The following is a 135,175-nucleotide window of genomic DNA, read 5'->3' as shown; positions in this document are numbered from 1 at the left end:
GGGGTTGGGAGGGTGGAGGGTGGGGGCACAGAGGGGAAGGAGATTGGGTTTGCAAACAATAACCCCCCTCTTATAATGCATGACATATGAAATATAGATTCAATATTATATACCCGATAAACTCCCCGGTTTCTGATGTGTTTTGAGTGTGGGTCCACTTGTGGGTCCTACCTGTTCTGTTGGAGAGGGAGAAGCGCACGCTCTTGTCGGAGAGGCCGCAGACACTGCGCACCGAGGCCACGCAGCTGTAGTTGGCGTAGTCCTGAGGACGGAGGTTCTTCAGCTTCAGGATCTTGGTTTCCCCCTGTGAGACCACAGCACGGCAGTCAGGTCAAAAGGTCAAGGGTGTGCCATTCAGCACCATTTTTTTTGTGTGAAAGCATTGAGTAATACAAGATGACACCCAGACTGAGGTGTGGCGGTCTCACCTGTGTGAAGAGCAATTCCTAGACAAGGCGGAAGTCATGTCAAGTCTCACCTGTGTGAAGAATGGTTCATAGATCTCCACTCCCTTGTCCGAGCCCTGGGAGAGGAACTCTCGTCCGCGGCGCCAGCTGTAGCGGACAGGAGGGTTGGAGTTGGCCACGCAGCGCAGGAACACGGTCCTCTCGTAGTAGAACTGCTCCTTGGCCTCGCCTATACTCTGGTGTACCGTAACCTCCGGATCATCCAGGACTGCAGGGAGGCAGGGAGGGAGGGAGGGAGGGTTTGGTTACCCAGTCTCTTCTGGTTTGCAGTGAGGGTATTTTAATGACATCAAGCTAACTAGGAACAGTTTTTGTCACTTGTTGTAGGGTTAGACGGAGTGGTCAGCCGACACTTTCTTCTCCCCTCTCTCCTCCCCTCTCTTCTCCCCTCTCTCCTCCCCTCTCTTCTCCCCTCTCTTCTCCCCTCTCTCCTCCCCTCTCTTCTCCCCTCTCTCCTCCCCTCTCTTCCTCCCCTCTCTTCCTCCCCTCTCTTCTCCCCTCTCTTCTCCCCTCTCTTCTCCCCTCTCTTCCTCCCCTCTCTTCCTCCACTCTCTTCTCCCCTCTCTTCTCCCCTCTCTTCTCCCCTCTCTTCCTCCCCTCTCTTCCTCCCCTCTCTTCCTCCCCTCTCTTCCTCCCCTCTCTTCCTCCCCTCTCTTCCTCCCCTCTCTTCCTCCCCTCTCTTCTCCCCTCTCTTCTCCCCTCTCTTCCTCCCCTCTCTTCCTCCCCTCTCTTCTCCCCTCTCTTCTCCCCTCTCTTCTCCCCTCTCTTCTCCCCTCTCTTCTCCCCTCTCTTCCTCCCCTCTCTTCCTCCCCTCTCTTCCTCCCCTCTCTTCCTCCCCTCTCTTCCTCCCCTCTCTTCTCCCCTCTCTTCTCCCCTCTCTTCCTCCCCTCTCTTCCTCCCCTCTCTTCCTCCCCTCTCTTCCTCCCCTCTCTTCCTCCCCTCTCTTCCTCCCCTCTCTTCCTCCCCTCTCTTCCTCCCCTCTCTTCTCCCCTCTCTTCCTCCCTCTCTTCTCCCCTCTCTTCTCCCCTCTCTTCTCCCCTCTCTTCTCCCCTCTCTTCTCCCCTCTCTTCCTCCCCTTCCTTCTCCTCTCCTCTTTTCCACTCCTCTCCACTCCACTCCTCTCCTCACACAATCTGCCCTCTTACAGGGAAACAGGGTTTGTATGGTACGTACACTTAAGCATATAACCTCTTAACAACAGGCAAGATTTGCATGATTTATTTATTCTGTGTGTCTTCTGTTGCGGCGTGGCCTGTTCTAAGCATACCGCATGAGGCACTGGATTCCCATTTAAATATAATTTACAGAAATGTTTCTTTTTTGTCTGCTGCACTTTGGCATCAGCACAGAGAATCGCCAATTTGTGGGAACCGTCTGGTAGAACATCAAAAGACAGACTCTTCAAACCATCCTGAAGAAGAAAGGGAGGTAAGAAAGAAGTTCAGGAATCCACAACTTCAGTCCGTAATTGTCAATTGTCAAGTGCAGACAGACACTCAAGCGAGGCGCTTTAAGAAGTTTTGACAGACAGAGAGACTAATGCAGTGAAAAGAACCACTTAGAAACTCCACCAGATAGAGGGGCTTTTAAAACTGTGGTTTTGGCGAGAGCTTGATAATTACTAGAAAAGTGCTTGACAGGGGAGCCAAGGGGCTCTTATGGTCTACTTCAGGATGCAGAGAAGTACCTTGATAAAAACAGAAACACTCCACAGACAGAGTGCCGTGGGCTGACCAGGCTCACTTCCTGTGAAGCCCCATTACGACGTCTCTGCATGTTTAATTATGTAGAGTGGTCTTGCATGGAGGCCATTCATGCCCTCGCTGCGCTCCACGCCAGCCAGTATCTGGGTCAGCTCTGGACTCCAGACCTATCCAAGGGTTTTCGGCTTGGCGCGTTCTTCTCTCTGTGTTCCTTTTGTCACTGTGAGGAACATTCCTAAACTCTTCACTTCTTCCAAGTCTTTACTTTTCGTTTTCCCTGTCCCACGGCAGCGTTTGGAGATCTGTGGGACAGCCTCTTCTCTTCATCGTGAGGGAGGACAGGATCAAACATATGTTCAGTCTGACATTTATCTTGGAAATGGGTGCCGTTTCGGAAGAGCTGCAGCAACCGTGCAGCATATTGAGAAAGAGCTATGCAAATAGTAGTTGGGGGAGGCACTGAAATGTGCTGAATCGTATCATAACAGCAAAATGTCACGAGAATCAATTCACAATTATCCTCTGCGATCAAGACTGTCATATCAGAGTGATTAATTAGTTTCAGATGTATACTGTAGCTAAAACAATCACTCCCTATACATAAACATACATTTAACTATGCACACACACGGAAAGGTCAAACTGACAATAATCAGGAGCTATAGTGTGTGTTAGCTGGGGTGGTGTACGTCAGCGTGTTTGTGCGCGTGGGTGCGTGTGTGTGTGTGTGTGTGTATGCTCGCAGCCCACTCACAATACACGTCAACGCGTATGGACTTGATGGCAGGCGAGCCTAGGCCGTTGTCAGCCTTGCAGTAGTAGCGTCCTCCCTGGTGCCGTTGGATCTTGGCTATGCGCAGCGTCTCGTTGAACACGCTGGAGTCCTGGAAGCGATCAGACGCGCTGCCTGCTGTCTTGGTCCAACGGACCTGAGGGGGGAGAGGGAAGGAGGGGGTGGTTGGGGGGGGGGGGGGGGGCGGTATAGGGTTCAGGGATGAAGGTCAGGTCCAGAGGGGGCGGGGGGGTTGGGGTGAGGGGTGAGCCCCAGGGGGGAGGAGGGGGGGGAGGGGGGAGGAGGGGAAAGGTAGATAAAGATAGAATGGACATCTGGTAAGAGAGGATTAAATGTGGACGGCAGGCTGGAGGACCAGAGGTAATCAGGTCAGCCAGTAACACACACATCCATGCAAAAAAGGGCTGTTTTGTTACTGCACGTCTTCATATTTCATACAGTGCAGTATTGTAAGTCCCAGAAAGTCTAAACTGGTGTCACAACAGCTTTTGTGGATAGTTGTTTAGGAAGGAGTGCTGTCTGGATGGATGGGTCTGTGTGTTTGCCCATGCGTGTCAGTGTTCAGCCCCATGGACTGATGAGAGGTCATCAAACATTGATCAGGCAGTCTTGTGAGATTCCTCCAGAGGTAGCTACATGTGTCTAACAGGCATTAGCCATTATGGAGGGTCATATGAAACTGCTCCATGCCATGCGGGCTATCCCCCCTTCTGAAAGGCATGCTCAAGACCTGGGACTAAAGGAGATATGCACAGTAGGGCTCTGACACAATAGCATATAAATGTCAATATTCTTTAAAGCAGCCTTTTGGAGCGTAAAAAGTTACGAGTTTTTTTTGCTGTTACTTTAGAATTATTATTGAATTTATAGGCTCAAGAATGTCATGAACGACTCGAGGGTGTTTTATCTGAACCACGCACAGGGGCCGTGGTGTAAGGCAGGCTCACTGCTGCTGTCAGCAGTCTGACAGGCACAGAGTGCAATATAACCAACTTAAACCACCTCTGACCTCCAGCTTCCACCCTCCTCCTCCTCCTTCCCTTCCTCCAGTTCATACTGCCGAAGTCAGTCTCAACCTCAGAGAGTCGCTCTGTCAGTCTGACGCATGCACTCAGCTCTGCTCTGAGGTCAGCTGATCATGCCATCCTGGGATAGGCTGACTGTGTCGCTAACTGCAGCCAGTCAAGCATGTTGATCGGACAGATAAAATACATTAACCATCTGACGGATGGACGGATGGATGGAGATGGAAAGAGGGATGGATGATGGAGGGATAAGATGAGTGCTCCCTTAAGTACTTCCTCACACATTCTCTCTCACACACACACACACACACACACACACACGCACACACACACAGAGATTGACTGATGTCACTTTTCAATCCATTCATACAGAATCAGTCAGGCATGATTCAGTTTCCTGACCCTTCCCAGTAGTAAAGGGCTGATCTCTAAATTGTAAATGCATTGTGTGTCTGTATTTAAGTCTGTGTGCATGCATGTGTGTATACGTGTTTGTGTGTGTGCGTCTTTGTGTGCATGTGTTTCTATATGTATTTATGTGTGTGTTTGTGTGTGTGGCCCCCTGTGTACACTCACTCCACCAGTCAGCCAGACAAGTGGAGCAAATTGGCCATTCAGCCCAGACCATGGCCTTGCTGGTCCTGTGTGTGTATGTGTGTGTGTGTGTGTGTGTGTGTGTGTGTATGTGTTTGTGTGCATGTGTGCGTGTGTGTGTGTATTTCTTCCTGTGTGGCTGACCTACATTGCAACAAACCCCTCCTTTATCATTAGTTAGCTACTGCTCCTAAAATATGCGGCATGGAGCTTTACTGAGCTACCCAGTTAAGCCTGTGTGTGTGTGTGTGTTGAGGCTGTTCAGAGGTGTAATCAAGGTCCTCTAACCTCCCTCACCCTACAAATGATCCCCATCTCACTGACTAATTGGAAATGTCTCAGCTTTCATTTCCATTCAAGATTGAGTTTGTCAGCTAGTGTTTTCCCTCCCTCCCTCCCCCCCCCCTCTCTCTCTCTCTCTTTCTCTCTCTCCCTCTTGTTTAGAATAATAACCAGCAGAGATACGGCCAGCCTGGTCTCCATGACCCCGCCCATGGCGAGGGGATCCAATCCATTACATGCTCTGCTGAAGATGGGAGGTAGCATGGATTTGTTTACACGCATATTGGTGTTGGTTAGGAATAACATCGTATTGGAATTCAGGGAGCTTAGCCACGCTAGCTTTCTCAAATATGGTGTGTGTGAGTGTGTTTGTGTGTGTCTAGATTGGTGTGTGTGTGTGGTAATGGCATGCCCTATCCCAAGTGACTTTAGTGTATATTTCTGTGTTCAGAAGAAGGTGATAATTTTAACATTTCACTAAGCAAACAACAAAGAGACAGACTGTGACAGAATATAAATCTATTCATATGATGGATGGTAGTGTGGTCAACACAAACTGAAAATCCTGTATATCTGTCTACCTGCCTGTCTGCCTGCCTCCTTACTTGCCTGTCTGCCTGCCTCCTTGTATATCTGGTCACCTGTCTGTCTGGTCACCTGCCTGTCTGCCTGCTTACCTGCTTTTCTGTCTGCCTGGTTTCCTGCCATGCCATTATGATGTAATGATGATAACACCTGTGAGACAGACAGAAGTGGATGTATGGGAGAGGAAGCTGTTTGATAGAGTATAGAAAGCGTGGATTATAGAGTGAGAATGTGTGTGAGAGAGATGCAGGGAGAGCGTGTGGGTCAAAGAGAGAGAGAGAAATCTAAAGTATGTGTGTGTGACTCACTGAGAGAAAGTGTGTGAGAGAGAGATAAACGTGTGTGTATGTGTGAGAGCGAGCGAGTGAGAGAGAGAGAGAGAGATCCAGCCTCAGCACCAGGGCTCTGCAGTGACGTAGGGCCCAGTGTGGGAAAGACAAGCGAGCCAGCCCATTGGCTATTCTATTTATAGCTTCCTTCCTCCACAGGCTGTCATCAGCAGCAGCCTGCAGGATCTACCACAGGCCTGGTTGTGTGTGTATGCGTGTGTGTGTACGTGCGTGCGTGTGTGTGGGGGAGGACAGACAGTGACTGGAAGAGAGGAGGAGTGGAGAGGAGAGGAGGAGGATAGGAGGTGTGTCAGAGTTAGATGAATGTACTGTACAAAGGAAGGGTGATATAACAAGCCCTACACACAGTTCACTCACGCGCTCCATTTCAAAAACAGGTGGAAAGGCCAGGAGAATAGAAAAGAAAAGGAAAGAAGAGGAGAGAAGAGAAGAGGGGAGGGGAGAGGAGGAGGGGAATGGGAGAGGAGATGAGAGAAGGTAGAGGGGAGAAGAGGGGTTGAGGAGAGAGGAGAGGAGACAGGAGTGGAGAGGACAGGAGGAGGAGAACAGAGGGACAGGAGAGGAGTAGATAGGGGAGGAGGAGGAGGAGGAGGAAGAGGAGAAGAGAAGGAGAGCAGAGCAGAGCAGAGGAGGTTGTCACTTCTGGCTCCACTGGGCTGACAGTGTGACAGAGGAGAAAGGAGATGCCAAGGCAACAGCCAACAGCCGGCAGGCCTGGACCTGACCCAAGACAGCTCCATCTGAGACAACAAACACACACACTCTGGAAACACACACTATGACAAGGAAGAGTTGAGGAACATCGAAGGGGGAGGAGAGGATGAGGAGGAGGTGGATGCGAATACGGAGGAACAGGGCGAGGTGTAAGTAGAGTACCGTTGTCAACATCTGTGCGCGTGTGTATGTGTGTGTCAGATGTGTGTGTGTACGCGTGTGTCAGATGTGTGTGTTTCACTTGGAGGAGCGTGAGCCCGGCCCGCCGCAGAAGGCAGCTCTCTCATTCCCAGCTCCCCCTGAGAACCCATCTTCTCTTCCCTCTTCTTTCATTCGGCTTCGCACTCAGCCAGAAATTGCTCTTCAGAGCGTTTTTTGTGCATAGGAGCCCCTGAGTACTTTTGGGGCGTAAATGGCAGACTCCCTGGTGACGAGCTGCAGTTCTGCTCCAGCTGACTCTCCTCTCCCATGGCGTCTATCTCCTCCCCCCACGGGAGGTCCAAACACGTCTGCCTGATCGCTCTCATTTACACACACACTCCGAGCTCAGGAGGTAGAACATAGCTAGGTCACAGTGTGTGTGTGTGTGGGGGGGGGGGGGGGGGGGGAGAGCGAGTTTAAACAGAACCCTGTGGACCCTTTATGTGCATGTGTGTTCAGTAACGTAGGCGCGTGTGTATCTACAGTGTCACTATGACAGTAACCGAGGGGGGATTGGAACATAACTCTATGTTCCCTGTGTGTGCATGTGTGTACAGTAACGTAGGTGTGTGTGTGTGCACACAGTACGTGTGTGTGTGTGTGTGTGTGTGCGTTACCTGGGGTCGGGGGTGTCCCGTGACCAGACACTGCAGTTCCAGAGTCTCTCCCTCTCTGATGGTGTACACTCTCTCTGTGTAGCGCTCCTCCTCAATGTTGCAGGCGTGGCCAGAGTGCACGATGCGCACTGTGGGGGGCGCTGAGGAGACAGGAGGGCAGGTCAGAGGGCAACACGTGGACCAGAGGCCTCAGAGGACATGCTCACGGGCTTAGAAGAAACACTGGAAAACAGGTGATACATTCAGATGGGAGGAAGTAGCTTCTATCAGGCCTAAAGAGTTTCCATTACTTCTAGGAGTAACTCCAGTCTAAAGTGTTATACATGTAATATGTGAACTCTCCATGACACGAACACTGCGAGATGCTACGTGAATCTGTTGTGATTCATCACACCTCTCGCACTTAGCAACGCTGTACTCGCATGCTTGGTGATTTGCTCATGTTTACTCATTTACTCTTACATAAATACAGTCAGGATATTTGTCGTCAGGTAAACATAACTCACTGGTTTCATGTGACTTATGTGGTTGCGAATTATACCCAGGAGATGGAAAATGGAGATTGTTCCATTATGAATTTCTACTGCTGAGCAGCAGAACAAACGGTCAGACAGACAGGCTGGAGACAGAGAGACTGACAGGCTGGAGACTGGCAGACAGACAGACAGACAGACAGACAGACAGACAGACAGACAAACAGACAGACAGGCTGGATACAGACAGACAGAAAGAGGCAGGACACAGACAGACAGGCTGGAGTAAGACAGACAGACAGACAGGCTGGATACAGACAGACAGGCTGCAGACAGACAGACAGGCTGCAGACAGACAGACAGACAGACAGGAGGCGGGCAGCAGCAGCTCCAATCATCCCCCTTTATAAAGCCTCTCTCCTGGGGCTGCTGTAATATCCTGCTGCTCTACCTGCCGCCCTGGCAGCTCTTCCAGGGGACCGAGCCAGACTGCAGGAGTGTGCTCGAGATGAGCCAAATATCATGAGAGGATTGATGGTGTGAAAGTAGGCCTCTACTGAGACGCTCCCCCTATCTCAGGATATCAGCACACGGGAATAGCAGGAGAGAGAGAGGGGGGGGGGGGGGATGTTTAGCCAGGCAGTGTCAATCCACTGTAAGGGAAGTGCCAAATGAACCATACACACAACGCAATCAGTTATGCTAATTGCAAGCAAGAAATTCCCAAAATAACTTAACAAGCTAAAGGTTAGCACAGCTCTGCTGGATGTGAATACAAAGCAGAGAAGTATTCTTCCTCCTCTTCCTCCTCTCCTTGTGCCAGCTGCCTGCCTCCTTCCCTGTCCTACTTTCCTCTGTTCTCTATTTATAGAGAATGAGTCTCTGCTCCCCCAGATGACTCCACTAATATGCCATCCTGTGATGCCAGGCTTTCTGATGCCCGTGCCTCGCGCCACTCTGCGCCAAACAGGCCCCGGCGGACACCATGACAACCAGTTCCCAGCGTGCACCTCCTCAATTTGGGCCATTTCCATTGGTTTAGGGAGTGAGAGTGGCATATGGTTGAGGCCGAGCATATGGATCAGTAGAGGTGGAGTGGGATTTGAATAGGTGAACAGAGACAGGGAGGAGAGGAGGAGGAGAAAGGAGAGGTGAAGGGAAGGGAGAGAGGAGAGGAACAACTGCATCGTGCTGTAAGCCGTCTATAGTGCCGTCTATGACTGAAAATAGGTCCTGGATGAAGCAGCTTTTCTGAGGCTAAGTGAGAATCAGAGCAGTGCTCCAACACTATTTCTCTCTGGTCCCTTTCTGTCCAGCTGTGGATGTGAAGCTAGTGTTATACACCAGTCTTTGTCCTGCTGTTGTACGGACCCAGCAGCACAGCGATTCAAAGACACCAGGCTGCACGCTGGTCCAAGTATTGGACTTACCCCATCCAGCCTGCCTTACCACACCTGCAGCACCTACCAGCTTGGCTCCAACAGGCTGTACACCAGGACTTACACCTACACCAGGGAAAGCTTAAAGCATTAGAGCTCTCCTTGGCTCCACTGTCCAGACATTCCCACTAAACCAGGCTTTACAGTGCTCCTTTGAGAGGGTACGGAAACATCTCCCCTGAACCGGGCATGAGACCAAGCCCAGGACCTCCCAGGCATAGTGTTAGTCTACTGCAGTTCAGGAATTAGACCTCCCCCAGGAAGATTACGTCATGGATCCATATTGTGTTCACTGTCCTTTAATTCTATAATCCTTCCATTTCCTAATTCATGGAAAAAAGCTCTGCGCTGTTTACATGATTTTTGCTCAGAGACAATACCAGCGATTAGACTTGTCCCAAGCCACATTGCTTGACTAGCCAGGGGCAATTAGGAGACGTGTTAGTGTGTGTATGCATGAGTCTGTGTGTGTACACTGTACAGTGTGTGTGAGTAAGTATCTGTGCTTGTTGTGACTGATTAAATTGCTTTCCACTCCTATGGAATTAAGCTGCAAAACGCCTCATAACTTTTCATGACCACTGCACTGATTCCCGAGAGAAATCAAAACAAGGAAAGCTTGTTTCTCAACGGCACCATTGCCCGTCCACGTCGACTGACTTCCTGACGATCTCCCAGTTTCACCATGAAATGGCACCGTTCTATAACATGAATATCTTTCTAGAACATGAACGCCATTGGGAGAGATGTCAATGCCCTGCTGTAGGAGCACAGCCATACCAGGGGACAGGTGTGAGACAGGTGCGCCGCAGTCAGACACACGCTGCAGACCTATCACCTGCGGCGGGGACAGCTGCAACTCAGCGGGAGTCTCGTTCTAGAGCAGGTAGCGTGGCTGCACCCCGCCCGCACCCCGCCCGCACCCCGCCCGCACCCCGCCCGCACCCCTCCAGTCCTCAGCTTAGTCTGCTGCTGGGGGACCCGCCACAGCTGCCGCTCTACCTGAGAGCCAGCCTGTCTCCGGGACCTACAACATTTAGCGGTCAGATACACTTAGCCGGTCTCGCCGCCATGTCCCAGGCGGCAGCAGCTCGCTGCCTCCTCACTCAGCCCAGGGAAGATGCACGTCTCTCCCTCGCTTCTGTGCATCCGAGCTGCAAAGCTGCCTTCCGAGAGCAGGAAAATGAGACGCGTGGAAGGGGGGATTTGGTGCAGGTTGAGAAGTAACATTGGTAAGGCTGGAGAGATGAGAATGTTACCCAGCATGCACCAGCAGCGATAATCCAGTCAAAGTTTTAAGCCCCATAAAGAGATTTCTAGCAGAATGCAGAGCAGTGGCAGGGAAATGGGTTTGCGTCACACACCAGTGATCTGACTGTTTGTTCAACAGATTTCCCTAATTCCATTTGATTAGTTTGTGTAAAACATATATACAGCAGGCTTGCTAGCAACCTGGGGCCTTGCTCTCTGCATCGCAAACACATACAACTAATTAGCATATAATTGCTTCAAGATAGCATCAGCCAATGTATGGCCTTTTGACTCAAATAAAAAATCATCTTAACACAGCAACTGCAGCGTGTGCATGTGAGTGTGTGGTTGTACTGGACAGTAAAATAACATAATATATGGACTGGTCTGTGACAGTTATCAGTGGCTCAAGGCTCTCCCCGCCAACACAGCCCTCCTCTCTATCTGCTACTGTGGGCTGTAATAGCGCATGATCATTACCTTCTCAATAGCCTGTAAATTGCGAGATGAACACTAGCTAGTTCCTGTTGTTATTTCCTCCCTAACACAGCTATATCTGTCTGTCCACCCTCCATTATCTCACTCTATACACCGCCTGTTCTGCTGGGGAGCACACCAAGTTATCCCAGTCCAATTACACACACACACAAACTGAAACACACACACACTCACACAACACCCTAGGTCAGAGTGTTGTCTTTATGTTCCCATCATGCACAGGGGTGAACTGAAGCTTAGAATCGCTGACACAGTGCAGGTAGAACCTTGTTACCGCAGGCCCAAAGGAGCTGCTTAGGCTAGAGGAGGAACCAACTCATGTGGGCTGCTGTGATGGAGGATGGTAGCAGAGGAGGAGGTAGAGGAGCAGGAGCAGGAGAAGAAGAAGGAGGAGGAGGAGGAGGAAGAGGAGGAGGAGGAGGAAGGAACGCAGGAGGAAGAGAAAAGAGAAGCGAAAGAGAATAATAAAGCAGCTTATGAAGGCAGAAGAGAAGCAGTAGGAAGGAAAGGAACTGACGGAAAACAAAATAGTGAGGAAGTGGTGGAGGAGTAGCCCTGTTGGTAATAGCCCTGTTGGTAATGTAGGTCTTTAACACTGTGAGGAAGTGGTGGAGGAATAGCCCTGTTGGTAATGTAGGTCTTTAACACTGTGAGGAAGTGGTGGAGGAATAGCCCTGTTGGTAATGTAGGTCTTTAACACTGTGAGGAAGTGGTGGAGGAGTAGCCCTGTTGGTAATGTAGGTCTTTAACACTGTGAGGAGCCCTGTTGGTAATGTAGGTCTTTAACACTGTGAGGAGCCCTGTTGGTAATGTAGGTCTTTAACACTGTGAGGAGCCCTGTTGGTAATGTAGGTCTTTAACACTGTGAGGAGCCCTGTTGGTAATGTAGACAAAGAGTATATAAGCACAAGAGGCGACACTGATGCTTTTTGGTAACAATCACAAGGGGACGCTTTGGTTAAATGTACGTAGTTAAATATCAGCAAATATTCAACTGTAAAGTATTACACCTTTTAAAGGATCCCTTGGTTCAGTAAATCAGCCTCTGCTGGGTAGAATGGGATTTTTTTGAAAAAATAAAAATAAATGTTTGTTATGTCTACAAATTACTTTAAATGTGGCATAAGTTTAGCTAGCTTCCAAATACTGAGGATAGCCTACGGAAGTTGAGTTAGCCAATGTCGATGCCAGCTAACGTTTAGCTCTACATTTCACTGGGTCTTGCAGCAGTGCTTGATTTACTGAAATTATTATGAAATGTTATGTAATAGTCATTTGCCTACTTTAGCAAGTCACAGTCTCCCCTGATAGTGTAACTGAGATGACACAGTAAATTATTCCTATTTCAAGTAATAAACCCCCGTTGAAGTGTTGAGCATTAGCTCCACGGTCTGAGATCTTGGGACAAAGCCACTTTTTTTGTGTTTTGTTAATGCAGAATTCGGTCAAATAAAAATCGGTAAAATAGACGTAATGAGTGGCACATTAAGTGGGGCAAGTACATTTCTCTTCCAGACTTGCCATACCAAAAGATCCACTTGTCCCAGACAATCCTTAATGTCGAGCTCTGTACATGGCTAGACTCTTGATACAGATCAGAATCCATCATATCTTGGACACCCAAAATCAGCAAATCTCACAGCCAAATCAGCGCAATAGAAAATATGCTTTAAAGAAATTCAAACTAAACTTTTTGTGGAAAAAAAAAGTGGAAGACATGTCTGTAAGTCTGTGAAATAAACTGTAAGAAGGGATTTGATGATCACTAGTCTAGTGATTATGTTATTCTGTGTTGTCATCATTCAGGTTTATTTTTACAAAGCAGCTGATATTGCCAAAAGGGACAGCAAGCTAGAGGACTGCCGAGTCGCTTTCACCCCAAAATGGCGGACGCATAGGGCTGCTACTGGGCTCTGGTGTTGCAATGGAGCGTTCTATTGGCTTTCACTTCTTGTCAATATAAGTTATTTGATGTAAGTCTTTAACACTATGAGGAAGTGGTGGAGGAGTAGCCCTGTTGGTAATGTAGGTCTTTAACACTGTGAGGAAGTGGTGGAGGAGTAGCCCTGTTGGTAATGTAGGTCTTTAACACTGTGAGGAAGTGGTGGAGGAGTAGCCCTGTTGGTAATGTAGGTCTTTAACACTGTGAGGAAGTGGTGGAGGAGTAGCCCTGTTGGTAATGTAGGTCTTTAACACTGTGAGGAAGTGGTGGAGGAGTAGCCCTGTTGGTAATGTAGGTCTTTAACACTGTGAGGAGCCCTGTTGGTAATGTAGGTCTTTAACACTGTGACACCACAGGAAGGATGACTCACCCTGACAGACACCCAGTCGTCAGGACGACTGTCACTCACTCTGCCATCTCCACTCAAACAAGCACACATGCTCATCAAATTCCACACACACGCTCATTATGACAAACACGTGTGTACTTACTAAATCAAACACGCACACACTCACAAAGTCAAATACACGCACACACTTTACGTAAGTAAAACAGAGAGAAGGGGGGGGGGGAGAGAGAGAGTGACAGATACAAAGGGGAGACTTGGAGGCACAGAGATCTGTGACCACAGCTGACTCCAAAATGACTTGATGTGATTGCTAACCTCAACACATTTCCTATTTGTCTCTGTCTCTCTCTCTCTCTTACACACACGCACGCGCACACACACACACACACACACACACACCCGTCCTGCTGTGTCGCTGCCTAAGCTGCGGGGACATTTCTGCCTCCAATCAATAAATGGAACCGGAATTGTTTAAATATTCTCTCTCCCCTCATACATAATTCATGGCTGTTTGGCAGAGCAGCTGAAGAGAGATGAGATGAATGGTGATTCTGTCGGCAAGACATGTTTCCTCCCTGTGGCGAGAGTGATAGGAGTCAATACCAAACACTTGTGCAGTGTGTGGAGATAAAAGGCTTGTGAGAGGGACAGATTGGGTGCGAGTGTTGGAGATCCAGGGGGATCCAGCGCATGGATAATAACCCTCGTGTCCTTGGCCATTCTCTCTTTAGACTCTTCAACAACACCTGGCATTCCAAACCACAAAAAAACAAAAAAAAAACATTTAATCTGAAACAAAAAGCGCAGATGTTGTGGAGGCTTGTGTGTAGGTGTGTGTAGTGTGTTTGTGTGCGTGTGTTCAGTTCTGTGTGTGCGTGCGTGCACAGGGCAGGGGGAGGGGCACGAGGGCCTACACTAGCTTTGCCAGGCTAACGCTGTGTGTGTGTGTGTGTGTGCGTGCGTGTGTGTCATAAGCACCCCTGTGTATGTGTAAGTGGACATAGTCTAGCTAAATCCCCTGTGTGGCCACAGTACAGTGGAGCCACAGATGGCAATCAGCTGGTGTGACCCTGCTGTTGACCTCAGCAGAGCTGAGTGAGATAGAGAGACAGAAAAGAGGGAGACAGAGACAGGGGAATAGAGAAAGAGAGAGATGGAAAGAGAGGTAGGAAAATAGAAAGAGGATAGGAATGTAGAGAGAGAGCGATGGAGAGAAAGAAAGGGACGGTCAGAGAAATGCAAAAAGCAAACGTGAGATTTAATAAAAGTTTACTGTAATTACTCTGAAGAGAGGGTACCGAAGGTACAATTAATATTGCAACCGTTGGAGTCAAGTTTTGCAACTGAAGAAAAATGTCATGTTAGCGCTGATATTTCTTGGCTAATTGGACGTGCTTCCCTCTCTGTTCAGAGTATTAAAATACAGTTTGCTCTCATCTGATGGTTTTTTGCTTGAGCATATTCAAGGCCTCGCGTCTGCCAGGCTATATGCCACTATGCTGGGAGAAGGGAACAGTGCTCTGTAGAGACGCTGGCAGATGACAAGCTTTGATGCTAAATCAGACTCAAATATTGTAGCTGTTCTTGTACCATAATGAGACAAGGGACATGAGCCAGCTCTCACACTAACAACCGCCCCATACAGCAGTCCTGTCAGCCTGATACTGGTGATCAACACACAACTAGAGGAGACTGGATTCTGGAGAAACAACATTGTGATGCTGGGACTCCAACAGAACAATTAATGAATTGATTTTTATTCTGTTCCGTCCCATTCGGATCTCTTCTGCGCTGTTCTATTCTTTTCTATTCCGACTTCTCCTTTCTTGTTCTGTTCTTTGTGTTTTTTTCTATCCTGACCTGCTCCTCTGTTCTCTGCAGATTGTACCATGCCACAGGGTGCTGGGATTTTACCGCAGGAATAGTTGTGTCGTGTTTGAACACACAGGAGCTCAGTTTACAGTAGCTAATGCTTCGTCTCTACAGTTGAAGCGACTGTTAGCTGGTGTTTCAGAGAAGAGGAGTCATGTTGACTGTAAAGAAGCTCTGCACTGATGTTGCCAACACATTCAGAATGTCACTGTTAGTGACGAGGTTGGAGGTAAAGATGTGAACACAGCTGCCCAACCTACTCGCACACGTACGCACACGCGCACACGCGCACACGCGCACACGCACACAAACCGTCAAAGTGTCATCGTCTAACACCTCTTGGGCTGACACACATCATGATAAGATGTGGGAAATAACTTGAGGCTTGGAGGAGCCAGAGTTGGACATTTGTGATCTGAAACTGTCGGCCATCATCTTCCATCATGCTCAGAGCAGAGGACTCGGGTAGGCTACACCACACAGGGACAATCTATCAGGTTGATTGTGATCTGGCATGTTGATCGAAATGAACACACATATACAGTAAACATACAGACACACACACACAGAAACAAAAGCATGCACACACACACACACACAGAGAGAGAGAGAGAGAGAGAGAGAGAGAGAGAGAGAGAGAGAGACATAAGCACACACACATTTCCCTTGAGCTGTGCCCAGCAGTGGGCCAGCCAGCCATCCTCCAGGCACTCTGTCAGGACAGTGAGGCCTGGGCCAAGGCCGGGGATGATGATAGAAGATGGGATCTTAGCTGCAGCCTGGAGGCAGATAGCAGCGGACAAACACATTCTGTACATGATCATCACGTCTCAATCATCTCATATCTTTGTATCCTTCATCACTGGGTTGTCGGCTACATGGCCTTGGATGCCCCCCCCCCCCCATCTCCAGCTCTCATTCTCTTTTTCCACTCTATTTTCACACACTACGCCTCTGTCCCTTACTAGCACACACTCTTACAAATTCACCCACTCCCCCTCTCTTCCCCACTCCCTCCCTCCCTCCCTCTCACCCTGAGCAGCATGTGAGCCTCTCGTATTGGACCCCTGGAGCGGTCCTCGGCACTGCCGCATCACCGACGCCACGCCTCCCTGTTTACGTAACCAACGCAACCTATTTCAGGAACCCGTAATAACAGTTGAAAGGTATGGAGCAAGCAGAGCAGTCGAAAAAGTTTCAACTGAACAACTCTGTAACACCATTTGCATATGTAATGATGTTTTCTGCAGTGTGTGAAGGCTCGATGGCTCAGTTCCAGAACAGAGGCCTCCTCTGATTCGACGGAAAACCAGGTGGTCATTATTCATTCATCGTCCAAGTTTTATTTTTGTTTGTTAAACAAAGAAGGAGAAAAAACAAGGAAGAAACGTACGTGTGTAGATGCAGTAATGCTCACTGAACCCTCAGCACCAAGGGCCAGTTTGCCATGAAAATGTGTATTTGATTACTCTAATAACCTCTACTAGTGTAATCTCATCCAGGCTTTGCCGTGGAGCTGGGCTCCAGCGTAATTGGAAGCAATGAGACAAGTCATGCAGGAAATAGACCTCCTCTAGAACATGTTAGGAGCATCCAACCAGGAATTGATACTGCAGTGCATACACACACAGACATACACACAGTATACATACAACACCCATGCACCACATTCGAACATTGATACACCATAGACCGTCATGCAGAAAGGCAGCCAGTGACAAGATTGCACCATTCATCTTGCATGACGAGTGCATGTGTGTGTGTGAGAGGGGAACACAAACACATGACCCATGCAGTCAGGTGGAAGATCTACATTTCTCTACAGTCATCAATTCAATGACTCTCATCACCTTGTGTGAATTGGGCAGTCTACTGCATCAATGGACTGCAGTGAGGTTTACTGTGAGGAAGGTCAGTGGCAGCAGGAATGAAACCAGTCCCATCAGGCTGTGAGTAACATCCTATAGCTTTAGCTCACCGGCTAGCCTACTAAACCCAGACCTGGAATGGCTAACAAGCTGACTCTATCAAGGACATTCCCCCTCCTTCCACCTCCACCCCCCTCCTTCCACCTGCACCCCCCTCCTTCCACCTCCACCCCCCTCCTTCCACCTCCACCCCCCTCCTTCCACCTGCACCCCCCTCCTTCCACCTCCACCCCCCTCCTTCCACCTCCACCCCCCTCCTTCCACCTCCACCCCCCTCCTTCCACCTCCAGCCCCCTCCTTCCACCCTAACTTCTGTAAAGCCGCTCGTTGGATCTTGTTTTTCTGTCTTCTCAAGAGAGTGGCTGGGGGTCAGAGCAGGGATACTCATCACTCTGGTGTCTGTTCGCATCCACTCAGGCTCCGCTAAAACACTTTTACTACTGCAGCCCTGGGAATAGGCTGTGTGTGTGTGTCTGTGTGTGTACAAATGACTTCAATTAGAGAGAATCTCTGTAAAACAGGCTCTTTTAATAAAACTGGAACAAGGGGATTGTACATGGGTTAGGCCTACTGTTTAGAAGAAGACATACTGAACTGAACCCAGGTCTTCCTCACATTCCTGACATTCACTTATCTTAGCTTAAACCAGGTCTTATGAATGGGCGCTGGTGGATGACTGCTTTGCAGGCGACAAGCAGGGTAATCATCCTTGAGGGTTATGAGCCTTGTCACCAAACCACCTCCAATGCACACAAGGACACAGATTTGTGTGGATACATCACTTAACTTGACACAATGGAATTGTGTGCCCATGATAATCTTCTTAGCATATGTGGGCCAACACCATCACGTTGGTGTTGTCCTATATCTCATTAAACTCCTCCTATCAACATTTCATGTGCAAAGATTCCCAGATCCCTGCAGTTGAATGTGCCTCCCAGTTCAAGACAGCTCAGCACAGCAGCATTGGAGAACCACGTCTATGGTTCCTACTGAATAAAACAGGGATCAATCTACAGTGATGAGTGGAATTGAGTCATGACTGCTGGCTCAGTGTACTTGTGTGATCTTGCAGGTCGTGGGCCTGTCTCACACACACTTGCAAGCGCACACAGGCGCACACATCACTATTCATGCCTTGTCTGTTCTATTACGTGCCCCATTAAATTGCAGTAGACTTAACACAGAAAACAAAGTGATAAAACTGAGAGAAACGGAAACCATATTCTAACAGCCATTAATGAGACGTGCATACAAAGAGCTTTCATAGATAGCTTATGCCAGCCGTCCCAACCTTTTCCACTTCGAGGCCCACTTGCATAGCTCTAATATTTTAGTCGTAAATGTATTTGAGTGATTAAAGAAGAAAGAATCCATCAGTGCCACAGTAAGCACGCATTGTAAAGAGAGGTAATCTAAGTAACTACAACCGTGATAAGTATACGGGGGAAATAGGCCTGGTATAAAACTTCCAGTAAAGTTAGAAGTGTGACTTTTAATAACCAGAACAGGTTATATTACATTATCCATAGGGAACATGACAGACCAATTGTGTATGTGCAACGACTAGCAAGCAAGCTAAAACATGTTAGCTAGCTCGCTAGCAAATGTCCTTACTGAGTTAGATAAACCTTACCTTTGTAGTTGTGTTTCCCTATTGCTTGAAGGGCAGCAACAGAGAATCCTATGTACATCGTTAATTGTCATTTTGGAAAGAACCCCTCAAAAAACAGCTTTTTTTTTGTTAAATTGTTATGTTAAATTAGGCTTTGAAATCATGAGAAAATCAGCAGTCTTCTCTACTTTAGACTGGGGGGGAGGGGAGTGAAACTCCGCCCCTTCAAATGTATTGAATTTAGCAACAACAGCAACATTAGCTAAATCAATTGCAGATATCAGAACAGACCTACCTGCAGTCTCTGACCGTTTTATGTATTAATTACTTTGTCTTTGCATTGTACCAGCTGAGTATTTTTTTTCCATACTAGCTGAGTAACAGAATGCAACCGTCTGTGATCTGACATAGATAGGTCGCTGTGACGTAGATCGGTCGGGTTTTGGCTCCGCCTATACAAAACCTGAGCTGAAAACGGAAGAGAAACTGTTCAACAGTCTAACTCTACATTTCAGTGCTACAAAGTTTTCGTGCTTTGCACATGCTTTCAGGAACTCTTCACAAGTACTGAGAAGCAAATCATGGAATTTGCTTTACACAAACTTTAAGGCTTTGTATATTGCTCCCCCCCCCCCTCCTCCTCTCTATCCCTTCACTTGCAGCATTATGAACAGCCTTTCTTGCCTGATTATCCATCTTACGGGCAATAGAAGCAGGAAGAGTAGAACCACTGGCCCTGGGGTAACATAGAGGAACAGCTACAACATTGTACCACTAAACAAACCACTACCTCTATTTATAGATATGCCTTTGACATGCAGTCCTTTGTCAGGTATAAACTCTGAGCAGCTATGCAGCCGGGGTATAAAACTACAGTGATTCAGACTACATATTGTTCCCTCTAGATCTAATTAGATGTCATATAGCCACAACATCCAGAATGGAAAGCAGATGGCGGTTATTAGGAAACGAAGTGGAAAGCACACTACTGTATGACTGTGTAGGGCAAGTTACTGTAGCTTACAGGGTCTGCCCAGGGTCTTTGAGGAGCAGATCCAGTAAACTAGCCCTGGTATAGATACACAATGTCCCCAGACAGGCAGAGAGAAAGTCACTGCGAGAGACAGAAATAGAGAGAGAGTGAGAGACAGGGAGAGAAAGAGAAATAGAGACAGAGAGAGTGAGATTGAGAGAAAGAGAGAGAGAGAGAGAGAGAGAGAGAGAGAGAGAGAGAGAGAGAGAGAGAGCGATAAGGATGGTCAGAGAGTCACGATGGTTCTAGGAAAAAGACATGCAATGCAGTGTTCATAGGGTCTGTCAGATGTAGCCTGTAGCACTGTAGCCATCTAGGCTTTGGGTCCTACCTCCATAGAAGATCATTCAGCACAAACAACTGGTCTGTACTGTAAATCCTTCCCTACGGAGGTGTAGGCCATTGGACCAACTTTCTGTACTACAGTCTGTGTAGAGATAAGCCCACCCCAGCACAGCCCACAGCTAGCAGCAATCTGCCACATTACGTCCTCAGTAACACACATTAACACTTATTAACACATATTAACGCACTCCCGCTCAATCTACAGCTAATAGCTTGATCAGCACAGAAACAGAGGGGGGGGGGGGGACAGACAGACAGACAGACAGACAGAAACTAAGCGTGATAAAAAAAAAAACATAGGCAAAGAAAAGAGAGAGATAGGAGAGAGAAATGGGCGATGAATGAATATGGCTTGAGAAGCCTCATGAAGTGTGTCATCAAAATGACAGCAACAGGCCCTTGCAAACTCAAAATCTTAAGTGTTAGTCTTGTTTTACAAGAACATGTCATGTTCAACTATCCCATACCTCGTGTACTTGGTTCTCAAGGTTCTGTGAAAGGGGCTACTGTCATCACAATCGAGGAATCAGAGGAACACAGAGCTTATAGCCGGGTTTAAATGCTGACGTTGCTGTTTTAGGAATATGGGTGTATGGCTTGATATCATCCTAATCCTGGAGTTTGGGATTATCTTGATCCGCTGGCCGGGTTATTCATCCTCCAACCGATGACCTGTCGTCATGACGATCTGGCAGCTTGCCTCTGAGCTCTGAAGGACGCAGTGACATAACCATGGCTACCGTGACATGGCGGTGACCTGGTGTCTCCCTGCCTTGCATACCAGTATGGAAAGGCTACGGTAATGAGAGATGAAGGGTTATACTGTTTCTGATTGGTCAGAGATGATGTGCTGAACTATCTGATTAGTCAGAGCTGATGTCATGTCCTGTAGCTGAGTTGCCATGATGGGTCAGACGATCTTATTGGTACGAAGTGAGTCAGACTGTGACTGGTCAGATATCAACGTCTGCCTGTATCTGACTGTTTTGAAATTGCTATTTTACTCATGGCTTCTCCAAACGTAATCACCACTGGAAAGAAAGACCCAGGATAAAATGTACCTGAATAAATAAAGCTTAAACAAAAAAACTTTATAGAAAAAAAACTACAAAAAAACAGGTCTGAGCTGGCAGGCCATTTTTCATGTAGAACGTGTTTCTGGAGGTGGGCCAATCATCCGTTGGACACCAGGCATGTCATCATGGTTGACTGCTTTTCAGTGGCCTCTAATGGACAGAGCCATCCAGCGCAATAGGCCACCCTGAACTCCTGACTCCCTCCTCAGATTCTGCAGCAGAGAGAGCGCTGTTCCACATCTGAATGGTATCATGATTTGGAAACGGAAACCTGCAAAGCTACAGCGTGGAAGCAGCCAAATATTACACAAGGATTACTACTGATAAGAATATCTGACTCAGATTACATTTTTCACAGGGGAAGAGGATGACTCATCAAAAACGGTTGATAAGGAAGGCTCTGTCGAGCATTGTGACTGAAGCTTCTCCTGCACAACCCTGTGTTATCAGCCTGGCTCACCAAACCCCTTCTTATTCCAGTGTGTGTGATATAACAGCTGAGGGGATGTTTGCAAGTATATTATACTGTACATATATACTTGCACACATATTAAGAATTTCACTGTTTAGATTACACTGTCAATATATATCTGACAAATAAAACCTTAAAAACTGTAAGCAACACTGATGTAATACTATACAATTGAAAAAAATATATATATTTAGTGACAACTTCCCGACTGGTTTGCATTAAATGCAAAAATAAAGTTTCTCTAGCAGGTCTTCATACTGTATGTATGTCCCATGTAAGGACTGCAATTGTTATCCTCTACTACCCTGGGAGACAGGTATGGTTCCAGGTAGGAATACTGACAAGCGCGTCCCTCCTCACTTTGCTACTGTATGTTAATGTTGTTGTTGGTTTAGAGAGCCAGTACCCACTGCTCCGCTCTGCACTCTTCTAAAACCAGATATAATGAGCTTTGGCTTAACCTGCTGGACACCAGATGCTGCGATTAATGATTCCTTCACACAGCTATCTGGGATGTGTGTGTGTGTGTGTGTGTGTGTGTGAGTGAGTGTGTGTGTGTGTGTGTTTGTGTGTGGATGCGTGTTTGCCTCCATTTGCATGTTCTCTGAATAATGATGGTGTCACAGAAACACCAACAGCCTACCAAGCCTCCTCACAATGCCCTGGACCACCCCACGTCCAAACACAAAGAAGAGCATGCTTTCAGTCTACAATTCTGGTGAAACTAAAGTTAATAAACAAAGGTCCCAACTGTGTCCATCTAAGCACTGTCACCTGTGTCACAGTGCTGTCAACCCCACCTAGTGTCCTGCAGAGTCCAGGGTGACAGTCTTACCCCAGGAGGCTTGTCTCAGGCTCACACAACGGCTGTGTGTCACCTTCCATCCATTAACTCGCTCACACACACGCACTCGCACAACACACACACATACCCAGAGTAATTAACTTACACACACACATGCACAAAGACACACAAACACATACACACACCACCACTCACAGACAGACATTGACCCTGGGACATCAGAGTGGCTCTCCTCTAGAGTGAGAGGCTGGAGGATCTCTAATCTGCCACTGGCCTCTGCCGTCACAGTGCACTGACTGCCGACCAATCATTTGGCCTAATCTGACTGTTGATAAAACATCCATCCCGCTCTCTTTCTCCCTTTTCTCTCCCTCCCTCCATTTCTCTTCCTCTCGTTCTCCTTTTTCTCTCTCCCTCTCTCTGACAGATGGGATCCTGAGGCCAGAGAATGCCATTATCCAGCCTGTCCAGATTAACCAGACACAAATGAGCAGATCAGCTCCACCGCACAATACCTCTCACTGTCTGACTTCCTGCCTGCCTGTCTATGTGCTGGCTGCCCGTCGGTCTACCTGTCGGTCTACCTGTCTGTCTACCTGTCTGTCTACCTGTCTGTCTACCTGTCTGTCTGTCTGTCTGTCCTGTTAGTTTGTCCGCCTGGAAAAAGCTTTTTTTCTTCATCCTCACTTTCATTTAATACATTCATGTCAATGTCCAAATACAGGACTTTAGCAGTCCTGTCTCAGCCCATTGTTTATATTTCAGAAAGGTTTGATGTGGAGGCGGCAACAAAGCCACACCAGTGGTGTTCTGTATGCATGGTCCATCAACAACACAGTTGCAGACCTACACAGTATTCTACAGTATATGTCGTCGGCAGTCTAGTTTAAGTCAGTCTTGATTGGTTTCGCTCACGCATAAACACACACGCACTCATGCACACCCACACACTTTCCTCAACATCAGCACCAGGACCACTAGACCAGTGTACCAGGGGCCAGTTGTGTAAGAGGCCTATATTCCAGCCAGTGAGGATCCGGGAGGAATGCATATGTAACACATTAAGGTTATATAATTGTGCATCATAACAATGCTGACTTTTCACTAGATTATAATTATCTGTGGAAGAGAACCAACAAACAGACTACAATAAGGAACAAGCAAATAGAACCAACTCTGGTTCATTGGTTGTGTACGGTGCAGTACAGATCCGAAGGTCCCAGACTGATTTGTTCTCCATTCATTCCACATCTCTCTGGGTCGGATTCATCCTGCACTACATTCACTACACCAATTGAGTACAGTATATGAGTTTGGGCTATGAGTTTGAGTATGTGACCCACCATACAGTGCGCACCCTGAAATGTAATAACTCTGCAAAGACCTACAGTGTATCACAAACACACACAAACACACACACACTGAAACCACTAAGATGCATGCCTTGAAGAGATCCGCTACACCAGCTGACCTGCAGGACTTTGAATTCAAAATGGATATAGGACAAAATAACCTGTGTGTGTGTGTGTGTGTGTGTGTGTGTGTGTGTGTGTGTGTGTGTGTGTGTGTGTGTGTGTGTGTGAGATGTACAGTGCCCTGGAGCTCCAGAGACCTCTCTCTCCACAGTACATCCAGATTATTTCCATCAAAACTTGGATACTGTTCAGCAGGAATGAGATCCTGGAAATGGCTATACTTAGAAGCGCAGCTGAGAACATCTTTGATAAAAACCGAACGGGTCATTTTCTCACAGGCCCTTGAGTTGTTCAACATTCTATTCTTAAATCCTGTCTGCTGCCTGTTCGTCTGCCTGTCTGCCTACCAGTCTGTCTGTCTGTCTGTCTGTCTGGGCTATGCAGTCTGTGACCATGCGTCTCTGTAATCATTGCAGCTCCTAACCCTGAGGAAGTGACACGTGTTTTAATAAATCATGATAATGGCCAGGCAGGGGAGGCTTTAAGGACTCAGTCTGCATCAACAATGATTGTCTATGTTTGGCAGAGAGCCTCTAATGTATGATTACAATGAAAACATGCATGAGTAACTTGTTTACGGTCCATCCTAAGCGCTTTATGCATTGCACTAGCTGTCGGTCTGAAGGAAGAGAGCTGAGGGACACGTAGAATGCTCAACCTGCCATGGTGCTGAGTCAGCGGGAGGAGGACCAGGGAAGATGCAGGCTCGGGGGGTCCAACCTCCCTTCCCCACCCACCCACTCACTCACTCAGCACACAGAGGCAGAGCCTGGGAGAAGATGCAGGACGCTCCATAGCGGAGGCCATGACTTCTGCTACATGCTGCCTACTCTTCAGGCTATTAGCTAAGTGAAGGTGACAAGGGAATTGTGCTGTCGGTTTTTTTTTACGGTTAGAAGTGTGGATGATGCACCAGAACCAAAGGCACACTATTATCCTGTAGGTGGATGAAAGATGTGTGTGATTTTTTTATGTTTACGTTGAATCGTTCTCTCTCTTCTTTGTTGCGGGGCACAGGAGCTGACCTGTGTGGGGAGCGGCCATCTCTGAGGACCACAGGGAGACATAGTAGCAGGTGGGAGGACTGCTGGTGAGGGTCAGCTCACAGTCATGCAGAATGTGAGACAGGGAGTAAGAGAGGCGTGGGGGCGACAGGGCAAAGAGGCAGTTATCTACCGCCCTCCCCGATCAGCATTCATTAAGTCTATGATTCCGAGTCAAGGAGTAGTTCTGAAAATGTCCTGTGTTCAAGGTTTTACCAACTTCAGAAGCTGTACATTTGTTCCCATGCTACCTAGACACATGACTGATAACGATGATTTACAAAATGTTTTTGTACCAACTGACCCCATCATCCCATATATATTTTATTTTTTGTTTTGTTTTTTAAATGCCATGTCAGATTAGGCCAGAATACAGCAGCAGGTTGATGTTATAAAACAGACAAAGGTTATGGTTACAGGGGTGTGGATGTGACCTTTGAGAATCTAGGATCCTCATTGGCTGATCCAGGCAGGACCTTCTCTGCTCTCCCCAGATGCCAGATGCCAGCTCACACTCCCCACTGTCAATGCTACTGTGCGACAATCCTGCTTGTCACTCAGTCAGGTAGTAAATCGAGTACAGGTCTTAGGGAATACCTGATTTGTAAATCCTTTGAGCTGTCTTTGTAATGAACCTATGTAATTGTTTTGTGGATCTTCAATGAGACTCATAAGAAAGATGAGGAAGGCTATGATCAAAGATGGCTCCCTGTTGTCACGCTAAATCAAAGTGAGGAAGCTCTGCAGCCGTAAGACCCGGGGCCTTCCTCAGTGCTTCCTCAAAGTGGATCTCTAAACTAAAAGTAGCCTAAAATCAATTTAGTGAAATGTTTAAATGCATATTTAGACTGACAGGAGGAAGGATCAGTTGATTATAACGAGAGAGAGAGAGAGAGAGAGAGAGAGAGAGAGAGAGAGAGAGAGAGAGAGAGAGAGAGAGAGAGAGAGAGAGAGAGAGAGAAAGAAAGAGAGAGAGAGAGAGAGAGAGAGAGAGAGAGAGAGAGAGAGAGAGAGAGAGAGCGAGAGAGAGAGAGAGAGAGAGAGAGAGAGAGAGAGAGAGAGAGAGTAGCATGAACTGATATTACTGAACTAAGTCTATGTTGTCGGGAGCTGTTATCTAAAATCTGCCAGTAAACATCCGGATGGTAAAAGAAGCTTCAGACTAATGTGTTTCCTCTCTCCTGCCTTCCTAATCTTCCCATATTAAACCAGAGATTATCTGACGCTGCAATACTAGCCCTCTGACGTCTGTCGCCGTAGAGACACACTGTGGTAGGCTGAAGTCCTGTAAGGTTGGGAAAGCTGTGCTTCTTCTGGTGCGCCTGCCAATAATACATTTTAAAGGCTCATTCCATTATTTCCACAGGCAGACCCAAGGGGGAACACACTGACCCTAAAGAGCACTTGAAGGAAGACCATAATCATCAACATGATTCCCTATAAGCAATCAATGGCTTGGTCAGACTGTATAAACAGGGTTGAATGGTCAGAAATCAACAGGAAAGTGAGCCAACAATGTGACCCAGAAGAGGTGGACTGATGAGGAGGGATGGGTTACTCTCAATCATCAGGCAACCAGAAAAGACACTGACTTTAACATAAAAGGTTTTTACCCATTCAATGTCATATTGGCTGCTTTGGATTTATCACAGACTAGGATATTGGGTTATGCATCATATCCTAGCACAATGGCATTGAAGTCCCAACAGGGTGTCAGTAATCAGCGCCTTAGCTGGACTGCACAGGTAATAATGAAACGGGATTGATGCCCCGTAGATTTCCGTTGTAAACCGGGCACAGCTCTGGTAGTGACAGCCACGGCTGCCAGTAGCATTTGCGGCGGATATCGTTTACGCGAGCTGTGGGTCTAGTCCAATTTAATGGCCGTTGGTCACGGTGGTGCGTGCGTTTATCAGTGAACCTGTGGTTTCAGGCGGAACCCCCCACCTAATAATGGCCTGTAACGGTAACCTGTTGGGCAATGTGGTCATATTTCCATCGACTCTTTATCAAAACGAGGAGATATTGATAATCACTCAGTTTACTAACAGAGGGTAAAGAGATTATTCCTTTGAAACATTTAAAAGGCATTCTACACATTTTATAACAATTTGAATACGTTTATGAATTAATTTGCTTACCATATACTCCCTGGCAATGGATGCCCTCCAATAAGACGTTGAACAGCCACAAGAGACCGAAAACTAAACCCATCTTCACGTTAATGTCAACATTATCCAATTCCACAGTGACAGGTTATCTTCGAGTTGAGAGGCTGCTGGTCAGAACAGTCAATTCAAGCTACTTCTATACCAGATTTCCAACAAATCCGGTTGGAAAGCCGGGTGACAAATTTTGAATTTATATCACTTTTTCGACTCTGCTCTAATTTCGACGAGGGCAGTAGCCCATTTGACCGTTCAGTATTGAATCACAGTGATGTAGCCTACGCACCATACAGTATTACATGTCAGTCATACCGCCTTGGACAGGGCATACAGGTGCCTCAGGACGGTCTCCTTGATAGTGACATTGTAAAGCAAACAGGGGACGAAAGGCTGGAAATTACGCAGAATTTTGCTATCCAGTGGTCTCTTAGAATGTCCGCTCCCCTTTCACTGAATCCAGCTATTTCCATCACTAAACATTAATGAAAGAATTGCTGATGTCCACTTGTAGGTCCCTCATTCTTCACGGCGCACTGGGAGGCAAGCGAGTCAAAAGGCGCTCCGTGATGCTGTGCCGTTGGTGATGCCTTCATACGCCTACCAAGGAGAGAGAGTGAACGTGTCTTCCCTCTGTAGCAACGTTTTCTTTAAGCTCAAGAATCCCTCTCCCGACAGTGCCTGAAACCGGAACGACGAGGCGTCGCTGTATGTCGGTTTTTATATCTAAACGTCTTGACCAGATTTTAATTGAAGAGGAGGATGCTCAGAGACTGTCAGTCACGCTGCGCACTACGTGCAGTACTGCGCTGGAACGAGCCCCCGCTTCCCGCCGACGTCAAGTGCGTGACTCCTCAAATCTCATTTGTATGAGAGGCACTCACGCCCTGAAAAACCGAGCTTGAGAACATGGGCCTAGGAACAATTGTTTTACAAAACGTTAAACTCAGAGCGATGTTGCAGAGAAAACGAAAAATGATTTTCCAGGTAGCATATTAATAATGTATGATGTCATCTGCAGCATTTAGTCAGGAACTTCCATTTTAATCTTCTTCTTAGCGGATGAGTTTAGCCATGTAACTTGCCTCCTAAATGTGTCGATTTGTCTACTGCTGACCACCAGTGGCTATATACTGACCAGAGGGAGTGATCAGCTTGTGCCTTCTGTTCCACACTGCAATTTGTGTTTGCATGTGTTTGTGTGCATGTGTTCTCTCTCTCTCTCTCTCTCTCTCTCTCTCTCTCTCTCTCTCTCTCTCTCTCTCTCTCTCTCTCTCTCTCTCTCTCTCTCTCTCTCTCTCTCTCACTCTTCCTTTCTCTCTCTCTCGCTCTCTCTTTCTCTCTCTGTGTGTGTATGTGTTTGCCACTCTGCACCCACCACAATACATTACAGGAGGACCTGCCAGCCCTCACAAAAATCAGAATAGTGTGGCCCAAAGTAGCATGCTGAAAATTGGCATTGTGTGTCTCTGACATCTTACTGTAGCAGTGTACAGTACAGTACAGAGTACCCCGACTGCCCTCTTCTGGAGCCCGGAGGAGAGGGAGAGTTGAAGGGAGAGCAGGGAGAAGGAAAAGGGGAGAGAAAAACAACATCTGGGAGTTGAGATGTACTGCAAAATCATTGACTGGGAAGATTCCGGGTGAATTCAGATTAGGATAAGGCCCACCTGCTACAGTTCAACTGTGTCTAGCTTCAGAGATGGTGTCTTCTGGTACATTCTCCCCCCTCTATTGTGTTGGTCTTTCACAGCTGCCTATGCCAGCCAACACACGTGTTGCTCAGAGACCACATCATCTGATGCATGTTCTCTGATCCATAGGTCATAGGTTTCATCCACATCTCTAGTTTTGTAAGCTTCTTGCATTCAGAGGTTACTCCCAAGTGAACGCGTGTCCTTGTTGCTCACTTTCAAGAACTGTCTGTGTAGAATTGATCTGCATTCTATTTTGTTGTGTTGAATGGTAGCAGTGAATATAAGTGGTGGTGAGGAGGCTTCCGATGTTGTTCCCGGCTGCGGGAGACAGTTCAGGGTTCTTCTGCAGCCTCTGCTCTGTCGGAGGCACACCTGGAAGAGTGTCAGCAAGCTGCTGTTTATGATAATCTGGAGACTAGCAAATTTGTAGCCGGTGATAAATTAATCTAGATGGGGAGCGAGCTGTGAATCCTGAGAGGACGGAACCTTGCTGTGTCCTTAACAGGGTTATATTTCATCAAGTTGCTTCTTTTCAGCAGTCCGTTCTCTATTCTTTACCTTGAAATGCCTCACCTTGGGGAGGAGTTTCTATTTGAGCCTCCACTGAAGTAAATGTGTTTGGAGGCTATCCAATCTCCTCCATATTCATAGTAGCCTTCATCAAATGAGTGTGTGTGTGTGTGCCCTTAAATCCTCTTTCATAGATTTACTTGCTCACAATTGAGCATTTGTACAGTTACTCCTCAAGGACTATTTGGCTTTGCCACATTCATTGTTTATCCAGGTTGTTCTTAGGTTTTTAAAAAGCACTTTAAGCAGAAAACACCATGGACACAAACGATACACAGCAGCATTAACAGACTTAGCACTGTGCAAGCATTGAGATCATATTAAGATACAGGCTCAAAGATGTTGTAATGTGTACAATTTCTGTTATGTAACTAATGTCATTGTAACGTACTGTTTTAGTTGATGTCATGCCATGTTATTTAGATAACATTCATACAATTTAAATTCCTGCCAAGTCCTAGCTTTTGGGGTGAAAATCCATAATTTGAGTTAGACAGAGAAAAAGTATGTGCGAGAAAGAAAGAGAGTAGTGTACTTATCTTAAGAAGACACATATTTGAGCCTCTGTGGTGAAGATGGCAGCCTAGAGGCCTGTTGAAATAACGGCAGCAGCAATTAGCAGAGCAACAGCTGGGGTGTGGGGGGAGATAAGTGAGACAGGCTGCACCTCAGGGCGAGGTAGAGAGAGGGAAGTTGAGAGACAAGATGTGTTGTGTTGGGGGAAATGTGTTGGGGGAAATATTCTAAACAGTCCTCTTCCGTGTCCTCCTCTGATTCACATTCACATCCTCTCCATCTCATCTATGTTTTATGAGAAACACACGTCAGGGACGTGTCACTTTAAGGAAAGTTTAAAGAACTTGTGTGGTGTTGAGAGTTACAAACATCGTTAACCACCCTTATCCTGGGCTGTCCTGAGGGCTCTGGGATGGCTCGCCTGCCAAACCTCTCCCTGGCTGTTAGTGTGTGTCCTTGGGCATCTTGACAGCCAATAGTTCTTTGACTTGGGAGAACACCAGGACTAACACTCTAACACTGGATAGATACTAAGCCAAGTCTGTTTGTCCGGATTTTTGTTAGATTGGCTGGTCACTCTAAGAAGAACCCACAGTCACTGCATGAAGCTAGACTGCATTAGACACACTGATGACTAAGCTCTCCCAGACACATCATTGAGCAGAGACACAGTATTGAGACACAGTATTCTCTTTTCATTCTTGGAATTAATTATATTTTAGATTATAAAAAAAGAATTATGTTATAAAACATTTTGTTAAGCCAGTGAGACCAAGTAACACCAAGTCAGCCAATCAGCTAACCAACCAGAAGCCCATCTAGCAGGTTTGTTGTTCTAGAAGCATCCTGTGATAGTTTAGCATCAGTCAGTAGGCTGGGAGCTCTGCACCTGCCCTCTCTGCCACCTTAACACGACACTTACAGCCCTGTTACAGCTCTTTTACATTTAGTCATTTAGCAGACGCTCTTATCCAGAGCAACTTACAGTAAGTACAGGGACATTCCCCCCGAGGCAAGTAGGGTGAAGAGCCTTGCCCAAGGACACAACGTAATTTGGCACGGCGGGGAATCAATCCAGCAACCTTCTGATTACTAGCCCGACTACCTCACCCGCTCAGCCATCTGACACACTCCCTCTTTTAACAGCTCTGTAAATGAGAGCTGGGTGCATGGAGAGACTGGGCTGTATAACAATCAGACATTCACAGCCTATCTCCCAAAGGTGTGCTAATTGTCCCCTCAGCTGAAACGTGCCCCCCCCCCCTCAATCCCAGAGACAGTATGGCAATTTCTCCCTCTTCTTAATGCATCAATGATGGAAATGGCCAAACGGGAGGCTGCTACCCTAACCTCATTCTGCTTCCCTCACTTTCTGCTTCATCACCCTTCCTCCTTGTTCTCCTTCTTTCCTTCTTACTGCATCCTGTTATCCCATCCCTACTATGTGCACCCTGCTTTCCAATTTTGTCCATGTCTCCCACAACCCAACACTCCTTCTCCACCTCCTCCATCACCTCCTAATCCTCCTTCACCACCTCCTCCCTAGCAACCCGAGATCCTCAGAATTGAAGAGAATGATGCCAATGAAAGGGTAGGTTGAGTCACCCTGCCCCCTTGTGGCCAGGTGATGACGAGCAAGATGTTTAACACACAAGAAAACGAGTGGAAGAAGGTGAATAAAATAACAGTGACACTGGAGAAGAGCATGTTTTATCAAGAGGGATTAAGTTCTGTCAAAGACAATTTCCATCAGGATCCACAAGGGCTTACTGGCTTCAAGTTAATTAATTTACATGGTACAGGAGGAACCTGCCAATGGCTTGGTATTCAGAAGCTACCTGTAGCTTTCAGCATCTCATCATTTGTTAATAATTTCCATTTACACGGGGGTATCTATTTGCTAGTATTTGGACTGACATTTCAAGTTATCAGACTCTCCATATCCTGTGGAGAATCGAAGACAAGCATTGTAATTCACAACAGAGCTTTTAGTGGCGTCAAATCAATTACAGACTGAGAGTGGATTTGGTCACTGCATGAGAGAAAGGAGAATGGCTCTCCACCTCATTAGAACAGTTTAATGGATTTTGGGATGAATTTTGAATGGGGAAAGTTGAGAGTGGAAGAGAGAAGGGGGATGGATAATTGGAAATCACCTTTGGAAAATTAGAAGGTAAAAACGTTAGTTGCATTAGAGGTCCACATTACTATAATTTACTTTGTTTAAAGAGTTGGAAAGAGGCGGGATGGAGAGTGGAGGGATGGAAAGAGAAGATGTTAGGTCAGTATCCCCTTGAAGGTGAACATGAGTAAACCAGGAACCTTTCTATAAATAAATAATTGTTGCACACACTTTTGCACTGGCGGATGTCACCATTCTGTTTGATTTCCCAATTTGTGAACAAGGCTAAACAATGAACTGAATCTTGCACCTCTCTGTTTCTATCTCCGCTCCAGTCCACCAGACTATTTTCTCCTCTCTGATCACCTGCACTTCCCTTTCACTCTGTTCCCTTGCACTCCTCTCTGCTTCTTTCTGCCAGTATACACTCCTTTCTGTTTGCCTCTCTTCTCCTCTCTTCTCCTCTCATGTCTTCTCCTCTCTTCTCCTCTCATGTCTTCTTCTCTCTTCTCCTCTTTCCTCAACTCTTCTGCTCTCTGCTCCTGTGTTGACCGCTCTGCTCCAATGTTCCTCCCATCAACTCCTCGCTGCTCCCCAATCTTTATTCCTCTCTGCTCCTTTATTCTTCCTTCTCTGTTCACCCCTCTCTTTTCTCTTCTCTAACTGCTCTCTGCTCCTCGCCAAAGGCAGAGTAGACACAGACAGATCAACCCAGAAGCCCCCTTGAGCGCTGTCTCTAAACCACAGCCACAGCACCATAAGGCAGGGAGTCAGGAAAACTATCACTGATTACTGTAAAATCATATATCAGAGTAGCCTAGATTTCATTCACATATGTTTCTTATAGAAGAGCAATACCTTTCATATGTTATCCCTCCATAATCAAGAATTAAGAAATTAAAGTTTATAACATAACAAAACAATTCTACGGAAAGAAAAAAATCCTAAACAATATGGAGAAAAATGGTACTCATTCTTGTACAAAACATTCTGTATCACGCACAGTATAATTCCAAAGAGCGATTGGGAAGCCTGAGGGTGAAGAGGAAAGAAAAAAAGGGATTTGAGGTGAAGATGAGAAGTATGGGAGAAGGAGGGTTGAAGGAATGAAAGAAAGGGATGTGGAAAGAGAGGGAACTCAGGTCAACAGAGATACTCAGCATATTGTAATAGAGAAGTGCTGCATCCACACTGCAGAAATCATCACATCGTAGCAGATTAATGGAAGCCAGTATGAATTATTAAGTCTACTTTACCCCTAGGCTGCTTTGCAGAGTGTTTGGTGTGAGGGGGTGGTGTTGGTAAACTTCTTCCTTAAAACAGCTTAACTTTGGGGATAGGACCTTTCATGTGCACAACGCTGTGTCAGCATCTACATTGTATTTGATTCATGTGTGTATAGTGTTACTACTACCATTTTGTTTTTTTCCATTAAACCATGGAAACTATGTATATTCTCCAAAAACACCCCAACATAGTAACCAAATAACGATTCTAATTCTCTATTCTTTACTCTGAGAGCTAGTGAATGAAAGAAACCAAGTGCACAAATTGAAATGATGACCTCCAAACTTCTAGGCAAGAGAGATTTGAATAACATGAAAACCTACAAACATTTCCCATCATGTCAAAAGATCAAAGCTACCCAACAACAGTAGAATACAACAGTGACAGCCAGATACAAGTCTCTCCTAATTGTCTCTTTTGTACCTAGCATCATGTTAGAGATGGCCAGTGAAAGAAAAGCTTTGTCCACTTAATGAAATGCCCAAGAAAAGCTTTCCTGTTCCAGATGTTAATTTAAACTGGAAAATAGGTTTTCTGCTCAATACAGAGAACTGATTCTTGGCTGAACATTACAGGAACAATAGGAACAATTCACTCACCACTGTCACTAATCAGAGACATTCTACTCGCATAGATCAGAGACTCTGACTGTTTGAAAAGAAGTGAATTAAAACCCATCTCTTTACTTCCTGAAACAACAAGCACTACACTCTTCTAATCTTTCTGCAAGTCCCTTCAGTGAGCACAGCCAATCAGAGCTTGTTATTGTTCCAAACAGGTGAATCTGCATGAGCAGTAACTAGCATTTGCATGGCCTTTTTTGTTCAGTGCGTGAATGTTATTTTGATCCACTGATTAAATGCCCTTCAAAGGGACTGGCTTTCTAGTGTGTGAAAGGTTGTGTAGAGGGAGCAAACAATACAATTAAAACAAATCTGCTCTGCATTCTCTATTCTAATGCTGACTGGTAAACTTCACTCACTGCTTCTCTGCCACAGTTCAAATGTGTTCTTGGTGGAAGAGAAGGAGGCTGGATGTGATGAACCTTTTATGAACTCTACATCACCATGAAGGAGAAACCAAACAGGATTAGGCCCTTACGTCTTGAAATCATTTCATTCAAAAGCCACAACCAGTCCAAAAAACAGTGTTCCTTAAGTGATGCTTGACGTGTCCGGTTTAGCATCTTTCAAAGGCTTTGTTGAGGGATTTACACTACTGAATATCAAATGTTTATTTTTAGTCCAAGGCATCCTTGTGGTCCAACAATTCAATGGCAGGGTCCCTTATCACCTTAGCATGGTCCACAAATCTGCCTTTTCAATGCAGAATTCCTTCACCAGCTTGATCCAGCAGACTTACATGATAATCGGCAGCAGACCACCTCATAAATATGCTAATGTCTCTTGCTAGTTGTGGTAATTAAAATCCTCATCATGTTCACCATTACAGAATCTATCCAGCTCTGCTCCGCCATCAAAGGAATTGAAACTCAGACAAACCGAGGACAGTTGCTCGGGCTGTACATCCCAGAGCTCTGAGTTTTTGTGCTTCAGTTGGAACTTCTGAAAACTTCAGCTAGCCCAGCAGAATAGGGACGAAGGAAATCAAATAAAATGTTCATTGTTTAAGTCCCCAGTCACCGGAGTGCCCATAGGCACTTTGCATGTAGATTAGGCGTGCAAAGCTGATAAAAAGCAACTCAGGTATGTTAGGCTGAAAGACAAGATATTCTCAACTGTATTCAGCAGCCTGATGTGGACTAAACATTCAGAGGATGACTATATAACCAGTGGAGCGTGTACAGTCACGGCAACAATGCATATCTTGAATTGACAGTAGACTTACATTCAGACTACACAGGGTGTGGATCACCCAATCTATCACATTGTCTAATCAGACAGTAGATACAGATCACCCACTTCCGTACCTTAACCATCCAGACAGATTGTATGGATCTGATCACGTTCCATAATAGGTTCCAGAGGAGTCAGAAGAGTGATGATGTTTACGTGAAATGGAGATTTAGGTTTGAAGGAGGGGATCTCCAATCATGCATCATTAGGCCCCATTACCTGTGACAAGGTTCTTCATTTGGTTAACTGCAGAGCCAGTTCCACTCCCGCTATTAGGCTCCATGTCCAGGTTAATAATGAATAGCTATCTCTGTAATTACACTACGACCAGCTAATGGATTGTTTGTATTCCACAACTCAGTTAGGATCAACCTCTGGAGAGTAAAGCAGCAATCAACCGATGCAGGAGAAATTAGATTTGTGTGACAGTTACCAGACAGGAGGCAAAAATATTTCAGCTTGCAGTAGCAGTGAATCCCCCAATGGCCATTGACGTAGTATGGAGTGAGCTAAGAAGCCAACCATTAAATGAAGTATTATTGGAGTTGTACTAGATCCCTTACATTGCAAGAAATGTAGAAGGATGAACGGAAATTCTAATGCAGTAATTGAGTTTTGATTTGAATCATGTGAAAGCTTGTGCAGAGCTTGTGTTTTTGAAATGATCGATAGGTGTAAACCCCAGAACAGTCATGTAATGAGCTAATGATGAGACAGTCAGTTCAAACCACTAATAGGAACCATTGAAAACAGGATTAGATCAAATCTGAACACAATACAGATTCATTAAAAAGCCTCCGGTGTTAGTTGATACCCGCGCTTGTTCTCATTACCAGGCAATTACAAAGCGACATGACTGGTGATTGATTCCATGCTGTTCCTTTAGATCTTTCAGATGTTTGAACCTCAGACTGTGAAGCCATAATACAAGGGTTGAGATAAATTTCAGGACAGAATGTAGAGATGGTTTGAAGCCACTCTCTCTCACGTTGAGAGAGATCTGACTTGGACTGACTCCCAAACTTCATTCTCAGATCACAAGAATGTCCACTGTATTATTATTAGACTATGAAGAGGTCTGTCCTTAAACCATGGATAAATTAACAACAATTAAAGATAGTGATTACTTTATTACTTTTATACAGTTTGAAATGTTTTGAATATAATAAACAAAGTTTGATCTATAACTTGCGATATTAAGATAATAAGCACATAACCCTTGGTTACGTCCAGGAGAGAAATATCCCTATCTATTAATTATGTTTCTTGTATCATTGATAAAGTCATTATGCTGTTTTCTTACGAATGCATAGCCATAAGTTAGTTATTTGTAAGGTGTGACTAAGAAAGGCCTGTCACTAATGTAAGTCAGAGGTCACAATATTGCCAAAGTGTATAATGCTGTGCAACTTTGAATGAGGAAAATAGAAGGAGTGACAAGGCCATTTCTATGAGCCCTATTTGAGGACCTAAACAAAAGTTATCTAGCATAGTGTCTTTTCCATTGCCTACGAAGGCTATGCTAATAATCTTGTATCCTCCCATGTTGTGATACCATATACTCCCTTGATTTCCTGTATACATTGTCCAGTCTTCTGTGATACTCAACTTGAGTGTAACAGACACCTGCACTTCACATTTGTGTAATAAATACATTGATTTTGGCTTGTACTTGTCTTTTAGTTGTCTTAACTATTCCTTTCATTGACTTGGCTTTTAGAGCAATTGGGTATTATCTAATACCTCTTCAACTATAAACAGCTTTGAGCCCTGCATATAGCATAGGAAATTGTACAAAAAGCTTTTTAATGGCTTGACCAAAGCATATCAAGTGAGGGCTAAAGTGGGTGGCAGTAAAACGAGGTAACAGTTCATTGTAGAGTCTGGGGGTTAATAGTAAATATTTGTGTATTCAGTTGTTGGCCTTGGGGCCAAAACAATTATAAAGTTCTGCTAAGCCCTCTGAGGAACACTCTTTAAGGCTGAATAAAAAAATGTAGGAGCTTTCTTCCAGCCAACGTCATTAAATCCTCTCTACAACACTGGACAAAACAGATCTGCAACATGTTTGGCTCACAGAGGGTCTGGTTTATAATTGTAAAGGTATTGAATAGTTTTCACGCAAAGGTTGGTAAATAAACTTCATAATTAAATGTAAGGGTGCCCGCTGCCAGTGATTTAGATGCCAGGCTATGTTTTCAGCCATGTAAATGAATGCAGAAAGCGTTTAAAGGCTGGCACAAAAAACAAATTGGCAATTTAGTCCTGAGGTAATTACCATGCAGGTCAGCCGGGCCAACTCACAGGCTGGAGTTTGTTGAAGTTTAATTATAAAACGAGAAGGGTGAGTAACTCGTCTGTGTTAATCTCCAGTTAAAGTTAACGGACTGATCTGCAATGGCTTTGCAGCTTCGGGCTAAATGCATCCGCAATATTTAGCTCATTAGGCCCACACTTCTTGTGTTGAAATGTACTAGTTATTTTCCCTCATCTGTTTTGGATAATTTTACATTTTGCATGTCTTTATTCTGTAAATTGATAACCATGATGGTAAATTAGTAAAGGGACGCTTCTAAGTAATTGGTAAAACGTTAGTCCACTTGTGTAATAAAAGTTATTGCAATGATACTACAAAGATAAAAAATATTACAAATCCATTAGAATGGATTAGATGTGTTTGCGCCTTTCCAATATAAGATTCTGTCTTGAAGGGCCTCCATAGGTAGAACCATCTGCTGGATCATCAAATCCATGTACTGGCAGTTGGCATTTAATCTGTACTATAGGGAGATTGTGCCAAATGACCATCCCAGTTGATCAATGTGATGAGCGCTTGTTTGCTCTTGTTATCCTTGTGAATATAGCTGGAAGGTGTCAAAAGAAGACACCAATTAAACTAATATAACTATCTTTTCACATCTCTATAAAAGCAGGAGAAAGGAAGGTGACCTCACTTTCATAGCTCTCCAGTTGAACATGAAGGAGGTGTTAAGTGACCTATATGTCTCAGAGACAGGTGACAGATGTTCAAGCCATTACCAGTTGTGGATATAATCTATTTCGGTGCTGTCTAAGACTGTGATTACAAGTCTAGAATTTTCTCAGTGTCATAAGGTAAATACAGATATAAAAAGTACAAATCACAAAAAATAACAATTAATTAAAAATTGGTCACAGTTTTATCTGGACCTAGTTGAATAGATGAAATTGATCACATTTCAGCAAATTACCTCGGTATCCCTGCTGAACATACTCACGTCTCCTTTTAGTATATCACTACACAGGAGCACACTACTGCTGGTCGGATCAGGTTCAGATGACATCAAGTGCTCTAATCAAAGGAAATAACCTTTTGGTGTGTGAGCGGCATTGCTCGGCATTACTACTACTGTAGATGACAAAATACCTCTTTCAACTGAAATACCCATATATGCTATTTCATACTAGTTAAAATGTCAAAGTATGTAAATGTTTTAATATTTTATGGTCATGGCCATAAAAAAGCTCAATGGCCATATTTCCATGTGAAACTATTCCAGAGATATATGAAGGTTGTAATTATCCTTATTATCAACAGTATGTCCTCAATTATGAAACATTTCCATAAACAAATTGATTCAATTAACTTTCCGTTTACAGGAACCAGAGGTTGCTCAGAGGCACCCAGGTAGCCAATCATATCAATTGGAGCATGTTGGTGACATGGGAAAAGGTTACTCCTAATGGAGATTTGTCAGAAGTGGATTTCTGGGAGGTAAGGGACACTTTGCTCACAGCTATTTTTTCGAAATGTTAGAAATTAAATATTTTTTCCTCTGATTGACAGGACGTCTCCCAGGCATTCTGTGAGAAATAAAAAATATGTGAAGTACAGATGGTGGAGAAGACTAATGTTCTCTTTGAGATTCAATTGTGGGTTTTGACATTTGTCTCAGCGTAATCTCTGTTTTAATAAACGAGCTGACTTTCCCAGTCTGTTTTATGCAGCCAACTGAGATCCTGCATGCTGAATTACAGTAAGAAGCATTTCTCATAATTATCCCACTAATAGAATTAGCATGCTGGCTAAATGGAAATTGAAAATATGATTAGCGTTGAGTGGCTTTAAAAAGGGGGAGGAGGGAGGGAATGAGTTGGTAAGCGGGAGTCAAGACAAGCAAGGCACACTCTGCTCTATAACAGAAGATTCTGCAACAGTGGTGTGGTCTAAGGTATATAGGTGGGGCATGCCTGCACCCTTTTTACATGTGCACTGAGTTGTATCTACCTCCTGTGTACAAGATTCTCCACTATATCAGCACTACACACACACACACACACACACACGTGCAGAGAGTGTCCACCGTTTAAATTAGTCCTCTGCATTTCCCCATCTTACTGTCCTTCCTCTGAAGGTAGCCAGCGTGAAGGTGACAGGGGGGGCTAGTCCAAGTGCTCACTTGGGCCATGTACATGGACAAAGAGAGCATTCTGTTCTGCATATTTTTATTTGAGTTCTTTGCAGAGGAAACCCTTGTGAGCACAAGGCAGAACATTCAAACTCCACACAGAAAGGCCTGGGAAGAGAGCCCACCGGAACACCAAACTCAAGCTCCAAGCAGGAATCAAACCCAGCACCTTATTGCTGTGAGGCAAGCCACTGCCACAGTTTCACAAGAATATGTCTACATCTTTAGTTGACTGGTGAATTGATGAGACATGTAGATTAGTCAGTTATCTCTGTCACACCTATCAACCTAAATAATATATTCTACCATTACTAGTCGCCATGGCAAACAGTTGACTCAAAATCACTGGCCCATCGACCCCAACAGAAATCCACAAAGACCTTTTCTACCACCCAGTGGCCATAGTCTGAAACTCACTGCCACTGAAAATAATATTTGGTTTGTCTTACGAAACTTCAGTTGATATCAACATAATTTATAGTTACCAAAAAAAAAAAAAAACAGGCGACTGTATTTTTAGGATCGCTTCATATGTTTTAAGGTTAATGGAAAACAAAGACAGTTTCGTGAAGTAAACCTTGCGATGTCTTCTGCGCATGTGTACATCTGCCACTCGTCCACTTCCCTCTCGCGCGCTTCAGACTGTTGTGAAGTACAGGAACCTACTATGGTGGTGTTTCTATGCGCCGTTTATTCAAGTACAATCATCATTAAAAGTACGACAACGCTTTCCACGAAGTGCGACGAAGATAGTTTACATTTTGAAGCGCTGATCTGGTTCTGAGCTAGTTTGAAGTTGGATTTTGAGTTGGATAGCTTTCATATTAGCTACTACTCAACAACCGTTGCATTTTGTTTTTCTTGCAGCCGAACCAGTCTAGTTGTGGACTACATGTCACCCATTTAATACATGGTGTCGATGCAGCTCAGTCGCGTATAAAATTAATCTGGGCATGCATTAACCCCACGAATTAAGCTCAGACACATCGGGCCATTGGTGCCATGAAGCTCCAGTGTGATGTTGAGGTGGTGAGCAGGATGCTACCCACCTTCGGAATGAAGAGAAAGGGGAAAGGTGTCCGGGCTGTGTTGTCAATAGGAAAACATGTGGACAAGAATACTCAGCGGAACATTTATCTAATGATCTGCACAGCCAAGGACCGGGCTGGTTCGAAGTACAAGGTGGGTAGCTGTTTATCTTGCTGACTTAGCGAGTTACCCTGTCAAGTGGCTAGTATCGATTTACTACACAAGACTAGCAACACCCCTACATTTTACATTGTGATGTATTTGACCATGCTTAAAGATGAAGTGCCATAAAATAACAGATGATAACTAATAAATTAGTTAAATGTATTGCAAGTACATCAAATTGATTCTTAAATCTTTCTAACTCCTTCATATCAAATTGTTAGACAATGTTTTTTCCACTTTACCTCCAGTTTCATGTTTGCCATCTGTCCCCAGCTAAAGGACAACATAGAGAAGTTCTTCACCTGGTTCGTCGATGAGGGCAAGGCCACCATCAGGCTAAAGGAGCCTGCTGTGGACATCTGTCTCAGCAAGGTAGGGATAGGCTCACGTTCTTTAGCTATTCACAATATTAAACGTGACAGGAATATTTAAATGAGACATGTTGTTTTGGCCCAGTATATTGCACCGCATGTTGAGTGATCTAGGTTTAAAGGCACTTGACTGAGTCACTTTGAAGGGATGAGGAGGAGGGGGGGGGGGGGTTGACAAAAATAATATAAAAGGAATATATAAAGAAGGAATTTGCTATTTATTATATGAAGCAGATGCTCAAGGACACCTTTGAAAGTCAATGTTAGGATGTTAGCCTAGTGGTGTACTAGTGTGTGAGGAACATAATAATATTCCATCTCTCAGGCTCATCATTTCCACTGGATGTGATTGCCTCTGGTGCATATTGGGTTGGGTATGACCTATTTCCCTAAATAGGAATGCAGTTTAATGTAGCCTAATCATCACATGGTTAGTAGCATCACAGACACGGTTATAGGCCTGTTGCCCAGTCTCCATGTGAGAGAGATTATTACCAACCCCTGTGAGGGATTTATTATGTTAATGAAACCTCCCGTGTAATCTGTGTGTAATTAAATGTGATTTATTGTGTACCTCCAGTGAGAAACAAAGTGGTCTGTGTTTTATACTTTGATGTAACATTTAAAATAATTTTGTGTTTGATTACCAATTGGTTTTATATTTTATGTATAGGCCACTATTTTATTTTTTACACCACTCTGAACGATTTCTATCTGTTTTCATAGAGGAAATGTGTCAATTTATTTTTTGGGAAGTGATTGCATAATATTGTATCTGTGAGCTGATGTCTTATATTATATATGGTACCGCACTCTGAATACCAGCAATAAATGAGTTTAGGGGGAACCCAAATCTAATCTGTTTTGGGATTGGGTAAACCATTACCCAAGTATTTCATGTAAAATCAGTGATTCACAAAATTAAACAGGTCTATGTAAAAAAATTCAAATAGGACATTTGTGTGAAATGGGTGTGGTTATTTTTCCAGGCTGATGCTAATAGCCTGAAGAACTTCCTGTCTGCTGCTCGTCTGGCTGACAGAGGAAGTGACATGAACAGTCTTCCTCTTTCTACACTGACACCAGTGCGAGCCCGGGATGTGGAGAAGCCCAAGAAGAAGCTGACCATCATGTCAAAGAAGGACTACCCCTTGACGTCCAATTTCCCATACTCCCTCGAGCAACTGCAGGTCTCTTACTGTCGACTGTCCCGCATCGACCTGAGGATGCTCTCCCTCAAGTCCCTGCGGAAACTTGACCTCAGCAATAATCACATCAAGAAGCTTCCTGCCACCATTGGTGACCTGGGCTGTCTGGCTGATCTGGTTCTGCACAACAACCACCTGGAGAGCTTCAGTGAAGCCCTCTGTCTGTCCTCCCTCCAGGGCACCCTCCAGAACCTGGACCTGAGCCAGAACCACCTCCAGGCTCTGCCCGCACAGCTCTGCCAGCTCAGAGAGCTGGTCAACCTGAAACTGGATGACAACAAGTTGAAATGTCTGCCCTTCCGCATCGGACATTTGTCCAAGCTGAGGTTCTTGTCCGCCGCACATAACCAGCTGTCACTGCTGCCTGATAACTTCCGGAAGCTGAGCCTAGAGAATCTAGACCTGTTTGGGAACCCGTTTACCCAGCCTAATCCGTTAGACCACCACATGGAGCTCACCTTCCCCCTCAGCTTACAGGAGATGGCCTCCAGGGCTGTGGTAAATCTCAGGTTAGTCTTATAGCTTCTCTACTCTTGTCTGCCCTTGAGGTATATATACTGTATATTTTCCATGTCTTAAACAGGTATATTATATCATGGTTGACGTCACACTTATCTTTCCATCACTCCTCCCAGGGTTCCATATGGGCCTCACCTCATCCCCGCCCACCTGTGCAGGGACCTCGAGAGGGCCAAGGCCTGTGACTGTGGCCAGCCCTGCATCAGCTTCTTCATTCAGACTGCAGTTAGCATGAACCTTCATCAGGTGTCCCACACTGTGGTACTTGTGGATGACATGGGGGGCACAGAGGCCCCTGTCCAGCAACACTTCTGCTCCCTGGCTTGCTACTCTGAGTTCCTTGACAACTGCCTCCAAAGGGGCATCAAATGATGATAACCATGGAAGTGTGTGTGTGTGTATGTGGACATGGGGTTACTGTGATGATGGTAAAGACATACCTGGACTCTAATTGCAGTGTAGGATAGACAAGTAGGAGAGCAATGGCTGACATGATTGACATGTTGTAACATTGACCCGGCATTGCAGTAGACACGTTGAATTACCGCAATTCAGCTTGTGAATGTCAGCAGTGTTATTAATGGAAGTTACAGAATGTCAGCTTGAGTTGGTCAGTGTTGTTTGTCATACATGGCAGGATGACTGACAGGATCTCTGCTCAGACAATGTCCTGCGTATTTATATCTGTTATTTCATCCACGTTATTTCTGTATTGTTATCGGGGATACCTACAGTCTCGTCTTTGTGTCTCTCTACTTTGTTACTACTCAAACATTCAAAGCTGTCTAAAAGGGTCCTATTTTTTTACTTTACTGGGACAATTTTCATAATAAAGTTACAAGATTGAACTAAACAAAGTCCAATATTTTCACTGTTTATTGGGGCTGAATACAAACATTCAAATGTTTTAACAGTGATCTGATTACATTAGGTAGAGAACTACTCAACAGTTTATTGAAACAGAAGCTTGTGTCACCACTCAAATCACTGTTGTGAGTAAAGTAAAACTCAAACACTGTTGCCTTTGGCTCACAATGAGCATTCTGTAATGCACGTTAATATAGAACCCATATAGAACATTTTTTCATAGTCCACAAGAAAACTGTTCAGAACAGAACTAATGGAAAATCATATACTCTATGACAGTGGTGTTTGATCCTGGTCCTCAGGGTCCACTGTTCTGTATGTTACAAAGTTTCCCTGCTCCATCACACCTGTTTCAAATGAATGGGTTGTTATCAAGCTCTGTGGAAGCCTGAAAACAACCATTCATTTGAATTAGATGTGTTGGAGCAATAAACATACAGGAGGAAGCTGAGGACTAGGATTCAACACCCCTGCTATATGAGTATATCATTAAACCAAAGTTAGAGTTAAACAGGAGAATCAGTCAAGGTCATAGAGAAGAGTGTTCTTAAAGGAGAATCCAGCAGAGGTAGCATGTTCGGTTATGACAACTTCCTGTCCATCCTCCTTGGTCTCCCTCAGTACTGCTGGAGGTACAAACTGCTTCATGTTCCAGTCCTGAGGAAAGGTCTGCTGTGATGCCAGGTCATCTTCATCCACCCCTTCCTCTTCCTTCAACATCTCCTGTGGGATCACAGCCACGTCCTCACAGAAGTGCACGGTGCTGTTATTCATGTTGGCTGTAGATGGAGCTGGCTTTCCTTCTGTCTCAGTGAATGGAGCTGCTCTCTCCGTCTCTACACTTCTGTTTAATTCTGGGGTTCCACTCTTCTCCTCAGGACATGTGTCCCCCTCTCTCTTCTCTCTGTGTTGCAGCTGGTCAGTGGCCTTGTGATGGCACTGGTGGAGGTCAGGCTGGGATGCAATGGCGGACAAAGCAGATGTTTCGTTTGTTTCAAACACCATGTTGGAGATCAGGGATGAGGGCTCAGAGTCGCTCTTTAAAAATAAATTGAAGAAGTGGAAGTGGAGAGGCTGGTGTTAATAACAATTGGAAAACTATGACATTAACTTTCATAATCCTACAAAATTACAATTCGGTGGAATTATAAGAGGTTTACCTTGTTCAGATGCATATTGCCAGCCTGCTTTTCCTCCTCCCTTTTTGGGCTGTTGCAGTCAGCAGCCTGGTCTCCTGCCTGGTCTCCGGCCTGGTCTCCTGCCTGGTCTCCTGTCTGGTCTCCGGCCTGGTCTCCTGTCTGGTCTCTGGCCTGGTCTCCTGCCTGGTCTCTGGCCTGGTCTACTGCCTGGTCTCCTGCCTGGTCTCCTGCCTGGTCTCCTGCCTGGTCTCCGGCCTGGTCTCCTGCCTGGTCTCCTGCCTGGTCTCCTGCCTGGTCTCCTGTCTGGTCTCTGGCCTGGTCTCCTGCCTGGTCTCCTGCCTGGTCTCCTGCCTGGTCTCCTGTTTGGTCTCTGGCCTGGTCTCCTGCCTGGTCTCCTGCCTGGTCTCCTGTCTGGTCTCTGGCCTGGTCTACTGCCTGGTCTCTGGCCTGGTCTCCTGCCTGGTCTACTGCCTGGTCTCTGGCCTGGTCTCCGGCCTGGTCTACTGCCTGGTCTCTGGCCTGGTCTCCGGCCTGGTCTACTGCCTGGTCTACTGCCTGGTCTCCGGCCTGGTCTCCAGCCTGGTCTCCGGCCTGGTCTCCGGCCTGGTGTCCTCCTTCCTCACAGTGTCTCAGGTTGTGAATCCGGTCAAGGCCACCTGGCTGGCCAGACTCTTCCCTGTCTCTCCGGGGTGAACCAGGCTGTTTCCAAGCTTGGGCTGATGGTGCTGGATCAGTCCCACAGTCAACTGCTCCCTCTGAGCTGTTTGTTGTGGAAGCGTCGTCCTGAGCCAACTCATCTCCTTGGCCAGACGCTGTCGACCTGTCCTCTGACAACACTGCCTTGTCGCTGTCTTCCCCCTCCTCGTTCTCACTGCAGACCCCAGAGAGAAATGGCTGGCTGGTCGGCTGCTTCAGGGGCAGGACAGGCAGGGTGATAGTTAGCTGGTGGGTCAGCTTATTGAACTTGGCTTCTCCTTTGTCGTAGTCCACAGGGTATGCCAGGTGTACCTTCAGGCTGTAGGCTGGCTTCTTGGAGTTCAGCAGGACGGTCTTCTCTGTCACGTCCAGATCCAGCTCCCCTACTGACCTGAGGAGGGGCAGCTCCACCATTATGACTATTTCTTTGGGCCGTGGGCTGCGGGCAGAGTCTCTTGAGAACCTGAAATCCTGTAAGTCAATATGCTCTATGTACTTTAGGGTGTAGTTGGGCTTGGTGGAACCCTTGGAAGGGTCAGAATCTGATTTGTGGTGGCTCTGGCTGGGCTGCACCTTAGCTTTGAGACCCTCTTTAGGATTAGATGCTTCTGTGTTTGGCCTCTCGTCTGGATAGGGGAAAGCGAGAGGGTCAGGCTGGACTGGCTTCTCTCGACCAGGGTGTCCAGGGATGGTTTTGCGGGTGACAGAAGCCACAGGTGTCCCCTTGTACTTGATCTTAAGGACTCTAGTGTTATTTTTGTCCAGTTTAACTTTGAATCCGTCCTGGATGGCCTGAACAGCAATACCATCCACCATGTCCATGAACGTCTTGTTTGTTCCAGCAATGTGAAGTGTGTCCGGGTGGAATACAACGTCATATATAATGAACTTGTTTCCTTTGGTATCCCTGTCAGTTCGCCCTTGGGTCAAGCTGTGGGGCAAAGACCAGTGGTGGCCTCGAATGCCGTCGTTTGACCTCCCGACTTTAAATTCTGGTTTACCAATGCACTCGTTGGAGCAGATGTTGATAAAGCACTTCTGTTTGCCGTCCACACTCGTCTTCAGGACGCGAAAAGGCTTGGGATGAATAAAATGAAGGTCAATGCCCCTTTCCAGCTCCAACTTTTTAATTTCTTGCTCATATATCATCTTAGTCTTCGGGTCTGAAATTTCCTGGGCGTAATCTTGCAGCAATTCTTTGAATTTAGGGTCTTTGAAAGCGTTGGTAAACCTTTTAATTTCATCGGTTGTCATGTTCATCTCTTTTAGTTTCTCGCCGAACTCCATTTTTTGTCGTGAAGGCTAAGCTAGTGTACTTTGAAACTAAATGTAGTTAATAAGTTTTACTTAACAAAAACCTCAAACTTTTTTACTGGTTAATAAGAAACCACAAGCAACTTGTATAAGTCACACAGTGCTTTGCCATGGTTCTTCAACTGACTCGCAGCTCCACTCCTCCAAACACAAAGCGTCTGTTGACTTAACCATGGCAACAGATCATGTGGCTGGAATCCACTGAGGGAAACCTTTAGAATCAGAGCCATTGAAAAATAGAACATTGAAAAATAGACATCCGTCTACAAATCGAAACATTTGTAGTACATAAAATAAGATATTGGCTCCATTATGCATGGAATGACTTGACAAGTATAGCTGATAAAACACTACGTGTATGTGTAGAGTAATGACCGTTTACTCCATGCAGGTTTCAGTTGTATATTCGTTTAAAACAGATTTTATAGATGCACATGCATGGTATAAAATATATTTAAAGCACATCATATACAAACAGATATCAAGTCTATTTCAACAGTATACAAATATAAAAGCAGCTGAAACTTGTATTTGTGTGTATGTATTTTTTTTATGATTGATGAAGAAAATATGAAATGTAGGGTGAGTTCAGGTAATGTGGAACATCAGGTAAAGTGGGACAGTTATGCATTTTGATGATTTAATATGTGCAAAACCGACATTAAATCACCAGAGCTGATCTTGACTCGTAAATAAAAATAACACTTCTCACTATGCAGTGGTTTTGTCTGACTTCACCAGAGTAGGCGTGATCTGGCTTGACAAGAGGTCAAAAAACGCATCGAAAGTTCAGCGGCATATGACATTATATTTATCAATGATAAGGCTGGAAAATGAATTTAAATAAAGTTACATACTATTGCACCATATTGAAGAGGTTTAGCCACTGATTGAAACACACACAAAAATGTGTAAAATAATGCTTTGTTAGAAAGAAAAAAAACTTTTATGTGACTTTCCCACATTACCTGAGGTAATGTGGGACAGCATTTTTCATGTAAAATGGGACATCTACTTATGCTGTGTTTATGCTATAAAAGTAATTTAATTCGACAGTTCTCAAATGTCTAATACCAATGCATCATACTGCACTTAAGTTCCCAACTAAATAACAACTTGCACTATCATTGAACCAGCGCTTTCAGACTTGTAAGCGTGACCGCTCACGCTAGTCCAACGAAATGCTCACGCTACTCCAACGAAATGCTAACGCAGCGGGACTAGCTGTAGACTGCAGATCACTAAGGTTTACATCAGTTACACTTTATGCCTATTGTATAAGTCAAATCCCACAACTAAATTAATCTTGCCACACCCTTGCACCGAGCATTGTTGTATATAAACTCATTAGTATTATATTAGCATACTAGGCTGACAGACGATGACTGTGCCACTTTACCAGACAAGCTGTCCCACATTACCTGAAAATGCTGCCTGAGCGAGACAGGGGGTCATGTTATGTTTGAAAGTGTGTAGCTTCCAAAATATTATGTATTCCCATTTCATTCTAACACGAAAATGTTCCAAATTTTTGACAAAAAAATTTGGAACCCCTGGGGCTGGAGCCCCCCCAAAAGTTTCATTAGCCCCCCCCCCCCCAAAAAAAGAAGCTATTATACAAATATATATATATTAATATATATTTCTTCATATTTTAAATCTCTTCCCGAAACCCACTAGAGGACATTTTTTAAAAGGATATTTTCACAAATTTCTTCTGGGAGAACATGCCCCCAGACCCCCCTAGTTTTGCTGGGTCACAGGAAAAATAATAGGTTTTATCTAGAGGCTTAGCCCCCCAAAAGTGGGAACCTAGATTCGCCCCTGTTAACAGTTATTTTGTAAGTCTACTGGAGCCTCAACCAAAAAGTGTCCCACATGATCTGAAATCACCCTATATGTAGTAGTTTGCAATAATGAGTGACTGCAATACTCACTATTTAATAAAAGATCATTAATAAATAAAACTGTATGTAAAAAGCAGAATGCTATACTGAACTATAACTATCTGTAGCATGTAGGACTAATTGACATTCTTTTTTGAGACTCTATAGAAGGTCATTCGTCTCTGGACAGCCTGAAGCAGCTTGGAGGGCAGCAGAGGGAACCTTTTCTGAAGTATTTTGCTTGACTTTATGTTCTTTGCGATGTAGTCCTCACATAACCTGTCAGGAAATAAATAATGAAACCAGACTGGTTGGATGGTTGGATGTGATGAAACAAAACTGTCATTCTCACTTTGAGTGGAAAGATGGTATACCTAAAGAGGGGATGAGGCTGTATCTGGAAAACAAGTGCATCATTGCAGTGACCCTTAAGGAAAGTAGAGAGGGAGAGAGTGTATTATCCATTCAACATGTATTTCCTAATTTTAGCTGGCGACATTGTTATCTGTTAAATGTATAACATATTCTCTATTCTGAGGCATGTTTTTAAATGTTCATCCTGTCATGCATGACAATGCCCTCCTAGTAGTAACAAAAGCCTGACAGAGAGATAAGTATTTATTTTTTAAACCTACCTTGTCAACGAGGAGGATGAAGTCACAGCTTCCTCCAAAGACGATGACATCAGAGTCCCTGCCAAGACACGCTGTGTGCCACAACCTGGAGGAACACAATAAAAGAAGGTTCCAGTAAAGGACAGAGAAGACTCATAGGATAATATCCTGCGTGAAATATTTCATGGATAATAATACATATCCCTGACATACAATACAGCCTACTGAAAGGTACTCTAAATCGAGTTTACTTTGTTTAGACAAGATCTTTTTTGGCAACAAAATTCTATTTGGTTACCGTGGTTTCTCTTGGTAGGGATGTTCGATCTCTCTCCATTTCTTTGTTTCGACGTCCAGCACCCAGCCATCACCTGGGAAACAGAATCCAGGCTTTATGGAAGCTTGCCTAAAAGTTCTGTTTAAAAATATAAACTAATTTACTTCAATTCTCTCGATGGGTATACTGTACTACTACTTACTCATTGGCTTGCACTCCACACTCAATCCACCAAAGAGGAAGAGCGCTCTATCAGATATTGCAGTCATAGTATGCCAAGACCGTCCTACTGGTACTGTGGAGACTGGTACACTAGACAAGGGGTTATCAAAAATCAATTAAAATAACTAGACATGACTTGATATTATTTTTGAGTCATTATTGAACAACTGATGTCTATGGTCAGTATGTTAGAATTTCAATTGTGTCACGTGTAAAAACCTACATCTCCGTCCACGTCCATGTCTTCAGATCCAGACAGTGGATGTCGCTGGTCCTGGTTTCCTACAAGTGAGGAAGCATATTTGACACTCAAGAAGAACAGACAAACATGTGTCAAGATGTTTTTGATAGCTCGGAATTCTCACAAGAAGTTGAGATAAACATGCAACTCTCACCATGACTCTCCCTCCACACACGTATCCTCTGTGCTCCAGAATAGCGCTGGCGTGAGCTGCCCGGGGCGCGGGGGCACGACCCTACAGGCACAAACATCAATTACTGTTTACCAGCCATGCAGTCGGCTACTTAGTATCATCATTTTCCAGATCATTTCCTGGTGATTGGGTTATTATTATTTTTTGCCCTTTCGAGATGACAGTTAGTTGAAATGAATACATTCAAACTAGACTTAAGACTAAGACTTATGCCGTACACTAGTGCGGGGTTCACTCCAGTTGGCTGCTGTGGGGTCAAACACGTGGACCTCATTGTTCCATCCCCAGAAAACATCCTGAACCTGAAGAGCAAACAACTAAAATGTCACAAACAAAAACATTTTTAACCTATAAGGTTAAAAACTAGTGAGTGTGGTCAAGAAATATTCAATTGATTTTCAATAAATCTTACCATAGGTGCCAACTTGTCAGATATATTGGGGGTGAGGGGCAAAAAAAAGTCAGACAATAATGTAAGAAACTGTCATACCACCTTGCCCCCCACCCCCATTCTGCGGCAGTGCACCTTACTCCCTTATTATTTTTTCTTAAGTAACTTTGTAAGACTTTATCTATAAATAAACTGCCATTAAACTTTACCCATGAGGCCTCATCCGGAATGAAGCTTCGGTTGTTGTTGTCAATGTCTCTCAGCTGCTTGTGACCGTAGCCTCCAAAGTAAATTAGCCTGTGGGGGTTGGCACACACCCACATCACACCCTACCAGACTTTGATGTACTGTGACATTGGTCAAAGCCACAATAGCCTAAAAAATTGGGACATTGTAAACCTGTAATTGTAAAAATGTTCATTACATTTTATTCATTTAGCAGGTGCCTTTATCCGAAACGATGTACATATAATACATATAGTGCATCGTAAACTTGACTACTGTCCAAAGTCATTCGTAGCTATAACTATACTCACCTACCAGTGTAGACCCAGCAGGACAGCTTGTCTCTGGGAGAGGGAGGGGAGCCACTCTCATGAATGATCCTTCTCCAACAGTACTGACCATCTAGCAGGTTCACACAGTAAAGCTGTGTACCAACACAGACTGTTACTAGATCCACAATGACAGTGCTACAATATTTAGGTATTTCTTGCTTCTTCATTCTATATTATTTATGTTTTGTTACTTCACAGTAAGCCATACTACATTACAGTAAGCCATACTACATTTACATAGCAATCACCTGATTTGTTTGTCCATTGTCATCACAACCCCCAAATATGTACATGTCTCCATTGAGAGAGCAGCCACAGGTGCCAGACATGGAGGGCGGTACCTGACCGGACATCTGAAACATTTCCCTTTAGGACGGGAAAAAGAGTCCAACAGTGAACCCTTGTAGATCAATCTGTCTATGATACACACAAACACACACACACACACACCTATATACAGACACACACACAGTCTAAAAGCATTAAGAGAGTAATTAAGACTAAATGTTTTTGTAAATGGAAGATGAAGTAGCTACATGTGTGTTATAAAACAGATATGATTTTGCTTGTAGAACTGTGTAGTACAGTACTGTACATCACCATGATTCAGTTTTGCATATTGTCTCTTGTGTGTAGTTTGGTTTATCTTCAGTTGAAACATTCATGAACATGTGACACTGACAGCTTGACAGTTTCCATGCAACCATTCGCAAATGTTACAATGTCATAAGATGCACCATCTCACCATGCTCCTCTTTCTATATCATACACCCAGATTTCATCATTGGGTAGGAATACTTCATCATCAGCAATTGACTGCAAAAGATAATTACATTATTACTATGATCACATTAATATTTGACTTGACATCGACATTGCGATACCTTGTCTGGCATAACATTGCGTTAACATTAAAAAAGACTAGAATGATTTATGAATTTATTGATTTGACAGTTGTTGTATCGCAGTATTTACCACGTAGCCTCCCCAGACATAAAGCTGGTCCCCCTCCACTAGAGCTGTGTGTCCGCTTCTCTCGCGAGCCACCAGCTCTGAACAGTGTGCTTCAATAGCAGAATTCATGTCCGCTGTAAATGTTATAAAAAATACATGATAGATTGAATACAAAAAATCGTGAAAATTGTGAACTGTTGAAATAACATAGGCTACGAGTTCATGTCAACAACCCAGAAGCTTGCCATTTGACAGCAGGAATTTAGAAGGGGGGCGAGACAAAGGGGGCTATTACGGAACGGGACGAAGGACATTTTAAGTCCGTCTTTCAGCTCGTCCTGTTCAGAGCCATATACAATCTTTGGTCCTATTGAAGTCAGACAGCATAAAATAAAACTAATATACTTGCATAGACAATTTTATTAAGTTGTAAAAAGAAAAAAGAAGTCAGTGCTAGCATGTGACATCACATGATAGTGTGTGGTGCAAAGACTTGTCAAAGTCGACAGGTGACAAGCTGAAAATGATCTACATCTTAATAGTGTTCACAAGCAGCCTTGCGTCGTTTCCTTCGCCTGACAATGACCATGTCCGAAAATGGGAGGGGAGAGATTTCCGGAAGTGAGGTAAACGTATGCGGAAGTTTATCATATTTAGCGCGAAAGGTTGATTGTAGTGAAGCAGCAGTGAACATGGAAGTTCGCAAAGTGAAATCTAAAGTGTCTGCTGGGTTCAAGATGCGGGGACTGATGCTTCGACCGTATGTTTATTGTTGTTATGTGTGTCTGTACCTTGTAGGGGATATATTTATTTTGGAATGGGTAGTCAACTCAGTTACACAGGTAGCGAGCTAAGTAGTAACGTCTCTGTTGATACTGTCTGTGTGGTGCAGTGTTGATTCTTGAAGCCAGTAGGATATGTTGAATAAATGACATCGATCCTAGCCAACAATAGCAAGCTACATAGCTGTCATTTGGGTTGATGACTACATGTTGATTTGTGAATTTACAGAGATGCCAGTAGGTATCTCATTGAGGTCCTGGAATCTGTCAGTCCGCTGGAGCTGGATGATGTCATCGAACGGGTGTTAGATGCTGTTGAGAAGCAGCCTTGTGAGTGTCCAACGATGACGGTTGATCTTGTACGCAGCAATGAATCAATCAATCAGCTGCCATTAATGAATGTCCTTCCTTCATCTACAGTGTCCTCCAGTATGATAGAGCTACCAGTAGTGGAGACTGCTGTACAGGATTGTAGTCAGTCATGTGATGAAAATATGTAAGTTATTGTCCAAAAATCAGATACATCATGGTACATTGTCTCATGGTCTATTGGTTGTGTCTCATTTCTTACTATGATGGGCTGAAATTAACTATGTCAGTGTTTTCAGAGACAATGTTTTTAACATCATCAGTGCATTCGATGTGCCACGGTTTATCTACAGTACTGAGAGGAAAAAGTTCATTCCGTGAGTACCATATAATTTCAAAATCTAAGCATTTCCTGCAGTAATTAATTGATCCTACCTTGATTGGTTCTAGGCATGTTTTAGTAAAGTTGTTGCTAATTGGTCTTTGGCAGCATCACCATGACAAATCACCCTGCGCCCAGCCTGTGTGGCACAGCCAGAGACAAGGCCGACCTCTTCAGGGAGCGCTATACTATACTGCAGCAGGTTAGTACACTGTTGCAAACTGAGTTCATAAACTGCAGCAGGTTAATACACTGCACTGACTTACAGCTTTAAGAATATGTGAAGGAGACCTGTCTTCTGCCTGATGTGTTCCCTCCTTTCACAGCGGACACATCGTCATGAGCTCTTCACCCCCCCTGCTATAGGTGCAGCTGTAGAAGAAGGCAGGAACAAATTTCAGGTAACAACAATGGTTTATATCTGCATGCTGCCTTGTTGCGTCCCCTGATTTGGTTCTGACTTTATATTTTTCTGTTCTTTTTAACAGTTGAAGACGATAGAGGCCTTGCTTGGTTGCACAGCTAAGTTAGGCGAAGTCATCGTCCTAGGAATGGTGACACAGCTGAAAGAGGTGGAGTAATCTTATTAATGCATTCGATTTTTTCATAGGAGGTGCTCATGCAATAAAGTCTATTAATCAGTACACAACAAATTAACATTGGTATGGCGACTGAATACATTTTCATTTGAAAAAGTTGAAATCAGGAAATTAAGCCTACTGTGTCTATACAGAGGTTTGAAGTTACGTTGATCTTTTCAGGGTAAATTCTTTCTGGAAGACCCCAGTGGAACCATCCAGCTCAACATGTCAAAGGCAATATCCTTCCACTGTCCAAGTGTGGGTGCAATGGTGGAAGATGATGAGAAGATAAAAGGTTGACGAGCACAAAAGATGGAGACTCATACTTTTCTGCTTAGTTTCTTGAACATCTCAGTTTGAGGTGGTGAAAAAAAACAACAACAAAGTGAACGATTCATGCGTTCGGGAAAATTAACATAAAATTGGAGTTTCTTTTATTTCACTGTTACAGTTGTATCATTCCTTTACCTGTATCTCCACCAGTTTCACAGTGGTTTGTACACAGAATCTTGCTTCGTTCTGGCAGAAGGTAAAGTAATCATTACTATCAACAAAATCATACAGGTCTCTATAGTGTGGTGCTAACTTCCAAGTATAGGTACTAGAGAGTTCGAGATTAGATACTCCTTCATAATGTTATATAGTGTAAAAGGAGCATTCCTGTCCCTTAAGGCTAAACTACGTCTGCACTTCCCTCTCCTCACAGGCTGGTACGAGGACTCCGTTTTCCATGTTAACGCCTTTGGGTTCCCCCCTACTGAACCCTCCTCCACCACCAGGTCAGCAGGTCAACCTTCTGGTTTCCACTTTATATGTCCTATGGATAGTGTTCCTACTAGTTTAAGTTATCACTTTTTTTTTCTCTTGTATTTGTAAATTGCAAAAACAACAAAATTGTATACATTTGTGGTGGTCAATTTTTTATTGTGTCGTGTTGTCACAAATGAATCAATGTATGGGAAATACTTGGATCAATAAAATAACTACTACTACAGTAATTTTTTTGTGTTTAGTATCATGAGGAATCTTACCTGTGTGTGACCTTACCTTTTCTAGGGCATATTATGGCAACACTAACTTTTTCGGTGGCCCGTCAACCACGTCAGTAAAGGCGTCCGCTAAGTTGAAACAGCTGGAGGAAGAAAACGAGGATGCCATGTTTGTCGTCTTGTCTGACGTGTGGCTGGACAGTGTGGAGGTGTTGGAGAAGATCCATCTTATGTTTTCAGGTAGGAAACACTGGTAGTGAGTCTCAGCCCTGACTTACCCTAACTCAAATCCTTCTATACTAAAATGTCTTCATACAGTGTAAAAAGTTTGATTCATTGATCTCAGTGTGTATACATTTTTGGTCCAGTTGTGATTGTGACAGCAGTTGACATTTGGTATGTTTTTCTCTGTGTAGGCTATGCTGCCATGCCTCCCACCTGCTTCATCTTCTGTGGAAACTTCTCCTCTGCCCCGTATGGGAAAACTCAGATCACATCCCTCAAAGGTGAGGGCCTCAAGATTCACATCTCAGCTGTTTATATTACGTTGCTCAGTAGACTGATTCTGTCTTCTGGTCTCCTCTTTGAAGAGTCACTGAAGATGCTGGCAGATGCAATCTGTGAATACCCCAGCATTCACAATAGGTAAGATCCTAGATCTGTGTATGTCATAGTATTGTATTGTGATGTACTCAATTAATGGTGTGCCAAAGTGTAGTTCTGGAGGGTTCTGCTACTGACTGAGTTCATTTAATCTGACCTGCAGTAGTCGCTTTGTGTTTGTTCCTGGGCCTGACGACCCTGGCCCCAGCACCATCCTGCCCAGGTAAGAGTTTAGGTATCATCAAATCAAAATGAATTGTATAGCCCTTTTTACAAGCAAAGTCACATGAGGGCTTCACATACCCCCATAGAACTGCCCCTCAACCAACCTAAATCATCAAGGAAGACAAAGGGAAAACTCCCAGAAAAACTCACTAGAGGAGAAAACATGTAAGAAAATATATTCAGCAGCCACGAGGATTGGACCTGGACCTGTCTTTGGGGCAAATGCTGTTTTTTGTGATGTCTTTGCTGTCTTTGCCTTTCAATATACCATAAATAGTTTGAACAGATGTAAGCATCTTGTAGTATACATGTTGAGTTTTATGTGTGCTCACATTGAATCCCCAGGCCTCCACTAGCAGACCATATCACTGAGGAGTTTAGACAGAGGGTTCCTTTCTCAGTCTTTACCACAAACCCTTGCAGGTATGGAACAACAAATCGCCTCCAGTGGAATGGGACTAACTGCTCAAATCAAATACCTTTCTACAAATATGAAGTTACTGATTTTCAGATGTTTATTGTTTATATTTTCTCTGATAAGGGCAATGCTTGTGCATCAAATGTATAATTATCTTTGTTTCCTGGCCCCACCATGTCCCCCTTCCCCCTTAGGATTCAGTATTGTAGTCAGGAAATCGTTGTCCTTAGAGAAGATCTGGTCAACAAGATGTGCAGAAACTGTGTCCGGATGCCTAGCAACAATCTTGACATTCCAAACCATGTGAGTGTCTGACTGCTGTAATGTGGTCCTCTTCCTGTCTGAGATCTGGGATTCAGCCAATCCCTCTGCCACTGGTCCGTGGTGTCATCAAAGTTGTCATGCTTATTTTTCAGAGTTGAAAATCTCAGTTCATCACTTCTTTTAATGAAGGTATAACCATAGCTGACTGCTGTACCTCTCCTTCTATAGTTTGTGAAGACCATCTTGTCCCAGGGTCACCTGACCCCTCTGCCGCTCTACGTCAGTCCGGTGTTCTGGGCTTATGACTACGCCCTCCGTGTCTACCCTCTGCCCGACGTCATTATTTTTGCTGACAAATACGACCCGTTCAACATCTCCAACACAGACTGCCTCTGCATCAACCCGGTAACAGCAGCAGCCTTACCCTACACATTTGGATTTTGTTTTAGTTACCGGTATATGCGGAGATGCAGCTCAAATAATACATCGACAAACTAAACTTGATGCCTAATTGTAGTATCTCCTTATTTATTGAGTGGATTTTGTTAATATCCTTTGTCATGCCTCCATTCTCTGCAGGGCTCCTTCCCGAGGACTGGCTTCACCTTCAAGGTGTACTATCCCTCCAACAGGACTGTGGAGGACAGGTGAGAGAGAGAAAAAGGTTAAAGTTGTCAGAAAGGTTTTGTTTGTCATTTCATCTATTTTAAATGTGCTCTCTTTCTATCCTCACAGCAAGCTTCAAGGGCTCTAGAGAATGGATGGGAGCTTCCCATGGATTAACTGTGTAACTCATCGTTTTGTAAAAAAAAAAAAAAAAAAAAAGTGCGTGTAAATTATATCTGTAATTGTTATTTCAATATAGCATTTGTATTATGGAATAAAGATCTAGATTATGTAGTTGTATGTTGAAAGGTTTTAAACATGTGAGAATTTGTTTTAAATTGATAAATGTGACCACTATAAAATATAAATATTTAAACAATTTTGCCGCTACGTTCAGCAGCATAAAATATGCTATGGATCTCGACAGCTGCCAACGGACACGGCGCTAACAAACTGCTCCAACATCAAATGGCACTAATAAACCGCATCCAACGGGCACTGAACAAGAAAATACATGAACGGTAGTAGAGAATGTCTAATATGAAACATATTAATCAGGCTCTGACGGTAGACAGCCTACCTCTTTACCTTCTTTAAATGGCCGATTGGGAAAGTAACTTCCGGTTCCGGATTTCAACGAACGACCTCATCTTAATGTCGTCACGCAGCCTTTCACTTCTGCAAGAATATAAACAGAAATCAACACAGCAGGCCTGAGCTGACGGAGAGCATTTGAAAAAAGTACGTCTATGATAACATGTTGCAGGATTGCAAACTTTTCTGTTAAGCTTTGATCTTTGTAGCTATCTTTTGTGCTGTAAACCCTTAACGTTGGAGACATCTAACAGGAGTTTGTGGCTCGCATCATTCCTGCAAGCTCTTACTAGTTGCGTGATTTATATCTACGGTATAGTCATGTCACAGTATTACAAACTTAGCTTGTTTTGTGCATCATGACGTCTGGTACTTAGTCAACAAACACGTAAAAAAAAAAAAAAAACTGCCGTTGGTCAGCGATGCAGTTAGCTCAGTCAACATGGTCATACCCACAATTCTGCTTAATCTTGGTCAAAGATAATTGTATACTCGCCTTGTTTTTCTGAATATTCCAGGTAACCAAAAACTAGCAACACATACTGAAAGTTACAATACGCTTAGGTTAGTTATTTAACTTCAGCACACAACGCAATCAAGGCTGCAGTTGTCAGTGCCAGATCATCATGGCAGAAATGGAGGAGGACATTGCAGACCAGGTGCCTGCCGAGGAAGATGACGATGACTCCGAGAGGGATGAAGATGAGGGGGAGTTTGACTGGGTGGTTGGGGAAGACGATGTGGATGATGTGGAAGAAGATGATGAAGAGGAGGATGACCCTCCTCTGGATAGTGAGGCTGCTGGGTCATTGGAGTTGGACGCCCCAGCAGAGCGCAGTGGTCACATAGCAGTGGTGGATGGAAACTGTATGTATGTCTGGGGCGGGTACAAGGTAAGCCAATTATATACACAATGTAGACCTGAAACATTCTTATATATTATAATATATCTATACCATATTATAATGTATCTCTTTGACTTTATTAGAATTCGCTGTCTCATGGATCTTTTGACTTATACTTGCCCAAAAACGAGATTTGGATATACAACATGGAGACCGGAAGATGGTAACTTCTTTGCTCTCTTTTTACATGTGCTTTTTTTTACATAAACAAACAAACAAAATATATTAAATACTATAAATGATGTATCACACTATAACTCACAGGAAGAAGTGTGTGACCAGTGGCAACCAGCACTCATCCATGTCAGGCAGCTGTGGAGTATGTGTGGACGGGGTGCTTTATCTGTTTGGAGGACACCATGCCAGAGGCAACACTAACCGGGTGAGCACAGTGTTTGTCTGCATGCAAAAATATATAAATACGTGTGTGTGTGTGTGTGTGTGTGAGTGTGAGAGAGAAAGAGCCTGTAAACTGAGTGAAGGAGTCAGGTGGCTGAGCGGTGAGGGAATCGGGCTAGTAATCAGAAGGTTGCCAGTTCAATTCCCGGCTGAGCCAAATGACGTTGTGTCCTTGGGCAAGGCACTTCACCCTACTTGCCTCGGGGGGAATGTCCCTATACTTACTGTAAGTCGCTCTGGATAAGAGCGTCTGCTAAATGTAATATAAATGAGGTAATTGACTTTTTTCTGTTCTTGTGTGTGCGTGTGTAGATCTATCGCCTGCCCCTGAGGGCTCCAGAGCTGGCCTGGGAAGAGATGAAAGATTTGAAGGGCCTGCCACCCTCCTGCAAGGACAAGCTGGGCTGCTGGGTTCACAAGAACAGGTATGGGTCCACACAGGCATGAAAAGGTGCATGGAGCGTTATCACAGTTTGTTATAGATCCTAATTGGCTGAAAGGGAACATCTAAACACTCTGAACAGAGTAGTTACAGGTGACAAAGCTGAGAGTGTATGTGTCAGTAAATGTGTACCTCGCTCTTGCTCTGCTCCAAGGCTAATTTTCTTCGGAGGTTATGGCTACGTTGCACAGGGGCCTCATAGAGGGACGTTTGAGTACGACGAAAGTTCCTCCTTCATGGTCAGTGCCAAGATGTCCTACCCTGAATTGTGTACCAAGAATGTTAGCAAAACATGTCTTTTTTATTTATCTAAAAGCATGTAAAGTTACAAAACACTTTTTAATGTTTTGTTAGGGGGACCACCCTGGGCGTGGCTGGAACAACCACATCCACATTCTAGACCTGGAGACGTTGTCATGGAGCCAGCCTATCACAAAGGTTACTATGCTCAAGTAGACTATTGAGATGCATCCCTGTGTGTTGGCTGACATTCTGTTCCATTGTGTGAGACTTCTATATGTCCTATGTGTTCTCTTTCTGTGTGTCTGTCGCAGGGAAACGCTCCTTCTCCCCGGGCAGCACATGCCTGTGCTGTGGTGGGCAACCGAGGTTACGTATTTGGGGGGCGATACAGGGTGAGGACTACCTGTTCACTTGCAGGGGTGGAGAGACCAAGTATATTGCTAAATCAAGTGGATTTATGCAACATTCATTTCCCCTCTCCCTTTCTCCAGGATTACCGTCTGAATGATCTGTACTACATTGACCTGGACACCTGGGAGTGGCATGAGATGTAAGTTTGGTGTCAATGGTTTCCGACGTGAACATCTGCTCTCACCAGTGGCCTCCAACCCATCTACTTCCTTCAAATCCACCTTTTAACTTCCTTAGGAGCGTTCCACAGCAGGGGCCAGTGGGGCGGTCCTGGCATTCTTTCACCCCTGTGTCACCTGACCACATCTTCCTGTTTGGAGGATTCACCACTGTCAGAGAGACATTAAGTTAGTCTTTTAATATGACTACTGAATGATACGAATGATAATTATGTGTTTACAGTATATAATATATACAGTTTTAAAACAGTTGTCTCTTTTCAGGTGATGCTTGGCTGTACTGTGTCAGTAAGAACAAATGGAAGCCTTTTAAGCACAGCCACACAGAGTCTCCCCGGTACAGTTATCTCACAGTCACAAGTCCCAGATGAAAAACATTATTGCAATATAATGTCACATCATGTATTACTGTACTTCAAAGAGTTTGTTGAGATAAAATAATGATGTAGTACAGGTGCATGTGTGTCAGTTTGTAACTGTGTGTGTGTGTGTGTGTGTGTGTGTTTTTCTCAGGCTATGGCACACTGCATGTCCAGGTCCTGATGGGGAAGTGTTTGTGTTTGGGGGCTGTGCCAACAACTTGCTGTCCCAACACAGGGCTGTGAGTAACTCTTACATGTGAAGCAAACAAAGTCACCACAGAAAAAACTTTGTGGTTTAGTTGTTTGTTCAGTTGATAGTTCTTCTGACAGGAGCTGCTTTCTTCACAGGCTCACAGCAATGAGCTGCTGGTCTTTACTGTCCAACCCAAGTCTCTGATGAGGTGAGAATTAGCAGAGGAAAACACCTTTTTAGAGATCTATTTTTTATATTGTCTGCTTCCACAAAATGGCTATTAAGCTGCACTTAAATATGTATTTCAAACCTTCTTGGCCTCTCCTCTTCTGTCTCTATGCTGCAGGTTCTGTGTGGAGGCAGCGCTGCAGCACAGGGAGCGGCTGGCCTCCTCCTGGGACTGCCTGCCCAAACATTTGCTGCACTGCCTCCAACAGAGGATGGGTGACCTTAACACACTGGGCTCCTAGGAGCATATCCACTACTGTGTGTATGTGTGTGTGTGTGTGTGCGAGACATGGTGAGAAAGATCAATAGTTGGCTGCCATTACCCTAAATGGAAAGAAACGAGAACCAGTCTTTAGGATGCTAGGAGGAAGTGTATTTCAGATGCATTGCATGTGTGGGCATGTTTAACTGTCCTTGTGGGGACCAGAGATCCCCTCAAGAATAGCAGATTATGGAAATAAATTATTTGTGAGGACATTTTCTTGGTCTTCGCAAGTTCAAGTGCTTTTTCTAGAGAGTTTTAGGGTTAGATTTAAATTAAGGGTTACATTTGGTGATAGTTTTAGGGTGAGGATTCAGTTTAGGTTTTTGGGTTAGGGTAAGGGAAAACAGGATTTTGAATGGGACTGAATTGAATCCCCACAAGAATAGTAAAACAAAACTTTGTGTGTGTGTATAATGTACAGTAGCAATAGTGGACTGCCACAAACCTGTTTGAAGAGAACTGCCCACTGATAATTACCACCATTGAGACATTGGAAGGGATAGTCAGAACCTCTGTCAATAATATGTAGAACTACTATGGACTGTTGGTGGACTGATGGAGATTCTGAGTCTGCCGGATCAGACCTGCATATACTACTGTTATAGCAGAGTGAGCTGCTTGGACTATCACTGTTGTCTGACTTAGCCAGACAAATCAAATTGTTCAAATATAGCAACAAAGCTTGTTATAGTAGTTGGGTCTACAGATATGCGTCGTGTCCAGATATGAGTTCGGAACGAGGAAGTTGGGGCTGTTCTTTGAGTGTCTGTAATGATGTAAATTTTGTATTGCATATATATTTTTGTGTGGAATTATTGTCAGTGTTTCAAAAGTTTCTATTTTTTAAGCTCCTGTGTTCAATATTGCTGGAGAGACTAACAGATTTTACGATAATTCAGCTGTAGCGTCATCTTTTAATTAGTCAGCTTCAGTTAAACAGCAAACTACATCAATGAGTCACATTTGCACTGAAGACCCCTCTTATCACAAAAGATAAAAGTTATGTTGTTTTTATAACCTGTCTGATTTGCACAGTTTTCCCCTGACATTTTTATTAAGAAATATATTGTACAAAATGTTTAAAATTGTTTTCATTTTGAAATCGGGAGAGAATAAACAGACAGAAGTGAAATCAGAACTTATGCCTGTACATTATTTACGTCCTAGCTTTTAAATATGAACCTCCTCAGAACTATTATTCAGCATGTCAGTCACATGTTGGAGAGTTCTGAAGCACATAGCCACTGTTGTAATGACATTGTGGGGCATTGGCTGATGAGTTCAGTTCAGAAGACGGCAGTGGACAGAGAAAAAACTTCAGACCTCGCCCTGGTCCCTTTCGCCTGTGTGTGTGTCTTATTTCTTTTTGGCTGCCAGCAGATTGGGGGCTGACACTTTGACCTTGCCTGGCATGTTTCTAGACAGGTCTGTATCCTGGAACACAAGAGAGGGTAGAGGTGGTAAAATTTGAGTGTACATTTATTCTGTTATGCAGCCAGTTTGAGATGAGGGGAAGAAAGGGGTAGTAGAAAATTATAAATAAAAACTGGGACAGAGTGGAGGGAAAGGGGGTTTGGGAGAAAGAAGGGGGAGGATGATACGCTCAGAGGGGTTGGGCCTACTGTACCTTGACACTGCGGAACAGGTCCTTTTCTCTAGTGGAGGATTCTCTGGCCTTCATAAAGCTGAAAACGGCTGTCCTGGCTGCCTTGCCTTTCTTCTGAGTCCCTGGGGTCAACTTCACCTTATGTCTGACACGGTAAAAACAAACAAGTCATCAAAGTACAGAAACTTAAAGCATTGTACGTTTCCTTCTCAGATAATACCACAAGTACATATACCTACTTATAGTTGGAGAGTGCTGTGTAGGGTGCACAGACAGGCACGGCAAACAGCAGCACATCTTCAGGGTGAGGTTGACCTGTCAGGGAGGTCAGCAAGTTCTCAGCCTCCTGAGGAAACCAACAAAACACAAATTTAACATTCACATACTTTACTGGAACACCAGTGCCTTTCAGCTGCATGGTCAGCTACATGTATCTAGAAAGAAAAAGGTTGCTTTAAAGATTTACCTTCCTGAGGGCAGCAAAGATAGAATTACTTTTAACAGAAGGTGTATGGGTGTATGAGTAGGTGTGTTAAGGGTGCGAGTGTGTCATGGGGAGGAGGAGGGAGGAGGCGGTGCAGAATAGGCTGAGGCTTGGGCACACAGGGTTGAATGCAACAGCCCTCTGGAGCCATTATATTGGGTTGTGTGAGGAGTGCTTGTTGGAGGAGATAGTAGTGCATGTATTGTTGTATTGCGAGTTGTGAGGTAGTCTGGAAGGCTTTTCCCTTTTTTCCCCCGATTAGCCTCACTAACAAGTGGGTTTTCTTGTGGCCACTTTAGTCCCAATCCTGTGAATTCTTGTGCGTGTGGAAATGCTAGTACTTTCAATAATTAACACAGCCGTGAGTTCTACAGTACTTTTTTTTTTTTACCGGCAGTACTAGTATACCGTGACTTATCTCACCCTCCCGCACAGTAGGTGGCGGTATCGATCCGCCAATCAAACTCATGGATGAAAAAGAGAAGAAATCGAATAACTAGTTGATGGCAAACTTTACCTAAATATAATCTTATATTATTTGACTTGCTAACGTTAGTATTACGTTGTATAGTATAGCCACTGCGCAGTTGAGCGTCAACTTGAAGGTGAATCGAAAGGATAAGATTGATTTAGGTGAGTAGTTGAATAACATTGATTTCGGTGAAGTCGGCTAGCTTGTTAGCTAGTGTAGTAAGTTAGCTTGCGAGCTAAACGCTAGCTCGGCCGAATACACAATGATATCCAAATTGTCAGTATCTTACAAAAATATATACGATAGACCCAATAACATAGCTATATAATTATGTAAATACGTTGGTGAAGCATAATGCTTAGTTAGCACACATCCTAAAGTAAATATGTCCTATTGATAATGCACAACATCCTCATCTAATTTTTCTTTTGTCGTAGTGTCCACATGGGCCAGTGAGGGGGCGAGTTGGACGTGCGAAGAGAATAGACGCTGTCTGCTACATTTCATCCGCAGTTTGCTTAGCACGTTAATCTACATTAGATCACATTTGCGGATTCATGTATGGTTATGATGGCTTCTCTGGGAGTGACCGAGGAGGATGATACAGGGGAGTATGGTGTTCCCTCAATGGAACTTTTTAATAACAATACAGTTTCCAATATGTTGACCAGCCCCGAGCAGATGGAGGTACTCCAGAGGATGCGTTTTCATGCTTGCAGCCAAAAGGCAGGTCAGAGCGTGTCAAGTTTCATCACAGAGCTGCGGGAGTTGGCGTCTGGCTGTGGCTTCTGTACCCAGCAGGAACTTCTGCTCAGAGACAGAATCCTCTATGGTGTAACTGACAAGTCGCTGCAGAGAATCCTTTTGACCGAGACAAAGCTCACCCTCCAGTCCGTTGAAGAGAGAGCCCTGGCTGCAGAGGAGGCTGCTAAAGAGGCTGCAGGGGAGGCTGCAGCCAATGCCTGCCCCCAGAGAAACATCAGTACCATCCAAGTAGAACTCGATTATGACGATAACAATGAAGGAGTTGAAGAGTGGTTTGAGAGGTCTGCGGCCAGGGATGATGTTGACGCCAGTGACGAGGAGCAGCCTGACATCTCCAGCGGAACCACCCACTGCCCCTACTGTGACCGCAGCTTCAGAGGGAAGGCCAAGCTGGAGAGGCATCTCCGAAGTCACACTGGAGAGAAACCCTTTCCCTGCCTCTACTGTGGGAAGAGATTCAGCCAAACCTACCACTTGCAGAGACACCTGCGAAACATCCACAAGCAGGAAAGCCTCGACCCCTGCCACCAGCTGCCTAGCAATGGGACGACGTATGTCGGAGACAATGAAGGTACAGGTGATGATGAGGGTGAGGATGAAGACGTGAATAACGTGGCGCTGCCTGAGATCCCCATAACCCCCCACTGCGCCATCTGTGACCGCAGCTTCAGAGGAAGGGCAAAGCTGGAGAGGCACCTCCGAAGTCACACCGGAGAGAAACCCTTCCCCTGCCCCGACTGTGGGAAGAGATTCAGCCAAACCTACCACTTGCAGAGACACCTGCGAAACATCCACAACCTGGACCCTAACCCCAAAGACCCAGAAGACGACGACAATGATGCTAATCGAGGAGAGGAAGCTCCGGGTCACATGACACGGCCGGCGGTCTCCAGGGGGGCCCGCCAGTGTTCCATCTGTGGCCGGAGCTTCAGAGGAAGAGCAAGGATGGAGAGGCACCTTCGAACTCACACCGGAGAAAAACCGTTCCCCTGCCTTGACTGTGGGAAGAGATTCGGCCAAAACTACCACTTGCAAAGACACCGGAGGGTCCACACCCGGGTGCCGAGGGGATCCAAACGCCCTAAACACCGGGGAAAGACGTCCCAGTCGGAGATGGAGCTCAAAGCGTCCAAGCAGCTGACCCAACACAAGAAGAAGAAACCTTACTTGTGCTCCAGGTGTGATGAGAGATTCTCCAACCTGGAGGAGCTGACGGCTCACCTCCCTAACCACGAAGGGGAGAAGCCTATGATCTGCACCGACTGCGGGAAGACCTTCCTAAACCACACCAAAATGCTGAGACATCAGAAGCTCCACTCTGGAAAACAGCACCTCTGCAACGAGTGTGGGAAGGTGTTCACCTCCCCGACAGTGCTCATGAAGCACATGCAGACCCACACAGGGGAGAGACCGTACCTCTGCGCAGAGTGCGGCATGACATTTCGCTACAGCTCCCAATACTACATGCATAAGAGGAAGCACACAGAATCGCTGCCTAGATACTCGTGTTCAGACTGCGGTCGAACGTACAGCCGCCTGTCCGATGTTCAAAGGCACCTGAGGACGCACACGGGCGAAAGACCGTATCAATGTCCCTGCTGCGACAAGAGCTTCCACAGGCAAGAACAGCTCACAACTCACACGAGGATTCACACTGGGGAGAAACCCTATGGATGCCATGTCTGTGGCAAGAAGTTCACCCAGAGTGGAGACAAGAGCAGGCACATGAGTCGGTTTCATCCTGACGCCACTTCATAAAACATTTTGAGCAAGGCGTTGAATGTTTGTGTGGTTCACGATATCGAACTGTCTTGACATTTCATTTTTGTTTTGCTAGATACGTGTACGCTGGTCATACCTTTGTCTGGAAATGTCAAAAGTCTACATTTTGAGTCTGTACTTTACTGAAAAATTAAATCCTCATTTGAAGAAAAAAAAGACTACTCATGAAATAGCAGATCATTTCACTGTGGTAACCAAATAATGGCTTATGTAGAGCAACAACCAGGGGGACGTCAGGACTCACTTCTGCTCCTGGATTGTCCTGGTCCACATCATCTCCCTCCTGCAGCAAAGACATGACAAACGGTTACATTTCAGATGGTTGAAAGTGGTATATAGGCAGTTTGGGTTGCTAAGAGGGTGAATCTCTCCCTGTACCTTATCCTCCAGTTCAGCAGCTGGTACCTCCATCCCTGTCTCTCCCCCTTCTTTCTCCCCCTCTCCCTGCTGCTCTAGCTTCTTCATGGCCGCCTCCTGGGCACTGGGCTTCTGAGGGGCTTTGGCTGGGGGCGGTTTCCTCCCAGGCTCCTTCCCCTTCTTCCCTTTCTTCACCTTCTCCTCTTTCACCCCCGCAGACTGAGGAAAGATGAAAGGAGACAAAAAGGTTGAAGGGTGGAAATTGTGGTGGTAAACATGCCATCTGTCTCCCACATTCTGCCCGCCCTCTTCCCCCCCTCCCCTCCCTATTGCTCACTCCCAGCAGCTTCATCCTCAGCTCACGGTCCTCCTCATCTTGGTCCTTGTACTTTTCCTTGATCTTCTTCAACTTGTTCTGGAAAACACCAAAGAGCCACAGGGAAAGAGAAATGCAGAGTCAAGATACTGTGTTCTGTGCCTCTTTTAGTGCGTGCGGATGGGAGCGCTATAGTGGGAGCAGCATCTCCACATGCTTCAGTCACCCGTGTGCACTGCTGTCTTGACCATAACTTAATTCTGGTGGCAACCTAGAATATAACTACTTTTTTGCTATATTGAAAACATACTGAACTGTGATAAAACTGTTGTCTTGAATCAAACTTTAAAATGAATGTAAAACTGCCGACCATGCGCAAGTAATGCAGTCAAGCCTCTTACCTTCTGGCCTCTCTTCAGAGGCTGCTGGGAGGGGCCACCAGTCCTCGCAGCTCCTTGATTGGCTGCAGAGGGAGGAGGAATGTCTACTTCCTCCTGGGGTTCTGAGCCATCCTGTGTCTGTTTCCTTTTCTTCTCCTCTCTGTGGAGAAGGACACATACACACACACACACACACACATCACAATCATGCAAGCGGGAGTGAGACGGTATTGGTGTTCGATGTTTATTCTTCCTCATGTTAGCTGAGGATCCTCACCTCCGCTGTTTGGCAGTCATGTGTTTCCTTCCCTGGGCATCAACCTCAGCCTATAGACACATACATGCCCATCAGCTATGAAGCCTTAGCGTCCAGTATGGCAACACTATGTTGTTCATGCTGAGGAAAAACAGATACAGTAGCACTCCAGAGTTGCCAACCTCATAGATACAAAGACGGTTTACCTGACTGGAAACCTCGGTTTTGAACCCAGCACTCGGATTTCCCCTGGAGAAAGGGTGTAATGAAGACAGTCGACGATATTACAACACGCTGATATATCGTGTACTAAAGTTATCACAGTGTGCCATCACACAGGTCCTGCAGTGGTATGGACAGACAGGTGAGGATGATTTTACCTGGAAGACTGGAGGTGAGACAGCGAGATGGTGGTGTCTGGGAAGCTGATCTCAGCACTCTCTATGTCACTCTTCGCCTCAGTTTCCATCACTTTTTCCTCGTCCTCCTCGTCACCCCCCTCTCCATCCTCGGTGCTGGCACTCTCTGATGACTTTCTCTCCGGGTTGTCTGTGGCCTCTTCGGAAATGCTGGCCAGGTTTCTTCTCTCTCCTTCCTCCTCCTCTTGACTCTCGTCCCCTGCCTTGGTTTCCTTTGTCCCCACCTCGCCATTTTTCTTCATGTCCCCTTCTCCCTGTTCTTCCCCTTCTCCCTCATTGCTGCTGTCATCTCCTAGAAAGAGGAAAAATAACTCAGTGAATTCTGTATCCGTTAGGCTTTACAGCAGACACTGGAGTGTGTGTGTGTGTGTGTGTGTGTTGACGTATACCCAGAAGCTCCTCTCCATCTTCGAGCAGCTCAGCAGTGCTGGATGTTACTTGCTCCATGTCTTCCTCAATGGTTTTAACCTTCCTCTCTCCACGGTGTCTAAACACATGCTGCTCATCCACCTACACACACACACACCCACATATATATATATTAACGAGACACATATGGAATGGGGGGGGGGGGGTCAGAGATTGTAGGTCATGGTTAGGGAGTTAGTGTGGATCAGGCGTCGAGTCAGTGTGTGTTTTACCTTAAAAAGGAAGCTGAAGCCCATCATCAGGTAAGAGGGTGGCAGGAAGTTCTTCTTCCCTGAGAGGAGAGTTCATTTGTACCCAAATGACTACAGTTACACTGGAGCTCTGTGTCTCACATTTACTAATCTATTCCCTGTTAAACTAACTGGTTATTATAGATGTGATTCCTCTCAGGACAGCAGGGTAAAAGGGCGTTCAAAAAAAAAAAAAAAAAAATATATATATATATATATATATATATATATATATATATCAAGACTATACAAAACAAAATTGTAGACAACATGCAAAAAACATTCTATACTGTAGATTGTGAATCTGCATGTAAACACTGACCTCGGATCATGAAGCTACCGGTGGTCAGGTACTCTCCTGTGGGGGCTGTCTTGGTTACCTGGACACACAGACATGAAACCCCTTGAACCAGAGTGGCTTTGGGTGGAACACAACAGCAACTAATCTTCTGACCTGGAGGAATGTGATGAGTGTGTGTACTGGAATGTATGGGTATTTGTTTGTGAATTGACTGACCTGATGGTGGTTGACCCACCAGGCGCTGGTGACCACCTTGGCGTCCCAGGCTGCACTGTAACACACTGCCATGGTGCCTGCCTCTGTCAGTGTACGGGGGGGCAGAGGGTCACCTGGGGGAGGGGATGAAAGCATCAGTTACTTCATAGTTCCACTAACACAGTGGGAAGAGGTATGCACATCTTTAACATAGACCAGTTAAGTTCATTAAAAGGTTGCTCGGGGTAATCTAGGCCTGTGTTGCTTAGCAGCAGTGGCAGTTCCGGCTCACCTTTGGGGTTTTTGATGACACAGCTGGTGGCTCCATGGAGATCTGCATGGACGTAGACGTCACCTGGGAACACAAACATACACGTTGAGGATCTAGACTTGACAAGTTCTGTGGGCTGGATTGTATGTTTGAGCAAGCACTTACCTGCCCTCAGGTAGCGCTTGACAATGATCTCGTTTTGCTGCTGGTCACGTCCAGCGATGATGAGGTAGTTCTCTGAACTGATGAACCAGAGGAACTTCTCAAACCTTGATAAAGATAAACAGTCATATTAAACAGACATCGTCTATTGGATCTAATATAAATGATCTGTGGAATCAGTGATTGTTACATGTTAGCTGGTTTAGTAAGCAGATCCAGACAGCCTGTGAGTGGAAGATCTCTCACCAGTAAACCTTCCTTGCCTTCTGGATGGTGGTGACGGTCTGGACTTCCTTCAGGGTCTGTTTGGTCTTTTTCTCAGCTGACTTAAAGGCCTGGAGAGAGATGGAAACACATGCATACACAGTAGGACAGTTCAAATGATCTGCCTCAGGGATTATGAAGATGAGGAACTGAAGGCGGGGGGGTGTCCTGACCTTCTGAGCTGCCTCCACTGTCTTCTGTTCCTTCTTAGCAGCTGTCCGCTTGTGGTCGTAGTACCTGCCAAAGACATGAAAGGTTTGGTTCAGAATCCCATACCAAGAGACCAAGACACTGGATTTGCCTTATTGCTACTGACATTTTTCCAAAAAGAGAGCCTTGTTATTTTATATTATTGGATACATTAGTATAAAAAAAAGTTTAAGTGGTCCCACCTACTTCTTGGCATTTGCATAAGCTGATAGATTGAGGTCAACATCTACCAGCATGGGTTTGTTCTTCTGCAGCTTGGCCTTCTGACCACGGTCCTTTTTTCCCTTCTTCCCCTTCTGCACCTCAGCCACCTCCTCTTCCTCTTCTACCTCCTCCTGCTCCTCCTCGGAAATATAGGGGTTCCTAGGGGGAGGAGAAGCAGAATCATACCTTACCAACAGTAACATCCAGATTCCTGTGCCCTAATCATAACTGATTGTGACCTGAGCAGCAATGCTATTTGGTCAGTGATGTGTTATGATCCTGACCTTAGCAGCATGGTGATGTGATTGGTCTGTAGCTTCAGCTCTTTGATGCAACAGGCCACAGGGTCACCCGCTGCCTGTGCCTCCTTGACAATGATGCCGATCTCTGCCCAGTCTACCTGGTTGGCCAGGGCACTGCGTACCACCTGGAGCGCTCTCTCCACCACCTGCAGGTTCATCTCCACCAGCTCGCCCTTCACACGGTCCACCTCCTGAAAATCAGAACAGTAGAATCGATTTATTGACTGAGATTCTGTTTGCTTTTAAGTACCCATTGGATTTTACTATATATTTATATATAATATATAGCATACACTATATGTTTGGACAATATGTTTATCTTATGACCTGGGCCTGGTGCAGAGCCTCAAGTCTCTGCACATGGTCCTTCTTGACATTGTCCAATTTCTTTAGAGCCTGCTTCTCCTGATGCAAAGCCTTCACGTCGAGTTTCTGACTCTCCATCTTAGAGTAGAACTCATCTACCGCCTGGGGGCAGATGTCAAAGGTCACCAGAGACATTCCTACTACGGAGTGCTACATGCAATTGTGTGTGTGTATACAGCATTTCTTTTTGATAGTCACCTTATCAAATGAATCAAACTCCACATAGTGGCTTTTAGCGTTTTGAGTAAAAAGGAAGGGGTGGAACTCCTCGTAACTACAGGGGGAAAAAACAATCATAAAGTCTGATAAATAAGGTTTAAAGACATTTTAAAATACCATTAAATATTTTGGCGTTGGTTTATCAACCCAGGGCAGTGGAATAAAAAGTGAGAACTGTGAGGTAAATTGAACACATGTAATAGATTCAGTTAGAAGTAGTTAATAAAGGTAATAGATGGGACGGGAACTTACGTGAGTAGTTCCTCATTGGGTTGGTCTGGAGCGAGACTGGGTTTCTTTTCACACTTCTGGATAATGTAGCCCTAAAGGGGGGTTATTCATGCACTACATTCAGTTCAAATTAATTTGTCGCTTAATGACATACAAGTGCATTAAAAAGTATGCTTATTATAATCAAAAACAGTGTTTAAGACTTGTGTCAGACAATACCTTTCCACTAAAACTCCCTGTCTTCTCCATGTAATCCTCTGCCATCTTTAAGGCTTCCAGAATCTTAGGTGCATCTGATAAACAAAATTGAAATAATATAAATCGTCTCATCACCAGGAGTTCAACTGGTAAAGAGTCATTAATTACAGTGTTCCCATACATCGATTTATTTGTGGTGGCCCGCCACAAAAAATTTTACCACCACAAAAAAATTGACTTTTTGTCAGAGAGAGGGGGTTATTGCGGATACAAATCAGTGACATAATGTATTGAATTTTAAAAAGCATTGACTACTTAATATATCAAAATTTAAACACCACCAAAAAAAACAAGGTAGAGATACCAAGGTATTGCTTGCCTCAGACTGAACCTCTCTCTTCAGAACCCAGGCTGTAATTTTATGACTGATCTGCATGTATGAATGTCACAAATAGAACTGAAAGCACTGAATTAATAGGTACCAGTAAAAGTACCATAGCTGTTACCTCGAACAACATTGAACTGGCCATCCAGTTTGATGAAACCAGACAGTCCCACCTCTATTAGACAGTGCTCAATTAGAGTGGCTCCATAAGCTGCAAAAAAACAACATAGAGGACAGGGCCATGTTTAGGTCACACCAGGAATGGACAAGACACGTTACTACACGTCTTAGACAATAATGCACAGCAGATAATGCTCTAATGTTCTAAAATCTTCATCAGTGAGTCTACATCTGTATATCCATTTTCCAATGATAGTTAGACTAGTAAAGTTGTATTAACAGTTAATAATCTGAACACTAGAAGATCATTTACTAAAACAACACTAGAGCTGAATGAACAGGGTTAGGGTGACTTACGGAGGAGTGGGTTGAGGATTCGCTTCACCTGCTCTCCACTGGGTGCCTGGGAAAGGATCTCTGTCAGTCTGCATTGACACAAACAACCCAAAATGAGCTGGAATCCACACAGGTTTACTACTAGTTGGTCCAGACATCCTGGTTACTGTATCCCTCCACTCCTTTCGTCTGTTTTTCAGCCTCGCCCCCAATATCTGCGTGAACAGGCTGACTACCTCTCCAGGCTGATGAGGGGTTCCAGGGGGCGGGCCTTCTCCACAGGGTACCTCTCCCTGACTGCGATCTTCACATCTGCTTCCTCAGCCGTCCGAAAACGCAGCAGGTTCAGAATGGTGTACTCGTGGTCCGCTAGAATGATGTTACCCTGCACATGGGAACGCAAAGGTGAAGGATATAGAAGTCACGTGGTTGTGTTTATAGTTTGTCTTGTGTGTGATGCTCTATTTACTTTGGTTGACACTTGTTTTTTGATGTACTAATATGATTATTGGATTGATTGAAAGATGAGACTCTCACCCTGTCATAAAGCTCTACAATGAGATGATAAGCAGCCTCGTCTGAGCCAAACTGAAAGTCAACAATCCTGTCAACTCCAAGCTGCTTCACCTGCGTCAGGCGCCTTGACTTCAGGTGCTTTCGACACTAATCAGAGACAACCACACTTTAAGATCTCATACATCGCACGTGACCAGAGACAGTTGATCAGGGTCTAACCATCTTACCTTCATGGCAAAGCCAGAGGGCATCATATTCTTGGGCCATTCAAAGTCTGTTGAGTGAATACGGATTCCAGACTCGACCAACAGCACCGTTTTCGAGTCAGGCCTTAAAGAGGAACAGAATTTGACCAGAACTACAGCGACTTCTATCACCACAATGTAGGTTTAAACTCAAGTGAGGCATATAACACAGGGATGGCTGAAGCAACGAGAAGACAGGGTGATATTCTATGACAGTTTACCTTAATTGCACTGTATTTTACCAGGCAATTAAGTGAAAGATAAGGTCATCATGTACGCGATTACAACAAATTGCGGAAAGGGCAGGTTTACGGGCAACAACTGTTTTGGCAACTATCTAACTAGCTGGTTAGCGTTGGAACTGACAGACAGAACAGCAGACAACCTACTTTTGAAGGCGGATGAGATAAGTCTTGGTGTCGATGTCATACACGTTGTTAACTCTCATTCCAAGATAACTGAAAGAAGAGTGTACCATTAGGAGTGCAGGACAATTAGCATTGAAAACTTGGTTAGCATCTGGTTAGCTAGCTCTAGTTCTGCCACTGTCATGCAGTGCTAAATCAACAAACGACTCACTTGGCATTGATCTCGGCAATGACTGCCCTTATATCCACTGTATTAAACCTGGTTTTCATTTTGAATGTATCCTAAGTAGTAGTTAACTGTTATGAATATAGAACGTATAGTCGAAAGTGATCGTCACCATCAGTGCAACACCAACTCGTTAGCTAGTTAACGAGAGCTGTCTACCCACACTTTACGCTCGCTGTGGTGTGCTGCTACGGATGTTCTACGGAAGCCTGTGTGGAGAAAACCTCAACCGAACCAAAATACTCGCTGACGATAAAGAAGCACACGGACACACGCCTACGCAAATAACGGAAATTGTGATTGGTGCTTATATTTTAGCTAATTATGTTTTATTTCCTTATGCTACTAGGATATGTATGATGCTGTTGTCCACCCGCTGAGCCGGAGGGAGTGTCTCCAGATATTTCTATCATAATTACCCACGGCAGGGTTGAAGAACTATAGTCAATCCATTGCATCCAATGTGTCCTTTTTGGTATAATGATGCAGTACTCAAATTGGCTTATTGGTGTAAAAAACAGAGCACACATTCGCCAAACATGTCAGACGCCTGACATTGAATGGAGAAGCAGGAGTTCCGTGAACAACAATCATCCACAGCAGCGAAAAATATCTTCGGTTTCTCTCAGCAACCATCTTTGGAAAAATGGTGAGATGCGAAAAATATTCAACTTAAAACAAATGACCGTGTTAGACGGTCTAGTTTATTCACCAGAATAAATATGCAATTTCCAATCTTGTTTGAACTCTCTTTTTTAACTAGACCAGCTCTATCTCTAATGCACGAATCGGGCAAATGCACGAACTATTAATACAAAAAATGTACTTTACCCCCGCCCATTATATTAGCTAACATTGCTAGCTTTTTGTTAATAACATTCTGGAACAAAAACATTTTATTGAACGACACAGATAACCAGCAAGCTGGAGCCTGTAGTTTCTTGTTTCGTTCACACCTTATCTTCAGAGTTGGGGTCAGAGTTGAGGGTGAGGCTTGCCGCGTGCCTGGTTACCAAGGTGACGGCCAGCTAACATGGCTAGCTACCTCGGCTAGCACTGAAAGCGTGTTTAGTTATTTTTTAAGAGTCCCTTTATTTCGCAGCTTCCTAGATCACTAGCCCTAACAAGGCTGTGCCATGAAAACATCGTAATGTGTTATTTAAACACATCTATTATGGATAATTTACTCATATGCAGTGACCACTTTGAAGAATGGATAGTAAGTGTTAGAGATATCTAAATCATCTTGCTTTAGCTGTTACATCAACAGGATATTCAGTAATCGGGCAAGTAGTCTAACGACGTTAGCCAAAAACAGTGACTACTGTACTAGTGAATGTTAGCATTAGCAATATGTAAATGACGATGTTAACGATTAGTTCTAAGTTTCTGATGCTGCATAACACACATAATGTACTTGTTTTCTATCTTTGTTTGCCATGCAGATTACAAATTAATTAAGAAAATTGGAGAGGGAACGTTTTCCGAGGTGTTGAAAACACAAAGCCTGAGAGATGGGAGGTTCTATGCCTGTAAATCGATGAAGCAGACTATAAACAGGTATTCTTCAGTTCTACTGCTTTAACTTCATCGCCAGGTATGGTATTTTCACGTGCACTGCTGCATGCGAGCTTTATCCTTTGTGGACCCTGGAAACCTAAGCCGGCATCCTGACACCCCTATAGCTTTAAATAGCCTATTAGGTGACAGCCCGCCCTCCCTATAACCCCCTAAGCCCTGACGTTGACCTTGTGCTATGGAGATGGAGATCAGTTCTGACGCCAGTCACAGTCTTTAGAGCACATATTTCTATCCAGTCATCTCATAACTATAGCCTTATGCATCCAGTGTCGTAATCCTAATTTTTATTCTGATTAATTAAATGAAAGGGTAAATAATAAAAAGTGAAATGTTGCCGCAAACCTTCTTTCTGCTCTATAAAAATATCAAAATCATCATTCAAGTTAGCTATATCCTGGTGTCATAATGACACAGCCACTGTGAATATAACTTGCCTGTTTGTTTGTTTTTGGCACAGTCTTGAACAGGCCAACAACCTGCGTGAAGTCCAGGCAATGAAGCGACTATGTCCTCACCCAAACATCATTCAGCTTCATGAACTTATATTGTGAGTCTATACTACGCTTCAAAACGTGTCTGGATTTAAAACTGTCTTATACTGACTTGCAAAACATCTTCTGACCTGCTAGATAATCTTTTATTTATTTTCTAGTGACAAAGAGACGGGATCACTGTCCCTGATCTGTGAGCTCATGGAGATGAACATCTATGAGTTCATACGAGGTCAGTAGAACTGGGAACATCACAAATTGTTTATGCCACACTGTAACTCAAATTACAGATACTTTAAGGATTCCAATATATCCGTATTAACTTAACCTGTACCACCTGCAGGGCGACAGCATCCTTTGCCAGAAAGTAAAATCAAGCACTACATGTATCAACTCTGCAAGTCACTGGATCATATGCACAGGTAGATTTCTACACTTCCTGTGGGTAGATTTCTACACTTCCTGTGGGTAGATTTCTACACTTCCTGTGGGTATTTTACTGTCTTTTTAGTAGTGGTCATTACAGGAGGTTTATATTCTTATACACTTGATGTCTAATGTATAATTTCCTGGTTGACTGTCGTGATGGCATCTTAAGGTTGACTCTAAGTATACCATCCTGGTGCTGTCTGTCTGTGGAGTCTCTAGTGAGGTAATAGTATGTTTTTCCTTTTTGTCTTCTCTAGCTGTGGGATCTTCCACCGAGATGTGAAGCCAGAGAACATCCTGATCAAAGTAAGTCCAAACGTCAGCCTTACGCTGATTTGGCTTACGGTGCAGCATCGCAAATGACATGACGCAATGACACAGTTTGCAACAGGTGCATGGCGAAATATCTGACGGTATTGTTGTCCTGTAAATGGCATGTCGGTTCGAAAGCAAGACGTGCTGAAGCTGGGGGACTTTGGCTCCTGCAGGAGTGTGTACTCCAAGCCACCACACACAGAGTACATCTCCACGCGCTGGTACCGCGCCCCAGAGTGCCTCCTGACCGACGGACACTACTCCCTCAAAATGGACATGTGGAGTGTTGGCTGTGTCTTTTATGAGATCATCAGGTACCTGCCAGAAAGCGGACAAGACATATAGTACATCATATATGTGCTATTCATAGTTATGAGGTCGTTTTTGGTCATTATGTAGACTCCATTGAAGTGGCTGTATAGTGCCCCATCTGGCTTAGTTTTGGTCAGGAAGACCAATTTTGCCACCACAGACATGTCACTGACAAACTGTTTACATGTACCTGGATGTAATGTCACAAGTTCTTAATAAGTAATTATCATATCTACGTTGCAGTCTCAAACCCTTGTTTCCAGGAACGAATGAGCTGGACCAGGTGGCAAAGATCCACGAGGTTCTAGGAACACCTGACTCCAGCCTTCTGCAGAAGTTCAAGCAGTAAGTTATTTAACATGAACTTAGCATATGTTTACACAAGCACACACACAGGAAACCATGGCATGGACTGTATGCCCCATAGCATTGTCGAGTAGTTCAAGGTTAGGGTTTGTGTGAATGGGTGAAGGTTTGTTTGTGTACTATTGTCAGTGTTTCCTTTGTCCTTCCTGCAGGTCCAGGGCGATGCGGTTTGACTTCCCCTCCCAGAAGGGCAGTGGGATCTCTCAGTTGATTCCTAACTGCCCCGCCCCTGGACTGTCCTTGCTTTACCAGATGTTGGCCTATGACCCTGAGGAACGCATCAGTGCCCGTGCCACCCTGCAGCACGTCTACTTTAGGGACCTTCGGTAAGAAGAGAATAGCCATGCGCTAACAACAAACACAAAAAACAGTGTACACGAGTTATGATTACAAATGATTGTCTTCTCATTCCATGATGCCTCTTCTCCTCTTTTCTCCTCTCCCCCTGGTTCGTCCTCCAGGCTGGCAGAGAGGAGAGCTGACGGTCTTCGAAGGGCCATAGGGACTGTGGAGGGAGGGGAGAGCAGTGGGACCCCCAACTCTGTAGACAAGCTGTGGCGCATGGCCAGACAGGGCAGGAGGCAGGTGAGTCACAGCTTCAGCCAGAACACTGTCACAACTGACATTCAGTCACAACTGACATTCAGTCACATTTAGTCATTTAATTATTCTCAGTACGTTCTGTCTCAATGTGATGTGCAAGTTTGTCTTTGTTAAATGTGCTACCCCCCCCCCCCCAAATAGCGAGATAATTCTACTTCCTGTTCTCTAGCACAACATTAAGCATGTGGCTGAGCCTCTCCTGAGACGCAATGCCCCACACTACAAGATGGAGCTGCCCAAGCTCAGCATTGTGGTGCCCGCCCCGCAGATATCCTTTCCTGTCTCCACCATGCCCGTGCTGGGCATCTCTCACCGAGGCTCCCTCCCTGCCATCACCTCCAAGAAGTGCCACTCGCGGATGGCTAAGGTAACACATCGTCTCTACTGACGACTGGCAGCTGGGGAGGGATCTGGATGTGTGTGTTGTGGAGAGTGGCTACAGTATGAGGTGAGCCTGTGTGAGGAGGCAGGGGTGTAAAACCAGGGTTGACCAGGGTCTGTCTCTCCCCACAGCCCAGGGAGGAGTCCCACCGCTCGGCCTTCAAGGCCTACTACATGCCGCCCCTGGAGAGGAAACGCGGAGGCTACTGAACAGCCTTACCCCCAACAGTCTGTGGGAGAAAAAGACCAGACTGAACTGTTCTTTCTGTAAATATGAATAAATCTGCTTGTTTGAAATGTTGAGGATAACATGATTTAACCAAGCCAAGCCTGCCACCTTTTGGAAAGCGGGGCTGACCTTGTGTCCAAGTAGCCATAGCTACTACTGGGAATGTACATTTGAAGTGCAAATGAAATACAATGTGCTTTTCAAAGTATATTGGACTCTGTCTCAAGGATTTGGCTCTATGAGATCTCTCAGTCTGTGAGACTGTTGTCTGTTGCCAGATATGATCAAGCCTGATCCCAACGCTTCACAGGTAAATACAAACATACTTCACACTGCAGTGGTTTTTACCCCTCAGATGAACATAGCATTCTTGTTACTGGGCTCACATTTCTACACTACTCTCAGCCTGAAAAGCTCATGAATGATTTTTTGAATTGAAAGGAGTAATTGAACAGGCTACATTTGTATGTGACGAACAAGTCTATAATGTCTTATCTGTAATATTACTGTTCAAGTATATGTGAATGAATGTTTAGGTCCTTGTTCAGCACTTTAGTATCAAAGAAACCATTTCACAGCTTTTTTTTACAAGAGGATGGAACAACAGAAACCAATGTATTCAAGATTATTTTAATATTATTAATATGTATATTTTCTGCCTTAGAAATATAACTATTTCCTTAAATGATGACAAAACGTCCACTAGAGTAATGATCGGTTGTTTTTGCCCCATCAAATCACTGAATTACAATATAATACATATGATACAGAGCAGATTTTAATCTGAAATAATATTAAAATAAATGCTCAATAGGTACAAATGTTTTAATAACATCACCATCACTCAACCTAGTAGTTGTCTGTGAGTTCTTGCACACCCAAAATGTAAAGCCATCTTCTTCTAATAAACTAATTTTAAGTGCAAACAATTTTTTTTTTTTAAGAGACTATGATTGCAGCATTCAGCTTTACAGATTCAGGTTTCAAGACCAAGGATGTCAAAGCTGAGTGCATCAAGGCAGCCCTCTCGTGTCTGCTTTTCTCTCTCCTTTATAGCAGTTACAAAACATTAACAAAGTAACAAAATCAGTGCAAAGTTCTCACTGGGGAGATTCTAGTCAGGAGAAACAAGACTGCGATTAGTTTAGATGCAAGCAAATCCATCGACGCTTACATGTTTGGCCTTAAAGGGACAGTTCACCCAGATGATGTTTCAGCCTGTATTTCCAGGCCTATTGCGTGCTTCCAATGTAGAGGAGGTCAATGTTGTGACATTTGGGTGGACTGTACCTTTATATTCAAGACACATGACTGGTTTGCATCAAAATAAACAGAGCTTGAATTACAGAAACATAACAACCAAACAGTGAGACATGAAAGCAAAAGGGAAAATACAGAAACTAAAACATAAAAATTATATTCTGGAGGAATAAGAATATGGCACACATCGCACCACAACCTCTCTCTTCACATGTGTATCAGCAGATGTCTACCAGAACAGCAGATAACCAGACTCGGGTCAATCACTTGTAGCAAATACTTGGGCTCAGGGTGATTCAAATGATCTAATGTAATGAAGCAAACATATCAACCACAGAAGTTCCTACTGAGGCAAATCAAACACACCTCAATGACTTTTAACGTCTTTAAAGTAATTGATCAATGTAATTGACCCAAGTCTACAGATGAGAGAGAGAGGGAGGTGGGTGGGTGGGTAAAACAAAAAGAACAGAATCTTGCAGTGGTTTGCGGGTGGCGAGCAGAGAAGCCTGTGGCTCTGGGTTGCAGGGTCTTTAGCAGCAGATAGAGAGGCTATACTACAGTTCCACTGGGAGAGCTGGCTGGGTTTTGGGATGACAATAACCCCTGGAAAAGGAAAACAAGGAGATTTGCATTGGGAGACTTGACACAGTAAAGCAACATATGTTGATCACCCTCTCATCCTCTGGACTGTTCTCCCTCTAACCCTCTCATCCTCTGGACTGTTCTCCCTCTAACCCTCTCATCCTCTGGACTGTTCTCCCTCTAACCCTCTCATCCTCTGGACTGTTCTCCCTCTAACCCTCTCATCCTCTGGACTGTTCTCCCTCTAACCCTCTCATCCTCTGGATTGTTCTCCCTCTAACCCTCTCATCCTCTGGACTGTTCTCCCTCTAACCCTCTCATCCTCTGGACTGTTCTCCCTCTAACCCTCTCATCCTCTGGACTGTTCTCCCTCTAACCCTCTCATCCTCTGGACTGTTCTCCCTCTAACCCTCTCATCCTCTGGACTGTTCTCCCTCTAACCCTCTGGATTGTTCTCCCTCTAACCCTCTCATCCTCTGGATTGTTCTCCCTCTAACCCTCTGGACTGTTCTCCCTCTAACCCTCTCATCCTCTGGACTGTTCTCCCTCTAACCCTCTCATCCTCTGGACTGTTCTCCCTCTAACCCTCTCACCCTCTGGACTGTTCTCCCTCTAACCCTCTGGATTGTTCTCCCTCTAACCCTCTCATCCTCTGGATTGTTCTCCCTCTAACCCTCTCATCCTCTGGACTGTTCTCCCTCTAACCCTCTCATCCTCTGGACTGTTCTCCCTCTAACCCTCTCATCTTCCGGACTGTTTCCCCTCTACCCTGCCTTTAGAGGATTGAGTAACGTGAATCCGTATCACGATAATTGGAAAACCTTTACTCAGACAATGAACACATAGTTAAGGAAGTGTCTGAGATATCATAGTCACACACTACCTGGAACCACCCAAGATTACACTAGGAGCCAATGGAACAACTATGGATGAACCTGGAGATTCTTCTGTCATACATTCTTAGATCCCAAAGTCCTGATGATGCCCAGTCCTAGACATGGCTACAGTAGGAGAAACTCACTGAAGTGCATCTATAACATGGGTGCTGATGAGTGAAGTGTCTTTTAAGAGTTGGACTGCCAGTTGTGCTAGGATGGTTTGGGAGGCTATTTGAACAACCTAGGACCTGATCAGATTGGCCCTCCTATGTTAGACGTTTATCCGTTCGTCTTCCAACCTTAAACCTCATCAACATGTGAGTACAGTCCATAGGCTCTGCATATCAGGCTGTGGCTTAAGCAGGAAGGTGTGAGCAGAAAGAAGACAAGTATTTGGTAAAGCTGCTATGCCTTGTGGTACAGTCGTGAGCCTACTGTCATGTCCTCCTCTAAAGGTTGTATTCTTACCACCTTACGTTTCTTAACATCTTGTTTGAATAATAGGCCTTGGTGTGGGGTAGGACACACGTCACAGACAGTTTGAGGTGATATAGCACTGCTTGTGCAAGAACAAACAACCCTTCCTCCTTAACTGAGCCTGTTTGTCTGAAATGTCCAGTAGGGAGTCACATGGATCAGGTGCAACAAGGTCACTTCCCTGCCACAGCAAACTGGTTTAGCCTACGACGGGGACTAGAAGGCAAAGAGGAACCCTCGACTAAAGCACACGCGTCTGATTCAAAATGAACTTACCACTTTGCCAGGCCTCGCCCATGTGCAAATAAATCCCTCCTGACAAGCAGTCACTATACAGTCCTCTAGAAATATGAGTACAGTCAGCCTCTCGTGTGCTATCTTTTTACAGATGAGGGGTTCTAGCAGTGGAACGTCTTCCATGCGCGGGCACAGCAGCGTGCCCAGGGTCTTGGCAGGGTCCGTCTTGTTGGTTTTGGTCAGCATATTGAGCTTATCGCTGCTCTTGCTGCTGATGTGGCCCATGCTGTGGTTGCGTTTGTGGTCCTTCTCGTGGTGCCGCTCTTTGCGGTCGTGGAGCGACAGCGTGGCAAACTTGCTGACGCCTGTGGCATTGGCGCTATCCATCACTCCCCCGCCCCCTCCTCCACCACCCCCTACGACCCCCCCTCCACCCTTGCCGCTGCTGTTGGCAGTGGTGGTGCCAGCAGAGTGTGGCAGGCTGTTAGAGCGGGGCAGGGGGGTGGGCAGGGGGGTGGTGGCACCGCTGGTGTTGCCGTTAGTGCTGGGGTTGGTGGTGATGATAGTTCCCCCTGGGGGGCTGCTGGCGTTCATGACGTTTGTGTGTGTTCGTGTCCTGGAGAGGGGCAAGTGGGGGAACAGGATATCCTCTGTCAGGTCCCACAGGCAGAGCTGGGTGTCCTGGCCCACAGAGCCAAAGCGGTAGGTCACACTAACAGGCCTGCTGTCCGTGGAGTTTCTCTTTGAGAGGCGCGACTGCGCGCTGTTGGCCCGGTCCCGTCCAAACTGGACCTGGTCCTGGAAGTCCTCGTCGCTGCCACTGAACTCCATGGGGTCACAGCCCTCCTCCACGCTGGTGGTGTAGTGATCAAAGGCCACAACACTGACCCAGGACTTGTGTCCATGGCCCCGGGCGATGACCCGGCAGTCCAGGAAGGACCAGACGGTCACCAGGTCGTCCTCACCGCCCGCCACGATGTACTTCCCATCGGGGCTCCAGCAGACGCACAGCAGGCCGCCAAAGTAGCTCTTCATGGTGCCGTGAAGCTCCACCGCGTCAAAATTGAACACGCGCAAAAATCCGTCTTGGCTCACGCACGCCAGGAACTTGCCGTCGGGGGAGAAGGAGAACTCGTGGAGCGCCCCCTCGCCCACCGTCCACTTCAGCAGGGGGTTCCGTGTGGACTTGCTCTTGCAGGTGTGCACAGAGTAGTTCTCGCCCTGCTTCAGCAACTGGTAGTGCGGCGCCGTGGTTCCACAGGTGTGCTCCACGTTGTACAGGTACATGTTCCCACTGGCGTGGGACACCAGGAACAGGCTCTCGGACCCAGGGACCCATTTCACACACGTCACTCGTGACTTGTCTATGAGTCTCTGGGGAAGGGGGAGGAGGAGAAAAAGGGAAAATGTCACATTTTGTATGTTCATGAGTTTTACAGGACTTAAGATCTAAAAGGATTGGACACAAATCAGCTACAATATGTGGAGACACTTCTAACTAGGCATGTGATTGGCTAGAGAGAACAGCTACATTGCTTCCATCTGCCCTGTCCCTTTACACAGAAGGCAGACTTGAGGGCTTCTGACTTACCTCCTCATTAAACAGCTTGCTTGTCTCCTTCTTGATGGGGTCAATAAGCTGCACCTGGCCAGCTGAGAAGCCCACTAGCAGACACACACTCTCTGCTGTGGCTGTCAGGTGATTGAAATCATGGCAGGTGGGTTGCGTTCCCTTGTATATCCGCTTGTCTATGGGCTTACTCAAGTCTGCAGCCTGCAAGAACCACACACACACACACACAAACACACACAGAGTTAGCTCTTGGAGGGCAATCACCCCCTTTAGATACTGTGACCTGAGATATTGGGGCGCTTTTTAATGAATACATCAGACAACAGTGATACCAATTACTGGCACACTAGACAGAAAAATGACACTAGTTGCAAGTTGCAACAATAAAATAATACACCATATCTTTCTAGAAAGCCAGGGTGTCTTTCAGATAAGATGTGTTCGAGACAGGGGTGTAAGATGGCTGAGCGGTGAGGGAGTCGGGGTAGTAATCAGAAGGTTGCCGGATCGATTCCCCACCGTGCAAAATGATGTTGTGTCCTTGGGCAAGGCACTTCACCCTACTTGCCTCGGGGGGAATGTCCCTGTACTTACTGTAAGTTGCTCTGGATAAGAGCGTCTGCTAAATGTAAATGTCAGAGGAGGGGATTTCCTTAAGGTTTACTGGCCACTTATATACACAGGTCATTCCTGAGTGATCTCAAGTCAACAAGTGTTCTACTATCCACAGTCAACTAAAATAAAGGTTAACCACAAGGGTACTGTCCATTTGTGACATGACAGCTTTTAACTCCCAGACATGTTAGGCAATGACACACTAACCACATAGGACATTTAGGAATCACACAAACACAGCATAGGATCTGAAACCAAGCATGCAAGTTAACCAGTTCCTCCTTCCAGACCTGCAGTGTCATCATTACTGACAGCAAGAGATGTGCTGCATTTAGATCAGCTGAGGTCACCTGGCAGTACAGGAAGCTTTTTATGACAAGTATAAATTACGGCCACATAACCAGTTTGACATATGCACCGACACTCGCGAACTGTTATGTTGCGCAAACTAGTGATTTATTCTGCTTGATAGCCTATAGGTGCTGATTATGAATAGCTAGCCAGCCAGCTGCAGGTTATGTCATGTAGCTTACGTTAGTTTAGCTTAGCCTGGGATAGCTTCGGCGGGTCACGTTGGACCCAGCATCCCGGTTCTGCTGCACGTCAACCCTAGTCTAACATCGGATGTCACACGTATCCATGCGCAAACATTAATTTACAATACTGTGAAGTCTTCCAATTCAAAGACCGTCGACAGGTGTCCCAGTGACAGGGCTGTCAGAAACAAGCTACTGGCTAGATGGCTGTCTGGCTGGTTATAGCTGCGATAAATACAATACCTAGAAGAACACTTTTAAGGGTTGTGCTAAGTTAGCTAGTAGCACTAGCCAGCTAGCTAGCCACTGATGCTAACCGAGTACAGTACTGTCAGTAGCTGTCACTTTGTTTTGGTCAAAATTCTAGCAAGTAAGGCAACATAAACCTGAGGTAATAAAAACGTCTGGCAAACTAGGCAATGGATAAATACATTGTTAAACATTCGACAGTTTAAGCACCAAGTTTACCTTTCTAACGCCTTTGTAGATATAGAAGTAGAGCTCCCGGCCCACATTGAAACAGATTCTGTCGCCGTTGCCAGACTGGTCATTGACGTTAACGAAGGAGACTTTGACGGGGTTCGAGCCTTGGGAATTGAAAGGCACCCTGTTGGGTCGGCTGTATTCGGAGTGAGTGAGGAGTTTATAGACACCTTCCCGTGTGGTGAACTGAGTTTTAATTTCGTTCATCTCCTTCCCTCCTCCCTCCGCTGCCATCTTTGAAATTAACATTCATCCTTCCTCGGGCCCGGATCTTACGCACTGAGCGTGCGCTTTCCCGTTCACCACTGGAGGAAAGTGGCGACTGTCTAGAAGAATTCTCTGGCGCTCAACTCTCTCAAACTGTATTTTGTGGCGTGCGCGTGCAACTGTGCTGCATGTGCGATCAATGGCAAACGTCTTTTCTAACAGTTTAATCCCGACGAAACACACCTTCCATGATAACGCTTATCAATCAAGATAAATCTATCAAATGCATCCTCATCAGTTAATTTATCTGAGATCAGCTGTGTTGGCATGAGTAATTGAACAATTAACAAACTTCAAACTTGACCTTTAAACAACTGGTCTAGATTGAATCATTAAATAGCCTATATATCTGATGAAAAAAATATTGAATTAAAATGCATAGTTGGTGAAAAGTAATCACTTACTGTCACTGCCCACCTGCTGAAACAGCACCAGCATGGCAACTTCAAGGCGAAAGCGACACCACTCAAATCGAGGTATGTCTGATAATATATAAAATAACTTTTCGACAAAGTTGCAAAATATTTACCCCAAACAATTCTGCAAAACTGCAAAGCTACGGCTCTTTGTCTTTTCGGTTGCTCAGGCGCAGGAAAAGTTGTTTCAAACGGCTCAAGTAATGTGGATAAATTGGCTTTCAGATATATGGTGAGTAAATTACGTAAAACAGAGGGCAAATAAAGCTAAGCAACACTAAAGATTTTCGGCTAGGCCCCATTTTCTCGTCAATCGTCATATTATAGTTTACAGGCCTATAATTAGCCCGAAGATTTTTTTCAGAGGGAGATTTCTGTATACCTTTGTCATTCGTCTTTCACTTGGACGAAGCACCACGTGATACAGGATCAGGATGCCTCATTCCTCTTCTCTTTCTGCAGATGTGTAAGGTGGAGTCAAGCACAGATTCAGAGTCTGATGTTAGTCCGAGATGGTCAGACACCAGCACTATGGTATTACATTTGTGGTTTGTCCACTGAATGATAATACCCTGGTGTATTTGAGCTCTATTTAGAAACCTGTAGAAGAATCCCAGAATCAACCCCAGTGTTGTAGGATGTTGATGTTGCTGTTTTGAGTGCTTGTGTCCATCCTGCTGTTACTCTCAGGGCTGTGGTAGCAGTGCAGCAGAAAGCAGACCAGTCCAGCGGAGTTTGTTATGCGGACATAAGCCTGCTGGTCGACATCCTTCATATCACTGCTTGGTATACATCCCCCCTCTCATATGTCTGTTCATACTTTAGAGCTGATCTCATTCTGGAAGTCAAATGTTACATACGGAGACCTGCTGAGCTAGTGTGTTTAGCTCCAGTGTGGGAGCTGAGCACCAGTTTCTTTTCTGTCTCAAGTCCATAGATCCCTACGATGGGAGCTCAGAGGACTCAGACGTGTCTGACTCACTGAGCTTCCCCTGGAGGCAGAGGCAGCCGCAGACGGGCTGTCGTTGTTGGGGGAGGACCAGCCGCCGGGTCCCCTTTCACTCTGCCCCCCCACTCCTCCGAGGCGTCAGCCTGAACGAGCTGAGGGCCGTAGAGACAGAACCTGGCAGGGCCGAGCAGAACCAACAGAAGACCTTGGACGTCCAGATGAGGTCGACCAGCGAGTTGGATCATTGGAGTTGTGTCTTGGAGACTTCATCCTCCGGCCATAGCAGAGAGGGAGAGAGTAATCTGACTGAGAGCACTTTTGAATCAGGAGGGCGAACTAGATCTGTGGATTCTGGGATGCATACCACGTCCTCCCCTTTCCCCTGTCTGGGAGAAAATTCTCTCTGCCTTCCAGAAATGTTTTCAGAGAAGTCTGTAGACAGCCCCTTCCCTCTCAGCTGTGCATCCAAAAGAAAGTTGGGTCTGCTTGGTCTGCCAGGCAAGGAGGAAGAGACTAGGAAGAGGCTGTGTGTCTCTAGGATGGAGATGGGAGAAGACTCTAGTATGGATGTGAGTTAGATCTTTGCAGGTCTTACAAAATGCATATCAAAATGCACACTTGAACCATGACAATAACTTGTTCTGCTCTCCTTCACAGGTCTATAGCGTCCGGTGAGGTCCGAGGTTTTCCTAGCCTCCAGGGTTTTTGTTCACACCATGGGAAGCCGCAGCATAGAAAATGCATGTGCACATCACCTTTCTTTCTTTGGGAAACAAGTCTTGTCAGTTTAGAGGGATTTCACTGATGCCCATTTTGGTTGAACATATCTTGAAATATTTATTTGTTTAATGTATTAATTTTGGGCTCTTCCACTACTGTATGGTCGTATCATTTATATTGTGAAGTCATTAGACTTTGATATAAAATAAACACATGGTTCTGAACAGTTTTTCCTTTGTCCATAGTATTTAAAACCCTATTAACAATGAAAGCTAAAATAAAATGACAATGTTTTGGGCAAGCAAATAACTGTCCATGTTCCACCTGCATGCACACAGATGCAAAGTACAAGTACTGTACGAGTCATTGGTGCATTTTATTTTCCATGTTATTAACTTGATACATATGTTATTTCCTTCATAAAAACATACAAATTCCTTCATAAAAAAACACTTCTACCTTCCTTTATCAAACCCATCCTCCTTTCCATTCACAGACCACCTGACTACATTCTCAGACCTTCCAGAAAACTTCCTACAACACTTAATGGATACATGCAAAACTTCCAGTTAAATGACTCCACCAAAACTACGACTCGGATTATACCATGTTTTAGATAAGACCACATTACAGAGTAAGTTCTAAATGGACTAGACTACACAGAACAGGTTACTAATAAACAACAGAGGATAATACAGAGTTAATGTGGTTTCTCCACTGTATTCTGGGGGGTGTCATGTCTACTCGTTGCAGAGGACAGCCACCCCGCGCTCGTAGAAGTTGTGGGGGTCCTCCTTGGTGGCGATGTCAAAGTCCACGGTGAAAATAAGGTCCGCTCTCGTGAAGTTCAGATACACTGGCAAAGTCACCTGGGAGAGAAACAATGAGAATCATCAGTGATACAGACTTGTGCCATAAATAGGCATAGTGAATGCACTTCCATATCATTTCATTAGAATGCATCAAACAAACTCATAAACGTCAGATGGCTCTGGCTGTCCAGTGAGCTGTGGGTCGTACCATGTGTCTCTTCTCAGTGCTGCACTGTTTGATCCAGCGCAGCTGTGTGAGGGGCAGCTCTGTGGAGATGGTGGTGGACAGGGACAGCTTGTTGTTGGCGCAGGTGGCCCCCTGCAGCTTCAGACCTGGGAGGAGGAGGAGGACGTGGACGGGACGGACAGGTACAACAGAAAGAGTCAGCTTCACAACAACAGAACAGTAACTGAAGGTTGAGACTAAAACTCATTGAGTTGATTAGTTCATTAAAGAGCCATGGTGAAACTCATGTTTACAGTGATTCAGACTCTAGTTGTGCCCTCAGCTACATGGCTGGATGACTATGATGATGATCTGACCTTTGATGCCGAAGCTGCAGGCATCGAGGGCAGCTCCCTGGGCAGTGGTGACGTTGACCTCCAGACAGAGCTCCTCCAGGGACCAGCTGTTGGCCTGGGCCACGTACTGACGGGTGGCTGTGATGTAGGCCTCAGGCACAAACAGGCTGCCCAGGCACACATGGATGTTCTGTAGAGGAGACAAAAATAGGACAGAGAGGAGAGGTGAAGACACAAGAGGAGAAGAAGAAGAAAGGAGAGTACAAGAGAGGAGCGGACGAGGAGAAGAAGAAGAGAGGAGGGAGGAGCTTAGGTCAGAACAACCAGGTGTACACATCTTTTGCTTGGGGACTTGAGAGGTTTGTGTACCTTGAGCTCCTTAGCGCCCCCGCTGGCGGCTCCCTGGGAGATCTGCTGCAGCTGCTTGATCCTCTCACTGAAGTCAGCCACCCACTGGATCACAGTCAGGGAGGCTGGCACTGTGTAGCGGCACCAGCCACGAGGCAGGATGCCTGGAGTAAACACACATGGGATGGGTATATGGACACATGCAGACACAAACACAGATCCCCCACCCCACCGGGAGTACATTTGGGTGTAATTACAGCGGGAGAGATTGAAGGTGTGCATGTGTGTACCTTTGACCAGGTCATTGATGAGGGTGCGTAGGTCGTTGGTCTGCTTCTTCTTGCCCTCACAGACGTGCACCACATCGGTCAGGTCCTGCCTCACCTCCTGCAGCATGCGGCCGCCCATCTTCACCTCGCGCTCGAAGAAGCGGAACAGAGGGTCCTGACAAGGGGGATGGAAAAGCTTGTTAGCATCTTTTTAAAACGTGCCCGTCCCCGACCAGACGTGTCTCTGATCTTCTGGGAGCGGACCCCCGATCCTACATCTGCTACAGGTGACAGAGGACTGACTCATTCCCCCCCCCCCCCCCTCGGCAGTACCTTGATGTTGTCAACAGTGCGCTTGAGCGGGTTGACCGCCTCGGGGATGAGCTGCAGCCAGTTGCTGGAGGTGGTGCGGATGGTCCTCATCCAGGCCGGCTGGGTGTCCGAGGACGAGGCGGTCCTCTGCTTCTTCTCCGTCTCGTAGGCGAGGTCGTCCTCATCCTCCAACATCTGCATTTTCAGCATCTTACCCATCATGTCCGTGCCTGAGGCAGCCAGCAGGGGGAGACAGCCAGGCACGCGGGAGGAAGTGGGGGAGGGCGCATGCCCGTGGTGCATCGAAGGGAGGGAGGGGGGGAGGAAGAAGAAATTAATTGTGGACGACGTACACGAAGCATTGCAACGCCTTAAAACGAGTTAATCCTAAGAAAGGTTGTAGTGTTTAACGTAGACCTGTCAAGCAGGCACACAGGCAGATAGACTGAAAACAGAAGGGATCAAAGACAGTCAGACACATGCAGACATAAACAAAATGAAGAGTGTTCCAGAGCTCTGTGAGGATAGAGTGAGGGAGAGAAGGACAGGGAGAAGGATGGCAGACTGTGGGGATGGTGGAAGTTGGAGCACGGTGAAGGGATCAGGGAGGGTGGGATCAGAGTGAGAGGACCAGGGTAGGTGGGGGTTGGATGGGGGGGACAGGGTGACGGTACCAGGGATGGACCAGGGGCAAGGGACCAGGGGCAAGGGACCAGGGGCGGACCAGGGGCGGACCAGGGGCGGACCAGGGGTGGACCAGGGGTGGACCAGGGGTGGACCAGGGGTGGACCAGGGGGAAGCGGTCTGATGGATGTGAAGAGTACAGCTGCTGGAGGGTGAGGACGCAGACCCGCCCCCCTGAGCCTGCCCAGGGCCGAGCACCCCCAGCCCTGCGTCGCCCTCCTTATCACCAGAGTCCTACAGTACTGCCTGGTAAACACTGGCTCCAGGCCTCAACTCTCGGACTCGGTAGTAAGACAGAGCGACAGCAGTGGAGATGCTCTACCCAGAGATAGTTCTCATCCTGTCAGCCTGCATGGAGGAGGCTGTGGAGAGATCTGTTAATGCTAGAGTACACACACACACACACACACACACACACACACACACGATATGAGAGGCAATGGGAACAGAAAAAACAGCCGCCCAGCTTCTGCACCAAGCTCGACACCAGCTCCAGGAAGATCCATTACTCTGGGAGAGAAAAGGAGAACGGACGGGGTGGAACCACACTGGGAAGAGGGAGAGCAGGAAGTCTGCGTCATGGGACCGCTAAAGAGAATCCCACAGATGGAAATGGCCCCCGGCGTTGGCGAGAAAAGACCACTGGCCAAAGCGTACCCTGAGTGGTGAGCAGGACCTTCTCAGCGTTGCTAGGCAACCCTAGCCAAGATGGCGTCTGGGTGTCGGGAAGCATCTCCACCCAGTGCATGAACTCTTCCCTCCTGAAACACACACACAGATCATTGTTAATAAGATGGAATATCTAAGAATAAGTTGTGGTTTTAGGCCTACATTTTTCCCCTCACTGTCCCAGTACCGTCCAGCACTGTCCCGGCTCCCCCAATGTGGCCAGCCACTGACCGTATTCCCTCAGGCATTTTGATGTCCTTGTGTCCGTCCACCTTGAAGGCCAGTTTGAACTCGCTGTCAAAGCTTCTCGTGGTGAAGATGCGGTCCAGGAAGGTGTTGAGCAGCCGCTGGTCGAACTCGTTGTCGATGCGGCCGCCGTAGATGGACTGGGCCATCAGGGTCTTCAGGGCTGCCCAGGGGATCTTGTCAGGGGAGATGTTCTGACGGCCCTGTGAGGAGAGAGGACAGCCACGGTCAGATGAGGAGAAGACTTGGACCTAGCCGTGGAGTCGAGCTGGTGTGCTGGTGCACTCAGTGCCCGACCTTAGCGGTGTCGTCCAGCCAGGTGTCAACCGTGTCGCAGGCGGAGCGCAGGTCGGACTCTCCGAACTCGTACTTCTTGGACCAGCCCAGTGGGGCGTAGCGGAGACGCTCCTGGATCACGGCGTGGAACCAGGCCAGCAGGAAGTAGAGACGCGCACGCTCGTTGGGAGCCTGGGGGAGGAGAGGAGGAGGGTTACTACAGGCAACCAAGAGGAGAGGGGACAAAAAAGTGCTGAGGTGTGTCCTAACGTGCATTACTCATTGTGTGTGTGTGTGTGTGTGTGAGAGAGAGACCACCTTGCACATGCGGGCCACGGGGATGCTGCTGAAGGTTCGGAGCATGTTGGCCTTGACGCCTGGAGGAGGCTCGAACACGAAGATACGACCAGCTCTCAGCAAGTTGACTGGTACCTGGAGAGAGGAAGAGGAGGAGGAAAGTCAGACTGGAGAGAAGGAAACCGAAACAGAGAGCTGGAGAGCAGAGGTAGTATGGGGGAGGAGGGGGAGAGAGAGAGGGCAGACCTTGGGGTTGATCTCCATGGTGAGGAAGAGGCGGAAGCAGGCGTGAGGCTGCATGGAGTGCAGCTTCTTCTCCAGCTGCATCAGCCAGCCAGGAGCCAGGTGGACATTCTCCAACATGACCCACCTGCAGCGGCACACACACACACACACACACACACACACACACAAGTTCACCACGAGCGCACTCAAAGTTTACGCGTAGGTCTGTGGCTCGGTCTGCTCTGCTCTAAGCTTGTCCTTGCTGCCAGCAGTCCTCACCTGCCAGACTTGACTGCAGTGTTGATGTCTCGGTCAGCTTTGTTGAAGCCCTCAGCAGAACCTGGGGAGAAAATAATAAATGCATGTTTAGAATCCAATTATTTTCTCTAGTCACTGTGTGTGTGTGCGAGAGAGAGAAAAAGCACGTTCAAGGTCTTCTCACCGATGGAGATGGAGGTGATGTGTTTGCTCTGCTCTGCAGCCAGGTCTCTGACCAGGCCACTGGCATCGTATCCAGGAACGGAGCACATCAGAACTGGGGTGCTGGGCTTCACCTGCAGACACACACACACACACACACACACACACACACGGGCTGAGTCCAAGAAAGATGTGAAAGTACTGCATGGAACCTGGAGGAGGCCAGGCTGCTGTTGTTCAGCTGATCCAAGAGGTCTACCTCGTTGTCCACAATGTTGGCCAGGTCCAGCGGCTGCTCGATGATGGCCATGAAGGTCTCCCCCAGCACCTTGGAGACGAAGATGTGTGACATGGCGAGCAGGCGGTCGGGTCGGAAGGCCTGGATGAGCAGCAGCTGGTGGACCGCCTGGCCAATGGTAGCTGAGCAGAAGGTAGTAGACAAGGAAAGTTAGAAATGGGACATATTCCATGGAAGATATTTATTATTATCTAAACAAATGAAAGAGGTGTGTGCAAGAGGTGTATAATGATCCTAAAGCAGCTGCCATGTAGACTTACTGGCCTGCTTCTCCTCAGCCCACAGGTAAGGAACAGACAGCTCTGGGGAGTTGCTCTCGATCCACATGAAGAATTGCTGCAACCAAGAGAAATCCAGTCAACTTCCCTCATTTCCCTCCGTCCATACCTTGTCAGCCTAGATCTTTCCCATCATATACTCCTCCCCTCCCCTCCCCCCGTACCTCGTCAGCCTCCACCTTGTCCACCAGGTCTTTGAAGGCGGCCAGGCGGCTGAGGCGGATCATGCCCTCGCTCTGCTCCGAGGTCAGCCCCTTCACCTTGGGCACCGCCGTCCCCGTCAGCACGATCTCCTTCCCACGCAGGTAGTGCTGGAACTCGGCATCATACGGAGGCTCGCTGGGCAGGCGGGGGGGGGGACAGGAGAGTTAGACAGGAAATGCATGTCATGGTGATGGTATCGACAACATCATTGTGTCTCAACTGTGAAGCGTGCTGTATCTTACCTGGGAATGCCCTTGAGGTTAATCCTAGCCAGCAGCATAGCGAAGGTGATGTGGTCCTGATGCAGCATGCCTCGAGCCACCCTGTTAAAGGCCACCTACACACACACACGCAAGGTTGGGACCCCTAAACACTCTCTCCCTACTTCTGAACCTTGATGTTCCAAAAGGGTGTGTGTGTTACCTGGAAGAGGTCCTTGGTGACGATAGCCAGGCGCTGGGTGTGGTCGGTGAGGCCCTTCAAGTTGCTGTTCTCGTACAGCACCGTGTGGTAGCTGTCCAGGAAGAAGTGGAGAGAGTACTGGTACAGGAAGTGCATCTGGAAGACAGGAAGTCAAGAGGTTAGTTGACCAGTACATGTGAAAGAGAGGTAAAGAGTGCATGTGTATGAAGTTGTGTGTGTATGCGTAGGTGTGCATGCGTGTGTGTACGTGTGCATGTGAGTACCTGGTTGAGGGACTCCATGGTGAAGTAGATGCTGCTGCAGGCGCTGGCCAGGGGGATGTACTGCTGAGACACAGCCTCCACCTCGGCCATGACAATGTCCGTCTCCTCCACCTTCCTGGTCACCTCGGCCGCCTCCTTCTTCAGGTTCTCCAGGGTGGTGATGATGGTGTCGTCGTCAAGGATGCGACCCTTGACCTCGTTGAGGGCCTGCAGGAGGGATTTCTCCAGCTGGCGCAGACGCAGTTGGAATTCACCTGGGAGGTGAGGGTGGGTTTGTTAGGAAGTGTGACTGTGTGTGTGTGGGCTCAAGGGAGAGCGACAGAGAGCAAGAACATATCTGTGTGTGTTAATGTGTGTGTGAGAAGAGTAAGACTGTGTGTGTGAGAGAGGAGTAAGTGTGTGTGTGTGTGTGTGTGTGAGAGGAGTAAGAGTGTGTGTGAGGACGCGTGCGTGTCCCCTCACCCTGCAGCTTGAGCAGGTCTGAGCGCTTCTCGTCCACGTCGGGCCTCTCAGCCTTCAGCACCTCGTTGAGACACTGGCTCTGCAGACTGGAGCGCGTCACCGTGAAGTTGACAAACGTCACGCGAGAACACAAGTCTGGAGGGAACTCCACCTGCACCACACACACACACACACACACACAGCAGAGTGAGACCTCCTACACCAAAGTTAACACAGGAACACACGGGCTTCTGTGTTTTAGCTGCGTTACTGTCGACCAATCGTGTGCCACGCGGTGTTAGCGTTGACCAATCGCTCACCGTGGGATCTCGGGTGGACAGGAAGATGACAAAGGAAGGTGAAAGGTCAATGTCCTGGTCGCCGAGGGTGATGAGGACACGCCCTCCAGTCCTGCGCACTTCTCTGTTGAGGACGGGGTTGAGGATGGGGTCGTAGCTCTCCACGTCCTGGGGGGGAATATTCAGACGTCAAAAACTTTATCGATGCTCAAAGTATCGGTTAAATGAAACAGGGCATTCTGAAGAACAAAGCGTCTCCCCAGGTCAGGGGTTACCTGAACCAGCAGGGGGTTTCCGAACCGCAGGGCACTCTCCAGGTTCTTGCGGAAGGCATCGTCCAGGAAGCTGGTCCGGGTGATCTTCCTGTCCTTGTACTCGTTCATGATGAACTCTGTGGCCTGGCCAGACGGGTCAATGATCAGAGGATACCTGAGGAAAAGGGAGACATGGAGGTTGAGTGACGGCAGCGAGATTGTGCGTGTGTTTATATGGCCCCTCTTCCAACACCCAGTTGGGCACTTTTAGTATCCGTGTTCCATAATCCTTTCAGAAGAGAAGCTTCCAGAAAAGCCTCACACACTGCCGGAGCCACCACGGCGTCCGCACTGACCTGTTGAACCTCTTCAGCATGATGGCGTTCTCCGTGCACAGGTCGTCGGCAGGCAGGGAGCTGGCCTGCCAGCGGAGACGCTCGTCCGCGTTGGACAGATACTCCGTCCTGGCGATGTCTGTACGGAACTGTGGAGGAGCAGGGGGGGTGTTAGATAGACCAAAACAAACCAACCCTTCCAGAGAGGTTCAAGGTCGAGGCACTAGGGGAAGTCAGGAGGGTAGAGTGGGTATCTACCTGTACGTTGGCCTGCTGTAAGTGGTGGGACCAGGTGGTGAACAGGTTCTGTCTCATCTGCTGCTCAAAGTAGCCGGCGTAGGCGATGAAGGCGGCGGAGAGCAGGCAGTCTCCAGCGATGGTGGACATCTGGTTCTTGAAGGTCTCGCTGGTCTTCTCCCAACGCTCTCTCTCCGCTGACAGACTCTTCAGCAGGGCCGTGCTGCGGTTCACCTGGCGGACGACCACACGTCAGACTCACACACACACACACCCCCACAGATGGAGAGATCGACGGATAGGCGAAGAGGTGATTGGGTGGACAGGTGAATGCACAGACTGATTGACGGCCTGAGGGTGAAGGTGAGAAGATGGTGTAAAACGTGTGCGTGTGTGCCTGTGAGGTGTGAGTGTCTGCAGGGGTGTGTGTGTTTGTGTGTGGGGGGGGGGGGGTATTTGCAGGTGTGCATGTGTGTGTGAGGGTGTCTGTGCAGGTGTGTATGCATGTGTACGTGCGTGTGTGTGTGTGTGTGTGTACAGGTGTGTGTTACCTTGGCCTCCACGGCGGCCAGGTCAGCCTTGATGGCCTGGGCCTCAGAGATGAGGACGGCGTACTCTTCCTTGTAGCGGGCGATGGAAGCTTCCAGGTCTCTGATCATCTGCTCCACCTCCTCGGCCTTCGACTTGTTGTCCTTGGCGTCGTCCTCCAGCTTCTGGAGCTCGTTCCGCAGGGGCTCCACGCGCTTCAGCATGTCAGCATAGTTCAGCTGGGAGAGGGGAGGCAGGGGGGGACGGTCAGTGGGGTCAATGTCAAGAGGCTAACTCAGTGGCCGTGTCAGTTAAAGAAGGACTTGGGGGGTCAATTTCAACGTATCCAAAATTCTACAGGGTGAAGCTTAGCTACATTTGTGGTCAGATAGGTGTTCAGGAACAAGTATTTTCTTCCTTCAGAAAGGATTGTAGATCTTCAAGTTCTCCACCCCTGAGGCGATACCCAGGTGTCTGGGGGAGTGGATGAGATGGTCCAGCTGCCTACCTGGGCGATGGCCCATTTGACCATGGGTCCACAGGCCAGGGAGGCGCGGTTGACCTGCTCGTAGTTGTAGCTGGGGTTGGACATGTAGTTCTTCTTCATCTTCTCTCGGATGGAGTCACTGGAGGGGGTAGAAGCGAGAGGTCAGCACATCCGTACGGACACATGCTCACCAATCATCACAATTGTGCCCGATGTGGAAAAGAAAGAGGGGTACAGGCAGTCTCTTGATGTTCGGAAGGGGGTGGAAGGAGAGAGGGAAGTCATGTATTTTGAATTATGTTGAGGTGAAGTAAGAAAGTGAAGACTTATTCCATCAAGACATAGTTTAGTTTAAAACTAAACTAATCAAATTCCTATGGCTGGAGATTCCAACAAGCCATCTGCTCATCAGATTTGGACAGCGTGCCATGATTCCAGACAGAGAATCAAACAAGTTAGAACCAGCAGAGAAGACAATCCAATCAAGATTATTTTCTCAAAAGGCCAAATCGATAGCCTACAAATCAAGCAGTAATCAAAACAGCGAAATCGATCAATTTGTTGATTGATTTGATATATCACGGGCCATCCGGGGCTTTGTAAGTAAGCCAGGGGCCGAGGCCAAGTCTACCTCATTTCCTCTGAGGAGAAGTTCACTATGCTGCTGATGAAGTTGTCACTGATAATAACTTGTCTGATCTTTTTCCAGTCATTGGTCTCCTCCCCCAGCAGCAGGCAGATGGACTCTAGAGCCAGCTTGACAGCCGCAGGGGGGTTGGTCATGGAGCGCACCTCCACCAGGTGCTGCTTCTTTATAGAGCTCACCGCTAGGAGGGGGGGGGGGGGGGGGGTAGAGGTGGGGAGGAGTGAGGAGGCAGGATGAAGGAAAGAGGATGGAGAGAAAGAAGGGGAGGGGGGGGGGGGAGAGAGACTTTTTAAATATATGAACCAACTGGGCGCGGGTGTTCACCTGATCTCATCGGCTGAGAAGTTGACGATGGTGGGGATAAAGTTCTCCCTCATGATGATGGAGCGGATCTGCTTCCAGTCCGTGGTGCTCTCCCCCAGCAGCAGGCAGATGCTCTCCAGAGCCAGCTTCACCGCCCCGGGGGGGTTGGCCATGGAGCGCACCTCCACCAGGTGCTGCTTCTTAATGGACTTCACAGCTACACTCCACCACCGCCACCACGCGGGGCACGAGGAGGAAGGTGGTTGGGGAGGTGAGGAAAAGACGGGCAGAGGGGTTAACAGACAGGAAAGGAGGAAGACTTCATGGGTGCCAGTAAAGTCCTGGAGACTGAGGGAAAACCTGGGTTTTAAAATGGAAAGATTCAAGAAAGGGAGTCAAATCCATCTCAGGGAAGAGAAACGAGGGGTGAGGATCTCTTGTCACTTGCTCCGTGGTCAACAGCAAGTTACAACAGACGTCCTGTACAACAAACAATACATGCTTTTTTTTTCTTCTTTACGTTCAGTTATTGGATCGTTGCCGTACCAATATCTGTACATTAAAGCTGAATGTTGAAAAGCAGGTGAGACTGCTCTGAGGCATGTGGCAGTGGGAATGTTGCGAGTGATAAGGGAGAGGTTGTTGTACCGTTCTGGGCCTCTATGACAGCAGGCTCCACCTGGTCCAGGTCTTCTTTCACACTCAGCTGTTTGTCCTTGATCTTTTCCTGTTGCTTGTACACCGATTCCTGGATCTCCTGACTCATCACCTACAATCACCACACAAACCAAGTGTGAGAGGACAGATCTGCCGTGGTTCTGACAGGACGTACCGTGGCGTGTGTGTGTGTGTGTGTACCTTCTTCTTCTCTGCTTCTTGCTGGTCTTTGACCATCTTCTTCAGCTTGTCATTGGCTGCTGCATTCTTCACCTCCAGCTCCTGACTCTTGATTCGCAGGTCACGACGTAGCTCCTCCACCTATTAAAACGCAGAGGACAGGAGGGAGGGGCGGGGCATTAGAAAAACACAGTACCACAAAACTTAACTCTGGGCCTTTTCTATGCTAATCTGTATTGGCGTATTAGATAACCGATTCCAGCGTTTCAACTCCCCCTATATGCCACTAAGGCATCAACAACACAGCTGACCAGTGACCGGCAGTGGAAGGGTAGCTGTGAGGCGACTGCTTGACCTTTCTCTGCATACTAAGCCACATGCTAAGCCACATGAGCGTCTGGGCGGGGCGCGGGGCCCAGGGCGCGGCAGGGAGCTGCTGCTGTACCTGGTCCACTGTCTCCTTGATCTTGCGCAGGCCGACGTTCAGGTGCATCTGCTGCTCCTCCAGCTCGCTGCGCTTCTCGTTGAACAGGTTGGCGTAGTGGTTGATGAAGTCCAGGTAGTGGCGGGGCGTGATGGCCATGGTGCGCCCGCCGCGCTTCGCCAGGCGGTTGTTAGCCTGCGGGGGAGGGGGACGGGGGAGACACGGGGCGGAAGGAACAGCGGTGAGGAAATGTTGTAGGAATGCGGTGGTACTGCAGCTGTAGGACAGGTGTGTGTGTGTGTTTGTGTAAAGATGTTGGCGTTTGCTCAGCACTTGCGTCCAAACAGCTGGTGTGAAGGGCGCCGGGGTGAGGGGGCTACCTGGTGCAGCGTCTGGTGGACGAACACGCAGCCGTTGACGATGGCCTCGCGGTGAGTGGGCGGCTGAGGCAGCTTGTCGTACACGATGGGCATGTAGTCTGGCACCTTGTAGTTGGGCTTCTCCAGGTCCATCTTGCTGGTGAACTCCTTCCCCACCTGGTACAGGGCCTCCGTGGACCAGTCCCCGAACCAGTTCAACACGCACCTGAGGAAGTCCGCCGTTAGGTTCGAGAATGTGTGTGGAACCAGGTGACTGCGTGTGTGTGACTGTGTGAGTGCGTGTGTATGAGACTGCGTGTGTGTGTGTTTACCTGTTGAACAGGGCAGGGGAGGTGGCGGCGCGGTCCTTGAGGCCCTCTGAGGAGGGGTTCATGGTGAACACCACGTGCAGGTTCCTGATGACCTGACTGGTGAACCACTTGTAGAGCTCCTCGTGTGTGTCCAGCATCAGACCCTCCTTCTGGGCCCCCTCCTTGCACTGGGTCATCAGGGTGGCATACTCATCGCCCTCAAACAGCCCTGGCACCTGGGGGGGAGGGGGAGGAGTGGGGGAGAGAGAGAGGGAAAAGAGAGGGAGAAGAGAGGGAGAAAAGGACAGGGGGGGACAGAGGAAGAGGTACATTACACTACAAATGGTAGAACTCTATACAACACATTCCAATAGAGTACTAAGTCGTGCTTAATGTTCCGTTGTTGAGACAAATCTGCTCTAAGGTGTGACATCATGTGACAGTGTGTTACCTCTCCGTTGGCCAGCAGTGTGTTCATGCGCTCCAGGAAGCCAGAGTCCAGCACGTTGGACTCGTCCATGATGAAGGCGATCTTCTCGTTTTTACAGCCAGAGCGACGCAGCACTGTACGCAGGTCCTCGTCAAAGTCCTCGCCTGTGTACTTCCTGTGCACCTGCACACACACACACACACACACACACACGTCAGATCCTCACTCCCAACACTTCTCGTCAGACATCTGGTCACATGGTTGACACCATGCCACGCATTAGTCTATCCCAGCCCTCAACATCGGTCCTTCTACACGGTTGCACTGCACCCTGGGTAACTGAGTTCCAAGCCCCTACCTACCTTGATCTGGTAGACGCTGAGGCCGTTCATCCAGGCCACGAAGCGGGACAGGGTGGTCTTGCCCGCACCGCTCACCCCGATCAGCAGCAGGTGACCCTGGGGCTGACGGAAGATCCTGGAGGAGACAACGTCTGTGTTCAGCAGTGAAGACACCAACAGCACAGGCTGGGAGCTCTACAGTACAGCATCCAGGTTTGCTAAGGCTTGCACCCAAGAAAAATAGCAATCCCCCCCCCCCCCCCCCCCTCACAGGAAGGTTTAAAACCCCGCTCGTTTTTGTTTGTCACTGGATAAACACATCGCGAGGGGCGAGTCGGACGAGTAGAAGAAGCCAGGTGGTCCTTGTTCACCTGTCGATCCTGAGGACGTGATCCAGCACCTCGTTGAAGAGCACCAGAGGAACGTCCAGCTCCTCCTCGTAGAAGACCTTCAGCCTGGCCTTCACATAGTCCCTCAGCTCCTCCTGCTCCACTGGGATGTAGTCCTGCACAGGGGAGACGCCGTGAGCCATCGCAAACCAACACAGGCCGCAACAGGACCAAATGCACCGAATAACGCACAAAGTGGGCTTTGATAAAGCAGCCGTGTGCCAGACCTTAGACAGCCAGTTGCTGTAGAGGATGGGTCTGTTGAGCCCCTTCTCCTTGTCGATGTTGGGGAAGTGTTTGAGAGCCACCATGTCGATGTTCTCGTCAGTCCACCTCCTCTCCTCGTCCTCCACCAGTCTGCAGGCGCAACAGCAGGCCTCAAACACCATACAACATACGCCAACTCAAACAAGGGCCCATCCCTCCCCTGTTTCTCCACCCTTCCTCCGGTGTCTCTTCCCCCCCCCTGCCCACCTGTCCTGGAACAGTCGCAGGGCCTCGTGGGCCCAGATGCGGATCAGGCCCTCCACAGGCAGCGTCTCCAGGGGCCGCAGGGCCTCGAAGATGCCCCTGACCCAGCGGGTCATCTCTCTGGGGGAGTAGATGTAGTGGGGCTGGGTGTCCTGGGTGAAACGCTCCTGGAGAGAGAGAGAGAGAGAGAGAGAACAGAGAGAGAGACAGACAACAGAGAGAGAGAGAGAACAGAGAGAGAACAGAGAGAGAGAGAGAGAGAGAGAGAGAGAGAACAGAAAGAGAGAGAGAGAGAGAGAGAGAGAACAGAGAGAGAGAGAGAGAGAGAGAGAACAGAGAGAGATGAGAATACGATTGAAGACATCCAGAGAGTCCCGTGTGTCAGGATTCCCCATGGTAACAGCTTGGTGTGGGTGCAGAGGGGTAAGGCCGAAGCTTGAAAGTGTGCGTGCGAGAGTGTGTGTGGAACCAGTGCAGTATTCATGTTGGAAAAGGGTGTTCTGGTCGTACCTGAGACATGGTGTAGAACTCCACCATGGCGGCGGTGAGGGGCTCGGCGTAGGTGCGGAGTGACGGGATGAGGCGCAGCATGGCGCGGTTGAACGTTCCGTAGATCTGGGTGAGGGAGGCGGGGCCGGGGTAGTCCACATACACCACCGGAACGTGGCGCAAGAACCTAAGAAGAACAACAACACCATAGCAGTCAACCACCAGAGTCAGAACCAGAATCAAACCAGATTCAGACAGGATTGTGATCTTTCGGAGCAGCGGGTGTTGGGGAGTTCCAGGGAGGTGTTGGTACCTGTGTGTGAGGGGCTTTCTGCCTGGGTCGGTAGGGGGGTTACAGGCTCCAACAAACTGGATCCTCTCCAGTTTCACCCAGGTCTGGTCTGAGGTCCGGTAGAACCCACCATGCTCTACCATCTACACACACAGACGGAGGCTCAGAACCAACACACACTTGGAATGACAGGACTACTCAGGAATGACAGGACTACTCAAAAACACAGGCTGACATAGCTCAGTGGTAGAGCATCCGACTGTGGATCCACAAGTCCTGTCTGTACTGTCGTCCCTCTCACCTGTCGCAGGAAGGAGATGACCCTCTGGGTTCCGTACTTGTCCATGTCGGGCAGGTTGATCTCGTCGCAGAACAGCACCAGCCACTTGCCCAGCTGGACGGGGGCCAGCACCACCCCGTTGGGCGTGCGGCGGTACTCACAGTAGTGGTCAAAGGTCTTCAGCAGCAGCTCCGGGGTGGTGGCGCTGGAGAAGTTCAGACCCACCACCTGAGGAGAATGGATGAGTAGGGATTAAAACAGGTTCTTCAGACCCTGGACTTGCTCCAGAATCCCCCACTGACAGCAGTGTGTTTATCAGGCCACCCTCACCTCCATATCGGGCAGGGCTCGGAGAGCGCTGAAGAGGGTCATGGTCTTGCCGGAGCCGGGAGGTCCACACAGCACGAGGGGCTTGTGCTCGGCCAGCCAGGTGTAGAGCAGGGCCTCGTGGCGAACCGTGTCCAGGGTGGGCACCACCACGTCGGGGGAGGCCACCTTGTGAGTCTCCACCTCAATCTGGGGCACCTTGCCCTGCCAGGACTGCCACTCGCCAGAGATGCACACCTGGAGGGAAGAGGAGGGAAAGGGGTGAGAGAATAAACCTTTATTTATTTATTTATTTTATTCTGTCTACAGAACTTCCCGGGGGTTCTCCAGCTACATAAAGTGCCATGCCTGGTGTGGTGAGGCAGGACTTACCTCATAGTCTATGATTGGCACGTTGGGTGCAGAAGGGAGAGGCACCGTGGTGATGCGTCGGATGTATTCGCCAAGCTCCGCCCTCATTTTCAGACGTCCATCGCCAGAGAAGGACCAGAGCACGGCGTAGATGAGATACCTCTGGAGACGGGAGAGGAGGGTCAACTAGGATCTGTGTGTGTGTGTGTTTGTGTGTGGAGACGGTCAGTAGGGGAATGGATCACCCGGGATCTGTGTGTGTGCGTGTGTCTAACCTGCATGTATCTCTCCAGCTGGTCTATGGGCATGGGGAAATCGGGGTGGTTGTTGTTGTAAAGGGCCACGTTCCTACAGGCCTGGTGCAGCATGGAGAACAGCGAGCCCATGCAGCGCAGCCGCGTGAAGTCCATGATGTGCTCCATCTTGGAGGCGTGCTCCAGGGCCTTGATGACCAGGCCGGTGGAGGTGAAGTAGGGCTGCAAGATGGCTGCAGAGTCCCGTTGGATCTAAAAGGCAGAGTTCAGACAAAATAGAGATTTATAGTCCCCTCAAAACAGCTCAGGTTCAGAGGCTGAGACAGAAGTGGAGATCGTTGAGAACTTCGGCCGTTTTTAGCTTTGAGTATTCCAACATGCCAACTGCTCTTGAAAGGCGGGATTCTAAAGCTGGACAGCTATCCAATCAGAGAGGAAGATGGACCAGAAGAGGTCACAAGACCCACCTGCAGCATGGGGGAGGCGGCCTCATCTCCCTCGTCCTCCGTCCCCTTCCTCATGCGCCCGGCCTCATCCTCTCCCTCGTCCAATGGGATGCTGCGAAGGCGAGCCAGGAAGTGGTTGAAGACCATGTCGGTGCTGAGGACGTCCTCGCTGAACCAGACCATGCCGCAACGTGACACGGTGGCCAGGGTGGCGTACTTCAGGTCCTGCACCTCGAACATGACACGCACCTGGAGAAACACCGCGACACAAAAAATACCTTCATCACGGTGACCCCATTTTGGACTTGAAACAGACTCAGAAATCGAGCATGCATGTTGTGTGTCGTCGGGGTGACGGTGTCGTCGTGGTGACGGTGGTCGTACGTTAGGCGGCAGGCTGAGGCGCTCTCCGTTGGGAAGGGTGAGCAGCTTGTTGTCGTCCAGGACAGAGTTGAGGTTCTCCACCCATTCAGGATCCACGTCTCCATCGAAGATGATCCACTGACGCTTCTGCAGCTCGCCACGCACGTTGTCAATGATCCTGGAGGACACGGACCAATTAGGAGAAGAACCTTCCGGAAGTGCGTGCTCTCATTTCCTACATGTATGGGTTAAGACTTGGGTGTATGATGTGTCATGTGTGTATGACGTCAGTGTTTCCCTAACATTGATTTATCTGACATTTTTTACACCGTCTGGCTCCGCCCCTGCCTACCGCCACAAATATAAATCTCATTCTGTAGGAAACACTGGACGTGCATAACGTGCGTATGACTGTTCGTACTTCCTGAGGATGTGTGTGAAGAGGCCATCGGTCCACTCGCGAGTGTTGGGGTCCAGGGTTCCATACAGGTGGTCCTTGCTGATGGCCTTGGGGTCGATGATATGAGCGACCCCCTCCAGACCCTCCAGCCTCTCCAGGGCCTTCAGCAGCACACGCCAGGCCATGGTCTTACCACTGCCAGACGGGCCCACCATCATCAGACCGTGGTTGATCTGAGTGATCTGGTACAACTGCAGCACCTGGGAGGGGAAGGACACACAGGGATTACAAGGTGGCAGGAGGAAAACACAGAAGAAGAGCGCCTGCTAGTAAATACACTGTTCCTTTTCTCTGACCACCAAAATACAGATACAACGATGCACTTCTGATCCTTGCTATTCCTCTTTATACTGAAGATCACTGCCGTTGCTGACGCTTATTTTTTCAATATCGCTTACATGTTGTTTATACCATGTTTCTTTATTGTCCATTGGATTGGATTGTGAGTTATCGTGTTTCCTCCATTTGTGGCCTGTCACTCGTGTGTCCCTTTGGAGGAAAGCGTGTCAGACAGGAGGACGTACCTTCTCCACCCACATGCTGCCTACGTCGTCTCCGTCTCCGTAGGTCATGTACATCTCAGCGCACACCTTCTTCAGCTCCTCCCTCAGCGCCGTCATCTCCCCACGCATGTACTGCACCCCGGGGAACACGTCCGACAGCAGCGAGAACAGCAGGGGGATGTCCTCCGCCACCAGCTTGGGCACCATGGTCTCACATACACTCTGGATCAGGATCTGGAGAGGAGGAGGATGGGGGTGGGGGGGTGTTGGTGTAACTGGGAGTCTGGAGGAAGTAGCAATCGGATCATGCGCTACCCTACACGATCCATACAGTCCTGAAACATGCACGTGCTACCTTGGGTTATCTGTTATCAAGGCCAACTTCTCTCAAGGTTTATTTGTTTAGTTTTTTTTTTTTTTTTTTACACTTGCCTGAATTCTATGCTATACAAGTTCTTCAGTTATGCACTGGTTCCCTTACCTCCTGTTCCGGCAGGTTCTCTGCAATCTCGTTTTCATCGACGTTCTCTCCCCGCTCGCGCTTCTCCCTTTTGATCTTCTGGATGCGCTCGCGCTTCACGTTGCCTGCACTCACCAGCACGCTCTTCAGGGCTCGCAGGCCAAAGTCGTAGTGGCTCTGAGACGACAGCTGCTCGTCACACAGCCTGATGGGTAAGACAGGGGAGAGGCGACTCTTAACGATACGCTGTGGCTGAATGATGGCGGGAATAAAAGTGAGCCGATCATCCAGTTTAACTCATGTGGAACTATGCAGAATGATTAATGAGCGTTATGAACCCCTCAAACTTTTTTTTTTTCTTCCAAAGCCCCAAACCTATTCTTCCTGTGTATCTATCTGGCCACACGTACTTGAAGAAGGGCACGATCTTTTTGGCGAGTATCTCGGCGGTGCGGAAGCCCTGGGAGTAGAGCATGACCTGGGCGATGAGCTGGCGGTCAGGCTTGGTCATGGCCAGACTCCTGAAGAGCTTCTTCAAGTTGTCGGGCAGGTTGGAGCGGCCGGCGTAGCCAGGGTTCATGGTGATGAAGATGGCCATGTCTGGACTCACCTTCACCTGCTTGTTCAGCAGCTCACAGGTGATGGGTGCACCTAGGTGGGGGGGGGGGGGGGGGTGGCACACAAGATGTCAGGTTGCTGTTTAGGGTTAATTGTAGGGTTGTGACCAAGGAAGGGTGTATCCCAGAAAGGGTTTATACACCATGTTGTGTGCACGTTAGCCAGCGTGGGAGCACGTACTGCGGTCTCTGTTGACGTTGCTGTGCTCTCTCAAGGCCACCTGGATGTACTGGACCTGCTGGGACACGGCCGACAGCATCCGCTCCTCCAGACGGTTGAACTCATCGAAGCAGCCCCAGGCGCCCACCTGGCACAGCCCCACGAAGATACGACCCATCGCCTGCGCCACAGGAGGACCGCAACACAACTCAACACTTCATACTATTTCAGCGTTTTTTCGGCATTCAACATGTGTACTCCACAGCACTGCGTGTGTGTCAGCGCTTCTGGAGTTTCTTGATAGTTTCAGCCATGTGTGTACCTGGAAGTCAAAGGTCTCATCACAGTTGAAGACCAGGACAAAGCGACCCAGCTGGTGGCCCAATGCCTTCACAGACTCGGTCTTCCCGGTACCAGCCGGCCCTGCGCAGCAACGACAACAACTGTCAACATCAACACCAGCAAAACATTCAGTGGAGAGGAGTCAAAATCTTCTGTGTGTATGCGTGGGTCTCTCTGTGTAGTTCCTGTACTTTACCGAAGGGGGAGCCCCCGAGACGAGCCTCCAGGGCCTGGGTCATGGTCAGGTAACAGCGGTCAGTCAGGGGGGTCTGGACCAGCTTGTCCTGCACCCCCAGGTACTCAAAGCCGTAGTTGAACTTGGCGTTGGCCATCTGGATGGAGAGCTGCTGAAGGACGTCGGTCTGCTTGGGGTCAAAGTAGAAGCGCATCTGGCTGAGCCACTCAAAGGACTTGGGCTGGTCGATATTGTTCTTGATCAGCGCCCGGGTCACATCCCTCTGGTGCACCAGCTCTGTGATCTGGCGGGGGGGGGGAGAGAGAGAGGAATACGGTCACGACAACAGTCAAACTGTGTACCTGAACCCCCCAGAGAGAGAGAGAGAGAGAAGGTCCTTGTTCCAGCGTACCAGGTGTTCCAGCTTCCTCCTGCGGAGAGGAGGCTGCTCCATCAGCACTGTGTCGGCCAGCACGTTCAGGGTGGCCTCCACGTTGCTCTGCACTTCCTGCATGGGGCTCATGTCGCTGCCCCCGGAGATGGTGGTCAAGGCAGCCTCCACGTTCTCGGACCAGGCGATCTGGGCCGACAGCACCACCAGCTGAGCCTGGGTGGGGGGGGAAGCGAGGAGGAGGTCGGAGGTTAGACCGAGAGGACGCAAATGTTATTAAAAAGGTGGATCCAAAATAGAAAGGTGTTCAAAATCCATATTTTGTCACTTAACTCAATTGTTAACACGATTGGTGCACCAAGCAAGTACAGACAAGGCTTTTTATACTACATCCAAACATAAGACAAAACTAGCTGATCTTACCTGGTAGCGATCGATCCAGTTGATGTAGGCTGCCAGGTCGATTGTTCCCTTGTTGAAGGCGGTCACCTCAGTGACGGACTCGGCCAGCAGCTTGGCCAGCGTCACCCTCATCTCCTTCTCCACCAGGGTCAGCCACTCGTTGATCTTGGGGTGTTCCGTGATGGAAACTGGGGTCTTGTACAGGATCTCCTCGCCCTCACGAGACGAGATACCCAGAACCACAGTGTTGTCCTCGTTCAGCAGGATGGAGGAGACGCCGGCGAACATCTTCTTGAAGTGCTTCTGAAGCTTGGGCACGTTCTTGCTGTTGCCGATGATTTCTAACAGATCTTCGTCTCCCACAAAGTAGAACCTGGAGAGGAGAGGTGGAGGGAGGGCGGGATTAACCGATTATTGCCATGTTAGATGTGTGTGTGTGCCTAATCGGGTAAAAGACCTCTTTCTCCAGATGAGTATGTGTGTGTATGTTTTACCTGGGGAAGGAAGACCTCTCTCTCTCCAGGTACTCTCCCAAGGCTTTCTGGATCTTGCCCAGCAGGTCGGCCAGCCTCTCCAGCGACCTCTGAACCCCCTGGATATTCAACACGTCCATCACCAGCGGAGACTTGGTCACCTTCTTCATCAGAGCCAGGAACTCTGTGCTGATGCTGCAGAGCAGAAGGGGGGGCGGGGGTAGATGTGGGGGAAAAAGATGAAATGAAACGAATGCCTTCCATGCCAGATAGTTTCCTGTTACGACACTCCCTGGCCAGAAAGAAAGCCATTTCCTACCCAACCAGTATACAGTAGTATACAGTAACAGTTGGAGTAGGAGTCTCATTTTAAGTCTCTGGTTCCTCCTCTCACCTCGAGAACCTCTGGGTCTCAACAGGCAGCAGGTGTTTGATGTCGGCGCTGCCGGTGAATATTCCCTCCAGGTAGACCCAGCGACGCTGCACGTCGATCCACACGTCGAACAAAGCCATGATTCGGTTCAGCTTGTCCTCCCAGCTCAGAGCGTCCTCCTCAAACACCTGAGGACAGACGAGAGGGTGTGGGTTAGCGTGGTCCTCGTCTGGTGCTGATACAGCGTCGAGCAGCGTGCCTGTGTCTGCGCTCCAGATGTGCATAGTACTGTGTGTGCGCGTGTGGTCAAACCTACCTTGTAGTAAGGCGACAGCTTCATGGCAGACACGCTGTTGATGTGCTCCTTGACCTTGTTGAAGAGGTCGTCCCAGCCGCGGATCAGACGGCACTTGTTCTGGTAGTTGACCAGGTCCAGCTCGTACGAGTTCCACACCTCGCGGATCTACGGATCCATGGAGAGCACAGACGCCGTCAGAATGTGAGTGCGGGGAGCGGTACTGGACCTGCAGCACCTGCATCGAGTGCTCCTACGAGTGGGGGCGTAGGTGTTGTAAACGTTCACCTGCTTAAGGAACTCCTCCAGGGCCATCTCTCCCTGGGCCACCAGCAGAACGTCCTTCACCACCATCTCGTTCTTCTGCAGGTCTATATCCCAGACCTGGCCCAGGGTCAGCTCGGAGAGTACCCAGTTCACGTGCAGACGCTTCATCAGCTGCTTCCAGTGGCGGTCCTTCAGGGCCTCGGACTTCAGCTCGATCACCAGCATGTTGATCTGAGGCACAGGAGGACAGGGCAACACGGGTGAGCAGATTGAAATATCTGCTTGTGGAAAAAAAATGTGATGCCTTGTGGGGGTTGCGTCGCAAGACCTTCCCTTGGCTTCATACTGTATGTTCCTGAGGGGAAAAGGAGAGCCATGGCGAGAGAGTGAGTCTCACCTTCATGTATCCCTTGAGCAGCCTCTGGACGTACTCGTAGGAGGCGTACTGCCTCAGCCTGGCTGGGAAGTTCTTCAGCTGGTTCAGCAGGCCGTCCAGACTCTGACGCAGCTGCAACCAGACACACACTCAGACACTCAGATGACTCAAAACAGACTGACAGAACGGAAGAGAACCGGCCGGCTGAAGGGGGTTGATGTGTCAGCCGGCTGAAGGGGGTTGATGTGTCAGCCGGCTGAAGGGGGTTGATGTGTCAGCCGGCTGAAGGGGGTTGTACCTTGCGAGGCTGGACAGACACCCAGGTCTGCTCCTTCATCTGGTCAATCTGCTCCCACACCTTCGACAGCTCGGACCACACCCCCTTCAGGTCTTGCAGTTCCTCTAGTGCCACCTACAGGATGAGAGAGAAACACACACACACCAGACATCAGGACTCTGGGGATGTGCTAACCATTCCTGCACCCTCTAGGAACACGTCCGTGTGAGAGTGTTGTGAGCGTACCTGCACCCTCTAGGAACACGTATGTGAGAGTGTTGTGAGCGTACCTGCACCCTCTAGGAACACGTATGTGAGAGTGTTGTGAGCATACCTGCACCCTCTAGGAACACGTATATGAGAGTGTTGTGAGCGTACCTGCACCCTCTCCTCGCTGCCACTGAGCAGACCGGTGTCCGTGAGCTCCAGGGCCTCCTTGGCGCGGGCACACTTCTCCCGGTCATCCTTCAGACGACCAAACTTCCCCTCGTAGATCGTCAGGGACTGGAGAGCCTCCTCTGGACGCAGACTCCCCTAGTGGATGGGAGGGAATATAACAGTTAATGCTCACATAAACATCATGAAATAGGTAGTTACACAATGAGGCGGGTGATGGGCCTATCCGGGCTCCGTCTCTCTTACAGCGACTGGTTTGGTCTTCTCCCAGTCGGTGAGCAGATCGGTGGTGCGATTCTCAACAGCGCGGTCTTCCTGGACGATCTTCATCTGCAGGTTGGCGACCTGCTGCTGGATCGCAGTGTCCTTCCTCTTCATGATGTCACTGAAGGCGCCCCATTCGCCCTCAATGTTGTCTATGTAGAGCCAGGACGGCGGGAACTGGAAGCGCTGCTTCTCCAGCAGGCGTTGGCCGTTACGGAACAGCTGCAGACGAAATAGAACCCCCAAAGTTTGTCAAAAACATGTCCAACAGTTATTGGACAATACAGGGTACGCCCCGGGTGCATTTGGGGGTGGACATATGCATGTTTGTGTACAGCACTCACGTCCACATTCTTCTCAAACTGCTTGATCTTGCGTTTGAGAGTCTGGACGTAGGTGATGAAGGTGACAGCGTCTGAGGTGCTGGCCGTGTCCACAGAGTGCTGCTCCAGCTCTTGACGGGACTAATGGACGGCAGACAAAAGATGAGACCAGAGAAATACATAATTAGGGACCATAAGACACTTGCAGTCCTGTATTCAGAGCTTGTGTCCTTGTCCCATGTGCAGGGCTCGAAATGAACGGCGTCACGATGAAAAAGATGCCTGGGACAGTTCAACACAGACTTAGGGACGACTGCGGAACGATAGACCATAATAATATGAAATGCATACACCAGTGGTTCAACACGTTTAAACACAAGGCGGTTGAAACATATCATCACATTTAGAATCATTGGAAACTTTTTTTTCCAAGGCTGGTTACCTTGGAGATCTGTGAGTGGAAGTCCTGCATGTTCTGTCCCAGCATCTGACCAAAACGGCTGAGGACTTCCTTGTGCCACGAGTCGTACTTCAAGTTCACCTTGGACTGGACCTGGAAACACACACAAACAAGAGGTGAGAAGAAGGAAATAGAGGACAGGAAGGAGGAGGTAAAGGAGGAGAGTGATTATGAGGTAGTGGAGAGGAAGTTCAGGAGGTTACCTTGCCGTAGTCAATGACTACAGGGCCAAACTCCTTGCGAGTCTCTGCGTTGTCGAAGGTCCCACGGGCCTTGCGGATCTGCACCAGCAGAGCCTGCCACTTGGTCAGATCCTCCCCCAGACGGTTGTAGATGTTCTCGGCCTGCATGTCCCACAGGCACTGGTACTGCAGCCAGACCTGCAGGAGCACAGGAGGGAGGAGGAACATGTTGTTACACAAACACTCCTTTATACAAATACACATCCCCCAGTATCTCAGGATCTCAGGTATGCTCTGACTTTCAGGTACAGAAGCCCATATAATCCTGTCCTTAACCAGCACACAGACCTAGGTGATTAGAGCTCCACAGTCTTGCCTGATCTAGTGTATCTGGTGATACATGCATCATCTATCTTTACTCTGTGTCAAGTAACCCGTGCAGGCCTAAAGGACCTTACCTTGACGTACTGCTCCACCTCGTTGACGTTGTCTTTGACGGAGTTATACGCCTCCTCCAGAGCAGCCGGACCATCAGGCATCCTGGTCAGAGCGTTCCTGTAGAACCTCTCCTCCTCAGACAACTCGTAGTGGACGCCCACCTGGTCGAAACAAGCGCTGCAGCGGTTAACCATCTACTAGATCATTCCAAAGTAGTCCAGGCCAGCAGGTGCAGATGTCAACACTGCCACCACCATGTTTTGTTCAATTTCCTAATGACCATTTAGAGGACTTGTGGTAGCAGAAAAAGATTGCTTTCTCATGTGGTTCAATGTGAAGGCTGTGTGCCTGTCAGCTGCACAGCATCATACCTGGTATCTCTGGCTCTGGATGCGAGGCAGAGACAGGATCACCATCTTCCAGGCGAACATCTCCTGGTAGAGCTTGTAGCGACAGTCCTCAATGGGAGGGTTCAGGTAGATCACCTGGTTGGTGATGCGCAGCTCATGGACCACGTTCTGCCGACGGGGGGGGGGGGGGGGGGGACGGGACCTCAGAGTTAAAACCCAGTCACACACAGGGGCTGGGAGGTCCGACACGCAACCACAACAACCTCATTCCAGTCAGGTGGGAAGAAAAAACAGTGATTGTTGTGACATTCAACCCCGGCCTCCATTAGGACCTCCATCCAGGCCTACCTTGATCTTCGGCTCTCCCCCGGGCTTGTGGCTGACTTGCGGAGCCTCGGTGTCCATGTCCACATCAGCCTTGTCCTCCATCTGGCCCCGCAGCACCTGCGTCCACGCCCTCAGACCCGCCTGCAGACGCACTCCCAGGATACGCTCGATCTAGACAGGATAACAGAGACAACTGTTAAATAAAAGCCTCACACCTACTCATACAATTCTCTCCATCTGTAATTGACAACGCGAATCTATTTTTCATATCAACCCCATTGGCTAGGGGGATGCGTGCCAAAGTTGTTTCTAAATACAGACCTCAATGTCCAACTTGTTGACCCAGATGGGCAGATTGGAATATGAGTGAAGATTGAGGTCATCCACTGCCTTCTGGACGCGGTTCAGAATCTCTGAGAAGGTCTTGTGCTCGTACATGCAAGTGTCCAGAGATCTGACCTCAAGGTCAATCTTCTCCTCAATCAGCAGAAGGTCATCCACCTAGAACAAAACAGAAAAGCACACAGTTATAACAAAAGATATGGTCTTGAATGGGCAAATCATTTTTCAACAAGCAGGATACTAATTATGGAAACATCTCCATATAGGTTAGAATAGGATTTATACATTCTTTTGACTGGTTGATCGTTACGCCTTAAGGAGTTCCCAACCTTCTCCTGGAAGTTGAAGACGGTCTCCGCCAGCCTCTGGACGTAGGGGTCCAGCTTGTAGGACTCCCAGACCAGAGCAATGCCTTCGGTAACCAGCGCCTGGACCTCCTTCTTCAGCCCGGCCACCAGCAGTGAGATGGAGATGCGCTCCTCGACCTTCTCGCACGTGCGCTCGTACGTGCGCACGCTCTCTATGAGAGAGATGGCAAAGGGGTAGAGCTGGTTGGCCTGGTGGGCCTTGTTGACGATGGCGAGGGGCACCCGGAAGCTCAGCCACTTCAGGTTCCGCACTTCCTTCGACAGCGTGATGATCTCCGGCAGGAAGTTGACCTTCAACTTGAGCATGTTTCCCGTGCGGCCGCGGGCCCGGCTGCTCTCGATGGTAAAGATGCGCCCCGACACCCCCAGGTTGCGCTGCTGCACCTTGCGGGCCCAGTCGTCGAAGATCTCCTGGGTGTTGAGCTTGGCTCTGAAGCTGTCTCCATCCTGCTTCAGTTTCAGGCCCTCCACGTGGTTCTCCCAGCCTTTCCCCAGCACGTCCTCCACACGCTTCATGTAGGCAGTCAGCTGGCGGTCGATCTGCTTGGCCCAGATGATGGAGCCGGACACGGGCGGCAAGTCTCGGACGTGGCTCATCTTACAGGACTGGCTCTGGGGGTACTGGACCTTAAACTTGTCATGGAGCGACTCGATGTCGTCCTTGACGCGCTGGATCAGCTGAGTTTGGTACTCGCGGATGGCGCCCCGGATATGGGGACGGACGAACAGCGCGTTGAAGCGGGAGAAGATGCGGAACATCTCGTTGGCGTTCTTGGCCGTGCCCAGCTGGTCGCGCAGACGGGCGGTTATGCGGGTCTCCACACGGTCGATGCGCTCGTCGTAGCGCTTCATGGCGGCCTCCCAGGCCTCCACTCCCTCCTTGGAAACGTCCAGGCCGTCCACCTCCTTCACGTTCTCGTACGCCAGGTTCACCTCTTCGATGGCATTGGCGTCTGCCGCGTCAAAGAGGACCTCCGTGACCTTCAGGTCTGGAGCTTCGACCGGCTCTCCGGGGGTGTGCTGGGGCACAGCCGACACCTGGGGGAGAGGGACGCCAGTCAGATTGTGGTAGGAAAGGAAGGAACGAGGAGAATCAGAATCAGAAAGACAAGGAATTTGCTTTGGCAGGAAGGTGCATACAATAAACATAGGAATCATACATTTTAATATGTGGTCTAACTATACTAAGAGGACATAAACTAGCAATACTAGGAGGAAAGATATCAGCAATGGACTACGGTCAGACATGAAGGTACCACACAGTGGTAAAATGAGGAGGCTTAATGCTTTGCTGCTATGAATCAACACTGTAGGTCCAGATCTGATACTGGGTCAGATAAGAACAAATAGATGAGGATTGAATAAGGCTGTGTGTGTGTGTTTCTGACCTGGGGGCGGAGCACGCGCACGATAACGGCTCTCAGCTGCTCATGCTGCCTGCGGAAACGCCTCATGTGATCCAGGCGCGCCTGCAGCTTCCTGTGGGCGGGGCTGAGGCGCCAGACCATTTTCAGGTTCTCCTCCCTCTTCCTCTTGACAATGTCCCTCAGCAGCACCTGCAGCTTCTCGTACTCGTCCTCCCAGGTCTGGAACACCTCGAAGCACGCTACCATCACCTAAGAAAGGAGAGAGAGAGACAGGTTAGCCACATTCACAGGCAGGGGACAATTGGCAAAGCAGTGTCACCAGGTACAAAGTAATGACACTTGGCCTTTCGGCCAACAGCACAGCTCATCCACCTTCTCAAACTCCTCGTAGGCCACGTGCATGAGTTTCCTGGTCCCCAGAACCTTGAGCAGCTGAGAGCTGAGGTCCCTGGATATGGCCTCCACAAGACGCAGCGCCCTCTGGATGGGGTACTTGGTATTACGGATTTTCCTCAGGTGGGTAAAGATGGCCACCAGCGCCTGGCGGATCTTGTCCAGTTCGGTAGCGGAGAGCAGGTCATTGAGGGGAAAGTCCTTCATCAAGGGGTTGTAGTCGTTGACAGTCTCCACTGCTTGCTTCAGACCTGACAGAGTAGGGGAGACACACCATTATGAAACACTTTATTTTACGTACAACAATTAGTTAGGCAGCAGAGTCATTCTTGATCACGTGCGTTATGTGTGCGACCATGCGCGCGTCTCTGTGAGAGTGTAAGAAAGCGTCTCATGCTCACCAGTGTCAGTGTCGAAGCTGACGGTGGCGTGGAAGCGTTTGCCGTGCTTGAGGATATCTAGGGTCAGCAGAACCTCCGGGCTCTCCCTCTTCTCCTGGATGCGGTTCAGAGCACGCTCCAAGTTCAGCCAGAAGCTGATCTCCTGCAGAGCCGTGCCTGAGGCAGGGTCACGGTCCAGCTTCGTCACCTGAGGGTGGAATATAAAAATGAGGAGGATGCAAAACAGTCACAAAAACTCTCCACGACCTCTCAGAATCAGAAGCGTTTTTTTTTATTGCCATGTAAGTTAACACAAACACAGAATTTACTGTGGCAGGAAAGGTGCATACAATGACATATATGGATAATCATTTTAAAAAGCAGAATGCATCAATAAAGTGTAAAAGTCTAATACTAAAGAGCTATCTCTCTCAACACACTCTCTCTGGTTCTGTACCTTCTGGATCTCCCTAATCCAGCGGTTAACGCCAGACTGCAGCTGGTTCAGGAAGGTGGGGTCCTCCACCTTGTCGCCAAAGTCTTGGACCTTGGGTTTGTCCCCGCGCTCGTAGCTCTGCTTGGCGATGTTGGTAATGATGGGGTGGATCAGAAGACTGATCTCTGGGATCTCAATGTTCTGCTGCAGGTGAAGGAGACCCATCTCCAGCTCTGCAATCTTCTTTTCCACCGAGGGAGCCATCTTGTCCCCATCCCTAAGAGACACAGACACAGCATCAGTAAAAAGAAAAAAAAAAATGTCCATAAAAGAAATGAATAAGACTGAATACCAAGTGTTCCAGCCATAATTGATTTAATTGATTCTATGCCAGTCGTACCTGTCTGCCTTGCCAGACTCACGGATGTAGGACTTGAAGAAGGGTGCGACAGCATTGCTGATGAAGGAATGCAAGGTCTCGTAGGGAGAGTCTTCACTCAAGGTCAGCACGCGCACCTGGGTGGAGATGGGCTTGTCAGCATCAATCACCCCCGTCCGCTTGATGAAGGCCAGGCTGAGGAAGAATCAAACATCCCGCATCGTCATTTACAATCTGCTGTGTCACTGCTTGTACAATGTCTGACGAGGCAAAAACCTATTATCTTTTTTTATTTATGTGCAATCGAGTTCGCGTGAAATCCATTCTCAACATGGATGACACGGCTTTGTTGGTTTGTGAATGAGGCAATGATTGTCTACCTGTTGGACTTGAGGCCATAGTGGATGTCAATGTTTATGTTGTAGGAGATGCACTCCTTCTCCTCTTCACCTTCATCCCCCACATCCTCTGAAAGACAGATACAGAAACATGAAGCTGCGCACGGGCAATTAAGGCAACAAAACTTGAGTTGAACCAATAATTATCAAGTTGGACACAGTATTAATGATCTACTGTATTATTATTAGGCCTCTAAGTGCATGACAGGGCCTTCCAGGCGATGACTCTGCCCCTCCCTGCCAGATGATGTCATTTGTGCAGCTGATCAACATCAGCTGACCAATCCCTCCACTGCCGCATTGCCTGCACAGGCCACACTTGACCATTTTAAGTTTAACTAGCTGACGCAAATACCCTGACTGTGCAGTTCATCTCCGAAGTCATGCAAACCCAGTGTAAATAAACATAAGGAAATCCATTCAGCTAGTCACCGTGCCGGAGGAAAGGCTACACCAGAGAATAAAGGTTTCATTGACAGCATGATATTCACATGATTCAAAAACTGGGATACGATACGACGACGAGGCATTTGACCTAGCTAGTAAACGCTTACTCTGTTCTAAAAGTCTTGTGCTCTCCGTTTGTATTTGTTGTTTAACTACTTAGCTAATAGTACATTTTACTAGCTGACTAACTTTAAAAAAGGAAAACAAGCCACTTAACAAGAAAGGCCAATTTACTTCATACGCAAGACTCACAACAATCACCAACTTCCGTCCTAGCTAACTGATTCGTTTGGTTAGCTAGCTTAACTAGTCTGATTAGTGAGCCGGCCCAGCGTGTTAGTGCCTCCAAACGTTAGGCTAGCTAGCTAACAAATTAATCGTTTCCTCAAAGCCAAGTACCTTGCTAGTGTTGACACTGACCTTTAAGTGTGCTTCTCTCAACTAGAATGGTCTGAATTTGAGGATCTGAGAGGAATTTTCGCATCTGCTCCACAGAGCTCTTCTCCTCCAGGGCGGTTTCCAGGGAGGCCGGAGCCTCGCCGCCATCTTCCAGGAGCAAAGGGACAAGTTTACGAATATGCTTCTGCAACACAGAAGTATCGGCAACCGTCTGCACGGCTGCAGACACCTCCATGGTGCCAGAGCTATCGTCTCCTCCGCCGCTGTCGGACATTTTCCGAGTGTGAACAACAATCGGTCGTAGACTGGACAGTGAACAAAGAAACGAGGTGTCTAGTTGCTTGCGCACCCAATAGTGATGTGTCAGTGCAGGAGATGATGCGATGCGGATGCAAGTTATGTCAAAAGCAATGGTCAAAAGCCACAGCCCATAAATGCAAGCAAGGCATGTTGGAACTTGTAGTTTTCTAACGCTCGGGCATTCCCGAGACGGAAAAAACGGAACGCTCAAGTGAAAATACTACAATGCCCACAATGCAGTTCAGATGGTCTGTCACTATTGGGTGGATAAGGATTTTTCTCAGAACACATTCTGTAATGTTTCTTTATAGACTTGTTTATCAAATAACTTTCAGTACTTTTATTCTTTTAAATCAATAGTGCTAGCTACACAAAAAATATAATACTTGGCTTGTTTTAGACACCGGGGGAGGTAACATTTATAGGTGGTGGTTACTGATGCCCCTGGGCTCTTTTGCTGCCAATCGATCACTACTTCAATACAAATATGTGCTATATTTTACTTCCTCTGAGATATAAGTTATCAGCGTCGTACTGCGTGGTCACTACAGAGGCAAAAGTTTATAGCCAAAACTGTAACTGACGGACACTTCCAGAGTACGCTTCACTGCGAACTGCGAAGAAGGATGAGTGTGTGTGTTTGTGCGTCACATGATCAGTCTGAGAACATTTCTGTGCGTGTGTTGTCTGCGTTCCTACAGATAGAGTGAAGAGAAGAGACCTCAACTGGAGTTCCCGCGGAAGACGTGGGGAATCCTCACTGAAAATGCCGCACAAGGGAAAAAAAGACAAGGTAAAGTTTCTATGGACTACATTTGAGATTAAATTGTTGTTGTAAATTATATTATTAAATTAATTATCTGTGGTTTTCTTTATTTCCTTCTTTCATTCTATTTATTTCTTGCTGTCTTTCTTAATTTTTATTTTTAGGAATCTTCCAAGCACGGTAAATCAAGCAGATCTGGAGGTAAAAACGGACAGTCAAATGACCAAGAGGTAGGATGAGGTCAGACAGATGCTGACAGTTTTCCTTTAATCTTTACCCCTCTACAGTTAAGGCAGGGCGTTTAAAAAGGGAGTAAGTAGAACAGCAATTATTTTCTGAATGCATTAGTTCAGCCTCAGGACTTATTTTCATCAACATCTTAATCATCTCAAGCGGTGGTTGGGTGTGTTGGTCAAAATATAATTTCCCAGGGTGTAAGTTTTTAATTTTATTTTAGGGTTAGAGAAGTCTGTGTGTGTTGGACTTTGGTGTTTGTCTGTGTGAGCTGTGACAGGATATAGGCAGCTCTATCACAGGTTAATTGGGGTTAGTGGGAAAAGGCAAGAAGGCTTAATGAAAGATGTCAGTGTTCAGGAATCTTCTTTTGGCCTTTAGATCCTCTTTAGCTTTAGCATCTGACCATAATAGCCAAGGACAGACAGTCTCTCTCTCTCTCTCTCTCTCTCTCTCTCTCTCTCTCTCTCTCTCTCTCTCTCTCTCTCTCTCTCTCTCTCTCTCTCTCTCTCTCTCTCTCTCTCTCTCTCTCTCTCTCTCTCTCTCTCTCTCTCTCTCTCTCTCTCTCTCTCTCTCTCTCTCTCACACACACACACACACACACACACACACACACACACACACACACACACACACACACACACACACACAGATCTAATGTTTAATGGTATGCTCAATGATGTCACTGTACACTGGTTTATCTACTGTCCGTCTATATCTGCCCAAATCACTCTCAGTGTTCCTTTGCATGTAAGCCAATGCAGAGGATCTGCACTGTATCCCCAGTGTAGCCTGTATACCTGAAAGCTGTTCCCTCCAAATAATAAAATCTGATCTGTTTAGCTCAGTCATCTGTCTGACATTGACTAGAAGTTGGCCTCTAATGTCTGCCATGTGCCAGTCTTTACTGTACATTTGATAGTTAGTGGAGATACTGATCGCAGCTTACATAACAGCTGTCAGTCCATGGATAGCTCTATCAGTTCCTATCAGAATTATCTGACAGAGAACTCTGTCACATCGCCTGTCAACAGATAAAGTACCGAGCCGGAGATCAGGTTCCCTCCCAGGGAATCACCTGATCTGATTCGGAAAGGAACATGACCCTTAACCACATCTCCCTGACCCCCCTCCCTAGCTCTTCTGCTTGCCGCTCATTTGGGTAATTGTGATCCTTGGCTTCCTCAGGCCAGGAACTGCCTCATGGCGTAACGGGAACCTTTTCTCTGCGACTCTTGTTTCCTCAGGGCTCCAGTAAGAAGGTGCCCCCCACGGCCCAGCTTCTGAGGGTGAAAGCGCCGGGCTCTCATTCGGCCCTAAAGAAGGACAGGAGGCTGAGTGCGTCCTGTTTCCCTCTCAGCCAGAACAGGGAGCTACAGAACCTGGCTGCTCTTGCAGGTACACATGCATCGACAACACACAACCACTCAATCAAGACAATCCAAAACAGTACAGTAAACGGGATCTCACAGCCACAGTATGCTGCAAGCCCGTTTCACAACAGCAGCTATCTTCTCATCATTCACTCTTGTCCCTCACAACTGAATGGACAGCATCAGGGTGCCCCTAAAAGGTCAATCTGTAAGAACATCTGCATCTCGTGTGCTCAGGTCCTAATACCTAATGTCCAAATCAGGAGTTGGGAACAATACGTAGAGAACCGGGTCCCTTCTGCCTTTATTTGTTGTCTATCCACCTGCCCTTAAGTATTGCAAGCACAAGGACCTATGTGACTTTAAAAAAACTTTAGGGGGCGGGGTCACATCTTCACATCAACTATTCACAACCTGAGGGGATTCTCTTGACGGACTCTGGAAGCTACTGGCCCGGTCGGACTGTATTATTGATAGCAGGACGGATGCATGGCTGCACGTTTCTTATACCGCGGCTCACATCCAGTCAACTGGATCTGAAGGAACCAGATATTTCCTGCCAAGGGCTTACCTGTGTAAGATAAGACTGACTCAAAAAGAGGAGAGAGAAGGACAGAGGTCGAGAGAAAGAGACGTCGAGAAGGAAAGAGACAGTGACAGAGATAGACCCACTATTTGTTGTTGGGGTTTGCGTCACGACGAGATCATGTTTTTTCTTTCCACCTGCAGTAGTAATGGTAATGTGTAGCCTTGCTGTTCATCTCTATAACTTGAGAGACAGATAGACACAATGGTTGCTTTTGTTTTTACTCTGCGTGATGCGATAAAGATGAGTTGAGGTTTACTCGTTCACATGAATCTTTAATGACTTCTTTGTTTACATGCTGCATTACAGACAAGTACAGGGCTAAGTAGGTTCCAGAAGTGCTATTCTACACTGCAGCACACTGTTCTGGCTCAGGCCTACTTATGTAGTCCTACATAGAGTCTCATAGGATGTGGCTGTGAGCGTCTGCTTGTTACATATTCACCCACTTGGGAGAATCGGCGGGTATCTCAAAAAAGGCGTGGTCAATCTGCTGATGCTGTCTAGCTGTGTTGGGCAGCCTGAGTAGAGAGGATGGGGAGTCAGGTGGCTGAGCGGTTAGGGAATCAGGCTTGTAATCTGAAGGTCGCCAGTTCGATTCCTAGCTGCGCCAAAATGACGTTGTGTCCTTGGGCAAGGAACTTCACAATATACTTGTCTCGGGGGGAATGTCCCTGTACTTACTGAAGTACAAGTAAGTCGTTCTGGATAAGAGTGTCTGCTAAATGACTAAATGTAATGTAAAATGTAGAGAGGCACAGTGAGGAAGTTGTGAATGCTGAGGCACACATGAATGGATTTGGGCACTGGGGTTGTTATTGTTAGCAGTTGGCTACTATGGCTATTTAGGACAGTCCTAGAATTGGGTTGTGATGCCTCAGGCCACTGATGTAACCCGGAAACACAGCCAATGAAGAATAATCCCAGTTCAGGCATATGACCTTCACGAAAGGCTGCCCAGCAGGATCTTGTATCGGTTAGGGAAATGACACTGCAGCAGTTTTAATATCTATTTATCTTCAAATATCATTCATCCGCAAACTGTAGCTGAAACTCTATAGGCCGAGTGAAGGCAGTGTCTAACAAGCAAACACAACAAGCATAAATGCTGTTGGAGGATTTCTTGAATCAGGTGATTTTCTCCTCCTAAATGTATGACCAGCCTGTGCTACTGAGCACTGTATCTGTGAACTGTAGTGCCATCTAGTGGCTAAAAGGCTAACTACCCATGCCCTCCCTGTCCTTTCTCCTCACTCGAAACTGTATATCAGTCGTAACACTGAAGCTTTGATGATGTCCTCATTTAATGATACCAATAGCCTTTATATGATTTATGATCACATGTTTGGGCAGATAGGGAAACGTGTCGAAAGGAAGCTTCTCAAGAAAGATGTAGCTGCCTGTTCATCAGAAACGATTCAAACAGGAGGATATTTGATTCTTCTCTCTGTGCCTCCTTTGCCATTGATACTTCATACCTGTCCTGACCAATAGTAAAGAGTCTTCGAAGACCCTTCCCAAGAAGCTCTCCTTCTGATTGCTATGGAGTTGGAATGTGGTACAGCTGTGGAATAGGAAAGTCTCATTCAGACAGAGAAATTAGGGAAACTATAAAAAAAAGGGAGAGTACAGACTTCTGGCATAGGGAGGCTTGAAAGATGCCAAAGAGACCATGCATGATAGAGAAATTGCCTTGTGAGGCCTGACAGAATGGTTAGACAGAGACCAGGTAAAGAAAGACCAGAGAAGGGATAGAGGCCCGTAAGCAACAGGCAACAACAACAAAAATGGAAAAGAAAGGAAGTTTGAGAGAAGAAGAGAGAAAGGGGCTGGAGGACTTAGGAGATGCCCAGCTGTCCAGAAAGGTCTGGCCTTAGAGTTTGGGTGTGTGTATGCTGTTATTGCTGTGTGTTTGGGTGTGAAGTGGACACAGTTGTGAGACTCTTAATATGGGTCTGCTTTACTGCTAATTGACATTGCTTTTGATTTTTCGATTCCTCCTTTTACTATAACCCCACATACATTTGACTTTCTGGTTTGGCGTTGTGGGTTCATGGTGTGGTCAATATGATTTCTGTAAATTAGATTAATCTTCGTAAGAGGAAGTTGCTTCAACCTTCAAAGAAGAAATATGGTATACAGTATCTTGTAGAGCATTGTTATTTGTGTAAAATAAACAGTGATGGATTAGTAAGAGAATAGGGGAGTGAAATGTATATGGTGTGGAATGTGGATGAGTGGGCGGGGATTTAATTATATACATTTGCGTTTTTTACAAATTTCCTGATAACTGTTCGTAAATTCCCATATTTTTAAATTATGTATGCTGGTCTGGATTGTTATGCTAGATGTCCCAAAATGAAATTGCCAATATATATTTGTATAAACATAATTTGAATATTACGGTACATAATTATGGTATGTTAATCGTAAGCTCATTCTTTATGTGTATTTTCATCCACCAGTGGAGAATGATTGCAACTTTGGCCCAGTCCTGTGCTGGGATGTATTAGTTACAGAGGGTAGGCTGGGCCCTAACCCTAGTCCTGGGTCAGATATATCACAGGCCCCTGTAGTCTGGGGCTGTGTATGGGAGAGCAAGATCTGATCTGAGACCAGAGGCTGAGGCTACACTCCTCCCCCAGCGTCACAGGGCCAAATTCCACAGCTAGTCCCACCCCCTGCTGCTCTTGTCCAATCCCCTCCCCCTCCTCCTTGCAGCCCTCCCCTTGTGTGCGTGCTCAGCCAATCGGCCGTCTCCCTTCCTGTTGACGTCACTGCCCAGTCCGTTCCCTCCAGCGGAGCTTCATTTTCTCGTCTGCTTTGTGCTAAAATGGAGTCTGCCTGCTGGCCCTAGAGGCTCGCCTGCCTGCTGGAGGTTAGATGTTGACATGCAGTAAGGCTGGTGACAGGATGGTGGTGGACGCTCCGAACTCCAATGGGCCTTTCCAGCCCGTGGCCCTCATGCACTTCAGAGGTATGTAGAGAGACCATTGTTCCTGTGTCCTGGGCTGGAGCCGGGGAATCTGGGGGAGCAGTGACAGAGACGCTCCTCTCGACCGGTCTGCTCTGCTCAAATGGAGATAAGCTGCCGGTCTTTGTATCTGCTGAGAGGTTGTTCGGAGAGGGACCCACTTGGATTGATATGGAGCAGATGAGTGTGGTTCTCTTGGACAGGGAGACAGATTTCCAGGGAGAGAGAGAGCTGCAGAAAAGCAGGTTTTACAGACCAGCTCTCTCTCTCTCCCTCTCTCTCTCTCTCTCTCTCTCTCTCTCTCTATCTCTCTCTCTCTCTCTCTCTCTCTCTCTCTCTCTCTCTCTCTCTCCCTCCCTCTCTCTCTCTCTCTCTCTCTCTCTCTCTCTCTCTCTCTCTCTCTCTCTGCCCATCCCCCCACCAGCCTGCTGATGGAGGAGGAAGTGAGGTCATAGCCTAGGGAAGAGGTTTTCTCTTTTTCTCTACCTTTCCATGTATCTCTGTGTTGTTATATGTGTGTTAGGTGTGCATGTGTGTGTGTCATCATAGTTTTTTCCTAGTTTTGCAATTAGAGATAGCTTAGTTAGCATTTTCCCACTGTCTTTCCTTAAATCCTCTCTCTCTCTCTCTCTCTCTCTCTCTCTCTCTCTCTCTCTCTCTCTCTCTCTCACTCTCTCTCTCTCTCTCTCTCTCTCTCTCTCTCTCTCTCTCTCTCTCTCCACCTGTCTTTTCTCTCTTCCTCTCACTGTCTTGCCCTCCCACTCTCTGTTGTAGTTGGCCGAAGGTATACAATACTCCAGTTCATCAGAGTCTGAGTGCCTTAGCCAGCCTCGGCCTTCTCTGTTCCGCACCAACTAGTCTCCTTTTCAATGTTCTTCACTTATGTCCATCAGTAATACTTCAGTCCAGGCCCTCAATTGTCCTAAAAAAGGAGTGCTTGCATTTGCATCTGTATACAGAGAAACCCAGTGGGGGTATTTTAAGTGTGTACAAAAACTTTATCAGTGCTAGGTTATGTAACAAGACCAATCTACTGTGGCATGGTCAGGGTTGAGCAGCCTCTCTTTCATACTTTCTTTTCCACTCCCTCTCTCTGTCTTTCTGTATCTCTGTCTCTCTCTGTCTCTCTCGCTCTCTTTCTTTGTCCCACAAGCTCCAAGAGTTCTAGATCTGGGCCCACCGTCATACTTCCAGACGTGTGTTTTCACATGTCTGAGTTCAGTGTCCCTGGCGTTTGTGTGTCTTTGTGTGAGGAGTGACATGAGGCCAGGTGCTGCAGTCCCAGAGCACACCAGGGTGACAACACTGCTGTCTGTGCACCACAATATGCCAACCATGCAAATTCACCAAGTAAAACCAAACATAGCTTTTTTTAAATATAATATGTTAGCTATCTATATGGTCTGCATGGTCATCATACTTAAATTACTTTAGTCTCCATTATTAGATTTAATCAGATATGTCTTGTTATGCTGTAAAGGGCATCATCATTGTGATCCAATATCCCTTTAGACAGTTCACTCAGTCCACTGTTCTTCAATTATGTAATAACCAAATTCTAATACCAACCCACAAATCACATGGCTACAGTTAGAACTGTTTTAGTGTAATTGTAGTAAATACCTATATGCCGGTATCTTCACTTTCCCGGTGCCATTTCCTCAAGCCATCTGTCCTGGCCAAGCCCTTACTGTTCTCATGAGAAAAAGAACCACAACAAAGATGGTGCTCGTGTGATTCTGTTTCATGGTTCGGTCTGGTTTAGTACATGAACTCTGCCATCTAGTTTGTCTTCAGTTGATGTTGGTGTCAGGAGATTCAACCTCCCTCCCCTGCAGGGTGGTGAGGATGTGGAGGGGGACATCTAGTACTATCTATTTCTACTATTTACAGGCCTAAGGCTGAAAGGAAAGAGATAAAGATAGAGAAATAGCGCCAGGGAGCGCATGAGTGTTAGTGACAGTTTGACAGAGAGAGACGGAGGGAGAGAGAGAGAGGAAGTGTGTTAAACCCTGATTTAGGCCTGTGTGTCATAGATGCTGACTGGTAGCAGGCAGGTAGGTTAGTCCACATGACCTTCACCTATACCAGTTACCAGCAACCAGTAAAGCCACATTTTAGGAATACTAGCTATGGATTACTGCCAGTGAAACAATGCAACCTAACCTCAACATGCATGCCATACATCAACAGCCTAAATATAAGCATCAATGTGTATTACTACCACTATTCCTGGCATCGTCTATAGTTATTACACAACTTTTAAGTCTCTCCAGTCCACCTCTCAGCTCTCCCGGATGGGTGTGTGTCTGCCTTGTTGACTTTCCCTTTAAGGCCACCGCCTCACCTGGTGACTGGTTACTGGACACTTCAAGGGGCAGGGCAAGGGCTGTCGCCTAGCAACAGAGACGGAGAAGTGAGCACATGTTGATTAGAAAGCCGCACCCTCCTCCCCTCTCCGAAACCCCCCCCTCCCTTCTTGTCCCCTCACCACCACCTGAGCCTGTTGAAAAAAAGACTTGCAGAAAAGAATGTGCCCAATGCTGTTTATGTGCCACCCTCTGCTGTCATGCTGCAACCGTGTGCCATCACAGCACTATGTGTGTGTGTGCCATCACAGCACTATGTGTGTATGTGTGTGTGTGTGTGTGAGAACTGTGCCACATCAACACATAAGATTAACGGTTGCTGTCATGTTCATTTGTTTGTACTTCTTGTTGATGTGTTGTCGAAACTGTATTTGTGTAAGAATGTGTGCATACATTTGTATGTGTGTATGTTTTTATGTATGTGTGAGTGAGTGAGTGTGTATGAGTGAGTATGTAGGTGTATGTATATCAGAATGTGTGTGTGTGAGTGTGTATATGAGTGTGTGTGAGTAAATGTGTGTCTGCGTGAGTGTGGATGTAGGGAGTGTTTCTTAGGGTTTCTTTGACAACGCGTTCTGTTACTAGAACTGGTAGTAGCAGAGAACCAAGGAACAGTGCAGGCCCACAGTTTTGAATATTTGTTTTGGATATGTGTTGGGGAATCAAAACCCTCTTTTTACTTCACTTGTTCAGAAGAAAATACCTCAGAGCTCCCAGAGTCCCTGCTTAACTCACTCGTGTTCACTCTCGTCTCTCTCCTCTTTCTTTTTCCTCTTCAATCACCCAGATGTGGCCCCTGCAGAGCAAGAGAAGCTGTTTATCCAGAAACTCCGGCAGTGCTGTGTCCTCTTCGACTTCCTGTCTGACCCGCTGAGCGATCTGAAATGGAAGGAGGTGAAGCGGGCGGCGCTGAGCGAGATGGTGGAGTACATCACCCACAACAGGAACGTCATCACAGAGCCCATCTACCCAGAGGTGGTGCACATGGTCAGTACCCAACACCTGTCTGTCTGTCTGTCGCACATGGTCAGTACCCAACACCTGTCTGTCTGTCTGTCTGTCGCACATGGTCAGTACCCAACACCTGTCTGTCTGTCTGTCGCACATGGTCAGTACCCAACACCTATCTGTCTGTCTGTCTGTCGCACATGGTCAGTACCCAACACCTGTCTGTCTGTCGCACATGGTCAGTACCCAACACCTGTCTGTCTGTCTGTCTGTCACACATGGTCAGTACCCAACACCTGTCTGTCTGTCTGTCTGTCACACATGGTCAGTACCCAACACCTGTCTGTATGTCTGTCTGTCGCACATGGTCAGTACCCAACACCTGTCTGTCTGTCTGTCACACATGGTCAGTACCCAACACCTGTCTGTCTGTCTGTCACACATGGTCAGTACCCAACAGACTGGGGCTCAGTGGTACCGCACAGGGCCGGATTAGGTTGAGACTGGGTTTGGGGCTAGAATGGAGCAGTGTTAGGCTATGATTAGGATTAGAGGGTGAATTGTGCTAAAAAGATAGGCAAGGAGGGCCGGTTTGATATGGGGACCGACATGGTCTATAGGTGGGTCTAATAGCAGGCTAAGGCTTTGGTTTAGATTAAAACTAGATTTACATACATTTCAAACAACTATTATCCCAAGATCTCTATAGATCTCCATCAAAGCTTTCATAGTGACTGGGGCACATGTGGGAGATCTTATTTCAAATTCAAGACTTATATTGTCAAATGCACAGACCAACACATGGTCAGACTGGGCACTGAAATTCTTAGGACAAGACATCGCAAAGCAACCTGGCATAAGATGACAAATAAGTACTATTAGGATAATCAACTTTGACAATTCTCAGAAGCTAGGCTGAGACAAGAGATCAGTGTTTCCCAGGACACCTGCGGGCACCCATGGCCAGCCTGGGTGTCTGAGAATAGCTCCTACAGGTCAGTTGATTATGCTGGATGGAAAGAAGACGACACTGGCGAGCCCTCGCTGTAGCGCATGACACACTTCCAAAGAACACAACACACAGTCACACCAAAACACAACACACACTCCTAAAGAGCACAATATATACAGTCACTGATACTAACCAATACACTGGCACACTTTTCTATAGACATCTGTATTGAATTTCAACAGTTTCTAATCTGTGCAATCTATGCGCCAGACCCTTCAAAGAAGTAGCATGCAGGCTGAATCACTACGGGAATGTGGGTATCGTTCTACAAGTCAAACTCTCCTTCTCTCCTCTCTTACCTGTGCCTTCTCTCCTCTCTTCCTCCAGTTTGCTGTAAACATGTTCAGGACGTTGCCTCCCTCGTCCAACCCCACAGGGGCAGAGTTTGACCCAGAGGAGGATGAACCCACTCTGGAGGCAGCCTGGCCACACCTTCAGGTAGGTCAGGGTCAGGGTTGGAAGTTAGGGGTTAGATGCTCTGTTCACAACAACTCGTAATTGCATGAAGATTTCCACCGGTTATTCTATTTAGGAAGCAGTTAGGACAAAAGGCAGAGCCGTGTTTCAGGATGGAAGAGGATGCAGGAATAAGACACATGAATCTGTTTTAAATTGGTCTTTTTTTATTCTTTTCAGCTTGTCTACGAGTTTTTCCTCCGATTTCTAGAATCTCCCGACTTTCAGCCTAACATAGCTAAGAAGTACATCGACCAGAAATTTGTAATGCAGGTAAGAACAGATAGACGTAAGACTAACTTAACTTAAATTTAGCCCGCTGAATAATAAATGCATATCAATGGTAATGAGTAATGCAATCTGTCCCTGTAAAAAATAAAAAAGATGTATATACAAATAAAGCAAACTAAAGGAGGTTGATGTTCTTGCTACCTGTTGTGTGTGCGCAGCTTCTGGATCTTTTTGACAGTGAAGACCCCCGGGAGAGAGACTTCCTGAAGACCACCCTCCACAGGATCTACGGGAAGTTCCTGGGCCTGAGAGCCTACATCAGGAAACAGATCAATAACATCTTCTATAGGTAAAGAAGTGGATCAATAGCATCCTGTGTAGCAGATGAGCAGTCATCTGACCTCCCCAGGCCAATCGATGATCTCAGGACTTCCACATGAACTGTGTTTTGCTGGGCTCTCTTTAGGGTATTAACTGAGGCTCCGAGTTGAGGTTTGGAACTGAAAGAACATTCTGTGCTTCCCTCAGGTTTATCTACGAGACAGAACACCATAATGGTATAGCTGAGCTGCTGGAGATACTGGGAAGGTAAGAGAGAACTGAGATCTGTCACGTTTCTGTTCTCCTAAAAGTCACCCTCGGTTCCTCCATGCCTTGGGAACCCATCTGCCATAACAGGACTGTTTAGCAGCTTTGCTTGAGGAACACATTCTTCACCGTTTCGGTCATGTTATGATGAGAAGAAGATGTCTTTGGGAAGACAGGAGGGAAATATATAATGTTTCAGAATATTTAAGTGGGGCCATAAAGTCAAAAGTGTTTTTGAGGTAAAAGTACAACAGGTAAGATTTTGTCAGCAAAAAAAGAAAGGGTTTTGTTACCTATAAACAGGTTGTGTTTGCTAATGAGGCCCTCTGAGAGTTATTTAGCAACACAGACAGCTCAGTGCCAGTGGAAGTAACATTTCCAATTTGTGGCAACTCCCACGACTTTCCAGACAATTATGTTCCAGCAATCCTGTTCCAGCCAATTGCCTTCCTCCTTTACTTATTTTGTGAAACCACTGTTAATCAAACTCGAGCTGGAGGAGAGTAGGGAAGTTCACTCAAACGTTTCCTATTGCAGCATTAAGGGTTCACTGAGTGGCGGCATGGCCATCTAACTCCAGTGTGTATGTTTGGTTTGCTTTTGTTCAGTATAATCAATGGGTTTGCCTTACCACTGAAAGAAGAGCACAAGATCTTCCTGCTGAAGGTCCTATTGCCTCTGCACAAAGTCAAATCACTCAGTGTCTATCATCCACAGGTGAGACCTCTGTCTGTCTTTCGCTCTGTTTGTTCGATGTTAGGGGGTGAGTGGGGGGTGAGGGAGCACTAAAAGCTGTTGGACGTTATTGGACACCTGACATTAAAAGGCTCAGTAACTATGGAAACGGCTCTCATCTAGACTTGCTTGTACTGCACTAATTGTGTGTGTGTGTGTGTGTGTGTGTTTCTAGCTGGCCTACTGTGTGGTGCAGTTTCTAGAGAAGGACAGCACTCTCACTGAACCGGTAAGTCAGTTGGATTATCAAACTATTTGAAAGGATGAACAGAAGACTTCTATGGCCATATGGTTTTTACATATAACTGCTACTATTAAAACTGTGGTCCTCTCAGGTGGTGATGGCCCTGCTGAAGTACTGGCCAAAGACCCACAGTCCCAAGGAGGTGATGTTCCTCAATGAGCTGGAGGAGATCCTGGATGTCATTGAGCCGTCCGAGTTTGTCAAGGTCCAGGAGCCCCTCTTCAGACAGCTGGCCAAGTGTGTCTCCAGCCCACATTTCCAGGTAGCCTATCACCTGACCTGGCTGACTATCTGGCTTACTTACTGGTTGACTATCTGTTGACTTACTGTCTGACTGACTGACTGACTGGCTGACTGGCTGGCTGAGTATCTGTTTGGTTGGCTGACTGACTAGCTAGCTTCCTGACTGATGCGTCACTGTTAATAATGTGTGTGTATGTGTGTGTGTGTGTGTGCAGGTGGCAGAAAGAGCTCTATACTACTGGAACAACGAGTACATCATGAGTCTGATCAGTGACAACGCGGCCAAGATCCTGCCCATCATGTTCCCTGCTCTGTACCGCAACTCCAAGACACACTGGAACAAGTGAGGCAGCGCTACCCTCTGACTGTTTGGGCTTTTAGCTGCAGGACACTCCTGGCCTTTCACACAACTACTTCTGTGCAGACTGACTCACGGTGGTCTTCATCTTCTCTCTCTCTCTCTCTCTCTCTCTCTCTCTATTTCCCTTTCTTGCTCTCTCTTTCTATCCCTCGTTCTCTCACTCTCTCTCTGTACAGGACCATCCATGGCCTCATTTACAATGCTCTGAAGCTTTTCATGGAGATGAACCAGAAGCTGTTTGATGACTGCACACAACAGTTCAGGGCAGAGAAGAATAAGTATGCATTGCAAATTGGACAACTCTTTCAATTTTTTCACTATTGTCACAATTTCTCCCCCACATACTTTATTATACATTATCACTACCATCCTGGCAGCTATGATAATGATTCTCATTCCCTGACTGCCAACAGAGAGAAGGCAAAGTCGAAAGAGCGAGAAGAGGCGTGGATCAAGATTGAGAACCTTGCCAAGTCCAACCCCCAGGTAACCAGATAAGACCCAACTCTACCCAACTGCAGCCCTGACTCCAAACTAACCCTGACAGTATACTGCTTAAACATAAGAACGAGAAAGAATTGCAGCAGTATTTTCAACCAGAAACTGGCCTGGTTTGTCAAGGCTGCTTGGCATCATCAACCACTGAAGTGATCTTTGGCCTCTTCTGCCATCATCTACCACCCTGTTCTTCTCCTCCACCCCAATTTAAGTCACAGTCATATGAACTTAATACCTATTAGTAGGTATAGCACCCCTGCTCTTCAGCTTGTATCCCTTATTGACACCAAGAGGCTAAACTACCATCTCTAAACAGCATGTTTGTCTGCTTCTCCTGACCCATCTGTCTCTGCATGCCACTTACTTTCTGTTTTCCATTCTTTCTGTTTTGTTTTTGTTTTCTTCACCGTAGCTCCTTGTGTATGTTGATTCCTCTGACCTCAATAGTCCGGTAGCTATGGAGACGGAGTTTGGCTTGATAGAAGATGTTGAGGGGTTAAAACAGACAATTAAAGATGGAGCCACTCAGGTAAACAACCTGACACTATTCTCCCCCCGGGGCTTGACCTGCGCCCCTGTCTTACTGCCGTTCCACAATATGATAAAAAAAACTAAACAGATTGTCCTAACATGGTCTGTGTTAAAGGAATACCTAACTGGCATCTCCCCTCTCCTCCCTCTCCCTCCTCCCTCCCAGCTCCAGAGGGATCAGAGGAAGGAGCGTCCGTTAGTGCGCAGGAAGTCGGAGCTGCCTCAGGACATCTACACCGCCAAGGCCTTGGAGTCACACCGCCGCGCCGAAGACATGATCACCCCCCAGGACGGAATTTAAGCCCTGTCTTTCTCTTGGCCCATCCCCTGCACTCCGGCTCCATGCAGAGGTTTACCCTGCATGGTGGGATGCACAACTGCCCTTTTCTCAAAGTCCTGCCCTCTCTCTTACCTCTCCCCCTGGCCTGCCCCCCCCCCCCAGTCCATCATCACCTACCCCCCTCCTCCCATAGACACACAGACCTGTGAGCCCCCCCCCCCCACCCATTCAACAACACAGTTGTCACAATCATCTGCTTTCTCAGGTGTTTTTATTTAGAAGGGGGAAGGAAAATAATTCCCTGTCTTTATCTTTGGTCTCTACTCTCTCTTTCTCCTTCTCTGTTTAGCTGCATTTTCCTTCCTCCCCCCATTCCTCTGCACACCATTCTGTATTCTCCATCTTCCCTTCCTACTTGCCCTGGGCTCACCACAGCAATGGAGAGCACAGACCACTGGGTCCAGCCCCGTGGCAGGGGCTTGGTTAAGGACAGAGAGCTGAGCAGAGATGGCTGGCTGGCTGGAGAGGCTCCACCGGTGTCCTTTCAAAGGGAACAAACTCATAACAGAGACTGGCAGTTGAAAGATAAGACCTTCTGCTCATCCTCCTTTTTCTCTCTCTCCTTTTTTGTGTGTCTTTTTTTGTTCTTCACTCAATCCCAGGGACATCTTGTGAGTGCCAAGACTTTGTTGTGTTCTTTCATCTCTGTCTTCATGTTTCTCCATTTCTCTGTGATGTCAGCAGAGACTCAAGGCTGACAAGCTGGACACTTGTGTGTGTCTGTTAGCTGCCTTGTTCTGGGCTTCTGAGATCTCTACGATGCTCTTCTCAGCACACTGAGGCTAACCCTGCTGACCTGCTCTAATGGTTCCTATTGTCTATGGGTGAAAGGATGGAGGAGGAGGGGAAGAGACGGGAGGGGACAAGGAGAAGGAGAAGGAGAGAAGGGCGGAGAGAGGACACTGTTACCTGTGGTCACAGTTAGGGGTGACTCTCTAAATTTGTGCCATATGCAGCTTCCTCTCTTCCCCCCTTGGTTGACTGTGAACCAGAGGACAGAATCTCATTGGGAGTCAGAGGTCCGACAGATTAATCTCATTGGCTGTCTGTGAGCCTGAGGACAAACTGAGGGATGGTGGCAGTTCAAACAATGGTACCTCGTTCACACAGAGAAGCAGTCTGGCATCAGGAACTAGGATTGGCCCAGCTCAATTCAGTTCACCTCTGCAGAGCTCAGCTTGCAGGAAGGGTGTTAAGGGCAATGAGAGGGTTGTGAGTAAATGGTGACATCTCTCTTCCATCCCCATAAATCCCTCTCTCTCTCTCTGTCTCTGAGACACCAGAGTGCCTTTGCTGTCAGGAGGAAGGAGAGAGGAACACACCCTATTCATTAGAACCAGATGCATACAAGCCGTCACATGTATACACACACACACACACACACACAAGCAAATCAACACAAAGTTAACTGAACTACCTAAAAAGCACTTCCTGAAAACTTGAAAGTTGTGGCATGTTCGTGTATCTTTAATGAAGTTCTTTAATGTCTGGTCTAGTTTATGTGTTCAGTCTACTCTCTCAGCTAGTTATAACTCAGTGGAGGGTGTAAGGACCCCCAGTACTTGTACGCGTCTTATATGTACCATTGTTTGAACGTCATGAATCTGGTTTGTTTTTTTAACATTCTAGTTCTTCTCTGGTATGGGTTCTCACATTCTCTCTGCTTGTTTGGTCTGGAGTTTTACATTCTAGGTCTTCTATTCATGCTTTCTGGCTCCTGGAGACTGCAATCCCAGATGGCAGTTTTAGAGTTGCCTCGGCCAATGAAAAAGGTTGATACAAAAACATGGCCAATGAAAGAGGCCAATACTGAAACAAAGTGACATCAAGGTGTGGCTTGATAACTATATTAAAACTGTATTTGCTTGAATGCAAAAGATGTAAATGATACTACCATGTTAAACATGTCTCGTTTCCCTGGAAGAATAGCATTCACCAAACGTTTTTTCTCTCCATTAAAAAAATCCTAGTTTTTATAAAATAGTAATGCTTGAAAAAAATGTTTTATCAGTTCGTGTTTTGTTTTTGTCCAGAGCTGTTGTGGATTGTTTTCTTGTTGAGAAATAAACTACCCATATGACAGGAAACAGAGAAAAACAGTTTTGGTGATTGTTTTTCTCTGTTTTTCTCACTCTTGATTGCTTGGATGCAGCTTATTTGCAGCTTTTTAGGTTTAACATGTCATTTCCAAACTATGATAAATTAACAAGTGTCCTTTTGTATGTGACCTGTACTATATGGCTTCCTTTAATATTGTACATATGATTTACTTTGTTTTATGTAGTGTGATATATCTAGATTAATTTTGTACAAAATGGTCTGTACAGAATAAAAATACCATAGCAACCGGAAGCTGTCCATGTGACACATACATTCTTCTTCTCCTGTTTTGCCTGTGAGTTGCTGCACCATTAGAAAATATTCAAATATTTTTTGTTGAACCCTTCTCCAGATGTGTGACAGATGTCCCCAGGCCGTGTGTGCTTCTCTCGCTGTCTCCACTGGTGTATAACTATATAGAATGAATAAAGAGAATATTTGAATTTATATTTTCAACCATAAATTACTTTTGGGTGTTGTTTTACTTCAGTGTCAAAGAAATCGAAAAAAGATCACAGCTCACACACAACTCTCCTTATTTAGCTTGTAGCTGCCTGCAGCCAGTAGCAGTCCGCTAGTTGTTTAAGATTAATCCACAAGAGGGTGCTGCTTAACTTTAGTGAAGGCTGTGTGAGTGAACTCTCCATCTGTGGCCCAAGCAGAACCTCCTATAAATC

At 46.9% G+C, this 135,175-nt stretch overlaps 13 protein-coding genes and 1 long non-coding RNA gene across 22 annotated transcripts in view; 7 read left to right on the top strand and 7 right to left on the bottom strand.

The window, feature by feature from the left end:
* mdga2a (MAM domain containing glycosylphosphatidylinositol anchor 2a) overlaps positions 1-18,846 on the bottom strand; it is a 51,892-nt gene extending 33,046 nt beyond the window's left edge. The window contains exons 1-5 of the mRNA XM_084678053.1: positions 18,720-18,846; positions 7,332-7,471; positions 2,925-3,099; positions 479-675; positions 172-304 (exon numbers count right to left, since the gene is read on the bottom strand). Of these exons, the coding sequence (XP_084534179.1) occupies positions 172-304; positions 479-675; positions 2,925-3,099; positions 7,332-7,471; positions 18,720-18,777 (703 nt within the window). The 5' untranslated portion in view covers positions 18,778-18,846. The remainder of the gene's footprint in view (positions 1-171; positions 305-478; positions 676-2,924; positions 3,100-7,331; positions 7,472-18,719) is intronic.
* Positions 18,847-40,234: 21,388 nt separating this feature from the next.
* lrr1 (leucine rich repeat protein 1) lies at positions 40,235-43,739 on the top strand. The gene is made up of 4 exons (XM_084677984.1): positions 40,235-40,790; positions 41,076-41,174; positions 42,163-42,890; positions 43,017-43,739. The coding sequence occupies exons 1-4, from the start codon at positions 40,611-40,613 to the stop codon at positions 43,270-43,272; spliced, it is 1,263 nt and encodes a 420-aa protein (XP_084534110.1). The 5' UTR covers positions 40,235-40,610; the 3' UTR covers positions 43,273-43,739.
* A 35-nt stretch (positions 43,740-43,774) lies between these two features.
* dnaaf2 (dynein axonemal assembly factor 2) lies at positions 43,775-48,493 on the bottom strand. The gene is made up of 2 exons (XM_084677773.1): positions 44,928-48,493; positions 43,775-44,805 (listed from the first exon to the last, which is right to left on the bottom strand). The coding sequence occupies exons 1-2, from the start codon at positions 46,887-46,889 to the stop codon at positions 44,287-44,289; spliced, it is 2,481 nt and encodes an 826-aa protein (XP_084533899.1). The 5' UTR covers positions 46,890-48,493; the 3' UTR covers positions 43,775-44,286.
* Positions 48,494-48,540: 47 nt separating this feature from the next.
* On the bottom strand, positions 48,541-52,518 carry LOC146299922 (kelch domain-containing protein 1). Of its 2 annotated transcripts, XM_084677996.1 has the most exons (14): positions 52,273-52,518; positions 52,043-52,113; positions 51,546-51,663; positions 51,277-51,389; positions 50,950-51,037; positions 50,762-50,773; positions 50,568-50,651; positions 50,311-50,391; positions 50,139-50,197; positions 49,896-50,005; positions 49,715-49,787; positions 49,438-49,522; positions 49,177-49,229; positions 48,541-49,081 (listed from the first exon to the last, which is right to left on the bottom strand). In XM_084677996.1, exons 1-14 carry the CDS (start codon positions 52,378-52,380, stop codon positions 48,940-48,942), a joined length of 1,197 nt encoding a protein of 398 aa, XP_084534122.1. In that variant the 5' UTR covers positions 52,381-52,518; the 3' UTR covers positions 48,541-48,939. The 2 variants fall into 2 exon arrangements, with proteins under 2 accessions (XP_084534122.1, XP_084534131.1); XM_084678005.1 differs by lacking the exon at positions 50,762-50,773.
* Positions 52,519-52,895: 377 nt separating this feature from the next.
* Positions 52,896-57,706, top strand: pole2 (polymerase (DNA directed), epsilon 2). Its single transcript, XM_084677919.1, has 19 exons — positions 52,896-53,011; positions 53,263-53,363; positions 53,454-53,529; positions 53,642-53,719; positions 53,833-53,926; positions 54,051-54,125; positions 54,213-54,296; positions 54,486-54,542; positions 54,786-54,834; positions 55,012-55,084; positions 55,362-55,534; positions 55,711-55,800; positions 55,885-55,939; positions 56,061-56,120; positions 56,468-56,545; positions 56,735-56,843; positions 57,033-57,209; positions 57,384-57,451; positions 57,540-57,706. Exons 1-19 carry the CDS (start codon positions 52,944-52,946, stop codon positions 57,556-57,558), a joined length of 1,584 nt encoding a protein of 527 aa, XP_084534045.1. The 5' UTR covers positions 52,896-52,943; the 3' UTR covers positions 57,559-57,706.
* Positions 56,615-58,660, bottom strand: LOC146299920 (uncharacterized). 2 transcript variants are annotated; one of them, XR_014731802.1, is made up of 3 exons: positions 58,501-58,660; positions 57,991-58,088; positions 56,615-57,438 (listed from the first exon to the last, which is right to left on the bottom strand). It is a non-coding gene; the product is annotated as an uncharacterized LOC146299920 (long non-coding RNA). The 2 variants fall into 2 exon arrangements; XR_014731803.1 differs by having other exon boundaries at positions 57,999-58,088.
* klhdc2 (kelch domain containing 2) lies at positions 58,018-62,545 on the top strand. The gene is made up of 14 exons (XM_084677951.1): positions 58,018-58,151; positions 58,523-58,897; positions 58,993-59,072; positions 59,174-59,291; positions 59,621-59,733; positions 59,905-59,989; positions 60,105-60,188; positions 60,305-60,385; positions 60,485-60,543; positions 60,642-60,751; positions 60,848-60,920; positions 61,097-61,184; positions 61,294-61,346; positions 61,485-62,545. The coding sequence occupies exons 2-14, from the start codon at positions 58,631-58,633 to the stop codon at positions 61,606-61,608; spliced, it is 1,335 nt and encodes a 444-aa protein (XP_084534077.1). The 5' UTR covers positions 58,018-58,151; positions 58,523-58,630; the 3' UTR covers positions 61,609-62,545.
* Positions 62,526-74,437, bottom strand: nemf (nuclear export mediator factor). The gene is made up of 31 exons (XM_084677761.1): positions 74,232-74,437; positions 74,042-74,110; positions 73,635-73,737; positions 73,429-73,554; positions 73,128-73,276; positions 72,913-72,980; positions 72,557-72,646; positions 72,072-72,145; positions 71,874-71,944; positions 71,601-71,676; positions 71,364-71,504; positions 71,019-71,227; positions 70,717-70,893; positions 70,494-70,557; positions 70,303-70,391; positions 70,060-70,163; positions 69,916-69,978; positions 69,645-69,757; positions 69,450-69,507; positions 69,110-69,168; positions 68,858-68,978; positions 68,430-68,760; positions 68,256-68,298; positions 68,071-68,120; positions 67,815-67,953; positions 67,435-67,512; positions 67,119-67,316; positions 66,985-67,023; positions 63,477-63,583; positions 63,259-63,382; positions 62,526-63,065 (listed from the first exon to the last, which is right to left on the bottom strand). The coding sequence occupies exons 1-31, from the start codon at positions 74,288-74,290 to the stop codon at positions 62,988-62,990; spliced, it is 3,270 nt and encodes a 1,089-aa protein (XP_084533887.1). The 5' UTR covers positions 74,291-74,437; the 3' UTR covers positions 62,526-62,987.
* Positions 64,213-66,890, top strand: LOC146299918 (uncharacterized). Its single transcript, XM_084677852.1, has 2 exons — positions 64,213-64,354; positions 64,631-66,890. The coding sequence occupies exon 2, from the start codon at positions 64,755-64,757 to the stop codon at positions 66,714-66,716; it is 1,962 nt and encodes a 653-aa protein (XP_084533978.1). The 5' UTR covers positions 64,213-64,354; positions 64,631-64,754; the 3' UTR covers positions 66,717-66,890.
* Positions 74,438-74,584: 147 nt separating the features above from the next.
* On the top strand, positions 74,585-79,021 carry mok (MOK protein kinase). 2 transcript variants are annotated; one of them, XM_084677931.1, is made up of 12 exons: positions 74,585-74,895; positions 75,692-75,806; positions 76,285-76,374; positions 76,480-76,550; positions 76,662-76,740; positions 77,005-77,053; positions 77,198-77,376; positions 77,618-77,719; positions 77,893-78,066; positions 78,202-78,325; positions 78,513-78,710; positions 78,857-79,021. In XM_084677931.1, the coding sequence occupies exons 1-12, from the start codon at positions 74,727-74,729 to the stop codon at positions 78,932-78,934; spliced, it is 1,428 nt and encodes a 475-aa protein (XP_084534057.1). In that variant the 5' UTR covers positions 74,585-74,726; the 3' UTR covers positions 78,935-79,021. The 2 variants fall into 2 exon arrangements, with proteins under 2 accessions (XP_084534057.1, XP_084534065.1); XM_084677939.1 differs by lacking the exon at positions 74,585-74,895 and adding an exon at positions 75,240-75,465.
* A 546-nt stretch (positions 79,022-79,567) lies between these two features.
* Positions 79,568-85,949, bottom strand: wdr20a (WD repeat domain 20a). 2 transcript variants are annotated; one of them, XR_014731771.1, is made up of 4 exons: positions 85,583-85,949; positions 83,982-84,164; positions 81,682-83,764; positions 79,568-80,819 (listed from the first exon to the last, which is right to left on the bottom strand). XR_014731771.1 is itself a non-coding variant. In XM_084677864.1 (4 exons), exons 1-4 carry the CDS (start codon positions 85,844-85,846, stop codon positions 80,766-80,768), a joined length of 1,836 nt encoding a protein of 611 aa, XP_084533990.1. In that variant the 5' UTR covers positions 85,847-85,949; the 3' UTR covers positions 79,568-80,765. The 2 variants fall into 2 exon arrangements, 1 of the variants encoding a protein (XP_084533990.1); XM_084677864.1 differs by having other exon boundaries at positions 82,430-83,764.
* A 29-nt stretch (positions 85,950-85,978) lies between these two features.
* On the top strand, positions 85,979-88,172 carry LOC146299914 (uncharacterized). Of its 2 annotated transcripts, none has more exons than XM_084678037.1 (6): positions 85,979-86,340; positions 86,421-86,512; positions 86,743-86,814; positions 86,971-87,066; positions 87,211-87,798; positions 87,887-88,172. In XM_084678037.1, the coding sequence occupies exons 1-6, from the start codon at positions 86,301-86,303 to the stop codon at positions 87,902-87,904; spliced, it is 906 nt and encodes a 301-aa protein (XP_084534163.1). In that variant the 5' UTR covers positions 85,979-86,300; the 3' UTR covers positions 87,905-88,172. The 2 variants fall into 2 exon arrangements, with proteins under 2 accessions (XP_084534163.1, XP_084534171.1); XM_084678045.1 differs by having other exon boundaries at positions 85,984-86,340; positions 86,451-86,512.
* Positions 88,173-88,306: 134 nt separating this feature from the next.
* Positions 88,307-117,980, bottom strand: dync1h1 (dynein, cytoplasmic 1, heavy chain 1). Of its 2 annotated transcripts, none has more exons than XM_084677717.1 (77): positions 117,631-117,980; positions 116,746-116,833; positions 116,387-116,560; positions 116,008-116,263; positions 115,572-115,758; positions 115,150-115,421; positions 114,799-115,026; positions 113,372-114,448; positions 113,022-113,201; positions 112,722-112,871; positions 112,395-112,541; positions 112,044-112,184; positions 111,607-111,783; positions 111,386-111,496; positions 110,965-111,084; positions 110,603-110,842; positions 110,339-110,494; positions 109,982-110,095; positions 109,705-109,815; positions 109,329-109,538; positions 109,062-109,208; positions 108,767-108,933; positions 108,394-108,567; positions 107,921-108,272; positions 107,519-107,713; positions 107,128-107,410; positions 106,912-107,012; positions 106,611-106,770; positions 106,223-106,463; positions 105,834-106,017; positions 105,374-105,586; positions 104,811-105,049; positions 104,411-104,567; positions 104,048-104,275; positions 103,602-103,832; positions 103,348-103,488; positions 102,979-103,212; positions 102,670-102,876; positions 102,390-102,511; positions 102,098-102,263; positions 101,591-101,754; positions 101,344-101,473; positions 101,099-101,232; positions 100,749-100,863; positions 100,408-100,569; positions 99,978-100,192; positions 99,667-99,871; positions 99,308-99,481; positions 98,884-99,003; positions 98,674-98,794; positions 98,047-98,242; positions 97,098-97,215; positions 96,613-96,828; positions 96,083-96,295; positions 95,846-95,973; positions 95,511-95,664; positions 95,257-95,403; positions 94,958-95,108; positions 94,496-94,749; positions 94,233-94,367; positions 94,052-94,146; positions 93,770-93,944; positions 93,588-93,663; positions 93,289-93,449; positions 93,052-93,163; positions 92,889-92,949; positions 92,631-92,754; positions 92,406-92,519; positions 92,109-92,279; positions 91,797-92,014; positions 91,554-91,657; positions 90,234-90,442; positions 89,922-90,075; positions 89,653-89,795; positions 89,305-89,473; positions 88,970-89,094; positions 88,307-88,818 (listed from the first exon to the last, which is right to left on the bottom strand). In XM_084677717.1, exons 1-77 carry the CDS (start codon positions 117,881-117,883, stop codon positions 88,690-88,692), a joined length of 13,926 nt encoding a protein of 4,641 aa, XP_084533843.1. In that variant the 5' UTR covers positions 117,884-117,980; the 3' UTR covers positions 88,307-88,689. The 2 variants fall into 2 exon arrangements, with proteins under 2 accessions (XP_084533843.1, XP_084533853.1); XM_084677727.1 differs by lacking the exon at positions 98,047-98,242 and adding an exon at positions 97,708-97,903.
* ppp2r5ca (protein phosphatase 2, regulatory subunit B', gamma a) lies at positions 117,802-132,483 on the top strand. Of its 3 annotated transcripts, XM_084677882.1 has the most exons (17): positions 117,802-117,938; positions 118,611-118,702; positions 118,840-118,905; positions 120,157-120,307; positions 126,999-127,198; positions 128,499-128,609; positions 128,808-128,900; positions 129,077-129,207; positions 129,387-129,446; positions 130,055-130,163; positions 130,357-130,410; positions 130,517-130,687; positions 130,884-131,011; positions 131,206-131,307; positions 131,443-131,515; positions 131,940-132,056; positions 132,225-132,483. In XM_084677882.1, the coding sequence occupies exons 2-17, from the start codon at positions 118,676-118,678 to the stop codon at positions 132,357-132,359; spliced, it is 1,728 nt and encodes a 575-aa protein (XP_084534008.1). In that variant the 5' UTR covers positions 117,802-117,938; positions 118,611-118,675; the 3' UTR covers positions 132,360-132,483. The 3 variants fall into 3 exon arrangements, with proteins under 3 accessions (XP_084534008.1, XP_084534015.1, XP_084534023.1); XM_084677889.1 differs by lacking the exon at positions 131,940-132,056; XM_084677897.1 differs by lacking the exons at positions 117,802-117,938; positions 118,611-118,702; positions 118,840-118,905; positions 120,157-120,307 and adding an exon at positions 123,705-123,845.
* The last annotated feature ends 2,692 nt before the right edge of the window (positions 132,484-135,175 follow it).

The sequence above is a fragment of the Hypomesus nipponensis genome, chromosome 3, assembly GCF_054491055.1.
Source record: "Hypomesus nipponensis isolate SF chromosome 3, ASM5449105v1, whole genome shotgun sequence".
NCBI lineage: Eukaryota > Metazoa > Chordata > Actinopteri > Osmeriformes > Osmeridae > Hypomesus > Hypomesus nipponensis.
This window is presented reverse-complemented; position numbering and strand designations above follow the sequence as displayed.

Excerpts from the sequence above, each read along its gene's own strand:
- lrr1 (XM_084677984.1), top strand. The coding sequence starts at position 40,611 with ATGAAGCTCCAGTGTGATGTTGAGGTGGTGAGCAGGATGCTACCCACC. Across the intron at positions 40,791-41,075 it reads GGGCTGGTTCGAAGTACAAG|CTAAAGGACAACATAGAGAA; the intron begins GTGGGTAGCTGT and ends ATCTGTCCCCAG. Across the intron at positions 42,891-43,016 it reads AGGGCTGTGGTAAATCTCAG|GGTTCCATATGGGCCTCACC; the intron begins GTTAGTCTTATA and ends CACTCCTCCCAG.
- dnaaf2 (XM_084677773.1), bottom strand. The coding sequence starts at position 46,889 with ATGGAGTTCGGCGAGAAACTAAAAGAGATGAACATGACAACCGATGAA. Across the intron at positions 44,806-44,927 it reads GCAATATGCATCTGAACAAG|AGCGACTCTGAGCCCTCATC; the intron begins GTAAACCTCTTA and ends TTATTTTTAAAG.
- LOC146299922 (XM_084677996.1), bottom strand. The coding sequence starts at position 52,380 with ATGAATTCTGCTATTGAAGCACACTGTTCAGAGCTGGTGGCTCGCGAG. Across the intron at positions 50,392-50,567 it reads GGAGTGAACCCCGCACTAGT|GGTCGTGCCCCCGCGCCCCG; the intron begins GTACGGCATAAG and ends TTGTGCCTGTAG. Across the intron at positions 50,198-50,310 it reads TGTGTGGAGGGAGAGTCATG|GAAACCAGGACCAGCGACAT; the intron begins GTGAGAGTTGCA and ends CCTCACTTGTAG.
- pole2 (XM_084677919.1), top strand. The coding sequence starts at position 52,944 with ATGGAAGTTCGCAAAGTGAAATCTAAAGTGTCTGCTGGGTTCAAGATG. Across the intron at positions 53,012-53,262 it reads CGGGGACTGATGCTTCGACC|AGATGCCAGTAGGTATCTCA; the intron begins GTATGTTTATTG and ends GTGAATTTACAG. Across the intron at positions 54,543-54,785 it reads AGCTCAACATGTCAAAGGCA|CAGTTTCACAGTGGTTTGTA; the intron begins ATATCCTTCCAC and ends CTGTATCTCCAC.
- klhdc2 (XM_084677951.1), top strand. The coding sequence starts at position 58,631 with ATGGCAGAAATGGAGGAGGACATTGCAGACCAGGTGCCTGCCGAGGAA. Across the intron at positions 59,292-59,620 it reads CCAGAGGCAACACTAACCGG|ATCTATCGCCTGCCCCTGAG; the intron begins GTGAGCACAGTG and ends GTGCGTGTGTAG. Across the intron at positions 60,189-60,304 it reads GGAGCCAGCCTATCACAAAG|GGAAACGCTCCTTCTCCCCG; the intron begins GTTACTATGCTC and ends TGTCTGTCGCAG.
- LOC146299918 (XM_084677852.1), top strand. The coding sequence starts at position 64,755 with ATGGTTATGATGGCTTCTCTGGGAGTGACCGAGGAGGATGATACAGGG.
- nemf (XM_084677761.1), bottom strand. The coding sequence starts at position 74,290 with ATGAAAACCAGGTTTAATACAGTGGATATAAGGGCAGTCATTGCCGAG. Across the intron at positions 74,111-74,231 it reads ATTGCCGAGATCAATGCCAA|TTATCTTGGAATGAGAGTTA; the intron begins GTGAGTCGTTTG and ends CTCTTCTTTCAG. Across the intron at positions 68,979-69,109 it reads GCTTCAGCTTCCTTTTTAAG|GTGGATGAGCAGCATGTGTT; the intron begins GTAAAACACACA and ends GTGTGTGTGTAG.
- mok (XM_084677931.1), top strand. The coding sequence starts at position 74,727 with ATGATGCAGTACTCAAATTGGCTTATTGGTGTAAAAAACAGAGCACAC. Across the intron at positions 75,807-76,284 it reads ATGAAGCAGACTATAAACAG|TCTTGAACAGGCCAACAACC; the intron begins GTATTCTTCAGT and ends TTTTTGGCACAG. Across the intron at positions 78,326-78,512 it reads CCAGACAGGGCAGGAGGCAG|CACAACATTAAGCATGTGGC; the intron begins GTGAGTCACAGC and ends CCTGTTCTCTAG.
- wdr20a (XM_084677864.1), bottom strand. The coding sequence starts at position 85,846 with ATGTTAATTTCAAAGATGGCAGCGGAGGGAGGAGGGAAGGAGATGAAC. Across the intron at positions 83,765-83,981 it reads GCAAGCTGTTTAATGAGGAG|AGACTCATAGACAAGTCACG; the intron begins GTAAGTCAGAAG and ends CCCCTTCCCCAG. Across the intron at positions 80,820-82,429 it reads GGGCGAGGCCTGGCAAAGTG|GGGTTATTGTCATCCCAAAA; the intron begins GTAAGTTCATTT and ends TTCCTTTTCCAG.
- LOC146299914 (XM_084678037.1), top strand. The coding sequence starts at position 86,301 with ATGGCAACTTCAAGGCGAAAGCGACACCACTCAAATCGAG. Across the intron at positions 86,341-86,420 it reads GCGACACCACTCAAATCGAG|CTACGGCTCTTTGTCTTTTC; the intron begins GTATGTCTGATA and ends AAAACTGCAAAG. Across the intron at positions 86,513-86,742 it reads AATTGGCTTTCAGATATATG|ATGTGTAAGGTGGAGTCAAG; the intron begins GTGAGTAAATTA and ends CTCTTTCTGCAG.
- dync1h1 (XM_084677717.1), bottom strand. The coding sequence starts at position 117,883 with ATGTCCGACAGCGGCGGAGGAGACGATAGCTCTGGCACCATGGAGGTG. Across the intron at positions 92,520-92,630 it reads CCATGGAGATCAACCCCAAG|GTACCAGTCAACTTGCTGAG; the intron begins GTCTGCCCTCTC and ends TCCTCTCTCCAG. Across the intron at positions 88,819-88,969 it reads GCACTGAGAAGAGACACATG|GTGACTTTGCCAGTGTATCT; the intron begins GTACGACCCACA and ends TTTCTCTCCCAG.
- ppp2r5ca (XM_084677882.1), top strand. The coding sequence starts at position 118,676 with ATGCCGCACAAGGGAAAAAAAGACAAG. Across the intron at positions 127,199-128,498 it reads ACCCAGAGGTGGTGCACATG|TTTGCTGTAAACATGTTCAG; the intron begins GTCAGTACCCAA and ends CTCTTCCTCCAG. Across the intron at positions 130,411-130,516 it reads ACAGCACTCTCACTGAACCG|GTGGTGATGGCCCTGCTGAA; the intron begins GTAAGTCAGTTG and ends TGGTCCTCTCAG.